At 39.7% G+C, this 144,179-nt stretch overlaps 2 protein-coding genes and 4 long non-coding RNA genes across 14 annotated transcripts; 2 read left to right on the forward strand and 4 right to left on the reverse strand.

Moving 5' to 3' along the window:
- The first annotated feature begins 18,665 nt into the window (after positions 1 to 18,665).
- Positions 18,666 to 41,458, forward strand: LOC131725014 (uncharacterized). Its single transcript, XR_009320385.1, has 3 exons — positions 18,666 to 18,736; positions 25,776 to 25,839; positions 41,363 to 41,458. It is a non-coding gene; the product is annotated as an uncharacterized LOC131725014 (long non-coding RNA).
- Positions 25,841 to 51,822, reverse strand: LOC131725012 (uncharacterized). Its single transcript, XR_009320383.1, has 2 exons — positions 48,370 to 51,822; positions 25,841 to 26,495 (listed from the first exon to the last, which is right to left on the reverse strand). It is a non-coding gene; the product is annotated as an uncharacterized LOC131725012 (long non-coding RNA).
- Positions 51,823 to 51,829: 7 nt separating this feature from the next.
- On the reverse strand, positions 51,830 to 60,461 carry LOC131725013 (uncharacterized). The gene is made up of 3 exons (XR_009320384.1): positions 59,484 to 60,461; positions 55,752 to 56,274; positions 51,830 to 52,220 (listed from the first exon to the last, which is right to left on the reverse strand). It is a non-coding gene; the product is annotated as an uncharacterized LOC131725013 (long non-coding RNA).
- Positions 60,462 to 62,692: 2,231 nt separating this feature from the next.
- LOC117410216 (zinc finger protein 664-like) lies at positions 62,693 to 90,776 on the reverse strand. Of its 3 annotated transcripts, none has more exons than XM_059018327.1 (3): positions 90,741 to 90,776; positions 79,396 to 79,686; positions 62,693 to 64,851 (listed from the first exon to the last, which is right to left on the reverse strand). In XM_059018327.1, the coding sequence occupies exon 3, from the start codon at positions 64,834 to 64,836 to the stop codon at positions 63,622 to 63,624; it is 1,215 nt and encodes a 404-aa protein (XP_058874310.1). In that variant the 5' UTR covers positions 64,837 to 64,851; positions 79,396 to 79,686; positions 90,741 to 90,776; the 3' UTR covers positions 62,693 to 63,621. The 3 variants fall into 3 exon arrangements, with proteins under 3 accessions (XP_058874310.1, XP_058874311.1, XP_058874309.1); XM_059018328.1 differs by lacking the exon at positions 90,741 to 90,776 and adding an exon at positions 90,482 to 90,685; XM_059018326.1 differs by lacking the exon at positions 90,741 to 90,776 and adding an exon at positions 89,515 to 89,976.
- Positions 90,777 to 91,184: 408 nt separating this feature from the next.
- Positions 91,185 to 92,789, forward strand: LOC131725042 (uncharacterized). The gene is made up of 4 exons (XR_009320403.1): positions 91,185 to 91,293; positions 91,422 to 91,633; positions 91,724 to 91,824; positions 92,067 to 92,789. It is a non-coding gene; the product is annotated as an uncharacterized LOC131725042 (long non-coding RNA).
- A 10,753-nt stretch (positions 92,790 to 103,542) lies between these two features.
- Positions 103,543 to 142,635, reverse strand: LOC117410107 (splicing factor U2AF 65 kDa subunit). Of its 7 annotated transcripts, none has more exons than XM_059018440.1 (12): positions 142,311 to 142,635; positions 140,386 to 140,539; positions 134,156 to 134,203; positions 133,822 to 133,925; positions 133,459 to 133,610; positions 132,945 to 133,061; positions 132,529 to 132,667; positions 132,094 to 132,173; positions 126,560 to 126,682; positions 124,203 to 124,310; positions 105,849 to 106,100; positions 103,543 to 104,790 (listed from the first exon to the last, which is right to left on the reverse strand). In XM_059018440.1, the coding sequence occupies exons 1-12, from the start codon at positions 142,357 to 142,359 to the stop codon at positions 104,656 to 104,658; spliced, it is 1,461 nt and encodes a 486-aa protein (XP_058874423.1). In that variant the 5' UTR covers positions 142,360 to 142,635; the 3' UTR covers positions 103,543 to 104,655. The 7 variants fall into 7 exon arrangements, with proteins under 7 accessions (XP_058874423.1, XP_058874424.1, XP_058874422.1 ...); XM_059018441.1 differs by having other exon boundaries at positions 124,203 to 124,289; positions 133,822 to 133,928; XM_059018439.1 differs by having other exon boundaries at positions 133,822 to 133,928.
- Positions 142,636 to 144,179: the final 1,544 nt, after the last annotated feature.

Below are 144,179 nucleotides of genomic sequence, written 5' to 3' on the forward strand. Positions count from 1 at the left end.
GTAGCTTGTCCTCTGCCAGGAGTAATTTAAAAACCTTTTGCAGAAGGTGGCCATCTCCCGAATTAAGTGATTTGTTGCTAACCTGTTAGTTGTATTGTGTTCGGGACTTGTTTTGTTTATTATTTTATTTTGCTCTGTGAACTCTGTTTTTGTTTAAATATTTTATTTATATTTGTGTTTGAAAATAAACGGCGCACAGCGCCTTTGACTGCAGTACCGCCTCTGTTTTTGTTCCTGCTGCTGGCCTGACGTCACCACTCGTCCATTCCTGTCACACATGGTGTCCTCGAGGGATCAACAACAGCCTCCGACTCAGGCCAGCGCGGGTACTAGTTTTTTTTTTTTCCTTTTGCGTTTTGAGGAAAAAATAAAATAAAAATAATAACAACGGGGAGGAAGAGCTGCAAAAAGCAGCAAAAGCGGCAGCAGCCAGAACAGCTGGACAAGAGGTGGTGGTCCCAGGTTTCCAGTCCATTTGGACCCCCCGGACTGAGCAGCTGAGCAGGAACAGTGGAGGAAGGAGGGGGCTCCTTTTTGCAGCGCCTGTGGTGAGTCTGGGCACATCCAGGAGGACTGCCTATATGGAGACCCTCAGTATGAGGAGGCCTGGAACCAAGGCCTGGAACCAGGGCCTGGCTGGGGATGCGGCATAGTGGTTCTGGGCGAGAGACCAGACCCAGTCAACACCCTTACAGCCACAGTCCAAGCCGGCACCCGCAGGGTAAGAGTGTCTGCTGGCTCCACCACAGCCACCAGAGAAGATCAGCTGGGAGGCCTTCCTCCGCACTGTAGAGGTGTCCTGCTGGTGCCCCATCTGCGGTGAGCGTGGGCATTCCCCACTCAACTGCCCCCTCCTATCAGAGGAGGGCCTGCTGCGCCCATTCCCACCAGCAGAGGGAGAGTGCCTGCTGGTCCCCTCTCCACCAGCAGAGGGAGCATGTCTGCTGGTCCCCCTGCTGCAGCCAGGGGAGGAGCCCCTGCCACCTTCGCAGCCAGAAGGGGAGGAGCCCTTGCTGCCTTTGCCATCAAGAAGAGAGGAGCAGGAGCTACCTCTGCTTCCATCACCACCATTGGGAGAAGTGGGACTCCTGCTGCCACCTTCATGGCCAGGGGCTCACCTCCCGTCGTCACCTCCCGAGGGTCCGCTGCCGCCGTCGCCTCCAGAGGGAAAGCCACTGCCCTGTCAGGCATCGCCCGGGGATGCCTGCCTTGCACCGCCCAAGGATGCCTGCTGCTCTACATCGCCCGGGGTTGATGAAGGCCCCGCTTCGCCCAGGGTGGCTGTGTCATTTGCTTCTCCTGGGGTCGCTGTGGGTCGTGCTTCGCCTGGTTGTCGCCGAGGGTCCTGCCTTGCCTGGGGTCGCTGCCAGTCCTGAATGGCAGCAGGAAGTACTGTGGTCAGAGCCCTGTGAAGGGGAGCTGCTGGACACGAAGAGGGGGGGGGGGCGGGGAGGGAGGTTATTGTTTTGTTTTTATTTAAAACATGTTCTGGCAGAGGCAAGGTTGGTAGCTTGTCCTCTGCCAGGAGTAATTTAAAAACCTTGTGCAGAAGGTGGCCATCTCCTGAATTAAGTGATTTGTTGTAAATAACAAAGACAGAATAACTAAAACAGAGATCAGACAGCCATTGGCAAACTCAGACCACAACATGGTCTCATTTCAAGTGATTTTTAAAACCCAAAAAGTAATGACTAAGGTTTACAATTTTAGAAAAGCAAACTATGAAGGTATGAAACAGAGACTATCCAATTTTAAATAACTTTATCATAACAGAGGCAGAAGTGTTAAAGGGACTAGGAGCTCTTAAAATAAACAAATCCCCTGGGCCGGATGAGATCCTCCCAATAGTACTCAAAGAAATGAAAGACGTTATTTACAAACCACTAACCAAGATCTTGCAACAGTCTCTTGACACAGGGGTTGTACTAAAAGACTGGAGAATTGCAAACGTAATACTGATCCACAAAAAGGGAGACAAAACCGAACCAGGTAACTACAGACCAATAAGCCTGACTTCTATTATACGTAAACTTATGGAAACTATAATAAGATCTAAAATGGAAAATTACCTATATGAGAACAATATCGTGGGAGACAGTCAGCATGGTTTTAGGAAAGGGAGATGCTTTGCAATTATCCATCTACAATATTTAAACCAGTAGAAAACAATATGAGTGATTCTTTAAAATGAAAACAAAAACATTCCTCAGGTAAGCTGTTAATATGCATACAAGTTGGAGAAGTCTCTCACAGCTCACCCGACAGTTTACCGAACACGAATGTCTATAAACAGCACTGCTGGAGTCATGGCGGAACGCACAGGAACTGAGTTCCTGCATTTTTTTTTGGTAGCCGGAATGGAGTTCCCATACTTTTTGAAACCTTTTTGAAAATAAATAGAAATCTTTTCCCGCAAACTATTTTAGAATTTGACCACGCATGTGAAAATGTATCAATCGCCGTCACCTCGTTCTGGAGGTTGAGACAGCAAACTCACACTGAGTGCAGTTAGACTCAGCCAACCTCTGTGCGTGCTTATTGGAAAAGACAGTAACTGTGCAGATTGTACAGTATGTGCATTATATTTGTTATATGAATTCATGAAGACTATTTTTAGTTAATATATGTTTGAAACACTAGTCTTACCATATATTAAAGTTAAGAAAAGTACAATTTATTTTGGGTTCGTGACCAGACCACTGATTTTATATACACAGTATTTAGAAATTACAAAAGCAAATGTAAAAAGAAAAACCATAAGAAAATATTAATGTATTTAACTTTTACTCATTATATACTGTAGGAGGGATATTGTTTTTGTTTTTATGCTAGTATGTGCTGACCATGATTTACACTTACAGTCGCTTCCACATAGAGTTTAAGTTCTTATCTGCATGTGCCTGGTCCGGGGTTTTGTGCCTAATTGTTGGGAGCTGCATGCAGATCTTTGCCTAGGCATGTTATATAATCAGTTTTGAACAATACCATTTTTTTTTATTCACTAAAGTTTTACGTTGTATGAAGAGATAAGACAGTTAAAATAGTAAATTAATTTATTGAGAAGAAACGCAAGTTACAAATTACAGGTGGAACCCAAGTTACCTTCATTTGGAATTTAAACTTGTACAGAAGCTGTTCAGAAAGACGTAATACTGTATTATCGCTGATTTAATTTCAATCATAAACTGTCAATCTTCGTTGTTGTTTTGGGGGAAATATCCACAGAAATGTAAGCACAAAACTAGATCCAACAGCACTCTGGAATACAGCCTGCTGTTGTGAGAATAGTATTGAACCTTGTTTTCAGTACTGAATTCAGTTTATAGTTTTTCCTTTTTTTAAACGTTTTAAAAAAATGTGAAAGCAATGAATTGATATGCATGTGCATACAAATAAAACAGCAGTGCTTCACTTGTTTGACTCAGTTTTACAATTATTATCTTGTAAATAACGCTTCAGTACCACTGTCAGATGTGCTTTGCACATGACGTGACGTTACAGGGGCTATCAGAAAAATACTCATTTTTAAATAGAGAGTCCAGAACATATACGTGTATTGCTGTTTCTGTAAACATCTGAACACTAATTAATACAAACCATTGCTATGTTCCCCAGCTGTTTGGATTAACAGGCTAGCATTTCCATTTTTATAGCTTCTTAATTAGTGATTGCAAAAAGGGAGCTACAACCTGCATTCCACGTGGTCCTAGTGTCCGACAGCTACAAGTTCATCAACATCATATCAAAATCCCAGGGGGGGCTGAGCCCCCTTTTTAAAATTCCAGCGGGGGCTGGGGACCCCGAGCCCCCCCCCCCCGTAGTCGGCGCCTATGGATCAGATTGTTCTTTGGGTGCAGTACATTGATGATATCTTCTGTTTGTGTAACGGTTCACAAGAAGAATTTGATTTGTTTTAGCATATATTTAAATGCCTGTATACCCAATATCAAATTGACTGAAAATAGAAAGTTTTTTGGACATTAAAATACAACAAAGACCAACAGGTTTTTTCACAAAAATATATAAAAAGAGATCCTGTGCTTCTTAAAAAAGGTATGCCAAAAAAGTAAATTTCTTTGGTCAAGGCAAATTTGTTCCACGGAAAGTGAGTTTCTATCTCAAGGTAAAAACATGATGCAAAGATTTCTTGAAAGGGGTTATCCACGGAACTGGTTGAAAGAGGCACATGATGGAGCTTTGAAGAGTGACATACGTACACGACTAAAAACAAAATCTAAGGATGTAACTAAACAATCTAGGATTGCATGGGTTACTACATATAGTCCTGCATCTAAGACAATTAAGGATATCATTTTGAAACATTGGAACATTATTGCTTCGGATAGTTTGTTACCGATAAGAGTTTAAAATGCTGCCATTGTTTTGTTTTAAAAGAGATAGAAATCTCAAAGATCTTTTAGTAAGAGTGGATCATTATAAGCCTACACCTACCTGCCACTTTGGTATTCTACCAGGGTACTAGCATTGTCATAATTGTGCACAATGTAACAATACTTACAAAACTGACACCTTCTGGCACCCCCACACATGTATAACAATTAAAGTTAGAGGTGTAATCAATTGCAGTACCCAAAATGTGATTTTGTCCATGTGGACTTGCACATGTAGGAAAAACTAGCAGAACTTTAAAAACATGAATATCACAGCATAAGTGCTATTAGACGGATAGACATGACCTCCGTGGTTGCTAAACATTTTCATGAGTATAAGCGCAATGTTGCCTACTTGAAATTTTGTGGAATAGAAAGAATTAATAGACCTAGGAGGGGAGGGAATGTTGATAGGCTGTTATTACAAAGAGAGTGCTTCTGGATACATTCAGAGACTGAAAATTCTATGGACTAAATGAATGTACAGAGTTGTCCTCATTTTTAAAAATTGAATGAATTAATGGTTTATAGAGTATATAATGAAGACTTATGTTTGAGTGAATGAGAATGCTTGTTTATGTGTTAATCATGAGTGTATATGACGGAAAATTTGTATATCTGTTTGTTACCTCTGATGAAGACAGTTTGACTGTCGAAACGTTAGGTTGTTTTTCAGCTTTTTCTTTTTAATTACTTTTATGTCCAGGAACCAAATAAAATATAAAAAAGATATATAAAGTTCAGCCGTTGTTTGTGGTTGATGAATGGGAAAGTGCTATAAAACAAAAAACAACAAATCTACAACCTGTGTACCCTTTTTCGTTTGTGCTACTACTGTTTCCTCGCCTGTTTTCCCCTCTGCCATTACAAACCAAGAACTTGCATCCGCTCATTAAAAACCAAGAATGTCATTTTTAAAAGGGATACACATCTAAAAGCAAATAGAAAGATAGACAGATACACATTTTTTAAAAATATACTTAACGAATATTCCATTAAATAATACAATACACAATTACACAACATTCTGCATTGTTTTTATTTCACTGTAATTACATGTTATATATATTTTTTTTACTTAAGTAATCAATGGGAGCCTAACCACTGTAAAATAATTCAACAGGTCAGTTTAATCATATTTTTAAATGGTTACATAACATAACAGCGAGTCTAAGACCACACCGACATCACCATGCCGGCCAATTACAGCGCTACGACATCACCGCGGGGACCATTACAGCGACTGCCCATAACAGCGCTACGACATCACCGCGGGGGCCATTACAGCGACTGCCCATAACAGCGCTACGACATCACCGCGGGGACCATTACAGCGACTGCACATAACAGCGCTACGACATCACCGCGGGGGCCATTACAGCGACTGCCCATAACAGCGCTACGACATCACCGCGGGGACCATTACAGCGACTGCCCATAACAGCGCTACGACATCACCGCGGGGGCCATTACAGCGACTGCCCATAACAGCGCTACGACATCACCGCGGGGGCCATTACAGCGACTGCCCATAACAGCGCTACGACATCACCGCGGGGGCCATTACAGCGACTGCCCATAACAGCGCTACGACATCACCGCGGGGACCATTACAGCGACTGCCCATAACAGCGCTACGACATCACCGCGGGGGCCATTACAGCGACTGCCCATAACAGCGCGACGACATCACCGCGGGGGCCATTACAGCGACTGCCCATAACAGCGCGACGACATCACCGCGGGGGCCATTACAGCGACTGCCCATAACAGCGCTACGACATCACCGCGGGGGCCATTACAGCGACTGCCCATAACAGCGCTACGACATCACTGCGCCAAACTACAATTCCCAGAAGACACTGCAAAGTTCACAAAAGTGTCACTTACCAGGAACTCGGACACACGACGCAGTCAGAGCGGAGGTTCACCACAGAGTCAACTCACCAGCCTCGTAAAAGGATGCAGCTGTCAAGCATTCGTAGTGGACAACTATTCATGGTAAAGGCGATAAGCGCAGTTGGTAGCTGCATTCGCGTTACTCCTAAAAAGTCTGCGTTGCAATCGGGAGTCTGCGCCGGACGTCAAGGTCTGCATAGACGGCGCTAGGACAGCTTTGGGAGGTTTCTCAGCACAGTCGACTGAACAAACATGGAGACCAACTTGATTTATTTTCTGATTGCAAAAGACAATACTTTTTTTTTCACTGTTCCCATACAGATCCATCATAACTAGACTGGTAAATACGATAAGTAAAACCAGCATGCAATAAAAGCATGTTTCCACAAGCATTTTTTTATCTAATTGGGCTGCATATCAATTTTATTTTTTTTTTCACTTGTTGCAGAATGATATTCAGCACATGTTTTGATATATACTGCATATTGGTATTTGATTACTCCTCCACAGGACATCCGGGTTTGGGGACCGATACAAGGACATGACATGTTTGGATTTTTTTTAATGTATATTTTGTACAGATTTGTTTTTTAAATAAAGAATTTAGGTTTATATTATTGTCCTTGCTTCTCTGCCCTGTCATATCCCTATGAAACCACTGTTTTCTTTCTAGCATGACACTTTTCCACAGCGAGTTTGCTTTTGTTGTTTGAAATTAAAATGCTGAGGTCAGATAATTTCCCTTTATGTACTTGCTGGGCATGTAATTATTATTATTATTATTATTATTAATAATAATATTTTTCTAGTACTATGGCTAATCAGGGTCTGTAAACTATTTCTAATAAAAGGACCTATTAAAAGACCCCTACAAAAGATATTTACATCCGCTAATATTTTTTAATTGTCAAAGGCGCAAGCTTGATCTTCCAGCAACAGCATGAGACTTCCAGCAACAGCGTGAGACTTGCAGCTCTTCCCCATTCTCCTGTATCTGTGTTCCGAGCAGAAGCTTTTATTATTATTAAATTGTGCATTCATATCTTATCTTTATTTGAGTGAGTCTTCCACCCTCAAGGGCTCAGCGTATATTGCAATTGGCCAATATCCACAGTTGTATGCTTCTGTTACACACATTACAGGAGGCTGTGTGGTCCAGTGGATAAAGAAATGGGCTTGTAACCAGGAGGTCCCCGGTTCAAATCAGCTCAGCTCAGTCACTGACTCATTGTGTGACCCTGAGCAAGCACTTAACCTCCTTGTGCTCCGTCTTTCGGGTGAGACGTTGTTGTGACTCTGCAACTGATGCATAGTTTACACACCCTAGTTTTGTATATTGTAAAGCGCTTTGTGATGGTGGTCCACTATGAAAGGCGATATATAAAAATAAAGATTATTATTAAATGGTGATTTCTAGTTTCTTTGAAAAGATATGTTGGTCTAAGTTAAAACTGCCCAGAAAATCGTTTTGTGAAACGGACTTAAGACTCGGTTTTAACAAAGTCAGCAAAAGGGACTTAAGCCCATTTTTGTTCTTAGACTTGTCAGCTTTGTGAATACGGCCCCTGCTGATCAATAGCAGCCGCACACGTTACCACAGTAGCTGCTGAATCGCCGTGAACCATCTTTGACAAATTCAGCGGAGCTCATGTAGTGACTGGAAAAAGATAGTTCTGCACATGTGCACAGTGAGCAGGGGGCGCCGAGTTCTATGGGGAACAGAATACGATACTACACCGGTATGCATACCGGCGTATACCAAGAGCATATCGCTGCAGAACAAAGGCTCGCATAGTGTAGCTCTCGCAGGGAGCTCACATAGGGTAGTGCTGCGTATACAACTCGTCATTTAAGTCATCCTCCTGCAGCCGAATTGTAAAAGAGTGTGTGCTTCATTCGCAGCTCAAAGGAATATCCACTACAAACTGTCCTCAGGGCATCAAATGATTCTTAATGGTAAGGTTTAGGGTTAGGTATTGGGTTAGGGTTAGGTTTTAGGGCTGGGGTTGCTTAAGGTTACGGTTGGGGTTGGATTAGGGTCAGGGTGGGTTGATGTCACAGAGGTGACAAGCCCGGGAAGTGGAAGGTGGGAGTGCTTGGCAAATGCCCTAGAATCATCTGATGCCCCGAGAACAGTTTCCAGTAGATATTCCTTTCCGCTGCGCTTCATTCACCTCTGTAGCGTATAATGATGGGATGGGGTAAAAGCCAGAACGAGACGGAACGGCACATTAATTAATTAAATTGCTTTAAAAAACAGCATAGAAAGTTACACACACGTGAGGAGAATATTTTAGCAATCAGAACCGATTAGTAACACGCTGTCATTAACCCGTTCTGGGCCAGAACCCTCTTGTCATCACCAAAAAGCTCCCGGAACACTGGGCTCCGAAGGTGCAAAGACGACGAAAATTATACACACAATACAACTAAGTGGAAACAACATAACACTATTGAAAAAAAAAACACTGAACCGACCTTTCATTTCCCATTCCGTGAAATAAACAGCTGTATAGACAAAACCGCCCGGAACACAGGGTTCTGAAGGTGCACAGAGTATGAACTTGATACACACAATATAACTAAGTGAGGACATCATAACACTATTGAAGAAACCCACCGAACCCACCTTTAACTCACCATTCCGGGTAATAAAAGTGTCTATTTATTTTGTTTGTATATGATCTCTGTGTCTCTCTCTCATTATTTTAGCAGAACCATACTGATTACATCGTTTTTCTCTTTTCTTTATAGCGGAATATAGTGAGGCCTTCTTTCTACTTTGCAGGGCAGGAGGTGATAAAGTAACAGTACTTCTTACACAAGTAGAACAATTGCAAAGGTCTAGATTAAAAAATAATAACATAAGAACATAAGAAAGTTTACAAACGAGAGGAGGCCATTCAGCCTATCTTGCTCGTTTGGTTGTTTGTAGCTTATTGATCCCAGAATCTCATCAAGCAGCTTCTTGCAGGATCCCAGGGTGTCAGCTTCAACAACATTACTGGAGAGTTGGTTCCAGACCCTCGCAATTCTGAGTAAAAAAGTGCCTCCTATTTTCTGTTCTGGATGCCCCTTTATCTAATTTCCATGTGTGACCTCTGGTCCTTGTTTCTTTTTTCAGGTCAAAAAAGTCCCCTGGGTCAACATTGTCTATACCTTTTAGGATTTTGAATGTTTGAATCAGATCACCGCGTAGTCTTCTTTGTTCAAGACTGAATAGATTCAATTCTTTTAGCCTGTCTGCATACGACATGCCTTTTAAACCCGGGAATTCTGGTCGCTCTTCTTTACACTCTTTCTAAAGCAGCAATATCCTTTTTTGTAACGAGGTGACCAGAACTGAACACAATATTCTAGGTGAGGTCTTACTAATGCATGGTAAAGTTTTAACATTACTTCCCTTGATTTAAATTCAACACTTCTCACAATATATCCGAGCATCTTGTTGGCCTTTTCTATAGCTTCCCCACATTGTCCAGATGAAGACATTTCAGAGTCAACAAACTCCTAGGTCTTTTTCATAGTTCCCTACTTCAATTTCAGTATCTCCCATATGATATTTATAATGCACATTTTTATTGCCTGCATGCAGTACTTTACACTTTCCTCTATTAAATGTCATTTGCCATGTGTCTGCCCAGTTCTGAATGCTGTCTAGATCATTTTGAATGACCTTTGCTGCTTCAGTGTTTGCCACTCCTCCTATTTTTGTGTTGTCTGCAAATTTAACAAGTTTGCTTACTATACCAGAATCTAAATCATTAATGTAGATTAGGAATAGCAGAGGACCTAATACTGATCCCTGTGGTACACCACTGGTTACCTCACTCCATTTTGAGGTTTCTCCTCTAATCAGTACTTTCTGTTTTCTACATGTTAACCACTCCCTAATCCATGTGCATGCATTTCCTTGAATCCCTACTGCGTTCAGTTTGAGAATTAATCTTTTATGCAGGACTTTGTCAAAAGCTTTCTGGAAATCTAAATAAACAATGTCGTATACTTTGCAATTATCCATTGTATATATAGCTGCTACAGTTTCACAACATTCATTTTTTGCACAACTTTTTTGTTGTTCTTACTTACAATGATAAAAAAAGTATTTAAATGTATTTAACATATTCATATATGTACATAGGCTATATTTGATACAAAATGGATACAATGCAATTACAGTGCAAAGGCAAGCAAACACACTACCTTACAATTATGTAGTTTACAACATGTAAGGAAAAACGAGCAAACAAAGCAAAACAGTTTAGATTTTAATATTATGCAGGGTGACTTCAAATACAGAAACCTTGATGCATTTCCAATTTTCTTCAAAAAAATAATTTGTTTTTACATTGTGTGCCATATGCATACATTTATAAATAAAATAAAACAGAATAAACAAACAAACAAACAAACATGTTTGTGTTTAATTTGGGAACCTCCTGTCTGAATACGAGAGAGAAATGAAACAATGTATTCTTGCTCTAAATGAGTTGGTGCTATATTAAACTATATAACAGTGTAATGCCTGAGAAAGCACGACTGAACCCTTGAAACCCTTGAAGTATTTGGCTGAAACGTTGTAACTAACAGATAGCACTACTTTGTGCAATATGAGAACTGAAACGAAATTGTGTTTTAAATAAATTTGACTATTTTACATCCCTGGCATTTTATTGTGTGTTTGTGTTGTACTTGGTCAAGACTTTATCCTCGGGCCCAACTAAAAGAACCTGGTGCTAACAACCTATAATCTTTAACTTAATCTGAAGGTAGTGCCTTCAGTGGCGTAGACGGCTACCATAAATGATATTTTAAACCCAGCTTAGCCCTCGCTATAGTATGAGCTTTATTGCTAATAAGTAGCGGAATGTTTAGTCACCAACAAGGTATTTACTGTTGAAGTCCAATTGAACATATGGATTAAATGTGGAGCCATGCACAAAACCTGTGATTTTTAATCAATTTGCATGGCTTTTCAGTATTAAAAGGCTATATACAGTACTGTGCAAAAGTTTTAGGCAGGTGTGAAAAAATGCTGTAAAGTAAGAATGCTTTCAAAAATAGACATGTTAATAGATTATATTTATCAATTAACTAAATGCAAGGTGAGTGAACAGAAGAAAAATCTAAATCAAATCCATATTTGGTGTGACCACCCTAACTGTGTGCAAGTGTACCTAGAAGAATTGATGCTGTTTTGAAGGCAAAGGGTGGTCACACCAAATATTGATTTGATGTAGATTTTTCTTCTGTTCACTCACTTTGCATTTTGTTAATTGATAAATATAAACTATTAACATGTCTATTTTTGAAAGCATTCTTACTTTACAGCATTTTTTCACACCTGCCTAAAACTTTTGCACAGTACTGTAGATTAGAACCCATGGGGGTTATTTTCGAGTTTTAGGGTTTCTTATTAATCCTTCGAGATTTCAATGTTTATTTGTGGTTATTTAGCCTGCTGTTTAAAAAGGTTCTTTGTATACTATTTGGAATCCCTGAAATACAGTTTCTTGGAATAACTTTTTCAAGAGTGTAAGATTTTTAAACCTCATGAATATGTTATTCCCGGAAGGTATTAGTAATACTCAAGACACTTATTATTATTATTATTTATTTCTTAGCAGACGCCCTTATCCAGGGCGACTTACAATTGTAAGCAAATACATTTCAAGTGTTACAATACAAGTAATACAATAAGAGCAAGAAATACAATAACTTTTGTTCAAGCAAAGTACAAGTGTGACAAACCACAATTCAATAATACAGCAGATAATAGTGATAGTTACATCAGGATGTGATTAAATACAAAGTACTACAGGTTAAACACTTGGCAGATTACAGTATTCTGAAGTACAGGATTAAATGCAGTAAAATAGGGGGCAGATAAGAGCAAAATAAAGCACATTTACATAAAGGGTGATAGTGTCCCAGGATACAAACAGAGGAGTTCTACAGGTGCTCTTTGAAGAGGTGAGTCTTGAGGAGGCGCCGGAATGTGGTCAGGGACTGGGCAGTCCTGACATCTGTAGGAAGGTCATTCCACCACTGCGGAGCAAGGGTGGAGAAGGAGCGGGCTCTGGAGGCAGGGGAGCGTAGCGGAGGTAGAGCTAGTCTTCTAGTGCAGGCGGAGCGGAGAGGTCGAGTGGGGGTGTAGGGAGAGATGAGGGTCTGGAGGTAGCTGGGTGCAGTCTGGTCAAGGCATCTGTAGGCGAGTACAAGAGTCTTGAACTGGATGCGAGCGGTGATCGGGAGCCAGTGGAGCGAGCGGAGTAGTGGAGTAGCGTGGGCGAAGCGAGGCAGAGAGAACACCAGGCGGGCAGCAGAGTTCTGGATGAGCTGGAGCGGACGGGTGGCGGATGCAGGGAGGCCAGCCAGGAGGAAGTTGCAGTAGTCTAGGCGGGAGAGTACCAGGGCCTGGACCAGGAGCTGGGTAGCATAGTTGGTGAGGAAGGGTCGGATTCTTCGGATGTTGCTCAGGAAGAATCGGCAAGTGCGTGCCACAGTGGAGATGTGCTGGGAATAAGAGAGGCAGGGGTCCAGGGTGACTCCAAGGTTCTTAGCTGAGGAAGAGGGAGAGAGTGTGGTAGATTCCAGAGGAACAGAGATAGAGAGATCAGAGGAGGGGGAGGAGGAGGGAAAGAAAAGGAGGTCAGATTTAGAGAGGTTGAGTTTGAGGTGATGCAAGTGCATCCAGGAGGAAATAGCAGACAGACAGGCAGAGATACGGGAGGAGATGGTGGAGTCAGAGGTGGGGAAGGAGAGGAAAATCTGAGCATCATCAGCATAGAAATGGTATGAGAAACCATAGGATGCGATGAGGGGGCCCAGGGAGCGGGTGTAGAGAGCCCATCAATCAACAAAACCTTTATTATTTAACTTTCAGTATAGTACCACACCGTGTGAGTTGGGATTTGAACCGAGAACCACCTGGTATGACACCTTTGTCTTTAACCACTGGGCCACCTTACCCAAGCTTCATTGAATACCTAGCTAATTCACCTTTTTAACTCTCGACTCTCGCTCTTATGTCATTAGCCGAGTGCATGACAATTCTTCCAATAATTACACTGTAGCCTATAATATTCTGTGCACAGAGGGAGCACATTTACTAATGTAACAGGAGGAGGAGGTGTTTTGGGCAGGGGTGTGTTGGGGGCGATTGTTGGTTGTTCAGCGAGGGAGGGAGCAATTACTGAATGGCTGGATATTGTGAGCATGGGTGTGGAGTGTGATTGTGGGGTTATCTGGGGGGTTTATTATTGTGCTTTGTAGTGGCCGCCGGGGTTTACAAATAACTTCAGTCTTTTATTTGCTCCGAGTTCCCGTTACCTTTTTCTTATTAATTTATTAAACACTTGCTTGAGATGTATTGTAAAAAAAAAATAAAAAATCTGCCAGGGGTTGTATCTTACATTAAAGGCTAATGAAACCCCCGTCTCATCATGCCCAACAGATACCACGTTAAAAATGAGATACAGTTTAACAATCCGACCTACATCTCACTCGTTTTACATTGCAATCTTAATATCACACATTTACTACTGCTGCTTTTGCATATCACTCTAAAAACAGTCTCATCAACAACACTAGCTTGTTAAAGTGAACAAACAATTTATATGTGGTTACACAGTCAACATCTTAAAGTACACACACATGTTTCTTATTATGATTCTTAAAATATATACATCTAGTAATATGGACGAATTCTCACTCTATTAGTGATGCGTGGACCAAGAAGAAGCGCGTGGGAACCCAGGAGCAAGCTGATGTTCTCTAACCCCTATATTCTCATCATTCAGTCTACAACAACATCCATTGTACCATAAACTTACCAACACAACCTGGAATGGTTGTCGACGCAAAGCACATTCAGCAGTTTACAGAAGTCATGACATTTTGGAGAAATGAGTACAGAGTTCTCAGCATACTGCATGGACTATTAAACTGATTATAAAGTACAAATACAGAATCTTACACGTGGTTTCAAACAGCACCAGGTAATGACATAGAACCGTTTTTGCTAAATTTTGTTTTCCTGAGAGTATAACACATAGCTGAAATTTGCTTCTAGTGCTTAATCACTAAAAATAATATCTGGTCAATAACATGATATTCTCTGTCGTCACTGAATTTGTAGGCAAATGTGTTCCGATCCAGTACAGTATTAAAGTACTAATCAGTGGCCCTTTGCAGGTGTTTCTATCAAGGCTGAAAAGTGTAGTTTGTATAGACAGTAAAAATCAATGAACATCCCCTCGGCTGAATGCCCAGTCTTGAATTTGCAGTATTATTCATATTAACCCACCGGTGTAGATTTAGCTAGGGACGGTAGGGACATGTCCCTACCAATGTCAAGGGACCGTTGCATTGTCCCTACCAATAATTTTGATAAATCTGAAACGTCTTTTGTCATGTTATTTTATCCGCTTCACAAAGGGTTAACTCTCTCAAGATCCCCTCGTTGCTCCTCCCTCCTCCAAGAAAAAAAAGAAAACAAAAAAAAACGCTAATTTGATTGGCTTAGGCACTAGGTTCTCAACCGGGCGGTGAACGTTTGAATAATAACGTACTAGTAATAATAACAGTGACGTGCCAAACGATACTCCCGATTTCGCCCTTTGAGTGCAGCGAGTTATTAAAGAGAGAAAAAGAGATAGCTTTAAAAAGAATGGCAACCTGGGATTTGTAGGTGTTAGGTGGGGTTTTGGGGTGTAATCAGCAGACAAGAAAACTACAAATTCCATAATGCATCACTGTAACACGGACTCAGTGCGCGGCTGACGTCAGGGACCAAGCAGAGTGTTCTGTTTTCATTGAGGCGCGAAAGTGAACAAGGACTCGGGAGTTAAAGGTGATTCTCCGGGTTTAAAATAAGGAACATTCTAGTCAGTCTTAAACGGTGTATATTGTGCCACATTTTTCACATTTATTTTAAAAAATAAGAACAAATGTAATCAGTTAAATTTGATATTTATTTTGTGTTTGTTGGTTAATGCGTTGTCACATTATTTCAATCCTCCTCCTTCCTCCCTTTGTAACTAACTTACTCCTTGCTTGATTTTTTTTTGTAAAAGCGAACACGAACATATATTTGATTGAATGGACAGTGTGACTATCCAGGCGGTCATAAAAAAATATATATTAAAAAGTCAAATTAACCAGGGGGGGGGGGGGGGGGGAAGATATGAAAATAAATTTCAGTGGGGCGTGAGTAAAAAAAGGTTGAGACCCACTGGCTTAGTCTGGACTCTGGAATGACGCTCATCTGAAGCTGCCGCTTGCCGCTCAGTCTGATATGAGTGTGAGCCACTGACTGAATGAAATCCAAGTACCGCGGCTGAAGGTATTGTCAGCTCGTCAGCAACATAGTTTGAGAGAATAAACCTACCTACCTACCTAATGGGTAGGTAAGTAGGTTTATTACGTTAGCGACCCATTGCTAGCTGCTAACCCCACGTCCTTGGTGGCTAGCTAGCTTGTTTCACAGCTAATCATTATGTGTGTGAGAGAGAGAGAGAGAGAGTGAGTGAGTCAGAGTCAGTGTGCGTGAGCATGTTTTGATATCGTCAACCAACTAACGTTAGCTAATTACTTCAATTTGGCTTTAGGTGACTAAAGCATAATGGCAGCCAAAAAAATAAAGATGGACATAAGGAAGTTTTTTTTACAAAAAGTCAAAGTGTAAGTAGGAAGATGTTGTTAAAGTAATAAACAATTGATAATGATTCTCATAGCAAATGAAAAAATAATTTACTAATGAAGTTAGCAGAGTCATACTTTCTCTCTAAACAGCATGCATCAATTTATCATTTTATCAGGCGAGTGAAGCAGTGCAACCTGGTAAAAGCAGTACAGAGGCAGGTGGAGCAATAGGGTCGCAGGTGAGGTCTGTAATGGCTTAGTGATTATAACAGTGAAAGTGTTAGACTCAGTTTTGAGATATATTATTGTTTGAGGCACATTGTGATATGATAGTAGGCTAATGCTGTATAGTAATATAGTAAGCCATATATTTTCTCTCTATATGGCATGCATCAATTTATTATTTTATCAGGTGAATGAAGCAATGCACCCAGGTACGAGCAGCAGCACAGACACAGGAGAGGTAGGCAGAGCACGTGAGCGTGCATGTGCTCATGCTTGTAGTGGCAGGGGTAATGGTAGCTTACAGTAAGGCTGGGATAGGTTATAATTCAGGTTATTAGTAATTCTATAGCAGGGATGTCAAACCAGCTTAGGAGGGCCACTTTATCATAGTGTTTTAAGTGTATACCAGCCAACTTCATGTCAATCAGATTATCCTTGATTCATTCATTTCAAGCCACCAGAAGTGACCATTTAACAGCTGTCTCCTAAAAAATGTCTTCCCGGGGGGGGGCACGCCCCTGAACCCCCCTAGCGACCGCGACTCCACCCCCCTAAAAAATTGTGTCCCCACCAATGTTCAAACCAAACCTACGCCCTTGTATTAACCCATTCCATGCAGGGAGGGGGCAATTAAAGGTCGGTTAACACTTCGGACAGTTTTTGTAAGTATGTTACTCACTGTATTATGTGTATCTTTTTTTAATCTCCTGTGCAGCTTCATTAATCAAGCTGTTTGTTGCACACAATGGGAAATGAAAGGTCGGTTCGGTTGTTTTTTTCAATAGTGTTATGATGTCCTCACTTGGTTGTATTGTGTGCATCATTTTCATACTCTGTGCAGCTTCAGAACGCCGTGTTCCGGCCGGTTTTGTCTATACAGCTGTTTATTGCATGGAATGGACATTTAAAGGTCGGATCAATGGGTTTTTTCAATAGTGTTATGTTGTTCCCACTTAGTTGTATTGTGTGTATCATTTTCGCCGTCTTTGCACCTTCGGAATCCAGTGTTCCGGGAGCTTTTTGGTGATGACAAGAGGGTTCTGGGTTATTAATCGGTTCTGACTGTTAAAATATTCTCCTCACGTGTGTGTAATTTTCTATGCTGTTTTTAAAGCGATTAAATTAATTAAAGTACCGTTCCGGCTTTTACAACATCCCTATAACGATGACGTCTATTACGAGTTGCGCACGCAGCACTACCCTATGTGAGCTGCGCTGTGCGAGTCTGCGTTCTGCAGCAAGACCCCTTTCGCGTATACCGTCCACTTTAATCACTGGTCCCAGGCCAACATGTTTACCAACCTCAAACCCCTCAGATACATTAGCAACATGGTCCTGAATTAATAAAACAATACATGTTTCAATAGATAAATAAATAAAATACATACATACCAGTTACTAACAGCCGTCTGTTTCAATGAGAAACAAAGGGAATCAGGTCTTGTTCAATCTCAGCTGTCCACCTTAGCTTTGGGCTGCAGCGGCACCGCTCGAGTGACTCGAATCCTTTTTCATCCTTTTTCATCCTTGGTCCCGTCAGCGCTGAAATTAAACCACGGTAAAACCCAGAGTCAAGTCTTGGATTTATTCCGTTTACAACCCCAATAAAACATATTTATTCGTGTAAATGTGTCTGTCAAGGGACTGATTTAAAAATAGTGCAATATTTACTGCTAAACCATTTCCAACAAGTTTGAAATTCAATTTAACCCACAGCGTCCATTTAAAATAATTAGCCTAATTCGGTAAAACATAATTAATAAATAATAGTAATAATAAAATAAATAAATAAAAAAAACTTACCTCGCTTCCAATGTTTTTTTTAAGTTCCTAAAATAATATAAGGTAAATTCAGTGTAGTTAAAGAGAACAAAAAGCCAAATGAAATAAAAGCCGTTGCTTCTTTACTGTTTGAAATTCAGCTCGAGAGAGACTCCAGACAAGCTTCCCGCTTCACTCTGTGCGCGTGCGGCTGCTTCAGACAAAAGTTGTATTTCATCACCCTAAGAAGTTACATTTGTAATGTCTGGCACCTGTTTTTAATAAATAATCAATCTGTTATTGCAACCAATAAGGTAACTGATAAGCTTGTAAAGAAAATAAAAGGGCGGGACTAGCGCAGTGTGTGTGAGCCCGAGTGCACAGTTTAAAACAACCCGAATAAAAACATATGTATTCGTGTAAATGCTCCTGTCACGGACTAATTAAAAAAGTACAACATTTACTGTTAAATCGTTTCCAACAAGTTGTAAATAATAAATTGTGTGGCAATTTTGAAAAGTTCATTTAACGGTTAGCCTACTATCACGATAATTTGTTGTAATAAATCATTTTAAAAAATAAACTTACCTCGCTTCCAGTTTCTAGAATAATAATATAATAAATAACCAACAACTGAGGTAAATTCAGTGTAGTTAAAGAGAACAAAAAGCCAAATGAAATAAAAGCCGTTGCTTCTTTACTGTTTGAAATGCAGCTCGAGAGAGACTCCAGACAAGCTTCCCGCTTCACTCTGTGCGCGTGCGGCTGCTTCATTTGAAAAAAAAAAAAAATTTGTTTCATCAGACTGAAGAGGGGTAAGTTACTTTATTGTTTATTTAAATATCGTGATTTTAGTGTACGGCGTGACAGTGGGCGTGTAAGTGAGCTCTGCTACACGAGCGCGCTGAGCGACTTTTAAAATGGCGACTAATACTTATTTGATTTTTGGTATTTGTGATGTTATGGTTGATGAAATTACCCAAATGATGGTTTCATTGGTATTGAATTCCTAAATTATTGTTTTAGATTAATTTATTTAACATATAAAATCGGTTCTGTGAAGAGCGGTAAGTTACTTTATTGTTTATATAATAGTTTTAGTGAATTATGTGACAGTAGCTTCAATATTGTTTAGGGGGGGCGGGGGCCACTTTCGGACAATATTTAAATATATACAAAATCGTCATTTTGTGTGCATTTCACCATCAAAATATGCACACACCAAGTGAGTTTCATAAGGAATAAGGCACAGCGGCACACAGTCTAAAAATATTTATGCAAGATTCAAAGCAACAAGACTACGTATTACTTGCTGACACCCTGGGATCCTTCAAGAAGCTGCTTGATGAGATTCTGGGATCAATAAGCTACTAACAACCAAACGAGCAAGATGGGCTGAATGGCCTCCTCTCGTTTGTAAACTTTCTTATGTGCTTAACTACGTTGCAAATCTGATGTACTGTCTTTTTAAAATAAATACAAATAAAATACATTAATCTTTGGCACTAAAATGCTTTCATTCTATTCGACACGTTTAATAGGTCTGTTCACACATTATAAATTGTGCTGGTCTCTAACCTAACACAGATCAGACTTGAAAACATGTTACACACACCCCTGCTAATCGGGAATGTTCCGCTTTCGTACATTCGATGTGTAGACGCATTGGGAAACAAAGTTACAATTTTAAAGGCAGTGCACTACTGCTTGACATTTTGTAGCAACTGTTGCTTATTAATATAGTGTTGGTAGATTTTTACATTGATTTATGTTCTCTCTACTTGTCTTTGAAGCTGTGATTAGCATCGTTTAACCAGGGGCTGGATTAAATCGAGCTCAAATATTTTGTAGCTCTACATTTCTTAATGAAAACTGGTGTCTTTTCTCTCACTATGAGGAGGATGTTGTCACTGCACTACACACCGCTGATTTCGTAACATACAGACGTCCTGTCTGGCTACACACGGCTTGTTAAACTTAATAAATAGAAAAATATAGAGTTACAAAGAAACGACTTGAAGTATTAATTATCTTACGTGTTTGCATTAAAAGGGGCGCTATTTGAATTGCAATCGGGGGATACAGAGCAATACACCCTGGGATCCTTCAAGAAGCTGCTTGATGAGATTCTGGGATCAATAAGCTACTAACAACCAAACGAGCAAGATGGGCTGAATGGCCTCCTCTCGTTTGTAAACTTTCTTATGTTCTTACGTGGCTGTTTTTTAAAAAAGTAGTACTAGAGGCAGTGGCGACGCATACGGGGGGCACGCCTGGTCACGTGCCCCCCCAGATTTCTGCCAGGAAGTGGCTTAACCACTGTGTTAGGATCGTTCACACTGAAACATGTGTAAGAAATTGCAATATTGTTATATTTTTCGCTTCCCATTATAGCGGGGCGGACGTGGCATGGGCGGCGCTGATTTTTCTTTTCGCTCACGGAAAGAAATTTTTATTTACCGCGTTGCTATCAACCAATGAGAATACATAAGCAAGCTGTACTTGCTCAACCCCAAACACAGATGCATGAAACATATAGGCTATGATTACTGTATATGCTATGTAGCCTAGCTACTACACACATAGATGTGGTAGAGGACATCTACTATGTAATGAGTAGCCTATGTATTTACATAGAATGCACTCGCCTCATGACATATCTTATTGCCAGCTGACCTCTCCAGCAGCCAGCCTACTAATAAGATTATCATTTTTCACGGATTGTGCAGCCAGCTTCATCAAGGGACGGTAACCAAGTCCATCCAGGTCTTGGAGATGGAGTGGTGGTAAATGTACAACCTGTTATTAATTGAATAACTAAAGAAATAAATCAGAATGAAAACAGTTCTGGACGCTGCTGAGAGAAAACCGGCAAAACTGTTTCAATTCCCGAGTTCGGTTACCTACTTGTTTTCATTCTGATTATTTGTTTAGGCTACAGCGTGTCCGTCAGCTCAACTAGCGAATGTCAGTGCAGTGTGATACCAAAAAAAATGAGTGGTTGGATTTGCTGTCAATCAACCCAAGTTTTTTGTTGGATCAGCTGTTTGTACATTTTTTTTGTTTTTAAAGGCGCTGTAGTTATACAATGTAGTTAATGCAACTGTGTGCACAAGTCCCTCCTCCCCTGAACCTCCAGAAGATTAGGTACCATCGGCAGTCCTGCGTCAGTCAAAGAGTAATTACATTAGTCAGGATTTGTGAAATTAAATAAAATGGTTTGCTTTGCTTTGAACACCAAATGTGAAATGAACAACCATAAGTACGAATGAAATTATATATAGTTATTTATTATCATAATGTGAAATTGAAATCTGATGCGCATGTTAAAAGTTCAAGTCCTTTGCTTCGTATTTCCTTTTTTGTTTTTAAACGGAAGTGTTCTGAACTGAATCTCTCTTTTTAACTATTTTGCACAACAGTGTATTTTGTTATTGGATCTTCTGTTAAAAAAAAAAAAAAAGTTATTTATTTTTCGAAAATAAAACGTCAATGCACTAATAAGAAATCAGGTTGCCAATTTCACCACTGTGACTATTCACCTTAAAAAAGTTACCATTGCCACCATCTCCCGAAAAAAAATCCTGGCTACGCCACTGTTGCCAGGGTTTATTATTTAAAAATGCGCAGTTTATTTCAAACTTTCAAAACATAATAACATAACAAAGAGTGTCTAAGACCCTTCACCGATATATTTGTTCTCGTGTGAGACTTTCACTTTTTCAGTCAGCGAAAATATGTGCTAAAACGGAGTGAATTTGAGCCCTGTTAAAATGGCAAAAAGACAGCTACGTTTGGAGTTTTTCTACAACAAAAAAGCTAAACCTCCAACGCCAGAGACATCAACAGAAACCGAACCTGACTCTTCTGTAGTTCAGAATGTTACGAACAGCACAAGAGTGTGACGATACTTCCATTTCAAACGCTCAGGTTAGTGCAGGTGTAGCTGTCTGTCGATAAGAGACTCTTGCCTGTAAAGTGTTGTTTGCAGCTCTCTTGATTGTGACAATCTGGCGTAGAACTGTTTGTGATGAAATATCTGGTAATGTTATAAAGCTAGCTTAATGTTTACATAAAAATGGTTAAAATCGGGCATCGGGTTTGAGCACGTTTTTTTTGGGGGGGGCTGTGCCCCACCAGTTTTTCTAGCCATGAGTCGCCAATGACTAGAGGCACAAAACAATTACATCCCAAAAGTAGACAAATCTAAATCTAAAACAAAATGGCCAAAATGGTTTAATAGATCAATTAAAAAAAATATTCAGCGAAAAAAGGCACTTTACAGAGCGTTTAAAAGGGACCAAAAACAAAGCACACAGAAAGAGTACTTGGAACTGCAAACACAAGTCAAAAAGGAAGTTAGAAAGGCCAAGAGAGAGATAGAAATCAATATTGCTAAGGGGGCTAAAACCAATTCCAAAATGTTTTTCCAATATTATAACAGCAAGAGAACATTCAAAGAGGAGGTTAAATGTCTAAGAGACACAAATGGCAAAATCATAGATCAAGAAAAAAAAATAGCAAATATATTAAATGATTACTTTTCACAGGTTTTTACAAAGGAGGACACGGACAACATGCCCCACATGTCGACCTGTTCCTATCCAGTTTTAAATAACTTTAGCATAACAGAGGCAGAAGTGTTAAAGGGACTAGGAGCTCTTAAAATAAACAAATCCCCTGGGCCGGGTGAGATCCTCCCAATAGTACTCAAAGAAATGAAAGAAGTTATTTACAAACCGCTAACCAAGATCATGCAACAGTCTCTTGACACAGGGGTTGTACCGACAGACTGGAAAATTGCAAACGTAATACCGATCCACAAAAAGGGAGACAAAACCGAACCAGGTAACTACAGACCAATAAGCCTGACTTCTATTACATGTAAACTTATGGAAACTATAATAAGATCCAAAATGGAAAATTACCTATATGGTAACAATATCCTGGGAGACAGCCAGCATGGTTTTAGGAAACGGAGATCGTGTCTAACTAACCTGCTTGATTTTTTGAGGATGCAACATTGAAAATGGATAACTGCAAAGCATACGACATGGTTTATTTAGATTTCCAGAAAGCTTTTGACAAAGTCCCGCATAAAAGATTAATTCTCAAACTGAACGCAGTAGGGATTCAAGGAAATGCATGCACATGGATTAGGGAGTGGTTAACAGGTAGAAAACAGAAAGTACTGATTAGAGGAGAAACCTCGAAATGGAGTGAGGTAACCAGTGGTGTACCACAAGGATCAGTATTAGGTCCTCTGCTATTCCTAATCTACATTAATGATTTAGATTCTGGTATAGTAAGCAAACTCGTTAAATTTGCAGACGACACAAAAATAGGAGGAGTGGCAAACACTGTTGAAGCAGCAAAGGTCATTCAAAATGATCTAGACCGCATTCAAAATTGGGCAGACACATGGCAAATGAAATTTAATAGAGAAAAGTGTAAAGTATTGCATGAGGGCAATAAAAACGTTCATTATAAATATCATATGGGAGATAGTGAAATTGAAGAAGGGAACTATGAAAAAGACCTAGGAGTTTATGTTGACTCAGAAATGTCTTCATCTAGACAATGTGGGGAAGCTATAAAAAAGGCTAACAAGATGCTTGGATATATTGTGAGAAGTGTTGAATTTAAATCAAGGGAAGTAATGTTAAAACTCTACAATGCATTAGTAAGACCTCACCTAGAATATTGTGTTCAGTTCTGGTCACCTCGTTACAAAAAGGATATTGCTGCTCTAGAAAGAGTGCAAAGAAGAGCAACCAGAATTATCCCGGGTTTAAAAGGCATGTCGTATGCAGACAGGCTAAAATAATTGAATCTATTCAGTCTTGAACAAAGAAGACTACGCGGCGATCTGATTCAAACATTCAAAATCCTAAAAGGTATAGACAATGTCAACCCGGGGGACTTCTTTGACTTGAAAAAAGAAAAAAGGACCAGGGGTCATAAATGGAGATTAGATAAAGGGGCATTCAGAACAGAAAATAGGAGGCACTTTTTTACACAGAGACTTGTGAGGGGGTGGAACCAACTCCCCAGTAATGTTGTTGAAGCTGACACCCTGGGATCCTTCAAGAAGCTGCTTGATGAGATTCTGGGATCAATAAGCTACTAACAACCAAACGAGCAAGATGGGCTGAATGGCCTCCTCTCGTTTGTAAACTTTCTTATGTTCTTATGTTCTTAACAGTCAAGTTAGTCGCGTTGCTTTCATCTGTGAGTAATTTATAGTGAAAGAAAGACTGAAGTCAGTATCGTTGTAAATTGATTTGTTTAGATTGTGTCTTTGAATTGTTTTATCTCTTGGTAGTTTCACCCACTCCCTCCTTTATAAACGTCTTGAACCCCCCCTGCCTTCCTTTTATATACAGTACGTCTTACATTTCTTTTTTACATTTTGGAACTTCCTCATTACATTGCGGCCAGTTTTACAAAATATTCAACTCAAAATGTAACAATCAACAATGATCACTGGAAAAACTATTTTCTACTGGAAGCTAAAAATGAAAATGGCAGTTTGTCATGCCGTAGCAAGAAACACAGTTATACACCCGTTAAACCCGACGTAAACCTACCTTGTTGATCTACTTTCCTTAGCGATTGAACGTCTCTTCTGAGTTCTTAGCGAAAACATAAAATGTCACTTTCTACTTGAATCCATACTGAAAAAAATCTCAAATTCCAAATCCAGTAATAGTATGAGCCTACTAATGGAAATGATCGTGCCTCACTGGCCTGGGCTGTTGCAGTACACTTATGAAAGGGCAGTGAATAATAAAAAAAGAACAGGACAGAGAAACAAACAATACAGCTTAGAGTACGATTTCTTTGGTTTAATTAAATGAAAATAAGTGGCATACAGAACGTGGACTGGTTCTTACTACTAGTAAAAAAAAACGCAGGAAGGTTGTGATTTGTTTATTGAGAAATATATTGACACGTTTAAATATTCTTTATTCTCGACTGTTGAAATGTAGTTCTGGAATTTACAGAGATTCATTTTAATGTTTTGCCATCCCACATTGTTAAACACACAGTTATCATAGCGAAACCAGCTGCTAGGTCAGGACACATTTGGAAGTAAACGCTGTCTCTCACATGACAGTGCTTGGTGGTGATACTATCAGTGATAGCTTGGAACCATGAACAGCCCCTTGCATAGCTATGATATAGTGCTAATTGGTTGAAACCCTAAATGACACATGTCGATACTAATTGTTTCATGACTTTCTTGCAGGCAGTGCAAATGCTCATTCATAAACTAAAGTTAACGAGAAAAGTTGCAGGTGCGGCCGCACCGCCACCGCACCCCTCCCCCGGCACCCCCACTTCCCGCGTCCCTGGGTATAGCTGCAGAACGAAGGCTCCCACAGCGTAGCTCTCGCAGGGTAGCTCACACAGGGTAGTGCTGAGTGCACAACTCGTAATAGATGTCATCATTATATGGTACAGTCCGATTACATGATAAGGGTGATAATTTAGGTACTAAAACAAAGTTTATTTCATAACACTAACCCAACCCTAAACCTAAGGTTCTTGGGGTATTGGCCGTGGATCAACAATGAATTCTCACACGGTAATCACTATGTTCAGGGTTCTCCACCTCCCATACCCTGTTTATAGTCACGTGGTAGCGGTGTTGAGTGAATATAGCACGACGTAAATTACAAGTTGCGCACACAGCACTATCCTGTGTGAGCTATGCTGTGAGAGCTATGCTGTGGGAGCCTTCGTTCTGCAACTATATACTCTTGCACTAAACTGGTCAAGAGACAACAAAGAAAATCCAAACAGCTTGACTTAATTTCAGTGTGTATCTCTCTCTCTCTCTCTGTGCAGGTACTTTTATATTCCATGCTGCTCACCCCGACCCCCAGAGGATAACCTAAGGACCACAAACCAGGTAAGAAACTCAGATTTCTTTATTACATCATTATTTACACACATATATCTTACAATTGGATAAATAGCTAAGGAGAAAATGACACACAGAAATCTTTAATGGTTAAATACTTATGAGGATAGTATACTATGTTAGCACAATTAATTCTTTCTATGAATCACATGTATCACATAATTCAAGCCATCAGTTAAAGGCAAGTATAGTGCTTGTAAACACATGACTAGTTAGTAGCACATTAATCTGTCATATAATACACCTAATATAGGCAAACAAATGGCTAGTTAGCAGCACAGTAATCAATCATATAGTATACTTAATATATGTAACCAGAACGACTATTTAGCAACACAATAAGCAATCATATAATATACTCAATAAATGTAAATAGAATGACGAGTTTGCAGCACAATAATCATTTGGGCTCCCACGGCCAAGACCGTGACAAATGTTCACTCACGCTCCTCCATGAACCCAGAGACAGTCTCTCAGATTATCCAGGGTCGAAATGGACCCCCTTTCCATCAGCCGCTGGTCCCCCAAAACTCACAGGCACCCGTTAGAACCGAGGGGCTGGTGTACCGCATATTAAAGTTGTCTCCTTGTACAATCGTCTCAAAGTCCTTTCGGATACCCCACAAAACCCTCGACCCGGGTACCTGCAGAAACAATCGCCCAAAAGGACAGAGAATCTGATTAATACTGTATGCAGCCCAGAACATGCAGTCCCAACACAAACACCATTCAAAGGTCCCCGAACAATAAAACTATTCTCTCGTTCCCAAAAGACTTTTTTCAAGTCAAAAATGTCCCCTGGGTCGACATTGTCTATACCTTTTAGGATTTTGAATGTTTGAATCAGATCACCGTGTAATCTTCTTTGTTCAAGACTGAATAATTCAATTCTTTTAGCATACGACATGCCTTTTAAACCCGGGATAATTCTGGTTGCTCTTCTTTGCACTCTTTCTGGAGCAGCAATATCCTTTTTGCAACGAGGTGACCAGAACTGAACACAATATTCTAGGTGAGGTCTTACTAATGCATTGTAGAGTTTTTACATTACTTCCCTTGATTTAAATTCAAATATAGTAGTTCAAGAATCAAGAAGCTGCAACCAAATGAGCAAGATGGGCTGAATGGCCTCCTCTCGTTTGTAAATGTTCTTATGTTCTTATTTATAATTAAAAAATCCAATGCTTCTATAAAAACAGATTGAGTACGTTAATATCTGATTGTTGTTGTTTTAACTTCTGAAAAGTTTATAATAAATGTTACCAGTCACGGTTGTGTGTATTTTCTGACGGATACACCCACAATGCTGTATTCTTACAGCGGCCACCAAACACACAAACAGCTAGCTGCAGCATTGGATCAGGGCATATTATCAACACATTTTGAGCATTTTTAATCAAGGGCTGATGATACTAGCTGACAGGGGCACAGGGGGAGATCAAGGCTGTCAGAGAAGGTAAGCTCATTAAGAAAAAAAGGGAATTGACCAAAACATAAAAAAACCCAATTATTTAATTTTAATCAATAAAATGATAACAGCAGTATCATTTTGTCAACACACAAAACGTGTGTAATATAATAATATTTAGTTTTGAGGCTTTGTTACTCAGTCAGGTCTACTGTTAGGCCAGGGTATATTATAGACCTGACTGAGTGTTTTCTATAAAACTATATTTTCTTAATATAGTATTTATGGCTGCTTTTAAATGCACCGTTAATATAACATTAATGTTTTCTAAAACGTTAAAGTATCTCCGTTTTCATATAATAATCTGAGGGAAATATTTTTGTGAAATCCTGCAAATATATGAAGTTTATTAAGTTACCGTTATGTCGATCAATTATCTAAATACAGTGTGCTTATTTAAAGATTACTTTAGTAATTGTAAAAAGCGTTTCCTTTAGGTATTATGATGGTGTATGTCAAACTTCTCTGTTGTTTAATACATATTACAGTTTCATTCGTTTAATTTGCAACCATCAACAGTAAAGCAGGATTAGATTGGGATCAGAGCTGAGTTTTAAATGGAGAAATTACATGATTTTGTTTATTCCTTTGTTCAAAACTAAAAACATGTAATTTCTCCATTTATAAAACATTCAATGAAGCTCTGATCCCACTCTGATCTTGGTCTGATGCAAGATCGAAATAGGATCAGATTTTGAGCCAAACTGAGATCAAGATCAGCTCTGATCCTTTTAGTCCAACCCAGTACGTCATAGGACCAAGATTGGAGCCTGGATCCAGGATTGGATCCATTTAGTACAACCGGCCCCAGGTGTATCAAAGTAGCAGTTTATACAGATGTGCTCAAATTTGTTGGTACCCTTACAGCTCATTGAAATAATGCTTCATTCCTCCTGAAAAGTGATGAAATTAAAAGCTATTTTATCATGTATACTTGCATGCCTTTGGTATGTCATAGAATAAAGCAAAGAAGCTGTGAAAAGAGATGAATTATTGCTTATTCTACAAAGATATTCTAAAATGGCCTGGACACATTTGTTGGTACCCCTTATAAAAGATAATAAATAATTGGATTATAGTGATATTTCAAACTAATTAGTTTCTCTAATTAGTATCACACATGTCTCCAATCTTGTAATCAGTCATTCAGCCTATTTAAATGGAGAAAAGTAGTCACTGTGCTGTTTGGTATCATTGTGTGCACCATACTGAACATGGACCACAGAAAGCAAAGGAGAGAGTTGTCTGAGGAGATCAGAAAGAAAATAATAGACAAGCATGGTAAAGGTAAAGGCTACAAGACCATCTCCAAGCAGCTTGATGTTCCTGTGACAACAGTTGCAAATATTATTAAGAAGTTTAAGGTCCATGGAACTGTAGCCAACCTCCCTGGGCGCGGCCGCAAGAGGAAAATCGACCCCAGATTGAACAGAAGGATAGTGCGAATGGTAGAAAAAGAACCAAGGATAACTGCCAAAGAGATACAAGCTGAACTCCAAGGTGAAGGTACGTCAGTTTCTGATCGCACCATCCGTCGCTTTTTGAGCGAAAGTGGGCTCCATGGAAGAAGACCCAGGAGGACTCCACTTTTGAAAGAAAAACATAAAAAAGCCAGACTGGAATTTGCTAAAATGCATATTGACAAGCCACAATCCTTCTGGGAGAATGTCCTTTGGACAGATGAGTCAAAACTGGAGCTTTTTGGCAAGTCACATCAGCTCTATGTTCACAGACGAAAAAATGAAGCTTTCAAAGAAAAGAACACCATACCTACAGTGAAACATGGTTATGTTTTGGGGCTGCTTTGCTGCGCCTGGCACAGGGTGCCTTGAATCTGTGCAGGGCACAATGAAATCTCAAGACTATCAAGGCATTCTGGAGCAAAACGTACTGCCCAGTGTCAGAAAGCTCTGTCTCAGTCGCAGGTCATGGGTCCTCCAACAGGATAATGACCCAAAACACAAAGCTAAAAGCACCCAAGAATGGATAGGAACAAAACATTGGACTATTCTGAAGTGGCCGCCTATGAGTCCTGATCTGAATCTTATCGAACATCTATGGAAAGAGCTGAAACTTGCAGTCTGGAGAAGGCACCCATCAAACCTGAGACAGCTGGAGCAGTTTGTTCAGGGAGAGTGGGCCAAACTACCTGTTAACAGGTGCAGAAGTCTCATTGAGAGCTACAGAAAACGTTTGATTGCAGTGATTGCCTCTAAAGGTTGTGCAACAAAATATTAGGTTAGCGGTCCCATAATTTTTGTCCATGCCATTTTCATTTGATTTATTATTTACAATATTATGTTGAATAAAAAATCAAAAGCAAAGTCTGATTTCTATTAAATATGGAATAAACAATGGTGGATGCCAATTACTTTTGTCAGTTTCAAGTTATTTCAGAGAAAATTGTGCATTCTTCGTTTTTTGTGGAGGGGTACCAACAAATTTGAGCACGTCTGTATAGGGTAGGTAAGGCCATTAATGGCTTGATGAATTTCAGCTCTGGATGGTCTGTCAGTTTGCGGCCAATTTATCTATTAATGCCTGCGCTACAATATAAACAAAACAAAACAACAAAACCGCCACTCCAAACAGTGGGCTGCTTCTCCCTCATAAATCAAAGGGCTAAAAATAATCACCACCACAAAATCAATCAAAACTTAAACAGTGAAACAGATAATAAGTGAAATCAGCCATTACTGACAATAATAATAATAAAAAAAGAAGTGTTTCCCTCATAAACCAAATTTGGCCACTTGTGACATTTATTTTTTTGTATCATTTTTAAAGAAAAGCTGGAAGTATGCTAAAAGAAATTTCAGGGAATCAAATAGGATAGTTCATTACAATAGACTTTATTCACGGCAGACTTAAAACGAGGCTGGGTGTACAGCTGCAGAGTCAAACTGCAGTGGAGTTGTACTCTGATAGAAATGTAAACATACTGTTTGTGGTATTGGTGGTTATATAAGGTAACTTTATACATAATAGTCAAATATTACATTCAACACACCATAAACCACTGATTAACATTCAGTAGTTATGAAAAATAACATTTAAAACTTTTTAAAAAGTTATTTGAAAAATAAAGGTGCTCAACATTCGTGGGACACACTGTATATGGTGCGTCTACTGGTGTAACAATAAAGGGCTTATCAACGAAAAATACTTGAACTTTATTTAACATCTGTCATATTACATATGCAGTACACCACATATTTTTACATTTAAGAAATTATTAAACACGTTACACAGCAAAGTGGTAATACTGCTGGGCTTGAACTTCTGTCACTGAGTTATAAAAGTTAAAATAATACAGAATGCGTTTGAATAAGTAAAGACAGTTTGTCACAAAATGCATGACAGAAACGGCATCCTTACATTTGCCTGCCTCTTAACTGTATTGTAATGACCTGTGCTCTTGATAATAAAGCAGAAGACAGAGAGCGTTGCCAGGCGCAATTGATAATCAATTTATTAATCTAAATAACTCAGTCCCTGTTCGGGCCAAAACAACGCCACAAAAACAATAAAACAAGACCCTAACTCCTTCCTTCACCCACCGACCCCCACTTTCACTTTCTTGCTCTCACTCAGACTCTCGCTCTACGTAACTACCAGGCTTCAGTCTCTCACTGGCTATCTCTCACTAGAATTATATTTGCTTGGTTCCTCCAGACGTTCAGCACTCAAACCTTTCACCTCCTCCCCCCCCCCCCCCCCCCGCGCAGGTGGTTCTTATACCCCCCTGGCTGCTCCCACCCACTCCACCCAGACCGACCAACCGGATCCATCCCTCGCTCCTCTCCCATTCTAAGTGGTATGGTGGCGCCCTTACAATACATGCAACACATACACAGGACAAGGCGGACAAGGCAAACAATGGGACAACATACAAATCCAGCAGACACAGAATGGTGCCCTGGTCACTACAGTATTTGGAATTTATAAACAATGTACAAACACATGATTAATACCAATACACGTAGAAACAATACACAAACAGGTACTTCATATCAACACTGGACATATTTGTTAAATGTTCTCGAACTAAAACTGACAGAAACACTTTTTTAAAGAATATAAGTTAGCACAGTACAGTATTCACTTTCCGATCACCAGATGAGACGCTTGCTAATTCACCTTTAATTTCGTGAATGTAACCCTTGATCCATTTGCTGTGCTAACTTGGCTATGCCTCATACCTAACAACGCACCAAGCAGTGACAATATCCATGGTAACCCACGCCCCCTCGTACCTTAATGCTTTAATATACATATGCGTGAATAAACGTGCCTGGGGTGTGAAAAAATCTGCAAAATCTACGTCTGGAGAAAAAGGAGGAGGAGGAGAGGGACATTTTTACCTTCCTTTGGTGACTTATTTCTCTTACTGTATGACAGATATTTACTTTTTTTTTCTAAATTTCACGTAAGTGTTGGGAACTACAAATTAAATGTGGAATGGTGTTTTGGCTGATTTACTTTTGCTGCGACAATACCCTGAAAACACGTAAACCCTCCGTGCTGTATAGAGAATCACTGGCAGTTCTCGTGCTTTGCTTTAACTTGGCGCGAGGAACTACTGGTCCTCTCGAGTTTGTGTGTGTATTAAATATAAATATACTGTGTTTATTGTTTCAGGACTGAACCCCTGGGTTAAACTGTGTAGTACACAGCCTTGTGTACTACCATTCATTATTATTTACAGTTGTCAAGTGACTTTTGGATTATAAATAAAACACCATTGCACCTGGATTATCATTCATGGGGTTTCCATGCGGGTCAATTTACACGTGAAATGGCAATGTGTGTGCACATGTGGCACATGTAAATCAGGTTTGTGGACGAAAAAAGCGGCCAAAGAGAGGGATTGGGTAAATCTCATTTACTCAGGTAAATGACGAGACACAGGAAATCCACGCCCAGTTTCACATGGAAACCTGCATTTCACGTGTAAATGTTAATGAGTGTGTTTATCCTTAACTATAAATATTGCAAGGGAGCGGGTCAGTTGTTACTGTGGATTCCAAGACAGCAGAAAGTAGTGGCTGATGGGTGATTTTACGGTTAGCAGTGATGTAGTCGACCTGAATGATAATGCAGGTGGCTTTTTTTTATTAATGTTTTTTGCTGTGTCTGGACTGCCATGTTGTATATCTCTTGTGGGATTAGGGTTCTGTATAAAACCACTTACCATGAACTGCGTTATGCCGTTGTTTTAGTATTAAAGCAGCTGTTTGAGAATACCCTTGCTGCAAAAACTACGCTAAAGTTAAACATGAAGAGCAAGCGAGCTGCTTAAATGTAACTGAATTAATTCCCATTTTTTGCCCTCCACGTTAATAAATATAGTTGGTGAACTGGATGTCAGGAGCCAGCTCCATCGCCCAAAACAGCGCAACAAACATGTGTCTGCCCAGTTCTGAATGCTGTCTAGATCATTTTGAATGACCTTTGCTGCTGCAACAGTGTTTGCCACTCCTCCTATTTTTGTGTCGTCTGCAAAATTAACAAGTTTGCTTACTATACCAAAATCTAAATCATTAATGTAGATTAGGAATAGCAGAGGACCTAATACTGATCCTTGTGGTACACCACTGGTTACCTCGCTCCATTTTGAGGTTTCTCCTCTAATCAGTACTTTCTGTTTTCTACATGTTAACTACTCCCTAATCCATGTGCATGTACTTCCTTGAATCCCTACTGCGTTCAGTTTGAGAATTAATCTTTTATGCAGGACTTTGTCAAAAGCTTTCTGGAAATCTAAATAAACCATGTTGTATGCTTTGCAATTATCCTTTGTCAATGTTGCATCCTCAAAAATGTCAAGCAGGTTAATTAGACACGATCTCCCTTTCCTAAAACCATGCTGACTGTCTCCCAGGATATTGTTACCATATCGGTAATTTTCCATTTTAGATCTTATTATAGTTTCCATAAGTTTACATATGATAGAAGTCAGGCTTATTGGTCTGTAGTTACCTGGTTCAGTTTTGTCTCCCTTTTTGTGGATCGGTATTACGTTTGCAATTTTCCAGTCTGTCGGTACAACCCCTGTGTCAAGAGATCTTGGTTAGCGGTTTGTAAATAACTTCTTTCATTTCTTTGAGTACTATTGGGAGGATCTCATCCGGCCCAGGGGATTTGTTTATTTTAAGAGCTCCTAGTCCCTTTAACACTCTGTTATGCTAAAGTTATTTAAAACTGGATAGGAACAGGTCGACATGTGGGGCATGTTGTCCGTGTCCTCCTTTGTAAAAACCTGTGAAAAGTAATCATTTAATATATTTGCTATTTTTTTCTTTGTCTATGATTTTGCCATTTGTGTCTCTTAGACATTTAACCTCCTCCTTTGAATGTTCTCTTGCTGTTATAATATTGGAAAAACATTTTGGAATTGGTTTTAGCCCCCTTAGCAATATTGATTTCTATCTCTCTTGGCCTTTCTAATTTCCTTTTTGACTTGTGTTTGCAGTTCCAAGTACTCTTTCTGTGTACTTTGTTTTTGGTCCCTTTTAAACGCTCTGTAAAGTGCCTTTTTTTGTTGAATATTTTTTTTAATTGATCTATTAAACCACATTGGCCATTTTGTTTTAGATTTAGATTTGTCTACCTTTGGGATGCAATTGTTTTGCGCCTCTAGTACTACATTTTTAAAAAACAGCCATCCTTTTCCTGTGGATGTTTTCTCTATTTTACTCCAATCTACTTCTGTTAGTCTCTGTTTCATACCTTTATAATTTGCTTTTCTAAAATTGTAAATCTTAGCTTTAGTCATTACTTTTTGGGGTTTAAAAATCACTTGAAATGAGACCATGTTGTGGTCTGAGTTTGCCAATGTCTCTCTGACCTCTGTTTTAGTTATTCTGTCTTCGTTATTTGAAAAGACTAAAAAGATTTAACACCTGGGCTTCAAGACTATTTCTTATGTATAGCGCTACCCCTCCGCCTCTTCTGTCCTGCCTGTCTTTCCTATACAGTGTGTACCCACTAATATTATATTCGTCTCCATCACTCTCAGACAACCAAGTTTCTGTAACACCTATCACGTCGTAGTTACTTGTTAGTGCAGTAGCTTCAAGTTCTAACATTTTGTTTCTGAGACTTCTAGCATTAAGATAAATACATTAAATAGTTGTCTTACCTGAGTTGTTGCCCTTGTTTTGATGTGGTCTCCCTTCTGTTTTTTTGTTTTCTCACCCCTTCCTTTCTAGTTTAAATGCTTCTGGACCTCCTCAAAGATCTTTGTCCGAGTAGATTGGTTCCCTTTCTGTTTAAGTGCAGTCCATCCCGCCTATATAGATAGTTCTTGTTGTAGAATGTGCTCCAATGTTCAAGAAAGATAAAGCCTTCCTGTGTGCACCATGATTTCAGTCATGCATTTTGATTTTGTATTTCCAGCTGTCCATATGGTCCTTTGCAAGGTGCCGGCAGTATCCCAGAAAATACCACAGTTTTGGTCTTGTCTTTTAATTTCGTTCCTAGATCTCTGAATTTGTTTTGCAGGGATCTTGGCCTGTCTCTTCCAATGTCGTTTGTACCGATGTGGACAACTACTACCGGGTCATCTCCTGTTCGTTCTAAGATCCTGTCCACATTCTCAGTGATGTGCTTGACAGAGGCTCCTGGAAGGCAGCACAATGTTGTAGTAAGAGGGTCCAAACTGCAAACTGAACTTGCTGTGTTTCTCAATATGGAGTCCCCAACAATGTGGGTGTGCCAGCTCCTCAAGCTCCTGTTGCTGTCTCATTTCCTGCAGCTCCATTTCTAACACATTTACTCGTTTAAGCAAGTCCTGGATCGTGCGGCACTTTACAATCACTTGGTTGAGCTCTGGTGGGTTTTCTCGGATTTCCCACATCATGCAGTTGTCACAGATTACTGGCTTGAGGACCATGTTAATATTTTTTTTTTTGTGAGTTTAGTTTAGCTCCTGCAGCTGTCAACCTGCTTTGAAACTGCTTCTAACTGCTCTGTATTTTTCCACGACTGTACTTCTCCCACACGTCGCATCCACACGCTGTCGCTGTGAACACTGGCTGGCTTTTGTTTGTTTTCTGTTTCCTGCTGGCTCCGACCCTCCCCCGTGTCTCAGAACGGCGGCGAATTTCAGTTCAGCGTGTTATCAGAAAAAGACACGCAGCTGTTAGACTTTTAAGCTGCAGTGTTTTCTGATTTAAAGCAATTAAAGATGTAATTTTAGAGATGTAATTTCTCCTTACTGCTTCTAACTGCTCTGTACTTTTCCACGACTGTACTTCTCCCACGCTGTCGCCGTGAACACTGGCTGGCATCATATTTAAATTTTCCCCATATTGTTTTTTATACAACAAATAAAGGTTGTGAGCATTCAGAGTAACATGTAAATGTTAAAACAAGACATACTAGTAACAGTAGAGTAAGACCTAACTAGGCACAGTCAATCAGTATGTTTATATGACAAAGCGTTTTCGGAAAACTGAATCAGAAAACTGATTTTCTTAAAACGTCACTTTTCTGTGTTTACATGAATTCAACTGTATACTTGGATTGAAGTTTTCAGAAAACACAGGATATTTTCGCTTGCAAAGTACCGTAATAGCCTAAGTACGATTTGAAGACCGGACATTTCTGCAGTAGAACGGCGGCCAATCCAGTATAGTGCTTTATCAAAGTGTCAGGTCTTAAATTCAAAGATTACTATCCTATACCTCTATTCATATTCCCCACAATGTGCAATCAGCCTTTCTAACAGCTCATCCTGTTCTATATTACCAGTTTCTTTTGCAGACATTATTTTAAACTATCACATCATTTTAAAGCTGGGAAACATTTGCTGCCTCAGTAGGGCTATTAACAAATACATACATACTTTAACAAATGTATTACTTTATCCCTAACTAAACAAATGGATGCATGCAGACTGACTACAGATTATTATTACTTCTCTGTTTTCTAAAACCACATGCAGGAATGAAGGTCAACGTTCGCACATGTGCAGTACGCTATCGGAATCTGAATAGAGGTATAGGATAGTAATCGTTGAATTTAAGACCTGACACTTCGAGAAAGCACTATATTGGATTGGTCTCTGTTCTGTCGCAGAAATGTCCGGTCTAAATCGTATTTAGGCTACTACAGTACTTTGCATGCATAAATATACCTGTGTGAAGCTAGCAACAGTTGCTGGCAACATTATTCAATTTCCGGTGTCAGTCAGAGAGGGTCGAAAGCGTATTTCAAAATAAGTCTCAAATAATCTGCTAAAAAAAATGCCTTATTGTATTTATCTTTATTTTTGTTTATATTGCGTATTCTATTTCTATTTGTTTATGTTGCTTATTTTATTTATATTTGTTTATATTTCTATTCTATTATATATTTTGTATGTAAAAATCTGTCGTGTATATTTCATACATTCCTGAAAAAAATTAAGGATTGTAACTCAGTAAAAGGGGGGTGAAATGTAATGAACAGATTCACAGTGAATAGAAAATGGGGTTGGTTGAGCCAGATTTACGTCACTGCTATTGTTGCTGGGGTTTCAGTAGTGCCCGGGCGCTGAAAACATGACATTTTGGCTGGTAGGTTGTGTATTTCAGCCATTCCTGTAACTCAGTAAAAGGGGGTTAAATGTAATTATTTCACTCAAAAAAAAAAAATTAACGATTGTAACTGAAAACAATAGGGATTTTTTATTCCTTTTATGTTATTGTAATCCTGTTTAAGCTCCTTGTTGGTAGGTGGTAGTATTAGATTTTCCGACCCGGCTTACCGTTGACCTTGGCCTTCAAGATCTGTTGCGTCAGGAATACCATCGCTGTGCAGCCCAAATGAAGGTCTGATACCTCTCAATATCCGTACACTTCCCCGTCACATGCTCAGATCTGTGGTGTACTGATGGTGTACATCTCATTGATGACTGTGACATGCCTCTCCTTGCACAGCTCAATTGTTTGCTGCACAAGAGACCAAACCAGCAACAACAGAAAACATTGCAGCTTGAAGCCTTGCAGCTGTGTGTATTTTTCTGATAACAAGCTGAAACTCGAAGCAGCTGATTCAAATCCCGCGGTGTTCTGAGACGCGGGGCGGAGCCCGCAGCACAAACAAACAAAAGGCAGGCAGTCTTCCCAGCGACAGCGTGTGGAAGTGACAGCGTGGGAGAAGTACGAGTGGACAAGTACAACGCAGTTAGAAGCAGGTTGAAAGCAGGTTGACAGCTGCAGAAGCTAAACTAAACTTCAAAAAAAAAAAAAATTGGTCTTCAAGCCAGTAATCTGTGACAACTGCATGATGTGTGTGGGAAATCCGAGAAAACCCAACAGAACTCAACCAAGTTTGTGTAAAGTGCCGCACGATCCAGGACTTGCTTCAGCGATTAAGCCTGCTAGAAAAGGGGCTGGAGGAAATGAGACAGCAACAGGAGCTTGAGGAGCTGACACACCCACAATTCATGGAAGTCTGCACCCCTAGCAGACTGAAAGCCACCAGGGAGATAGAAGAGAGTCGAAACAGCTGAGTTCAGATAGGCAGAAGCAGGGAAAAAAAGAAACTCCGTCAATCACAACCACCAGAAATCCAGACATCCAACACATTTGAGCCACTTCAACATTTAGATGACCAAAACCAACATCAAGAGTGAAAGAAACAACATCCAGGACCCTATAAACAGTGCTGGCCAGGCAGCAAAAAGAAGGGAGGTCATGATTGTTGGGGACTCCATATTGAGAAACACAGCAAGTTCAGTTCGCAGTTTGGACCCCCTTACTACAACAGTGTGCTGCCTTCCAGGAGCCTCTGTCAAGCACATCACTGAGAATGTGGACAGGCTCCTAGAACGAACAGGAGACGACCCGGTAGAAGTCGTCCACATCGGTACAAACAACATTGGAAGAGACAGACCAAGATCCCTGCAAAACAAATTCAGAGAGCTAGGAATGAAATTAAAAGACAAGACCAAAACTGTGGTATTTTCTGGGATACTGCCGGTGCCATGCAAAGGACCATATGGACAGCTGGAAATACAAAATCAAAATGCATGGCTGAAATCATGGTGCACACAGGAAGGCTTCACCTTTCTTGAACATTGGAGCACTTTCTACAACAAGGACTATCTATACAGGTGGGACGGACTGCACTTAAACAGAAAGGGAACCAATCTACTCGGAGAAAGGATCCTTGAGGAGGTCCAGAAGCATTTAAACTAGAAAGGAAGGGGGGAGAAAACAAAAAAACAGAAGGGAGACCACATCAAAACAAGGGCAACAACTCAGGTAAGACAACTATTAAATGTATTTATCTTAATGCTAGAAGTCTCAGAAACAAAATGTTAGAACTTGAAGCTACTGCACTAACAAGTAACTACGATGTGATAGGTGTTACAGAAACTTGGTTGTCTGAGAGTGATGGAGACGAATATAATATTAGTGGGTACACACTGTATAGGAAAGACAGGCAGGACAGAAGAGGTGGAGGGGTAGCACAGGTGTTAAATCAGGACAAAGAAAACAATGCAGAATCAATATGGGTCAGAATAATGGACACACATTCAAAGGGCATAATAATAGGAGCATGCTATAGACCGCCAAATTCAGACGCTGAGCAAAATAATCTGTTATACAATGACATTCGAAATGCGTGTAGAAAAGAAGAAGCCTTACTAATGGGGGATTTCAACTTCCCCCATATAAAATGGGAAAACCCGATGGGGGGCACAACGGACGAAATTGAAATGGTGGAAATGACAAATGACTGCTTCCTAACGCAATTTGTCAAGGCACCGACTAGATGGGAGGCATGCCTTGATTTAGTCTTTTCAAATAACGAAGACAGAATAACTAAAACAGAGGTCAGAGAGACATTGGCAAACTCAGACCACAACATGGTCTCATTTGAAGTATTTTTTAAAACCCCAAAAGTAATGACTAAAGCTAAGGTTTACAATTTTAGAAAAGCAAACTACGAAGGTATGAAACAGAGACTAACAGAAGTAGATTGGAGTAAAATAGAGAAAACATCCACAGGAAAAGGATGGCTGTTTTTTAAAAATGTAGTGAGATTCTGGCCCAAAAGTAGACAAATCTAAATCTAAAACAAAATGGCCAACATGGTTTAATAGATCAATTAAAAAAAATATTCAGCGAAAAAAGGCACTTTACAGAGCGTTTAAAAGGGACCAAAAACAAAGTACACAGAAAGAGTACTTGGAACTGCAAACACAAGTCAAAAAGGAAGTTAGAAAGGCCAAGAGAGAGATAGAAATCAGTATTGCTAAGGGGGCTAAAACCAATTCCAAAATATTTTTCCAATATTATAACAGAAAGAGAACATTCAAAGAGGAGGTTAAATGTCTAAGAGACACAAATGGCAAAATCATAGATGAAGAAAAAAAAATAGCAAATATATTAAATGATTACTTTTCACAGATTTTTACAAAGGAGGACATGGACAACATGCCCCACATGTCGACCTGTTCCTATCCAATTTAAAATAACTTTAGCATAACAGGCAGAAGTGTTAAAGGGACTAGGAGCTCTTAAAATAAACAAATCCCCTGGGCCAGATGAGATCCTCCCAATAGTACTCAAAGAAATGAAAGAAGTTATTTACAAACCGCTAACCAAGATCATGCAACAGTCTCTTGACACAGGGGTTGTACCGACAGACTGGAAAATTGCAAACGTAATACCGATCCACAAAAAGGGAGACAAAACCGAACCAGGTAACTACAGACCAATAAGCCTGACTTCTATTACATGTAAACTTATGGAAACTATAATAAGATCCAAAATGGAAAATTACCTATATGGTAACAATATCCTGGGAGACAGTCAGCATGGTTTTAGGAAAGGGAGATTGTGTCTAACTAACCTACTTGACTTTTTTGAGGATGCAACATTGAAAATGGATAACTGCAAAGCATACAACATGGTTTATTTAGATTTCCAGAAAGCTTTTGACAAAGTCCCGCATAAAAGATTAATTCTCAAACTGAACGCAGTAGGTATTCAAGGAAATGCATGCACATGGATTACGGAGTGGTTAACATGTAGAAAACAGAAAGTACTGATTAGAAGAGAAACCTCGAAATGGAGTGAGGTAACCAGTGGTGTACCACAGGGATCAGTATTAGGTCCACTGCTATTCCTAATCTACATTAATGATTTAGATTCTGGTATAGTTAGCAAACTTGTTAAATTTGCAGACGACACAAAAATAGGAGGAGTGGCAAACACTGTTGCAGCAGCAAAGGTCATTCAAAGTGATCTAGACAGCATTCAGAACTGGGCAGACACATGGCAAATGACATTTAATAGAGAAAAGTGTAAAGTATTGCATGCAGGCAATAAAAATGTGCATTATAAATATCATATGGGAGATACTGAAATTGAAGAAGGGAACTATGAAAAAGACCTAGGAGTTTATGTTGACGCAGAAATGTCTTCAATGTGGGGAAGCTAAAAAAAAGGCCATCAAGACGCTCTGAAATATTGTGAGAAGTGTTGAATTTAAATCAAGGGAAGTAATGTTAAAACTTTACAATGCATTAGTAAGACCTCACCTAGAATATTGTGTTCAGTTCTGGTCACCTCGTTACAAAAAGGATATTGCTGATCTAGAAAGAGTGCAGAGAAGAGCAACCAGAATTATCCCGGGCTTAAAAGGCATGTCGTATGCAGACAGGCTAAAATAATTGAATCTATTCAGTCTTGAACAAAGAAGACTACGTGGCGATCTGATTCAATCATTCAAAATCCTAAAAGGTATAGACAATGTCGACCCAGGGGACTTCTTTGACCTGAAAAAAGAAACAAGGACCAGGGGTCACAAATGGAGATTTGATAAAGGGGCATTCAGAACAGAAAATAGGGGGCACTTTTTACACAGAGAATTGTGCGGGTCTGGAACCAACTCCCCAGTAATGTTGTTGAAGCTGACACCCTGGGATCCTTCAAGAAGCTGCTTGATGAGATTCTGGGATCAATAAGCTACTAACAACCAAACAAGCAAGATGGGCTGAATGGCCTCCTCTCGTTTGTAAACTTTCTTATGTTCTTACAGGTTTGCAGAGCAGTAAACCTGGCCTCAGTCCACGTGTGGTTGTGAGAGGGTCAGCAGCAGTAATCGGCAGTGCTGATCCTTACAGTGGGCAGAGGTGAAGCACGGTACCACCAAGAAGGAAGCTGAGGAGCTATGCTTGGAGATGACTCTGTAAGTATTAAAATTTAATTTGTGTTGTTTTATGATGTTCTTTGGCATTAGACAATAAAAATGCAAAACAATCTAAGTGATCATCAATTTGGTGCTATTATCTGAATTACATTTCCTCAGTGTGTAGCTGCATTATGGGCAGCAGTGTGGAGTAGTGGTTAGGGTTGTGGGTTCAATCCCAGGTGGGGGACACTGTTGCTGTACCCTTGAGCAAGGTACTTTACCTAGATTGCTCCAGTAAAAACCCAACTGTATAAATGGGTAATTTTATGTAAAAATAATGTGTAAAGAATAATGTAATTGTAAGTAAAAAATAATGTGATATCTTGTAACAATTGTAAGTCGCCATGGATAACGGCATCTGCTAAGAAATAAATAATAATAATTACATTAATGTGGATTGTATTATATTAAAAAAAAACAAAAAAACAAAAAAAACCTGTCATTTAATTTTAGGGCTTGAGTGGTGGTGGTGTGTACCACGTCCATGAGTCTTCGGTGCTGTGCTACCCAAAGGCGTATGTCCCGTATCCAGCACAAAAAATATAGTTTATATACACATAGAAAGTGGGGTGAAATGTAACGTAGACACAATAGAGAAGATAAAGTTAGTTACTTAAGATTTACGTCACTGTAATAGCAACACTACTTTTTATGTCAGGTGTCTAGTTAAACAGCCATTTTCCTGTCATGTTCGGGTACTGGGCACACTCAAGACCCACTCCTGACAAAACTAAAGATTGTGCATCTATGAAAGTGGGGTGAAATGTATTGTAGACACACTGGGGGTACAGAAAATAAAGATGACGCCACACTTTGACATTGAATTACCTGTGCTTTAATTTGTAAAGTGAATTTCAAGCGAACTAGACTACTGTTAACAGCACTGGGGGGAGAAAAAACCTCATTTCTAATTTGAGGAAATCTCCGGAAGTCCTCGGCTCTCAACAGCACCCTTCAGGGCATTCTAGAAATATATATAAAAAAATATTTGCACAGGATCAAGCATAACACTGAAGAAGATCAGATCCACGATGTCCTAAAAAACAAAACACTATGAGAACTAGAAAAAACTAAGCACTTGAAATATTAATTTTGAGATATGGAACACAACTTTTGATTAATTTTAAATGTATTTATACAGGAATAATTCCTTAGAGGGCTAACTCATATACTGAAAGTTCCCTCATTCTATTGCAACACAGTGCAGTGTGATTACCACCAAATAGCAATGTTTTTGCAAACAAACATACATAAACTCCACAACTACTACTGTCAGACTGCTTTTGAAAACAGAAACACCTATGACAAAATTCTAAAGAAAATGTTATGTTAGGAACAACACCATATAGTGCCAAGTATTGCATGGTGACGTATCTTTGTAATGAGGGAAGTATATTTTGAATTTCCCTTTCATACGTCTTTAATGAGTCCATTATATATATTTTTAATGCCGTACATTTCGCCTTGTTTGCATCATGCTTCATATCGATTGCAATAAGTATCCAGCGGGATGACTTTATATTAACAGGAACAAGAACAGTTTTGAAGCACCACCAATTCCTATCTTTTTTTTGGGGGGGGGGGGGGGGAGGGGTTGGCAGTACTTCAATGTCATCACAATAGAGACTATTCAAATTTTGACTAACAAATGTGAAAGGAATAGTTAACACACTTTTGTCTGTGAAATTACTACTTAAAAGGCACAGGTATGCATCTATAATGTTGTCGTTTAACCAATTTCCATTACATATTATTTCTATATCCTCATTTGTCAAATTAAATGGGAAGTTTTTAATTTCAAGAGGAATAGGTTGGTTTGATTCAAATCATACCATTTTCTTGCATTGAATAGAACAAGAATGCATAACTTGTGTTGTGCAATTAGATGACATGAAATCATATGCAACTATTAAAAATGTGGATTTTGAAATCATTTTTTTTTCACTATTTTAAAAAAATAGTCAACATTATCAGTATTATTACACTACCATCCCATTGCAGTTCATGCATGTTTGTGGTGCATCCTCGTTCTCCATTTCCTGTTGGAATAATCTATATAGAGAAGTAGGTACGTCACCTAATGTGACCCTTACTAGGGAATTAAAAAAACGCTTTCCGTGCATAGTTTTGAATAACTACATGTTACACATTTATCAATGTATTTTACAGTAACATTGGTTTTTATTTGCAGTGTGTTTAACTATTACATTAATGGAAAAACTAAATCCAAGGGATCGTTTTTCTTTTTTAAATGCTAAAGATGAAATAGACGCGCTTACTCCTGTTAACACATTGTGTAGCACGCTGCTGGAGAAGGTACACCCTGGATCTAATGTTGCAAATTGTAATAAATATGCTAGATTACTTGTTAACTGTGTGGTACCAGTGACGTACGACTCAGCATATTTTTCCAGTTTTTTTGTGTATTTTCTCAATGTCTAGAAAACATTGTATAGCTAAATTAAACCAACAATTAAGAAATTGATTATGAAATTTATAAACATCAGGTATGCGCTGGGAGTTTCATACGTTAATTGACCTACATTCTGTTGTTTGCTTATGAAATGTATTAGAAAATTGCCGAACTCTTTTAATTTGCGTTGGTCCTCCTCGTGAGGACGCGTCCCGCTTACATTGCGCATCTAACGCATTGTTACTGTTTTGTGTAGCCCTTTCATTAAGGTTAAATATGTTCGGATTCTGAGAAGGTGGATTTTGAAAGGAGCGTTTAAGTTTTTTTTGGAATAGGTTTCTTTTTATTCCACTCCTCTCTGCTTCTTTTGATACACGTTTTCTTTTACCTAATTTTAATCGCACTTTATCACAAAAGTCCCTTTCTCTAGCCTTATATAGAACTGAAAGTTTATCAACACATTCGTCAATTCTCAACTTTTCGTTATTTAAATACAATACTTTTGTGTTTTTGAAAGTTACCTCAGAAATGGCCGTTGTTTTATTTTGATAAACTTGTGTTTTGTAACAAGAAAGCTTGTGGAAGCGACATCGTGGGAGAAGTACAGTCGTGGACAATTACAACCCAGTTAGAAGCAGTTTGAAAGCAGGTTGACAGCTGCAGAAGCTACACTAAACTAAAAGGTCTTCAAGCCAGTAATCTGTGACAACTGCATGATGTGGGAAATCCGAGAAAACACAACAGAGCTCAACCAAGTTTGTGTAAAGTGCCGCACGATCCAGGACTTGCTTCAGCGATTAAGCCTGCTAGAAAAGGAGCTGGAGGAAATGAGACAGCAACAGGAGCTTGAGGAGCTGACACACCCACAATTCATGGAAGTCTGCACCCCTAGCAGACTGAAAGCCACCAGGGAGATGGATGAGAGTCGAAACAGCTGAGTTCAGATAGGCAGAAGCAGGGAAAAAAAGAAACTTCGTCAAACACAACCACCAGAAATCCAGACATCTAACGCATTTGAGCCACTTCAACATTTAGATGACCAAAACCAACATCAAGAGAATGAAAGAAACAACACCCAGGACCCTATAAACAGTGCTGACCAGGCAGCAAACAGAAGGGAGGTCGTGATTGTTGGGGATTCCATACTGAGCAAGTTCAGGTCGCAGTTTGGACCCCCTTACTACAACAGTGTGCTGCCTTCCAGGAACCTCAGTCAAGCACATCACTGAGAATGTGGACAGGCTCCTAGAACGAACTGGATGACCCGGTAGTAGTCGTCCACATTGGTACAAACAACATTGGTAGAGACAGGCCAAGATCCCTGCAAAACAAATTCAGAGAGCTAGGAAGGAAATTAAAAGACAAGACCAAAACTGTGGTATTTTCTGGGATACTGCCGGCGCCATGCAAAGGACCATATGGACAGCTGGAAATACAAAATCAAAATGCATGGCTGAAATCGTGGTGCACACAGGAACGCTTCACCTTTCTTGAACATTGGAGCACTTTCTACAACAAGGACTATCTATACAGGTGGGACGGACTGCACTTAAACAGAAAGGGAACCAATCTACTTGGAGAAAGGATCCTTGAGGAGGTCCAGAAGCATTTAAACTAGAAAGGAAGGGGGGAGAAAACAAAAAAACAGAAGGGAGACCACATCAAAACAAGGGCAACAACTCAGGTAAGACAACTATTAAATGTATTTATCTTAATGCTAGAAGTCTCAGAAACAAAATGTTAGAACTTGAAGCTACTGCACTAACAAGTAACTACGATGTGATAGGTGTTACAGAAACTTGGTTGTCTGAGAGTGATGGAGACGAATATAATATTAGTGGGTACACACTGTATAGGAAAGACAGGCAGGACAGAAGAGGCGGAGGGGTAGCGCTATACATAAGAAATAGCCTTGAAGCCCAGGTGTTAAATCTGGACAAAGAAAACAATGCAGAATCAATTTGGGTCAGAATAATGGACACAAATTCAAAGGGCATAATAATAAGAGCATGCTGTAGACCGCCAAATTCAGACGCTGAGCAAAATAATCTGTTGTACAATGACATTCGAAATGCGTGTAGAAAAGGAGAAGCCATACTAATGGGGGATTTCAACTTCCCCCGTATAAAATGGGAAAACCCAAAGGGGGGCATGACGGACGAAATTGAAATGGTGGAAATGACAAATGACTGCTTCCTAACGCAATTTGTCAAGGCACCGACTAGAGGGGAGGCATGCCTTGATTTAGTCTTTTCAAATAATGAAGACAGAATAACTAAAACAGAGGTCAGAGAGACATTGGCAAACTCAGACCACAACATGGTCTCATTTGAAGTATTTTTTAAAACCCCAAAAGTAATGACTAAAGCTAAGGTTTACAATTTTAGAAAAGCAAACTACGAAGGTATGAAACAGAGACTAACAGAAGTAGATTGGAGTAAAATAGAGAAAACATCCACAGAAAAAGGGTGGCTGTTTTTTAAAAATGTAGTACTAGAGGCGCAAAACAATTACATCCCAAAAGTAGACAAATCTAAATCTAAAACAAAATGGCCGAAATGGTTTAATAGATCAATTAAAAAAAAATATTCAGCGAAAAAAGGCACTTTACAGAGCATTTAAAAGGGACCAAAAACAAAGTACACAGAAAGAGTACTTGGAACTGCAAACACAAGTCAAAAAGGAAGTTAGAAAGGCCAAGAGAGAGATAAAAATCAATATTGCTAAGGGGGCTAAAACCAATTCCAAAATGTTTTTCCAATATTATAACAGCAAGAGAACATTCAAAGAGGAGGTTAAATGTCTAAGAGACACAAATGGCAAAATCATAGACGAAGAAAAAAAAATAGCAAATATATTAAAAGATTACTTTTCACAGGTTTTTACAAAGGAGGACACGGACAACATGCCCGACATGTCGACCTGTTCCTATCCAATTTTAAATAACTTTAGCATAACAGAGGCAGAAGTGTTAAAGGGACTAGGAGCTCTTAAAATAAACAAATCCCCTGGGCCAGATGAGATCCTCCCAATAGTACTCAAAGAAATGAAATAAGTTATTTACAAACCGCTAACCAAGATCATGCAACAGTCTCTTGACACAGGGGTTGTACCGACAGACTGGAAAATAGCAAACGTAATACCGATCCACAAAAAGGGAGACAAAACCAAACCAGGTAACTACAGACCAATAAGCCTGACTTCTATTACATTTAAACTTATGGAAACTATAATAAGATCCAAAATGGAAAATTACCTATATGGTAACAATATCCTGGGAGACAGTCAGCATGGTTTTAGGAAAGGGAGATCATGTCTAACTAACCTACTTGACTTTTTTGAGGATGCAACATTGAAAATGGATAACTGCAAAGCATACGACATGGTCTATTTAGATTTCCAGAAAGCTTTTGACAAAGTCCTGCATAAAAGATTAATTCTCAAACTGAACGCAGTAGGGATTCAAGGAAATGCATGCACATGGATTAGGGAGTAGTTAACAGGTAGAAAACAGAAAGTACTGATTAGAGGAGAAACCTCGAAATGGAGTGAGGTAACCAGTGGTGTACCACAGGGATCAGTATTAGGTCCTCTGCTATTCCTAATCTACATTAATGATTTAGACTCTGGTATAGTAAGCAAACTCGTTAAATTTGCAGACGACACAAAAAATAGGAGGAGTGGCAGACACTGTTGAAGCAGCAAAGGTCATTGAAAATGATCTAGACAGCATTCAGAATTGGGCAGACACATGGCAAATGAAATTTAATAGAGAAAAGTGTAAAGTATTGCATGCGGGCAATAAAAATGTGCATTATAAATATCATATGGGAGATAGTGAAATTGAAGAAGGGAACTATGAAAAAGACCTAGGAGTTTATGTTGACTCTGAAATGTCTTCATCTAGACAATGTGGGGAAGCTATAAAAAAGGCTAACAAGATGCTTGGATATATTGTGAGAAGTGTTGAATTTAAATCAAGGGAAGTAATGTTAAAACTCTACAATGCATTAGTAAGACCTCACCTAGAATATTGTGTTCAGTTCTGGTCACCTCGTTACAAAAAGGATATTGCTGCTCTAGAAAGAGTGCAAAGAAGAGCAACCAGAATTATCCCGGGTTTAAAAGGCATGTCGTATGCAGACAGGCTAAAAGAATTGAATCTATTCAGTCTTGAACAAAGAAGACTACGCGCCGATCTGATTCAAACATTCAAAATCCTAAAAGGTATAGACAAAGGCAATAAGTCAGCAAAAGCCAAGATAGGTGCTGGGTCAGCACCCATTTTAGTCTTCAAAAGGCTGTTCCACAATCTATTGTCCATTCTCTCAATTTGTGGACTCATTCTCTGGGTTTCTTTCTTGGGGCAGCCCACTAATAAACCATGAAGTGGTGCGGCCACCTTTGAGAAGTCTTTAAGGAAGCGTCGATAATAGCCTACCAGCCAGAAAGGATCGCAGCTCCCTCACTGTCTTTGGAATTGGCCAGTCGACTACAGCTCAGTCAAGCCAGTCATTGGCCAGTCAAGCACGGGGGTAACTCCCTCTGCAGAAACCACATGTACTGTACAGTTTTCTGAAAGAGATGACATTTGTTAGGCTTGAGCTTAAGGCCATTTTGTGCTTGTCTATGAAAAACAAATTCAAGATGTTTAAGGTGAGTGGCAAAATCAGGGGCCGGTTGTCCTAGTTGTGTTGTACTAAATGGATCAGTGCTCAATCTGAGCTCAGATCTGAGCGCAAACCTGATCTTGCTTTTGAGCAGGATCAGAACCTGATCCCACTTTTGAAAAATTGAGTTACTAAACGTAATTCATTTTTTATTCGAAACTGTCAGACACGTATAAGTCGGGTTTTTAAAGATAGGCAAAACCCTCTTGAGGTTTTCGGCGAGGAAGAAGTAAGAATACGACCCAACTATCGGATCAAGCGTGTTTGTTAATTTAGACCAAGATCAGAATCTGATCAGAGCTTGATCGAACGTTTTTGAAATGGACCATGCATCATCAAAATACATAACTGAAACCTTTTTTAAAATTGCTAAAATAATATTTAAATAAGCACGATACCGAATTTGAATAATTGTAACGATAACTTAATAAACCTGTAAAATATCTGTGTGTCCGTCAGAAAATACACACGACCGTGATTACGGTAACATTTACTGAAACATTTTTAGAAGTTAAAAAAACAAAACAAAACCATATACTCGATCTGTTTTTATAGAATCGATGGAGTTTTAAATTATACATGTACAGTAGTTGCTTCTGATTTATGTTGTTTAAATTAAATACACTTGATTTTGTGACATTCATTATTTCTTATTTCTTAGCAAGAAATAAGAAATAATGAATGTCACAAAATCAAGTGTATTTAATTTAAACAACATAAATTCAGAATCTTCAGTCTCTGCGCCACGCATATTCGCTTCTCATTGGTCAGTTTCCCTAGTTACGGCTGCGCAGCTCCAGGATCGGATCAAGATTTCGGATCAGTGGAGCTTGATCCTGATCCGCTTATTACAACGCCTTTTCATGATCCGGCTGGTTTTTGATCTAGTTAGTACAACCAGCCCCTGGAGAAAACACACAATTACATCTTCCAGATATTAATAGAGACTCAAAATTCTGATCTCCCAAACAGGATTCTGCCTCCTGAGACCCAGCAAAAAAAAAAAAAAAGTTTCTCAATTTGAAAAATGCGACTAGCTTAACAACTGAATCCTTGCGACAAAATACCGTAAAACTCAAGTTTTATAAAGAAATGTATTTATGGATATATTCTGATGGCCAGGGAGTCTCTTTACCCATATATGCCATATTGTGGTTTTCTGACGCTATTGCAGGTTCCTACATAGCAACAAAATACATGTGTACTGGAATAACCGTATGTATATGTGCAAGAATGAAGATGGCGGATGGACACGTTAATTTTACTAATTGTTAATTGTCGCTGATGAAAAGAGAGTCAATATTGGTAAAAAAAAAAAAAAAAAACGAATTATGAATCAGTGGAAAGACAAACAACGAAAACATCTCAGGGATGCAGGGAAGTCATATGTTACAGAAAGGGAGAAAAGAAAACAGGCAAAAAATTTCCAAAACGTATGTGTTTTGTTTTATGGAAAAACCGTATATGTGTATGTCCTTATTTGCTGAAAAACCTGTGTTTGTTTTCTTAGAAAATACTTTCATTGAACATTGTAAAAAATATATTATTTGGTAGATTTCATGAGGCAAGGACGGATTATAGGCAGGTTTTTTTTTTGTCTTGTTATAATATAACGGACACAAGCATGAGGCGTGTTTATTTCAAGGACGGATTATAGACAGGTTTCTTTTTTTTTGCCTTGTTATAATGTAACTATTATACTCTGCACAGGCTTATTTTATTTTTTGACATTCATATTTTATTACGTGTATATATAAATTAATTGATGATGACATTGATTACGGTTGCCAATATTTTTATTTTTAAGGGAAAGTTATTCCATGATACCTGCAATAGCGATCGCGAAAAAATTACAGAAGCAATACAAGCTAATTACTAACACTGTTCATGGTGACCCATCTTACATTTGACAGTGGATTTGTTTTATTTTATTGTAAATTATTTTGCAAAACTATACGTAATGTTGTCCTAGTGAATTTAATTCAAATTGTATTTTGGAAAAATATTAAACGTTTTAATTAAATATTCCTTGTCATGTAATATATACTGTTCTTCCACAAAATCTCAAATAGCTGGAGATATACTGTTCTTCTGCACTACATGTTTTAAAAAGTCTGTAAAACCTAAATAAATCCCACTGAAAAAATAATTAGGAAAAATGAAGGCCTACAGAAGGATAAGGTTCATGATTCATGTAATGCATCTCAGGACATTGTCTTTAGCATTTTACATAAAAAAAAAAAGATTGAATAGCTCAAAACTACTTGGAGTGCACGTATATGGTTCTTCATCTGAACGATTAAATTAGTCACAATGAGAAATAACATCATATTTTGACTATTCTAATGTAAACTAGTATGTGTTTATCTTTATATTTATCTTTATATTTATTTTAACTTCTGGTTTGTTTTGGATGTGGTATTCCTTGAAACAATTCCCCTTTTTGGCAACACAGAGGAACATTTTGCATTTAGTGCACATCACGTAGGTTTTCCTGTCACTTTTCTTCGGCATCTTGATGCATGTTTGTCGGGCATCATCTCTGGCAAATGCAGAGCTCCGTATGGGTATTGAATGGGTCTGGTTGCAGCACCCATTTTTTGCACTGTAGCTCATAATCATCATCACTGGAATCTGTGATTACAACATCACCCTGAGGATGACTGTGCCTGTGCAATCAGCTCTTGAGCTAGCAGCAGCTTGAATTCCAAGTATTGTTTGGTGTTTTTGGCAGGATGATCCAATGCAATGCTGTCTGACTTGTACTGAATCCAGGAGTTGGTTATTGCCAAGTCGAAGAAGTTGAAGATGATAACCTGCACAGTCCATGTCCTGCTCCTACTTGCCACCCTGTAGCATGCGGTCGCACATATCCACTCCACCCATGCTGCTGTTGTATTCATTGATGACAGCGGGTCGTGCTACCTGGATGTGCCTCTTCTCTTCACTGGACCATCTTGTACAGTAATCCTGGGGCTCTATCCCGTATGCTGTGGAGGCCATGAGCACAGGCTTGTTGTCATACCACTTTGTGACAGCAATTCCAGGGGTTCTAATGGTCATCTCTGTTGCTCCTCTTCCGCGTTGGTTCAGAATTTTGTTGTCAATCATCCGACATTCTTTTGGGATTCTGGACCTCATTACTGTCCCACTTGCTGCTATGCCCTTCTCAGCAATGCATCCAAAAGGTTGACAGATGTAAAGTACCTGTCAAAAAAGAGCTGAGCACGTCTGGGATCATGTTCAGCCACACGCAGGACTGTTGATGCTCTAATTCCTAATCCTGTATCAGTGAAAGTATTCTTGATACACCTTAAAATCTAATACAAGACCAACTGGTGAGGAAAGGACAAATATTTCCAATCCTGTTTGGTTTGGCTTGTTTGGCACAACAGCTTGAAGGTACAGCAGCCTAACTGAACCATTTGTTCATCAATGGAGAGCTTTGCATCTGCTTGTTGGCGGAGGCAGCCTTGCCACACACTGTCTAGAAGTGGCCTGACTTTCCCAAACACTTTACTGTCAATATACTGTCCGAAATATTAAATTGGACTTCAGTCTGCTCTTGATAGGAGGTGTCATGGAAATCAAGTGGCAGTGGAAGGACAGGTTTGAATCTATTCTGACAGGGAAAATAATAAAAAAAATCAATTAGAAAATCTAATTATGTTTAAATATAGTAATTAAAACAAATATTAAGATGAAAATGAATGTGTCTTGCTTCAGATATTTCAGACTTACTTTAATATATTATGGGATGATTATTAATTCAATTTTAAACAACATAATTTCACATTTTTTAGTTTAAAATAATTATTACATTAAAAACATGAGAACAAATGACAAATAAAACACACAATAAATCAAAACTAAAACATGTGTGTCACTTTTGGCCCACAGTGGACGACGCTCTTCTCATTATCCGTGTCTGCCGTCTCATCCCCTGACCCTCCTGCTGCTTCAGCCTCAATTACTACCTCAGCATCATCCTCATCAGACAGATGTACATCTGAATTGCCATCTATTATTCTGTTTAAAATCTCTGCTGTGTCAGTGCCCTGCCTCCTACAAAACATTTTGATTCACTTCAACTTTGTCTAATGTCCCTACAGGAGGACATTTTTAAAATGACTTGTATTTTATGTGAAATATATGTAATAATAATAATAATAATAATAGTAATAATAATAATAAGCTTTATTTGTTGAGCGCCTTTCATACCAAGAGGTTCAAGGCGCTTCACACAGACTTACAAAACGCAGTAATTACAAAAAAATATTGTAAAAAGAATAAGAAAATAGACAATGTAATATAAAAAGATTAATCCTCCCTGCGTGAAAAACATGTGCGAATGCACATTTGTTTTAATTTATTTGTTTTGCTTTATTAATTTAATTTGTTAATTGTTTTATTGTTTAATTATGCCCTGCACCTGGGCGGTAATTGTAAATTAGGGCCAGGTGCAGGGTATAAGAGAAGCAGTCAGTCTGCTCAGGGCTGCTGAGGAGAAGGAGGCAGAAGGGGTGCTTTGCTTCCAAACAATCATGGAAAAAACGAAAATTAAGTTTACAGAAGAGAGTGTGTTTTTGTGTTTAGCAGGTAAACAGCTTAGCCGTCCTGCCATATAGTGAGGTTCCTGTGTGGTTAGTTAGTGCTAAGTAGAGCTAGGTGTTTATTTTGTGTTTTGTTTTGTTTTTGTGTTTATTAAAAATAGCGCGTCAGCGTGTTTAAAACTCCATTCCTGTGTTTGGGTGTGCTTTTAAAAGGGGGAAAGAACCATGAGTGGTGCGAGTTCTTTTACATTATATATATATATATATATATATATATATATATATATATATATATAGCTGGCTCTTTGAGCTAAAAATTTTTATATTATATATATATATATATATATATATATATATATATATATATATATATATACAGTGCCTTGCGAAAGTATTCGGCCCCCTTGAACTTTGCGACCTTTTGCCACATTTCAGGCTTCAAACATAAAGATATGAAACTGTAATTTTTTGTGAAGAATCAACAACAAGTGGGACACAATCATTAAGTGGAACGAAATTTATTGGATATTTCAAACTTTAACAAATAGAAAACTGAGAAATTGGGCGTGCAAAATTATTCAGCCCCCTTAAGTTAATACTTTGTAGCGCCACCTTTTGCTGCGATTACAGCTGTAAGTCGCTTGGGGTATGTCTCTATCAGTTTTGCACATCGAGAGACTGAAATTTTTGCCCATTCCTCCTTGCAAAACAGCTCGAGCTCAGTGAGGTTGGATGGAGAGCATTTGTGAACAGCAGTTTTCAGTTCTTTCCACAGATTCTCGATTGGATTCAGGTCTGGACTTTGACTTGGCCATTCTAACACCTGGATATGTTTATTTGTGAACCATTCCATTGTAGATTTTGCTTTATGTTTTGGATCATTGTCTTGTTGGAAGACAAATCTCCGTCCCAGTCTCAGGTCTTTTGCAGACTCCATCAGGTTTTCTTCCAGAATGGTCCTGTATTTGGCTCCATCCATCTTCCCATCAATTTTAACCATCTTCCCTGTCCCTGCTGAAGAAAAGCAGGCCCAAACCATGATGCTGCCACCACCATGTTTGACAGTGGGGATGGTGTGTTCAGGGTGATGAGCTGTGTTGCTTTTACGCCAAACATAACGTTTTGCATTGTTGCCAAAAAGTTCGATTTTGGTTTCATCTGACCAGAGCACCTTCTTCCACATGTTTGGTGTGTCTCCCAGGTGGCTTGTGGCAAACTGTAAACAACACTTTTTATGGATATCTTTAAGAAATGGCTTTCTTCTTGCCACTCTTCCATAAAGGCCAGATTTGTGCAGTATACGACTGATTGTTGTCCTATGGACAGAGTCTCCCACCTCAGCTGTAGATCTCTGCAGTTCATCCAGAGTGATCATAGGCCTCTTGGCTGCATCTCTGATCAGTCTTCTCCTTGTATGAGCTGAAAGTTTAGAGGGACGGCCAGGTCTTGGGAGATTTGCAGTGGTCTGATACTCCTTCCATTTCAATATTATCGCTTGCACAGTGCTCCTTGGGATGTTTAAAGCTTGGGAAATCTTTTTGTATCCAAATCCGGCTTTAAACTTCTCCACAACAGTATCTCGGACCTGCCTGGTGTGTTCCTTGTTCTTCATGATGCTCTCTGCGCTTTAAACGGACCTCTGAGACTATCACAGTGCAGGTGCATTTATACGGAGACTTGATTACACACAGGTGGATTCTATTTATCATCATTAGTCATTTAGGTCAACATTGGATCATTCAGAGATCCTCACTGAACTTCTGGAGAGAGTTTGCTGCACTGAAAGTAAAGGGGCTGAATAATTTTGCACGCCCAATTTTTCAGTTTTTTATTTGTTAAAAAAGTTTGAAATATCCAATAAATTTCGTTCCACTTCATGATTGTGTCCCACTTGTTGATTCTTCACAAAAAATTACAGTTTCATATCTTTATGTTTGAAGCCTGAAATGTGGCAAAAGGTCGCAAAGTTCAAGGGGGCCGAATACTTTCGCAAGGCACTGTATATATATATATATATATATATATATAAATTACACAAGCCAAAGGAGGCTGTGTGGTCCAGTGGTTAAAGCAAAGGGCTTGTAACCAGGAGGTCCCCGGTTCAAATCCCACCTCAGCCACTGACTCATTGTGTGACCCTGAGCAAATCACTTAATCTCCTTGTGCTCCGTCTTTCGGGTGAGACGTAATTGTAAGTGACTCTGCAGCTGATGCATAGTTCACACACCCTAGTCTCTGTAAGTCGCCTTGGATAAAGGCGTCTGCTAAATAAAGAAATAATAATAATAACTTCCAACAGCTAGGGTGATATTCATGCTGAGCAGACCAGGTACATGGGACAAACATCTGTCTTTAACGATGATAATTCCACATGTTAAAAGTTCGATTTCTCCACTTTGGACGTCTATTTCCACACAGGCAACATAGGGGGTGGTCTGTCCGTTAGCGGCCATAAGAGTAAACCATGTTGAGAGATCCCTAATCAAAACACCACCAGAAGCTCTCCCGAACCCAAGATGGGCCGAATGGCCTCCTCTCATTTGTAAACGTTCTTATGGTCACTTGGGAACCCGTATCCAGAAGACATGGGACTAACTCACCTCCCATCTTCACAGAAACAACTGGGCTTTCTCCAATCAGGGCTTCATTAGACATGCCGTCATCTTGGGTTGCATCAACTGCTGGGTGACATCATTTTGTATTCCCCTCTGTCGGCAATGGCGTTGAATATGACCTGGTTGTTGACAATGTCTGCAGAAAGGCCTCCTTTGTGCATCATATTGATTAAAATGTCCCTCTAAAACCAGTCTGAGAGTCTTGTCTCTGTGAAGGGTGTGGCATTACTGGCCATTGTGCAGTAGCGTCATCATGCCAGGGAGGTGGACATGGCTGGATGTTCCATCCTGATTCTCCCTGGCTCCACTCTGCTTTCAGACCACTTACCACTTCGTTGGACAGGGTGGTCATTTGGCTCCTGATCTCCACCACCATCTCCCCCCTCAGATCTTTCTTTTGCTGCTGAATGTCAAGTTCAGCAGGGATGGACAGGTCTGGTTCTTTCACAAAGGACTGCTGGGTTTTCTTCTTCAGCCTCCACACGGAGCCTCGCCTCCTGCTTCACATCTGCAAAAGAAAGCTCAGGCTTTATGGATAATTGCAAAGCAATGACATGGTTTATTTAGATTTCCAGAAACGTTTTGACATAGTCCCACATCAAAGATGAATTCTCAAACTGAACGCAGTAGGGACTCAAAGAAATGCATGCACATGGATTAGGGAATGGTTAACATGTAGTAAACAGAAAGTACTGATTAGAGGTGAAACCTCAGAATGGAGCGAGGTAACCAATGGTGTACCACAGGGATAAGTATTAGGTCCTCTGCTATTCCTAATCTACATTAATGATTTAAATTTTGGTATAGTAAGCAAACTTGTTAAATTTGCAGACGACACAAAAATAGGAGGCGTGGCAAACACTGTTGCAGCAGCAAAGGTCATTCAAAATGATCTAGACAGCATTCAGAACTGGGCAGACACATGGCAAATGACATTTAATAAAGAAAAATGTAAGGTACTGCATGCAGGCAACAAAAATGTGCATTATAAATATCATATGGGAGATACTGAAATTGAAGAAGGAATCTCTGAAAAAGACCTAGGAGTTTTTGTTGACTCAGAAATGTCTTCATCTAGACAAATAAAAAAGGCCAACAAGATGCTTGGATATTGCTGCTCTAGAAAGAATGCAAAGAAGAGCAACCAGAATTATCCTGGGTTTAAAAGGCATGTTGTATGCAGACAGGCTAAAAGAATTGAATCTATTCAGTCTTGAACAAAGAAGACTACGTGGTGATCTGATTCAAACATTCAAAATCCTAAAAGGTATAGACAATGTCGACCCAGGGGACTTTTTCGACCTGAAAAAAGAAACAAAGACCAGGGGTCACAAATGAAGATTAGATAAAGGGGTAGAAAATAGGAGGCAGTTTTTTACACAGAGAATTGTGAGGGTCTGGAACAAACTCCCCAGTAATGTTGTTGAAGCTGACACCCTGGGATAGTTCAAGAAGCTGCTTGATGAGATTCTGGGATCAATAAGCTACTGACAACCAAAGAAGCAAGATGGGCCAAATGGCTTCCTCTCGTTTGTAAACTTTCTTATGTTCTTATGTTCTAATAAAACTTGTGTCCTCATCTCCCGCCGTAATATCAAGTCCCGAAGGCAGTCTACAAACAAGGAGGTCCACATCCCCCATCCCTTGTGGATCTTTCTTCTGCAGCTTCTTACAGTTCTTGAAGTCTCAGCACAAACTCAGAGACGGTTTCTTGGGGTTACTGTTTGAAACTAAAACGAGAGCAAAAAACTGAGGCAAGTGAGAACATAAGGTAATAAGAAAGTTTACAAACGAGAGGAGGCCATTCAGCCCATCTTGCTCGTTTGGTTGTTAGTAGCTTATTGATCCCAGAATCTCATCAAGCAAAGTCGTCCCCGGGGGTCGACATTGTCTATACCTTTTAGGCGTAGTCTTCTTTGTTCAAGACTGAATAGATTCAATTATTTTAGCTTGTCTGCATACGACATGCCTTTTAAACCTCTCCCATATGATATTTATAATGCACATTTTTATTGCCTGCATGCAATACTTTACACTTTTCTCTATTCAATTTCATTTGCCATGTGTCTGCCCAGTTTTGAATGCTGTCTAGATCATTTTGAATGACGTTTGCTGCTGCAACAGTGTTTGCCACTCCTCCTATTTTTGTGTCGTATGCAAATTTAACATGTTTGCTTACTATACCGGAATCTAAATCATTAATGTAGATTAGGAATAGCAGAGGACCTAATACCACTGGTTACCTCGTTCCATTTTGAGGTTTCACCTCTATTCAGTACTTTCTGTTTACTACATGTTAACCACTCCCTAATCCATATGCATGCATTTCCTTGAATCCCTACTGCGCTCAGTTTGAGCATTAATCTTTTATCCGGGACTTTGTCAAAAGCTTTCTGGAAATCTAAATAAACCATGACGTTTGCTTTGCAAATACCCATTTTCAATGTTGCATCCTCAAAGTCAAGCAGGTTAGTTAGACACGATCTCCCTTTCCTAAAACCATGCTGGCTGTCTCCCAGGATATTGTTACCATATAGGTAATTTTCCATTTTGGATCTTATTATAATTTCCATAAGTTTACATATAATGGAAGTCAGGCTTATTGGTCTGTAGTTACCTGGTTCAGTTTTGTCTCCCTTTTTGTGGATCGGTATTACGTTTGCTATTTTCCAGTCTGTCAGTACAACCCCTGTGTCAAGAGACTGTTGCATGATCTTGGTTAGCGGTTTGTAAATAACTTCTTTCATTTCTTTGAGTATTATTGGGAGGATCTCATCTGGCCCAGGGGATTTGTTTATTTTAAGAGCTCCTAGTCCCTTTAACACTTCTGCCTCTGTTATGCTAAAGTTATTTAAAATTGGATAGGAACAGGTCGACATGTGGGTCACGTTGTCCGTGTCGTCCTTTGTAAAAACCTGTGAAAAGTATTAATTTATTTGCTATTTTTTTTTCTTCATCTATGATTTTTGAATGTGTCTCTTAGACATTTAACCTCCTCTTTGAATGTTCTGTTGCTGTTACAATATTGGAAAAACATTTTGGAATTGGTTTTAGCCCCCTTAGCAATGTTGATTTCTATCTCTCTCTTGGCCTTTCTGTCTTCCTTTTTGACTTGTGTTTGCAGTTCCAAGTACTCTTTCTGTGTACTTTGTTTTTGGTCTCTTTTAAACGCTCTGTAAAGTGCCTTTTTTCGCTAAATATTTTTTTTAATTGATCTGTTAAACCATTTTGGCCATTTTGTTTCAGATTTAGATTTGTCTACTTTTGGGATGTAATTGTTTTGCGCTATGTGGTACAGTGGTTAAAGAAAAGGGCTTGTAACCAGGAACCCGGTTCAAATCCCACCTCAGCCACTGACTCATTGTGTGACCCTGAGCAAGTCACTTAACCTCCTTGTGCTCCGTCTTTCAGGTGAGACGTAATTGTAAGTGACTCTGCAGCTGATGCATAGTTCACACACCCTAGTCTCTCTAAGTCGCCTTGGATAAAGGCATCTGCTAAATAAACAAATAATAATAATATTTAAAAAAAAGCAGCCATCCTTTTTCTGTGGATGTTTTCTCTATTCTACTCCAATCTACTTCTGTTAGTCTCTGTTTCATACCTTCATATTTTATTTTTCTAAAATTGTGATTGAGCAAAGTGTTTTCTGTTTGAATATTTTATTTATTTTTGGTTCTCTTTAAATAAAACGGCGCCCGCGCCACTGCACCGTACCTTTTGTTTTTGTTGTCCCTTCTTCTGCCGTGACGTCACCACTCGTCCATTCCTGTCACACGTGGTGTCCTGCGTGGGATCGCAACGCCTCCTAGACGCAGGCAGAAGAGGGTACTGCAGCTTTTTCATTTTTTTTTTTCTAATTGTGTGGAGGGAGAAAAGGAGTGTGAAGAGGAGGATGGGAGGAAGAAAGATGAGAGAAGAGAGGAGGAAGAGCGGCAGAAGGCAGCAAAAGCAGCTGCAACAGCAGCCACCAGGGGTTGTTGTGGTGGAGGAGTGGTGCCCTGGTTGTGGGGAGTTTGGGCACACCGTGGCCATCTGCCCCACCCAATACCAGGGAGAGGAGTGGGCTGCCCAAGCGAGCCAGGACCAGATACCCCGGGGGAGACCCCAGAAGCGGGAGCTACCAGCCGCGGCCACCAAGCGGGAGAGCAGCTGGGATGCCATCCTCCGGGCGGTCATGCATGACTGCTGGTGCCCTATCTGCGGTGAGCGGGGGCATTCTCCACTCAACTGCCCTCTCCTGACAGAGGGGTGCCTGCTATGCCCATTCCCACCAGCAGAGGGAGAGTGCCTGCTGGTCCCATCACCACCTGAGAGGGGAGACCTGGAGGAGGAGACTGAGCGTCCACAGCCCAAGTGGGAGGAGACTGAGCGTCCACAGCCCAAGAGGGAGGACACTGAGCGTCCACAGCCCATGAGGGAGGAGTCTGTGCGTCCACAGCCCAAAAGGGAGGAGGCCGAGCGTCCACAGCCCAAGAGGGGGGAGCCAGTGTGTCCACAGCCCAAGAGGGAGGAGTCAGTGTGTCCACAGCCCAAGAGGGAGGAGCCAGTGTGTCCACAGCCCAAAAGGGGGAAGGCCAAACATCCACAGCCCAGGTACCTGCCAGCAGAGGGAGAGTTCCTGCTGGTTACACCTCCACCTCCGTGGGAGGACTGTGAGTCACTCCCACCTCCGCCAGCAGAGGGAGAGTTCCTGCTGGTTACACCTCCACCGCCCTGGGAGGACTGTGAGTCGCTCCCGCCTCCGCCAGCAGAGGGAGAATACCTGCTGGTTCCGCTTCCACCACCGCCAGCAGAGGGAACATGCCTGCTGGTTTCCCTGTTGCAGCCAGAAGGGGAGGCGCCCCTGCCGCCTTCGCAGCCAGAAGGGGAGGAGCCGCCGTCGCTGCCAGAAGGGGAGGCGCCCCTGCCGCCTTCGCAGCCAGAAGGGGAGGCGCCCCTGCCACCTTCGCAGCCAGAAGGGGAGGCGCCCCTGCCGCCTTCGCAGCCAGAAGGGGAGGCGCCCCTGCCGCCGTCGCTGCCAGAAGGGGAGGCGCCCCTGCCGCCTTCGCAACCAGAAGGGGAGGCGCCCCTGCCGCCTTCGCAGCCAGAAGGGGAGGCTCCCCTGCCGCCTTCGCAGCCTGAAGGGGAGGAGTCGCCTTCGCAGCCTGAAGGGGAGGAGTCGCCTTCGCCTTCGCAGCCTGAAGGGAAGGAGCCGCCTTCGCTGCCAGAAGGGGAGGAGCCGCCTTCGCAGCCTGAAGGGGAGGAGCCCCTGCCACCTTCGCAGCCTGAAGGGGAGGAGCCCCTGCCGCCTTGGCCGCTAGAAGAGGAGGAGCCCCTGCCGCCTTTACCGTCAAGAGGAGAGGAGCAGGAGCTACCTCTACCTCCACCACCACCATTGGGAGAAGTGGAGCTCCTGCTGCCGCCTTCATGGCCAGGGGCTCCCCTCCCGCCGTCGGCATCGCCTGGGGTCGCCTGTGTCTCCCTTGCGTCTCCTAGGGTTGCTGCCGGTCCTGCGTCGCCTCCCGAGCGTCCGCTGCTGCTGCCGTCGCCTGGGATCGCCAGGGATCCTGCTTCGCCTGGGGTCGCCAGAGATCCTGCTTCGCCTGGGGTCATCGAGGGTCCTGCTTCGCCTGGGGTCGCCAGGGATCCTGCTTCGCCTGGGGTCACTACACTATGGCCAGAGCCCCACGGAGGGGAACAGACGGCCATGAAGAAAGGGGGAGAGGTCCGGAGACCAGCTCCCCCAGCCGCACTTTCGCGGCAGGAGATCGTGTGGTCGGAGCCCCACGGAGGGGAACTGCTGGCCATGAAGAGGAGGGGGAAGGTCAGGAGACCAGCTCCCCCAGCCGCAATTTCGCAGCAGGATAGTGTGGCGGGAGCCCCGGAAGAGGGAGCTGCCGGCCATGAAGAAGTGGGGGGTGCCAGAGATTCCACCATGGCCACCCCCCAGAAGCAACTTGCTTCCCCCTCTTCCAGGACATTGAGACTGAGGGGGGAGGTGGCCGTTGGGGCCATGTGTGCGTTGCACAAGGGGGGGGATATGTAACAGGGCGAGCAGCCCTGTACATTGTTTTGTTTATTTTAGTTTTAGAACGGAGTCCCCTCCGCCCCTGTGCAGATTATTGTTTTTTGTGTATTATGAATATTGTATTTGTCGGCGAGCGCCGTATGTTTTATTGTTTGTCTTTTGATGGCGTAGCCGATTTGTTTTGTTTAGCGTGGATGGGTAGCCCCATCCACAACATAATTAAAACTCGTGCAGAAGGTGGCCATCTCCCGAATTAATTCGGTGATTTAATTTGTTGCTAATCGGGAGATGGTCACCTGTTATAAAAAGCCTGCAGCTCTCTAGCTCAGGGTGGGGTGTTGGAAGGAGAGAGCGAGAACGAGAGGAGAGAAACAAAATGAAACAAAACAAAAAGATTCCAGGAACAGTGACAGCAACTGCCCAGCCTGACCTGGGATCGTATTATTTATTGTTTATTTTGTGTTCGTGATTTGTTTTTGTTTAATCTTTTATTTTCGCTCTTTGAGCAAAGTGTTTTCTGTTCGAATATTTTATTTATTTTTGGTTCTCTTTAAATAAAACAGCGCCCGCGCCACTGCACCGTACCTTTTGTTTTTGTTGTCCCTTCTTCTGCCGTGACGTCACCACTCGTCCATTCCTGTCACAGGGTTTTAAAAAAATACCTCAAATGAGACCATGTTGTGTTCTAGAGTTTGCCAATGGCTCTCTGACCTCTGTTTTAGTTATTCTGTCTTCGTTATTTGAAAAGACTAAATCAAGGCATGCCTCCCCTCTAGTCAGTGCCTTGACAAATTGCGTTAGGAAGCAGTCATTTGTCATTTCCACCATTTCAGTTTTGTCTGTCATGCTCCCCACCGGGTTCTCCCATTTTATAAGGGGGAAGTTTAAATCCCCCATTAGTATGGCTTCTCCTTTTCTACACGCATTTCGAATGTCATTGTATAACAGATTATTTTGCTCAGAATCTGAATTTGGCTGTCTATAGCATGCTCCTATTATTAGCCCTTTGATTTTTTGTCCATTATTCTGACCCATATTGATTCGGCGTTGTTTTCTTCGTCCAGATTGAACACCTGGACTTCAAGACTATTTCTTATGTATAGCGCTACCCCTCTGCCTCTTCTGCCCTGTCTGTCTTTCCTATACCCACTAATATTATATTCATCTCCATCACTCTCAGACAACCAAGTTTCTGTAACACCTATCACATCGTAGTTACTTGTTAGTGCAGTAGCTTCAAGTTCTAACATTTTGTTTCTGAGACTTTGTTATTGCTGTGTTACCTGTTTGACTATGTGGGCAATAAACCTTACTATCAGTGCACTAGAGCGGAGATTTTGAAAAGAGCTTTGAAACAGACTTTAAAAAGTGTAAAAAGTTGTCATGATGTTAACAAAGAAAAGAAAAATTACAGGTACGTTATTTAAACAGTTGGAGCAACATGTAGGAACACTGCTATTTACTCTAAGGTACTATTAAAACAAAATACAAATATGTATGTGTTAACAGAACAAGTTAGATGTATTTTGTTTTATTAAAAATGGCTATTAAAAACACATTTTACATAGTTTACCATTTTTCACATTTTGTTTGGCATTTAAATGAACACAGTTTTATAAAATACATTTTAGGATTATAACATAAGCACACATTTTACAGGTGCTTTGGCACACACTCTTTCTCACATTTAACCTAACGCATGATTACATCCCCTAAGGATGACACATAAACAGGGACCATTGTAATACTGCCTGGAATACTGATTTCTATCAGTTTCATCTGCCCTTTCAAAATTGGCATTTATGCTTTTTCACTTGACTGGAGAAAGCAAATGTCTTGCCACATTCAGTGGCATGGCTTTTCTCCTGTGTGAGTTCTCTGGTGCACGTTAAGATTTTGTAACTGAATAAAACTCTTTCCACAGTCAACACAGTGATACGGCTTCTCTCCAGTGTGAATTCGCTGGTGTATTGTTAGGTTTGCTAACCGACTGAATCTCTTATTACATTGAGTACAGTGATGTGGTTTCTCTCCAGTGTGAATTCGCTGGTGTATTTTTAGGTTTCCTAACCGACTGAATCTCTTATTACATTGAGTACAGTGATGTGGTTTATCTCCAGTGTGAATTCGCTGGTGTGTTTTTAGGCTTCCTGACACACTGAAGCTCTCCCCACATTCAGTACAATGATACGGCTTCTCTCCAGTGTGAATTCGCTGGTGTGTTTTTAGATCACCTAACCCCCTGAAACTCTTTCCACATTCAGTACACTGATGTGGTTTCTCTCCAGTGTGAATTCGCTGGTGAATTTTTAATGTTCCTGACTCAATGAAACTCTTTCCACATTCAGAGCAGTGATACGGCTTCTCTCCAGTGTGAATTCGCTGATGTTTTTTTAAATCTCCTAACCATCTGAAACTCTTCCCACATTCAGTACAGCGATGTGGTTTTGCTCCAGTGTGAATTCGCTGGTGTCTTTTTAAGTTTTCTAACCGACTGAAGCTCTTTGCACATTCAGGACACTGATATGGTTTCTCTCCAGTATGAATTCGCTGGTGTTTTTTTAGATCTCCTAAACCTCTGAAGCGTATCCCACAGTCAGTACAGTGATGTGGTTTCTCTCCTTTGTGGATTCGCTGGTCTGTTTTTAGGTTACCTAACTGACTGACGCTCTTCCCACATGATATGTTTTCTGAATCCTTAAACAAGTCAATAGACTCCTCTTTAATGTGGACAGGCTCCAGTTCAGTCTTATCTTCTTTAATGTGGACAAGCTGCAGTTCAGTCTCCTCTTGAACATAGACAGGCTCCAGTTCAGTCTCTTCTTTAATGTGGACAGACGCCAGTTCAGTCTCTTCTTTAATGTGGTCAGGCTCCAGTTCAGTCTCTTCCTCTTTAATGTGGACAGACGCCAGTTCAGTCTCTTCTTTAATGTGGACAGGCTCCAGTTCAGTCTCTTCTTTAATGTGGACAGGCTCCAGTTCAGTCTCTTCTTCTTTAATGTGGACAGGCTCCAGTTCAGTCTCCTCTTTAATAATATGGAAAGGATCCAGTTCAGGCATCTCCTTGCTTTTATACTATAAACCAAATAACAAAGATCAATGATGAGGATAAATACTTTATAATTCACCTAACTAAAATCGGTAGAATTATTCTGTTAAAACACTACAACCAACATCTGGAGGTGCATCAGGAATGCCACGGATCTTATGTGCTTCTGTTACATATGGTGTCAATAATTACATTACAAAAAATCGTAATTTATTTGCTAGATGTAAATATCTGTACATTCAAAATGCAGTAGTTTAAATTAATTTTATAAAATGTGTCTATCCAAGAACATTTTAATTACCTACACGTCGGAGTCAATACCAGGCTCTGTAACGTCCATACAGCTGTTTGTGTTGAAAATGTCCATACTTTTCATAATTACCGTAATCCAGCGTTTTACGACAGTCACAAGTTTTTTTTTTTTTTTTCTTAATTTCATCGTCATTCTTTGCTTAAAGAGGGAATCTGTTTTATCTCTTTCTAATGTAGTTACGCTGGAAGAATTGAAGCACTGGGTTCACAAAAATAAAGATGGGGGAGAAAAAGAGAACAGGTATGTTTGAAATTTAATAACCAGTATTTTAGAAATGTATTGTCTTCGTTAAAAATTACATTAAACAAAAATTAGTGTTACAAATATTGTTTTTGATTTACCAATATGAAAGAAAAAAGATACCTTTGACCCAAGCCAGTACTGGGGCTTTTGGAGTCTTTTTTATAACGTCATTACAATCAGGGTTCTCGATTTATCAAATGTGGTTTTTCTTTGACTCTTATTTTATTGCTGTTAACACTACAATTTACATGTATTGTATTACTGTTAACACTAAAATATAGATTTATTTTGTTCAGAAGCAGTTTTAGCTACTTCCTTTAAAATAAATAGGCGTAGCACATAAGGGAAGAGTAATAGTAATAAAAAAAAGTTTACTTTTCACATTGCTTCTTGCTGTTCATCTTCAACTAATAAACCTTAATTCACTGTGTGTTGTATGTAGTCTATTTATTATCTTAGGGCACTTTTACACCTAGTTCACTTGCAAGTGATTCAAATCGTGGTTCACTTGCAAACAAACTAATTTTTTTCAAGTTTGCTTTGGTTCATTTGAGTTTCTTTTAAAGTCATTCAAATGTGTTTGTTTGGTTCACTTGCAGCTTCATCTGATTCCACAGTACTCTATTGGTTTCATATTGCACTTTTCCAAATGCACTTCGCTCCATTGCTGATTGTAGAAGTTCTCTGGAAAAACGTTTTCCATCACGCCCAACAGAGAATAATTAACCCTTTGCGGTCCTACAATAACAATTACAATTTTCCCTTACCCTGTCCGACATCATCAAAAAGATGCCAAGCACAGGTATTGTCGTTTTTTGTCCGGAAAAAGTTGAGAAAACCTTTCAATGGCCGAGTGAGACCGATAGGAGCCAAAAAAATGGGGGCGGATCTGAGCAACACACATAGCCCCTGCACCACAGACCTAACACGAACATAAACAAACAAGATAGCTGCTTCCGCATCCAGCGATCAAAGAATAGTCAGACATTTGCAGAGCTTTTTGAGATATCATACTAACAAAATAATGACTTGGATCGCATTATTGAGGAGTTTGGTGATAAAACGAGTGATCAGGAGATGATTTATCGGTATGCACGACTATGAAGAGGTATGTGAAAAATACAGAGAACAAGGGGTGGGGCGGGGCTGTAGATGCAGTACTGAGTGTCCTGTTGATATGCCGTATCTTTTAAAACTGTTTTACTTTGAATAAAATTACTTTTAAAAAGCAAGTGTAAAATAAACAACGCGTGTGAAAATAAATTGGACCCGATGCACCTAACAACTGCTGAATAAATGGACCGCAAAGGGGTTAATGTGGTTGTGCTGTTGTCTGGGTTATTTTGGTTTATGTGGGGCTTACAATGTCAAATCATTGCCAAAGAAACATAACATGCCAAAAGTAATTTTCGGAAAACACTGTTCTTTCAGAGGAAATGCCAGAGACAATCATGATTATGAAAAAGATGTACTTGTACATTCAACCAACTGCAATTTAGCTGTTTTGATAATAATAACAATAATAATAGTAACTAGAATGGAAGTTTCTGGAGAAACTTCGTCTGCGTTGTAAAACACGACAGGTCATGGTCATTTGTGGATATGGCATACTTGGTTTTCTATACAGGTTCTATAGTAAACATGACTATCTGCAGTGTTTAAGGAGCACTATACTGTCAAATCTGCAGTTACAAGATTTGGCCACCAGAGGGCAGACAGAGAAAGTTGGAATATGGCATTTTTCTGGGCGCTGCGCCTACATTTCAAATCCGATCACTACAAAATTTAATACTAACCAAATTCAAACATATTGTGTAAAGTGCTGCACCATCCAGGACTTGCTTCAGCGATTAAGCCTGCTAGAAAAGGAGATGGAGGAAATGAGACAGCAACAGGAGCTTGAGGAGCTGACACACCCACAATTCATGGAAGTCTGCACCCCTAGCAGACTGAAAGCCACCAGGGAGATGGAAGAGAGTCGAAACAGCTGGGTTCAGATAGGCAGAAGCAGGGAAAAAAAGAAACTTCGTCAAACACAACCACCAGAAATCCAGACATCCAACACATTTGAGCCACTTCAACATTTAGATGACCAAAACCAACATCAAGAGAATGAAAGAAACAACACCCAGGACCCTATAAACAGTGCTGACCAGGCAGCAAAAAGAAGGGAGGTCATGATTGTTGGGGACTCCATATTGAGAAACACAGCAAGTTCAGTTCGCAGTTTGGACCCCCTTACTACAACAGTGTGCTGCCTTCCAGGAGCCTCTGTCAAGCACATCACTGAGAACGTGGACAGGCTCCTAGAACGAACAGGAGATGACCCGGTAGTAGTCTTCCACATTGGTACAAACGACATTGGAAGAGACAGGCCAAGATCCCTGCAAAACAAATTCAGAGAGCTAGGAAGGAAATTAAAAGACAAGACCAAAACTGTGGTATTTTCTGGGATACTGCCGGCGCCTTGCAAAGGACCATATGGACAGCTGGAAATACAAAATCAAAATGCATGGCTGAAATCATGGTGCACACAGGAAGGCTTCACCTTTCTTGAACATTGGAGCACTTTCTACAACAAGGACTATCTATACAGGTGGGACGGATTGCACTTAAACAGAAAGGGAACCAATCTACTCGGAGAAAGGATCCTTCAGGCGGTACAGAAGCATTTAAACTAGAAAGGAAGGGGGGAGAAAACAAAAAAACAGAAGGGAGACTACATCAAAACAAAGGCAACAACTCAGGTAAGACCACTATTAAATGTATTTATCTTAATGCTAGAAGTCTCAGAAACAAAATGTTAGAACTTGAAGCTACTGCACTAACAAGTAACTACGATGTGATAGGTGTTACAGAAACTTGGTTGTCTGAGAGTGATGGAGACGAATATAATATTAGTGGGTACACACTGTATAGGAAAGACAGGCAGGACAGAAGAGACGGAGGGGTAGCGCTATACATAAGAAATAGCCTTGAAGCCCAGGTGTTAAATCAGGACAAAGAAAACAATGCAGAATCAATATGGGTTAGAATAATGGACACAAATTCAAAGGGCATAATAATAGGAGCATGCTATAGACCGCCAAATTCAGACGCTGAGCAAAATAATCTGTTGTACAATGACATTCGAAATGCGTGTAGAAAAGGAGAAGCCATACTAATGGGGGATTTCAACTTCCCCCATATAAAATGGGAAAACCCAATGGGGGGCACGACGGACGAAATTGAAATGGTGGAAATGACAAATGACTGCTGCCTTACGCAATTTGTCAAGGCACCGACTAGAGGGGAGGCATGCCTTGATTTAGTCTTTTCAAATAATGAAGACAGAATAACTAAAACAGAGGTCAGAGAGCCATTGGCAAACTCAGACCACAACATGGTCTCATTTGAAGTATTTTTTTAAACCCCAAAAGTAATGACTAAAGCTAAGGTTTACAATTTTAGAAAAGCAAACTATGAAGGTATGAAACAGAGACTAATAGAAGTAGATTGGAGTAAAATAGAGAAAACATCCACAGAAAAAGGGTGGCTGTCTTTTAAAAATGTAGTAGTAGAGGCACAAAACAATTACATCCCAAAAGTAGACAAATCTAAATCTAAAACAAAATGGCCAAAATGGTTTAATAGATCAATTAAAAAAAATATTCAGCGAAAAAAGGCACTTTACAGAGCGTTTAAAAGGGACCAAAAACAAAGCACACAGAAAGAGTACTTGGAACTGCAAACACAAGTCAAAAAGGAAGTTAGAAAGGCCAAGAGAGAGATAGAAATCAGTATTGCTAAGGGGGCTAAAACCAATTCCAAAATGTTTTTCCAATATTATAACAGCAAGAGAACATTCAAAGAGGAGGTTAAATGTCTAAGAGACACAAATGGCAAAATCATAGATCAAGAAAAAAAAATAGCAAATATATTAAATGATTACTTTTCACAGGTTTTTACAAAGGAGGACACGGACAACATGCCCCACATGTCGACCTGTTCCTATCCAGTTTTAAATAACTTTAGCATAACAGAGGCAGAAGTGTTAAAGGGACTAGGAGCTCTTAAAATAAACAAATCCCCTGGGCCGGATGAGATCCTCCCAATAGTACTCAAAGAAATGAAAGAAGTTATTTACAAGCCGCTAACCAAGATCATGCAACAGTCTCTTGACACAGGGGTTGTACCGACAGACTGGAAAATAGCAAACGTAATACCGATCCACAAAAAGGGAGACAAAACTGAACCAGGTAACTACAGACCAATAAGCCTGACTTCTATTATATGTAAACTTATGGAAACTATAATAAGATCCAAAATGGAAAATTACCTATATGGTAACAATATCCTAGGAGACAGCCAGCATGGTTTTAGGAAAGGGAGATCATGTCTAACTAACCTACTTGACTTTTTTGAGGATGCAACATTGAAAATGGACAACTGCAAAGCATACGACATGGTTTATTTAGATTTCCAGAAAGCTTTTGACAAAGTCCCGCATAAAAGATTAATTCTCAAACTGAACGCAGTAGGGATTCAAGGAAATGCATGCACATGGATTAGGGAGTGGTTAACATGTAGAAAACAGAAAGTACTGATTAGAGGAGAAACCTCGAAATGGAGTGAGGTAACCAGTGGTGTACTACAGGGATCAGTATTAGGTCCTCTGCTATTCCTAATCTACATTAATGATTTAGACTCTGATATAGTAAGCAAACTCGTTAAATTTGCAGACGACACAAAAATAGGAGGAGTGGCAGACACTGTTGAAGCAGCAAAGGTCATTCAAAATGATCTAGACCGCATTCAAAATTGGGCAGACACATGGCAAATGAAATTTAATAGAGAAAAGTGTAAAGTATTGCATGCGGGCAATAAAAATGTTCATTATAAATATCATATGGGAGATAGTGAAATTGAAGAAGGGAACTATGAAAAAGACCTAGGAGTTTATGTTGACTCAGAAATGTCTTCATCTAGACAATGTGGGGAAGCTATAAAAAAGGCTAACAAGATGCTTGGATATATTGTGAGAAGTGTTGAATTTAAATCAAGGGAAGTAATGTTAAAACTCTACAATGCATTAGTAAGACCTCACCTAGAATATTGTGTTCAGTTCTGGTCACCTCTTTACAAAAAGGATATTGCTGCTCTAGAAAGAGTGCAAAGAAGAGCAACCAGAATTATCCCAGGTTTAAAAGGCATGTCGTATGCAGACAGGCTAAAAGAATTGAATCTATTCAGTCTTGAACAAAGAAGACTACGCGGCGATCTGATTCAAACATTCAAAATCCTAAAAGGTATAGACAATGTCAACCTGGGGGACTTCTTTGACTTGAAAAAAGAAAAAAGAACCAGGGGTCATAAATGGAGATTAGATAAAGGGGCATTCAGAACAGAAAATAGGAGGCACTTTTTTACACAGAGAATTGTGAGGGTCTGGAACCAACTCCCCAGTAATGTTGTTGAAGCTGACACCCTGGGATCCTTCAAGAAGCTGCTTGATGAGATTCTGGGATCAATAAGCTACTAACAACCAAACGAGCAAGATGGGCTGAATGGCCTCCTCTCGTTTGTAAACTTTCTTATGTTCTTATATTGGAAGAGCTGAGCAAAAGAATCGAGTTGATTGGTTAAACTGTAGGAGTAGGAGCTGTCCAGTTTTTAACTGTCATTCTTGAAACAGCCAAATGTCCATATCTGGCTCTGGGAAGGTCGTAGGTCAATGAACCTCGCGTAGAGTGATAGAGAACCAATAGATTTCTATACATGTTCAATTGTAACTATGACCCTTATCTTGCTCCTAAAAGGAGTTATAAGCTGTGTAATTTTTGGGGGTCATGACCTGTTACCCCCAAATCCAACAATCCGATCGCCACCAAAAGTAATAGCTTCTCAAATGAGATAGAGTGCAGTACTTGTGCAAAGTTTTGAGTTGATCAGTTTAAAGCTCTAGGAAGAGATGCGTGCAGACAGAGAAAGTTGGAATGTGGCATTTTTGTGGGCACTGCACCCACATTTCAAATCCGATCACCACAAAAATTAATAGCAACTAAATTCAAACATATTGGAAGAGCTGAGCGAAGAAATCGAGTTGATCGGATGAAAATTGTAGGAGTAGGAGCTGTCCAGTTTTTAGCTGTCATTCTTGAAACAGAAAAATGTCCATATCTAGCTCTGGGAAGGTCAAAGGTCAACGCGTCCCGCAATGACTTTTAGGGAACCAATGGGTTTCTATACATGTTCAATTGTAACTATGACCCTATCTTGCTCCTAAAAGGAGTTATAAGCTGTTTAATTTTTGGGGGTCATGACCTGTTACCCCCAAATCCACCAGTCCGATCGCCACCAAAAGTAATAGCAACTCAAGTGAGATAGAGTGCAGTAGTTGTGCAAAGTTTTGAGTTGATCAGTTCAAAGCTCTAGAAGGAGATGCGTGCGGAATTTTGTTGGAAACTGGAAAAATAATAATAAAGAAACCAAGAGAAAACAAGGTCTGCGTTTTACAACGCAGACAATAATAATAATAATTGTGACTAACGCTGTACAGACAGTACCGCTTTGTCTTGCCACAACGTTTTCCCTGCGAGTGTCTATGGCACAATTATAATAAAGCCAGATGTAATACATGTGCTAAATCATTATTCAACTGTCATTTCATACTTTTATTTGTTTGTGACCCCTAGCAGACTGAAAGCCACCAGGGAGATGTCAAACACAACCACCAGAAATCCAGACATCCAACAAATTTGAGCCACTTCAACATTTAGATGACCAAAGCCAACATCAAGAGAATGAAAGGAACAACATCCAGGACCCTATAAACAGTGCTGACCAGGCAGCAAAAAGAAGGGAGGTCATGATTGTTGGGGACTCCATATTGAGAAACACAGCAAGTTCAGTTCGCAGTTTGGACCCCCTTACTACAACAGTGTGCTGCCTTCCAGGAGCCTCTGTCAAGCACATCACTGAGAACGTGGACAGGCTCCTAGAACAAACAGGAGACGACCCAGTAGTAGTCGTCGAACACATCGGTACAAACAACATTGGAAGAGACAGGCCAAGATCCCTGCAAAAAAATAGAGAGCTAGGAAGGAAACTAAAAGACAAGACCAAAACTGTGGTATTTTCTGGGATACTGGCAGCACCATGCAAAGAACCATATGGACCTTTGCAAAAAAATACAAAATCAAAATGCATGGCTGAAATCGTGGTGCACACAGGAAGGCTTCATCTTTCTTGAACATTGGAGCACATTCTATAACAAGGACTATCTATATAGGCAGGACGGACTGCACTTAAACAGAAAGAGAACCAATCTACTCGGAGAAAGGATCCTTGAGGAGGTCCAGAAGCATTTAAACTAGAAAGGAAGGGGGGAAATCAAAATCACAGAAGGGCGACCACATCAAAACAAGGGCAACAACTCAGGTAAGACAACTATTAAATGTATTTATCTTAATGCTAGAAGTCTCCGAAACAAAATGTTAGAACTTGAAGCTACTGCACTAACAAGTAACTACGATGTGATAGGTGTTACAGAAACTTGGTTGTCTGAGAGTGATGGAGACGAATATAATATTAGTGGGTACACACCGTATAGGAAAGACAGGCAGGACAGAAGAGGCGGAGGGGTAGCGCTATACATAAGAAATAGTCTTGAAGCCCAGGTGTTAAATCTGGACAAAGAAAACAGTGCTGAATCAATATGGGTCAAAATAATGGACAAAAATTCAAAGGGCATAATAATAGGAGCATGTTATAGACCGCCTAATTCAGACGCAGAGCAAAATAATCTGTTATACAATGACATTCGAAATGCGTGTAGAAAAGGAGAAGCCACACTAATGGGGGATTTCAACTTCCCCCATATAAAATGGGAAAACCCGGTGGGGAGCACGACGGACGAAATTGAAATGGTGGAAATGACAAATGACTGCTTCCTAACACAATTTGTCAAGGCACCGACTAGAGGGGAGGCTTGCCTTGATTTAGTCTTTTCAAATAACAAAGACAGAATAACTAAAACAGAGGTCAGAGAGCCATTGGCAAACTCAGACCACAACATGGTCTCATTTGAAGTATTTTTTTAAACCCCAAAAGTAATGACTAAAGCTAAGGTTTACAATTTTAGAAAAGCAAACTATGAAGGTATGAAACAGAGACTAACAAAGGTAGATTGGAGTAAAATAGAGTAAACATCCACAGAAAAAGGATGGCTGTTTTTAAAAAATGTAGTACTAGAGGTGCAAAACAATTACATCCCAAAAGCAGACAAATCTAAATCTAAAACAAAATGGCCAAAATGTTTTAATAAATCAATTTAAAAAAATACAGCGAAAAAAGGCACTTTTCAGAGCGTTTAAAAGGGACCAAAAACCAAGTACACAGAAAGAGTACTTGGAACTGCAAACACAAGTCAAAAAGGAAGTTAGAAAGGCAAAATGAGAGATAGAAATCAATATTTCTAAGGGGGCTAAAACCAATTCCAAAATGTTTTTCCAATATTATAACAGCAAGAGAACATTCAAAGAGGAGGTTAAATGTCTAAGAGACACAAATGGCAAAATCATAGATGAAGAAAAAAATAGCAAATATATTAAATGATTACTTTTCACAGGTTTTTACAAAGGAGGACACGGACAACATGCCCCACATGTCGACATGTTCCTATCCAATTTAAAATAACTTTAGCATAACAGAGGTAGAAGTGTTAAAGGGACTAGAAGCTCTTAAAATAAACAAATCCCCTGGGCCAGATGAGATCCTCCCAACAGTACTCAAAGAAATGAAAGAAGTTATTTACAAATCGCTAACCAAGATCATGCAACAGTCTCTTGACACGGGTTGTACCGAGAGACCTGAAAATTGCAAACCGATCCACAAAAAGGGAGAAAAACCGAACCAGGTAACTACAGACCAATAAGCCTGACTTCTGTTATATGTAAACTAATGGAAACTAATATAAGATCTAAAATGGAAAATTACCTACATGGTAACAATATCCTTGGAGACAGTCAGCGTGGTTTTAGGAAAGGGAGATCGTGTCAAACTAACCTTCTTGACTTTTTTGAGGATGCAACATTGACAATGGATAATTGCAAAGCATACGACATGGTTTATTTAGATTTCCAGAAAGCTTTTGACAAAGTCCTGCATAAAACTTTATGTTGACTCAGAAATGTCTTCATCTAGACAATGTGGGGAAGCTATAAAAAGGCCAACAAGATGCTCGGATATATTGTGAAAAGTGTTGAATTTAAATCAAGGGAAGTAATGTTAAAACTTTACAATGCGTTAGTAAGACCTCACCTAGAAAATTGTGTTCAGTTCTGGTCACCTCGTTACAAAAAGGATATTGCTGCTCTAGAAAGAGTGCAAAGAAGAGTAACCAAAGTTTACGTGATGATTTCTGTTATTTCTTTCCTCTTAAATTATTTTAAGGCCGGCTGTTTCCCTCAGCCAGGTTTGCTTCGTTTTATTTTTGTCAGTGTCACTGTGTTCCCAAACACGGCCACCCGAGTGCTCAACCAAGCCAGTTCTTATGGGCCGAGCAGTCTCCCAAGGCCCGTCCCTCAGCCACTCAGAGAGAGGGAAAGCACACACACACTTCCCCACCTCTCCGTGTCATCGCCATGACCGACAGGCGGATCCCACGAGACTGCTGCCCTCTACCTGCAGTAATACGGATGTGCCAGACAGTCAGTCCAGATCTCCCGTTACAGCGGGACTTTGCAAAGGCTTTCTAGAAATCTAAATAAACCATGTCGTATGATTTGCAATTATCCATTGTCAATGTTGCATCCTCAAAGAAATCAAGCAGGTTAGTTATACACGTGGGAGATACTGAAACTGAAGAAGGAATCCATTTAAAACACCTAGGAGTTTATGTTGACTCAGAAATGTCTTCATCTAGACAATGTGGGGAAGCTATAAAAAAGGCCAACAAGATGCTCGGATATATTGTGAGAAGTGTTGAATTTAAATCAAGGGAAGTAATGTTAAAACTTTGGTTGCTCTTCTTTGCACTCTTTCTAGAGCAGCAATATCCTTTTTGTAACGAGGTGACCAGAACTGAACACAATATTGCTTGGATATATTGTGGAAAGTGTTGAATTTAAATCAAGGGAAGTAGGCTAATGTTAAAACTTTACAATGCATTAGTAAGACCTTGTGTTCAGTTCTGGTCACCTCGTTACAAAAAGGATATTGCTGCTCTAGAAAGAGTGCAAAGAAGAGCGACCAAAATTATCCCGGGTTTAAAAGGCATGGTGTATGCAGACAGGCTAAAAGAATTGAATCTATTCAGTCTTGAACAAAGAAGACTACGCGGCGATCTGATTCAAACATTCAAAATCCTAAAAGGTATAGACAATGTCGACCCAGGGGACTTTTTCAACCTGAAAAAAGAAACAAGCACCAGGGGTCACAAATGGAGATTAGATAAAGGGGCATTCAGAACAGAAAATAGGAGGCACTTTTTTACACAGAGAATTGTGAGGGTCTGGAACCAACTCCCCAGTAATGCTGTTGAAGCTGACACCCTGGGATCCTTCAAGAAGCTGCTTGATGAGATTCTGGGATCAATAAGCTACTAACAACCAAACGAGCAAAATGGGCTGAATGGCCTCCTCTCGTTTGTAAACTTTCTTTTGTTTTTAATGTTAAAAACTTTACAATGCATTAGTAAGACCTCACCTAGAATATTGTGTTCAGTTCTGGTCACCTCGCTACAAAAAGGATATTGCTGCTCTAGAAAGAGTGCAAAGAAGAGCAACCAGAATTATCCCGGGTTTAAAATGCATGTCATATGCAGACAGGCTAAAATAATTGGATCGATTCAATCTTGAACAAAGAAGGCTATGCGCAATCTGGGTCAAGATCATCAGAGAATCGTGGGAGTCTGGAACCCTCCCCCATAATGTTGTTGAAGCTGACACCCTGGGATCCTTCAAGAAGCTGCTTGATGAGATTCTAGGATCAATAAGATACTAACAACCAAACGAGCAAGAATGGCCGAATGACCTCCTCTCGTTTGGAAACGTTCTTATGTTCTAAATATTTATGTATCGATACTTTAACTTTGTATGTTGTGCAATAGTTTAAAATAAACATTTCGTTTTCTACTCTTTTTCAAAAAAAGGTTTTGTGCTGTACAGCATGAGTTGAAATGAATGCACCCTACATCATTAATGCAGTCAGTATGACACATGGGCAGTACAGTGGGGCTGGAGGGGGGGGGGGGGGGGGCTTGTGAAAAACGACCATCACATCTCCTCGTTTTTTTTGTTTTTTTTTTACAAAATATGACACTGATATAAAGAATTGTTCAAACTTGTATCACAGCTAATGGTATTATATCCCATAATTGATTGTACTGTTAACCCAGACTTTCTACACATCAAGGTGTAATTTACTGAAAGAATATGGCAGCCTCGTTTTTTTCAGTTTAATTTAATATAAAAAAAAACGCTGTGAATTCACGTCATGCTGTGAAGTCTGAAAGATGCTCCCGGTTGCTTTTGCACACAAAAGGTTAAGTGCAAAACAATGTTAAATGTATTCTGTAGCTGATTTATCTGTGCTACTCAGTTAGTGTATGCTTTTTGTACATTAGTTAGCATGGTATTTAATTGAGTTATACGTGTTTTTATTTATTAAAAAAACAAGGTTAACTGTTTATAATGTTACTACCATTATTGATTTTAGGACACCTCTGTGTATATAACAGTAATTTGCATATTATTGCTAATTTAAGAAATAAAATGCAAATGTGTCTTGGCAACGAGATCTACTAAAAAAAGTACTTCATGCAAGTGAACAATCCTTTCAATCTGTGAAAACAACAAAGATTAATTGTATTGTAACGTGCATTCTTATACTAAACTCTTAGCCTTACGTTTCTTTCTGTAATATTAAGCAGAAATCAAGAGGAGTTTGTCACACGTGACCCTAAAAATCATTTTTTGAGTGAAAGGTGTATGTGGCAGAGATGCATGGCTCTTTGATAGAACCAGCTTAATTTCTTTGAAGTTTTCCCACTGCTGATGGGAATGAGAATGCAAAGATGGGAGCCCGGCTAACAAGTTTTTTACAGCTATCAAGCTTTTAAGACTGTCACCCACACCTGTGGTGCGCAGAAACTGATAAATTATTCTGTGGTGGCCTTCACAGACTCACTGAGAGCAGAAGCTGACACCCGAGACTGTCACTCCTGCTGGAAGCGGGACGATCTTTGGGATACAAATTGCACGATTATTTTATAATCAAATAAATGTTTGTATAAAAACCCATAAGAGTGGAGGATTTTTGCATCGATTTCTTTCTTTTATTGTGTGTCAGGGGTGAGTGCAGTTTTGACAATGTCTATTCTGAGCTTACTATCAGTGACATGAGATAAGCAGAGACAGAATTCCACAGAATCTCACAAACCCAGAACACCGGTGAAAACTCATCGTGCAAGGACAAAAACAACTGGAGTCATGCCGCCTTGTCTTCCATTCTCACTGTATATTATCTGCTTCTTATCTGCATATTACCTGCTTAATAGTAACATATTTCTGAGAGCTACATGTGTAGAAATTAATTAAAATACTTATTATCAACCATATATAGACATTGTTTGTACTTCAAATGCTGTGCATGTCTTGTGCTTGAGGGATGAAACGCTCTTATTTATAAAGGATGACATATAATCTGTGTAAGTCTGTGTAAAGAGAGTGCACTGAGCTGAGGTCACGCTGACTCGGTAACACCTGTGAAATGTGCTAGCTTCCCTTATCTATAAAATTAATGAGTGCTTTCGGTCCAAAGAAATGTAACCTTGGGAGAAGCGAGCTGCCAAAATAGACCAAATGTTTAGATTTAATGAAGTCTTCTGACTCACAAAGCGGAGAAAAAGTTATATAAGTGTCGAGGCAGAACTCCAGTCAAGTATCATTCAGCTTGGTAACACAAGCTGTTTGGTCCATTCTCGAAAATCTCTGAAAAAAGTTGGTTGCTTTTTGGTCGTATTCAGAAGCTGCTGCCTTCAGACAGCTCTTGTCTATACTTACATTCTGCACAAAACTTCCATATATTGGGAGGTAAGCATAATCTTGAATTTATATTTCACTTATATTGAAGCATGACTGTATGGATAGGAATTATATTTTACCTTTAGAGAGTGATATATTGGATGCTTTAGGATTTAGTGGTGGGCGCTTTAGTGTTTTCCATGTCTGGCCTAAAGGCGAAACATGTGATAACCATAATTGTATTGAAGTGTTAACGCTGTTGAATCTGTGAAGGCATTGGAACACCCAGACTGCTGATTAGCTGGGATCCGATGTGGTCTGTAATCACTTCATCCATTTTTAAGCATTTAAGAAACAGAAGGAGTACTAATACTGCCCTGATTCGTTAAAACTTAAAAATTAAACGGGTCGGTGTGATTTTTCTTGATTACTCAACAGTCGTCTGGATATATTGCGAGTCAGTGCACAAACAATCCACTTATAGGAGTCCAAAACACCTATGTGTCCTCCTTAAATGTGTCCCCTGATTTTAAGAGTGTGCTCAGAGCATAAAAGAAGGTACGTGGAACCTGACAAGTTCCTTTATGTATTTTGAACTGCAGCAGATAGATGTGGGTTTAAAAAGAGGAAGAGAAAACAATGAGTGCTGAAGTGTCACTCTACGAGAGGTGCTGCACAAGGATTTGGCTGTCGGTGCCAGTGCTGCACAGCACCCCTCTCAATGTAGCTTCACACTGCCTTCACGGACCATTCCTGCTATCTCCACACAGCACTCACTCTACATTAACACATGAATCCTGCATGAATCCAGTTACCTTCAGGCTGCATGTGCTGTACAAGCTAAGTTCTTACAACAAGAGTGTCATATATTTACTGTTACTAATAAATAAAGCATTCCACACAAGTACAATCCTGCCAAGTAACACATTAACTATTCTGACACAATCAGTTACAATTGGACAATATAAGGAGTATCAAGTGGATTTAAAAGGTTAATAAAAAAAACTTACTTCAGGTATTGTCAGTGGGATCTGCAGTGCTCTAGTCTCTCGCTCTGACCATCTCGATTCTTCTCTCCAGGTTAAACAGACAGCTCAGACTAACAGCGACAGGTAACCTGTGTGGACCAGACCAGTCTGCACTGCATATTTAAACCCCTCTCTCGCAGTTCCAGGCACAAGAAAATTCCCAACACGTTAGACTCTCTCCTCTTCCAGATGGAGTCTTTGTTTTGCTTTTCTCTGCTGGGAGAGGTGTCCTTTCTTCTCTTCAGGTGAGAGCCGTTAGCAGCCACTCCAAATCTGAAAATGTGTTAAAATGTGTTAGTTTAGTTCAAGGAGAACAGTGATGTATTTTTTATAATTCATATATTTGCTTCGTTTTACTTTAACAGACGTACACAGTACTGAGATTACAAGAATGCAGTTTAAATTACTATGAAAGAGGTTAGAGACTATTTCATCCCCCAGGTGACCAAGGAACCATATATGAACCGATATTTATTTTAACCTAGGCTACGTTACACCCACACTGCAGTTGGCTCGACAATCGTATTTACAAACGGCACTCACTGCGGTTGTTTGTTGTACACACACACACACACACACACACACACACACAGACCTTTCATTACTGAAGTGAGTGCACTCCCTGTTTAAACAAACCACTGAACTCGGCCCATCATTAATGCCAATCTTGAGGTTTTGTGTGAGAACATGGATGCTGTTTTTGTTTATGCTTTTGGAAGCTTACTGTACGTAATCGATCAAGAGCTCGTCAAGCACAGCTATGCTAATCTACATTGATCCTAATCTACATTAATGATTTAGATTCTGGCATAGTAAGCAAACTTGTTAAATTTGCAGACGACACAAAAATAGAAGGAGTGGCAAACACTGTTGCAGCAGCAAAGGTCATTCAAAATGATCTAGACAGCATTCAGAACTGGGCAGACACATGGCAAATGACATTTAATAGAGAAAAATGTAAAGTATTGCATGCAGGCAATAAAAAATGTGCATTATAAATATCATATGGGAAATACTGAAATTGTAGAAGGGATCTATGAAAAAGACCAAGGAGTTTATGTTGACTCAGAAATGTCTTCATATAGACAATGTGGGGAAGCTATAAAAAAAGGCAAACAAGATGCTCAAGATATATTGAAGTGTTGAATTTAAATCAAGGGAAGTAATGTTAAAACTTTACAATGCATTAGTGAGACCTCATCTAGAATATTGTGTTCAGTTCTGGTCACCTCATTACAAAAGGATGTTGCTGCTCTAGAAAGATTGCAAAGAAGAGCAACCAGAATTATCCCGGCTTTAAAATGCATGGTGTATGCAGACAGGCTAAAAGAATTGAATCTATTCAGTCTTGAACAAAGAAGACTACGCGGCGATCTGATTCAAACATTCAAAATCCTAAAAGGTATAGACAATGTCGACCCAGGGGACTTCTTTGACCTGAAAAAAGAAACAAGGACCAGGGGTCACAAATGGAGATTAGATAAAGGGGCATTCAGAACAGAAAATAGGAGGCGCTTTTTTACACAGAGAATTGTGAGGGTCTGGAACCAACTCCCCAGTAATGTTGTTGAAGCTGACACCCTGGGATCCTTCAAGAAGCTGCTTGATGAGATTCGGGGATCAATAAGCTACTAACAACCAAATGAGCAAGATGGGTCGAATGACCTCCTCTCGTTTGGAAACTTTCTTATGTTCTTATTACTGAGAGCCAGTGCAAAGAAGCTAGAATTGGAGATATATGAGCTCTCTTTTTTGTACTGGTGAGGAGCCTTGCAGCTGCACCTTAACCCAGAGTAATGACAAGATCTAAAGTGTGCCCACGGTTATGGGTGGACCCTGACACATGCTGAGTGAAATCAAGAGAGTCTACGATCCTTAGAAAGTCACAAGCCTTTGAATCATCTTCATTATCAATGTGTAAATTAAAATCTCCAAGAATAATAATCCTATCCTAATTAGTAGATAACACAGACAAGTATTCCGCAAATTCTGAGAGAAAAAGCTGACACGGTTTTGGTGGTCGATTAAATGCTTACAATAAGAATTGGTGGGTAGCTAGTTAATATTAAAGTTAGAGATTCAAATGAAGAAAATGCACCAGCATTTATTTGTTTACAGTTATACTCATTACAAAAAATTCTAACTAGTCCGCCCCCTCTCCCTACCAAACGAGCCTTCTGAACAAAAGTATAATCTGAAGGAGAGGCTCAATCTAGGCGAAATTCTCATCCACAAGAAGCCTCAGTTAGAAATAAAAATCCAAGTGAACGCTGTGTAATAAAATCATTAATTAAAAAGGTTTTGTTAGCTAAGGAGTGAACATTAAGTAAAGCAAAGCGTTAGTTTACCGTCTCGGCTATCAGAGGGGTAGTTGTAATGATAGGGACCTTAACACTAGCACCGCCACAGCCGCTTTTTGAACGGCTTTTGCAATTCAAACTTAAATCTCTCTGCGTATGTGAATATCTTGTGCATGTCCGTTCTTAAGTGTTACTAAATATTTGAATTAAATACCCATACGGTGTTTCAGCTGCAGAATCGTAAAAATGAATACGTTATAAGCACTTGCTTCTTCAACCACCAGACCCGCAGTTTATGCGGCATATTGAAATCAATACAATATAGCCAACAATTTAGTCTGGGCTTTGTAATAAAATCAAAGTCCTTGTGAAATAACGTATTATAATCCTGTTGAGTGCTTGAAACACTGATGAAAGTCATTCTACACATCATATATTATTATTATTTGCACTACATTTCTCAGGCAGAACGACTGTGCCACCCTGAGTGTGACGGTGCAAAAACATTTAAAAAATGTGCGTATTCCAAGCTCTGCACAGATCAGTGACCATCGGGACTGAGGCTAAACGCATTTTACAACACAACAAAGTGCGGTGTGGATGTACTGGATCAAATGGCACAACTGTATTCTGTCAAAGGTGGTACTCGCAGGTGGCCTGTGGCTGTTTTTTATAATGTTTTGGGCCTGGCAGCCATCAATGCTTTGGTTTTGTACAAGGAGGGCACCGGCAACACAATCACTCGGAGGGACTTCATTTTGCAGCTAGCCCTGGAGCTACAGCAGAAACATTTTGATAAGAGACAGGAAAGCCGACTGGCAAATGCCCCTCAACCTTCAGCCAGCACTGCGCCCACTGACACATGGAATAAAAGAGAGTGCCAGGTTGCTAAATGCAATAAAAACAGAACTTTTGATGTCTGCGCCCGTTGTGAAAAGGCAAGTTTGTGGCAAATGCACTGGTACAGTTGAAAAGCGTGTTTTCTGTGTAGATTGTACTTAGAAAGCTGTAATAGAACTCGGAACAGACAGGCAGCCTTTGAACTCAAAGCGCTTTCACGTTGCATAAGTTCTGTTATATCTTTGTTTTATGCTATTTTTATAACTAGTTATTTATGTTGTATAATTTTACATGTGCATACAGCCTTCTACACCTGTCTACACAGAAGTTTAATGCGTAAAGTTTATTTTATTACAGTTTTTCATAAGAACATAAGAAAGTTTACAAACGAGAGGAGGCCATTCAGCCCATCTTGCTCGTTTGGTTGTTAGTAGCTTATTGATCCCAGAATCTCATCAAGCAGCTTCTTGAAGGATCCCAGGGTGTCAGCTTCAACAACATTACTGGGGAGTTGGTCCCAGACCCTCACAATTCTCTGTGTAAAAAAGTTCCTCCTATTTTCTGTTCTGAATGCCCCTGTGACAGGATGGACGTGTAGTGACGTCAGGCCAGAAGCAGGAAAGAAAAACACAGGTAGTACTGCAGGCAAAAAGACGCTGCGTGCCCTTTACTTAAATAACAAAAATAAATAAAAGGTTTAAACAGAAACACAGTGCTCACAGAGTGAAAATAAAAGATTTAAACAAAAACAAATCTCAAACACAAAACAATAAATATCATTCAGGTCAAGCTGGGCACATCGCCTTCACTGTTCCTAGATTATCTGCTATTTTAAGTTTATCTCTCGCTCGCTCGCTCTCGTTCCTCCTCTGAACACCCACCATGAGCAGAGAGAACTGCAGGCTTATATACCGTGACTTTTAAAAAATAATTACAAACACTTAAACAATAATTCAATAAACGGCACTATCCACATTCTCACGAGATGTCTGGCAGATACGAGCTGCTACCATCGCATCTGCCAGACCACATCCAAACAATAACAAAGAAAACATTGTATTTTTAAATAACACAACACCCATTCAAACCCACAACACACTCGGTAATTCGCCGTCCTTTACAAATAAATAAATCATAACGATAATAGTAATAATAATAATAATAATAATAATAATAATAATAATAATAATACAAAACAATAAACTGCACAGGGGCGGAGGGGGAGACCCCGTTCTAAAAATAAATAATAAATAACTGTACAGTGTTCCTCGCCCCGTTACATATCCCCCTCCTTGTGCAAAGCACACCTGGCCAAACGGCCATCTCCCCCCTTATTCCCAAAGTCCCGGAACAAGGGCAGCAATGGGCCAAGGGTGGCAGCCACGGCGGAAGGTCCCCCTCCCACCCCAACAGCTGTAGCGGCCAGGCTAACCGCACACAGACCAGCTCCTCCGGCCAAAGAAATTTTGGCAGCCACCCAGCTGCTCGTGGGGGTGGTCTCCGGACCCCCGCCCCCCCCCCCTTCTCTGTGGCCAGCAGCCCCCTCTTCCAGGTCGCTGGCCACCATTTCTCCTGCCGCGAAAGTGCAGCTAGGGGAGCTGGTCTCCTGACCTCTCCCCACCTTCATCGTGGCCGACAGCTCCCCTCTATGGGACTCCAGCTACAATATTTCCTGCTGCATGGCAGGACTGGCAGCGACCCCAGGTGAAGCAGAGCAGGCAGCGACCCCAGGCGAAGCAGGACAGGCAGCGACCCCAGGAGAAGCAAAGGACATAGCCACCCTGGGCCATGCGGAGCAGCAGGCAGCCCCGGGGCCATGCAGAGCAGCAGGCAGCCCCGGGGCCATGGCGAAGTGGCATCCCCGGGCGATGCATGACAGGACAGCAGCGGTCCCTCTGTCCTGTCGTGAATAGAGAGGCAGCTCCTGCTCCTCTCTCTCGGGTGGTGGTGGTGGTGGGACCAGCAGGCACTCTTCCTCTGCTGGTGGAGCTGGGAGCGGCAAGTAGTCCTCCCATGGCGGTGGAGGTGGGAGCGGCAAGTCATCCTCCCACAGCGGCGGAGGCGGAACCAGCAGGTATTTTCCCTCTGTTGGTGGGTACCTGGGCTGTGGATGCACGGACTCCCCACTCTTGGGCTGCGGATGTTCGGGCTCCTCCCACTCAGGCGCAGGACGTTCGGACTCCTCCCTCTTGGGTGCTGGAGATGGCTGGGTCTGGTCCACTGTCCAGAACCACTCTGCAGCGTCCCCCACCAGGCCCTGGTTCCACACCTCTTCATATTGGTGGTTACCGTAAGGGCAGTCCTCCCGGACGTGCCCAAACTCGCCACAGGCGCAGCACATGGGAGCCCCTTCCATCCTCCACTGCTCCTGTTCGGCTGGCCACTCCGTGGGCCCAAATTGAGTTAACACCTGGGACCACCACCTCTTGCTCTGCTGCTGCTGTTGCAGCTCTTCTGCCTTCCTCCCATCCTCTCTTGCTCACTCCACAGGTAAATGGAAAAAAAAAACTGCAGTACCTCCTCCTCTGCAGTACTTTTTCTGACCTGAGTCCAGGAGGCGCTGTGATCCCAGGCTGACACCACGTGTGACAGGATGGACGTGTAGTGACGTCAGGCCAGAAGCAGGAAAGAAAAACACAGGCAGTACTGCAGGCAAAAATACGCTGCGCGCCGTTTATTTAAATAACAAAAATAAATAAAAGGTTGAAACAGAAACACTTTGTCACAGAGCAAAAATAAAAGATTTAAACAAAAACAAATCTCGAACAATAAATATCATTCAGGTCAAGCTGGGCACATCGCCTTCACTGTTCCTAGATTATCTGCTATTTTAAGTTTATCTCTCGCTCGCTCGCTCTCGTTCCTCCTCTGAACACCCACCATGAGCAGGGAGAACTGCAGGCTTATATACCGTGACTTTTAAAAAATAATTACAAACACTTAAACAATAATTCAATAAACGGCACCATCCACATTCTCACGAGATGTCTGGCAGATACGAGCTGCTACCATCGCATCTGCCAGACCACAACCAAACAATAACAAAGAAGACATTGTATTTTTAAATAACACAACACCCATTCAAACCCACAACACACTTGACACTTCGCCGTCCTTTATGAATAAATAAATCAGAATAAGAAGAAGAATATAAGAAAGTTTACAAACGAGAGGAGGCCATTCAGCCCATCTTGCTCGTTTGGTTGTTAGTAGCTTATTGATCCCAGAATCTCATCAAGCAGCTTCTTGAAGGATCCCAGGGTGTCAGCTTCAACATTACTGGGGAGCTGGTTCCAGACCCTCACAATTCTCTGTGTAAAAAAGTGCCTCCTATTTTCTGTTCTGAATGCCCCTTTATCTAATCTCCATTTGTGACCCCTGGTCCTTGTTTCTTTTTTCAGGTCAAAAAAGTCCCCTGGCTATACCTTTTAGGATTTTGAATGTTTGAATCAGATCGCTTCGTAGTCTTCTTTGTTCAAGACTGAATAGATTCAATTCTTTTAGCCTGTCTCTGCATATGACATGCCTTTTAAACCCGGGATAATTCTGGTTGCTCTTCTTTGCACTCATTTTTGTAACAAGGTGACCAGAACTGAACACAATATTCTAGGTGAGGTCTTACTAATGCATTGTAAAGTTTTAACATTACTTCCCTTGATTTAAATTCAACACTTCTCACAATATATCCGAGCATCTTGTTGGCCTTTTTTATAGCTTCCCCACATTGTCTAGATGAAGACATTTCTCAGTCAACATAAACTCCTAGGTCTTTTTCATAGTTCCCTTCTTCCATTTCAGTATCTCCCATATGATATTTATAATGCACATTTTTTATTGCCTGCATGCAATACTTTACATTTTTCTCTATTAAATGTCATTTGCCATGTGTCTGCCCAGTTCTGAATGCTGTCGAGATCATTTTGAATGACCTTTGCTGCTACATGTTAACCACTCCCTAATCCATGTAAATGCAGTCAGCCATTCAACGCCTCAGTTTCACGTTGCGTGTCAGTTACCATGGTAATTGAAAAAATAGCAGCACGCTAAAAGAGCAATGTTCTTGTATTGACGGTGTGCTATAGACTCAAGTAAATGTACAGAATGTCGTAAACAGTCAAGCACTCACCAAGCATCTGCTGTTAAGATTATATATTTATCATTAGAACATCATAATCATAAAAAACAATGAAGCGAATTCATGCAGACGCGTTGCGGCCACTGGCCTTCATCAGTGCAGTAACAATTTAAATCAAGCACATACAGGTGAGACATGTATATGTCTAAAGCATTAATTATTCAATTATCTTTCAATAAAGCAATAACAATCAATACTTTTAGTGCCCAACTCAAACAATGTAAATACAAAACTAAAATATTCTATTATTATAACATACAGACCAACACCAAAATATGTATATCCAAGTATAGTCTACTGTAAAATTACAAACTAGAACACAAAATTATAACGGACCACCAGATGCAACAGCAATAGATAAGATTATAAAAAAGGTGTAAACAGCTCCTCGTTCATGCCACCAGGAGATTCAGTTTGCAAAGTATGTATCCAAGAGGCTTCTCTTTGTAGTAACAGTTTATTACGATCTCCACCTCGACGTGGGTATTAACCACTTCAATCCCTATAAATCTGAGAGTACGCTATGTTGTTGTTCATTAAAATGTCTCGCTACAGATGATCGGATGTCATTATTCCTAATAGCGCTTTTATGTTCACTTATATGCGTTTTCAATACCCTAATGGTCTTACCCACATAGCACAGACCACAAGGGCATTTCAAAAAACAGACTATAAACTTGGTAACACAAGTAATCCTACCTCTTACTTTAAACTGCTTATTAGTTTTGGTGGATGGGTAATTGTATAGCTTTTTATCATTGCATTGCAACAAGCGCAATTGTGACAATTAAAGTTACCTTGTGGTATTCTTGTTAAAAATTGAGACGGTGGAATAAAAGTGTGTGCTTTAACAAATACATTTCTTCATCTTTTAAATGTAAATCGTGGAGGATACTGACCTTAATTTAGGATCGGTTGACAACATATGCCAATGAGTCTGTATTATGTTTTCAATTGTATTTGAAATAGGTGAGTATGTAGAAACAAAAGTAACAGAGTGTTTAGTTTTGGCTGTCTTAAATTGATGTGTAAGTAACGGGTCTCTATTAAGAGACATGCATTTAGATAAAGCTTTGTTGATCCAAGTATGTTTATATCCTTTCGTCATAAATCTGTTTTTCATTTCATTAGCTTGTAATACAAAATTATCCTCAGAATCAGTCTTAATCTAAGCAATTAACTATATGGCAAATTGCGTTTCAAAGAAGGAGGATGACAACTAGAAGCATTTAAAAAACTGTTACGATCAGTGGGTTTCCTATATAAAGAGGTTACCAGGCAATGCCCCACCTTCACAACTTGGACATCTAGAAAAGGAAATGCATGCACATGGATTAGGGAGTGGTTAACATCTAGAAAACAGAAAGTACTGATTAGAGGAGAAACCTCAGAATGAAGTGAGGTAACCAGTGGTGTACCACAGGGATCAGTATTAGGTCCACTGCTATTCCTAATCTATATTAATGATTTAGATTCTGGTATAGTAAGCAAACTTGTTAAATTTGCAGACGACACAAAAATAGGAGGAGTGGCAAACACTGTTGAAGCAGCAAAGGTCATTCAAAATGATCTAGACAGCATTCAGAACTGGGCAGACACATGGCAAATTACATTTAATAGAGAAAAGTGTAAAGTATTGCATGCAGGCAATAAAAATGTGCATTATAAATATCATATGGGAGATACTGAAATTGAAGAAGGGAACTATGAAAAAGACCTAGGAGTTTATGTTGACTGAGAAATGTCTTCATCTAGACAATGTGGGGAAGCTATAAAAAAGGCCAACAAGATGCTCGGATATATTGTGAGAAGTGTTGAACTTAAATCAAGGGAAGTAATGTTAAAACTTTACAATGCATTAGTAAGACCTCACCTAGAATATTGTGTTCAGTTCTGGTCACCTTGTTACAAAAATGATATTGCTGCTCTAGAAAGAGTGCAAAGAAGAGCAACCAGAATTATCCCGGGTTTAAAAGGCATGTCATATGCAGAGACAGGCTAAAAGAATTGAATCATTCAGTCTTGAACAAAGAAGACTACAAGGCGATCTGATTCAAACATTCAAATTCCTAAAAGGTAATTGTAAAGGACAGTGTCGACCCAGGGGACTTTTTTGACCTGAAAAAAGAAACAAGGACCAGGGGTCACAAATGGAAATTAGATAAAGGGGCATTCAGAACAGAAAATAGGAGGCACTTTTTTACACAGATAATTGTGAGGGTCTGGAACCAACTCCCCAGTAATGTTGTTGAAGCTGACACCCTGGGATCCTTCAAGAAGCTGCTTGATGAGATTCGGGGATCAATAAGCTACTAACAACCAAACGAGCAAGATGGGCTGAAACGTTTGTAAACATTATGTTCTTAAAACAATGGGCTATGCAACATTGTGAACAGTGCCTTCTTCACACTATTAACGTTTTGGAAAGCACTCCTATTACAAGCATTACAGTACAATTTAACGCACTCTGACTGTGCTCACATCTTGAAGGGGAGAAAAAGAAAACAAACTGGTAAACAACTCTTATTTCATGTATATTTCCACAAAATAACCAAACCGCCAAAGGTCAACATTTATCCGCTACATGCTTTCAAAGAAGCTAAATGTGGCTAGAAAACCGACAATTTGGCAGCACTGGCCGCCGCCCGTGGCATGCATAAGGAGCAGATCATATGAATAAAACCAAACGCGCTAGCACAGCCACGCCGCGCTTCAGAAATAAAACACACACATAAAACAACAACACGGCCCTTTCAAAGTAATACAACATGACAGCTTTCTGTAGTTTTTAAACAATATTTCACAACACAGAAAAGGATCGCTTACCTCCTATCGCTCTCCCTCAATGTCTGAAGAGGCCTGCCTTGCACAGAACGGGCAGGGGGTGCTGTATGCTGAACCACGAATATACCAACCGCAAAATACAAACTGTTCCGTTTGATCATTACTCTAATATGGACAGCAAAATGAATTGTGATACTAACATCATTTCATTAAAAATGACCAAGACTTTCAATTTTACCACCGTACACGAGTTGTTTGTAGCTCATATAGCTTTTCCAGTGAATACAATCTGAATTCAGTTAACACCCCCGCCGGAGTTGGTATAGCTCTATCAGCCGGGACGCTCACAGAAAGCAGAGCAGCTCCAGGCAGCGAGTTTTTCGCAGATCTATACTATGTGTTTTGTGCACCGATATTTTTCGTCCTCTCTTCAAACCGAGATGTTCAAACACTAACGGTATACCAATGATAATGTTTTTCAGAAGTATATTTGGTTAATTCAAGTTGAGCGCTGTTGTCACAAACAGATCCACCGAGGGAGAGGGCAGGATCAAAATCAAAAGCATACTGTAACTTCAGCTGACAAGAATTAAACTATCATGGCTATTTAACTTAAACAAATAATTATACATGTACAATCAACAACATTTATAACTTAGGTCTAATGTTTATTTTACATCGAATCTGATAAGATAATCGATTAGATGTGCAAAATATAACTAATGAAAAACTTCAGTTTACTTTATAGATTTGACAGTTTTAACACAACGTCATTCATTGCGTTTACATGAGGATAAGAATTGCGATATTTTTCGGAAAACTAATTCCGATATCAAGTGTCATGTAAACACACAGTAAATATATATGTGTGTTTACATGCGTTTTCCAATAACACGTGCTTTATCGGTGTGTCAGGTCTTAAATTCAAAGATTACTATCCTATACCTCTATTCATATTCCCCACAATGTACAATCAGTCTTTCCAACAGCTCATCCAGTTCCATATTACCAGTTTCTTTTGCAGACATTATTTTAAATTATCACGTAATTTTAATGCTGGAAAACATGTGCTGCTTCAGTATGGGCTATTAAAAAATACATACGGACAAATATTACTTGATCCCTAACTTATTATTATTATTATTATTTCTTTAAATTTCTAGGTGCTGTTTATTATGCTGTGCATATTCCGAAAGAGTGCGTTTACATGACAAGCAATGTGAAGCTAGCAACAATAAGCAACAGCAGCAACTTCCGGTAAAACTTACCTCCGCATCTCACTCCGGACGCGACGCCCCCCCCCCCCCCATAAATCTCTCGTTGCTTTCATACAGCGGTTGTCTCTAACTCCTGGCAAACGGAAGAGCACAAAAACAGCAATATTTCAAGTCTACGATAAATATCCGTAGGTAATTACATATTTTAAAACGACCTTTTATATTTTATATTTATATGATAATATATTATTTTCATTGTTTATTGTAATCTACATTAAATATATACTTTAAATTGTATTAATTGTATGTGATTATGTGTATATGCAATAAAAAAAATGCAGTACAATAAATATAATTTAAATACATAAATTAAACTTTGTGTACATCAAATTTATTTTATTATTTATTTTCTTTTTATCCACCCATTTTTGCATTGTATAATTAATGCTACTAATAAAGAACGAACTTTTTCTGTACTTTATTAGCTATGGATATTCATCAGCTGTATGGTAAACGGCACAAGACCAACGTGTGGCCGAGATCAGCAGTGACCAGCCTCTACCATAAGACAGCTTTCCCTGAGAATGCAGGAAGGAACTCAAAGGTTTGTAAAGAACGAGCATAATCTATCAATTAATTTATTTAGAAATTGTTTTTAAATAAAATGATCTGACCATTTTGTGTTCTTTTTTTTTAGTTTGTTATGGTTTTTGGCGACTCGCATGTGAGCAGCCTGGTAGATGGTGACGTCCAGATGCCCGAAGGTGACCTGCTCTTTGGATACAGCAGCACTCTGTAAAGAGGTGCTGAACGAAACCCTGCCTGAAGAGCCTGACCTGGTGTGTCTTATTGCACCAGGGAACAACCTCTCGAACAACACCATCCAACAAGCAGGGAAGGATTTTGCCAGCCTTATCCCTTCAGCCCAGGGCACAGGGAATAAGGTCATAAATTGAACACTTTATTTTATTCATACATTTTTTTTTTAAATAAATAAATACATTCATACAATGTTATTATTCTGTTTTTAAAAGGTAGTGGTAATTGATTTTCCAAACCGGCTGACAGTGGAGTTCCCGTATCAAGACATGTTGCGACAAGAGTACCATTGAGTTGCAGCCAGCATGAATGTAAGGTATGTAGGAGCAATGTGAATATTTTTGACATTTAAAGAACCCAAAACCAATTAGCAATTATGGTTATTATTGATAATTATTATTTTTTTCTTCATGGCTTTGTTGTTTGGATTATACCCAGCTACCCACTTTCTCTTGGTGGTTTATCGGTTCAATCACTAGATCATGCTTTTTTGTGACAGCTCTGATATTAGCATGATATTAGTACTGTCCATTAAAACCTGTTTAACTCTTCCTACAGGTACCTCTCCACTGTAGATCACTTCCCTGCAAGGAGCTCTGACCTGTGGTGCCGTGACGGGGTGCATCTAAGTGATGACCATGGAATGCTCATCTTTGCCCAACTGATCTGGTGTGTAGCTTACTTTCAGCTGAACGTTCCACAGGGGATCAAGACCACCCTGCTGCACCCAGACGTGCATTCCACAGAGTGACCCCACGGCTGGTGGTGAGAGGGACACCAGCTGCACCACCACAGAGACGAGATCCTTACTCATGGGCTGAGGTGGCAAGAGGACACAGTAAGAAGATGTCGAATAGTAATTGCAGACGGTTCCACTCTGTAAGTATAACATACATTTTTTTTAATTCTTTGCACTAAGATATTGTATTAACAAAGATTTATGTCAGTTGAAATGTCGTTAATTATAATTAATCATTTTTACATACCACATGCTAAAATAAATTAATTGATTGGATTACTATATATATTTTATAATAAAAACATTAATGTTAACTTGTGTTTTTGTGATACAAAAGTTAAACTGCACACATTCGTTTCATCGAAAAAAATCCAATAAACAATAACAGGAAATATATTTTCTCATCCTTTAATTCTACAGCTTTTACATTTGTTGTGCTATTTGTTTTTCTTGTTATGTTTTTCATGGTAAATGCCATCAATAAAAATGCTTATCAGTAATATATTTTTATTGTCTTTTTTAATTAATTAAAAGTGTGTCTGATATAAATCTCACTTTAATTAAAGTGTGTTATATCTATTTTTTGTTTTTACCATCGAGAGTTCTGATTTTCGTCCACTTTCAGGATGTGAATGGTGGCAATGTTTGCCGCATCCTTGACGTAGATGTCGTGTGCTACCCTAAGGCTCTTGTTACACGAGTCAATGCGCCGGCAACATAAATTGCAGCAACGTGTTGCCTGTGACGTCACCGCGGGGGATTTGACCTGTTACACAATACAACTAACAGTTAACTCGCATTCGATACAAATTGCCTTTAATCCAAGCAATATCCAATCATATTTAAGAACTACGTCACGTAGTTCTGGTTTTCAGGTCATATACTTACAAATACCAAGCATCAGTACAACTATTTAGTATTACTGTCATCTTGAAATAATTGAACAACTAATAATTATAACAATAAAGTAGTAACGTTTACAGAATAAAAGCAAATAAGCCAAATATGTAAAACTCAATTTAACGTACAGTTCAATTAGAATAATTAAATCCACCTTCATTACAAAAAGCAGCATATATATACACATATATATATATACATATACATACATATATATATATATATATATATCAGTCATAATAAAAAAACAGCCTTTTATGGTTATATTATCACGGTTTAAAAAAAGGTAACAAAATAACATAACATGGACATCGGTTTAGCAGAGTTACAGTAGCTACATTTTTATTCCCCTATTATTATTATTATTATTGCTGTCTTTTATACAAAGGTATTTTAAATATTAAGAAGGAGAGACCTGAACAAAGGTGCAGTTCGGGCGTAGTTAACGGTAGTTGGACAAAGATTTTAAGTAGTTTTACAAACTTGTTAAAAGTAACTCTCCCAGCATTGGTTGTTATCAAAATAGTCCACTACCGAAATGACGATGCGTTGACCAACCTTCATAAAACTCTATGAGAAGTATTTCTTTCTCCTGAGTCCAGGTAATTGTGGCTTTCGTTTCCATTTCAAGTGTTGTTTTCACTGTAGCAGACAGAATCACGTGACACACACCAGTGCTCTGATTGGATATTGCCTGGAACCTGTTGCTTGGAGTAGGATTGCTGTCCACTCAAGCAATCGCGTTGCCACGCAGTTGCCAGAACGTTGACAATACGTTGTCAGGGCTGGTACACGGGGCAATCCTCACGGGATTTGGTCGCAGGCGATAAAAGTTGCTAGTAAATTGACTCGTGTAACAAGGGCTTTAGGCATACAGGCCAGGTCAGAGAGAGGTGCCAGAGCAGGAGAGAGGGGAGAGAAAGGGAAAGTGGCAAAAGGGAAAGAGAAAGAGAAAGGAGAAAAAGATAAGTGTGACAGTTCAGAGAAAGGCAGGTAGATGTGAAGGGACAGTAGCAGGTAACATGGCAAGGAGAGGCGAGTCAGGACGGACAGGAGGTGAGGCAGGAGACAGAGAAGGTGAGGCAGGATGCAGAGGTGAGGCAGGACAAAGAGGAGGTGATGCAGGAGAGAGGTGAGGCAAGGTGTCATGGTAAAACAAACTAGAATTCTATTAATAATCCAGATTTTTGTTCTAGACTTTGTCTGAAACTAAAAGGAGGCAGTGGCATTAAACATAAGAAATGTAAAGGGAAGAAAAATAATTTGGATTACAAACAAATAGCAAATGCAATACATTACATAAAGGAAACTACTGATAGAGGCACAAATAACAAGGAATTTTGGCAATTAGTAGCAAAATCTATGAATTGGCCACACACACGACCTGCAGCTTGCAGGAGGAGTCAGGTACTGCTGTCTAGAATATGGGAAGAAAATAGAAACAACATACACACACTTGTAGAGGAGGTGTGAATATTTTAAAATCAGAAAATAATGTAGACAGTGTTAGTACACTAGTACATGTAGAAATTGATACAAATGTTTTATTTTATGAAGAAACTGAAGAGAAATGTCAAAGAAACCAAAAAGGTAAAAGAAGAAATTATAAAAAAGACTTTGATAGTGATGAACCAGTGTTAATATATATATATATATATACATATATACACATATATATATATTATTTATTTTTTTTTGTGTTTGTAAATCACCCAATAAAAGTAAAAGCCCAATGCTAGCTTGTGACATTTGTAACCAGTGGTTCCATTTTGATTGCTTAGGTATTCCCTTAAACACAGATAGCAGCTCGGACTCATTTGGTTTTGTCTGTAGTTTAGAGACATGTCAGTTACAAGTAAATGCAGCACATACAGGTTTTACTTTCACAGGAAAACAAAGAGAGTATCCTTTAAAACTGACAGCACATAAGAAAAGGAATATTCACGATTGCACTCAAATTAAACAGAGTCACAATCTAGTTAAAGAATTAAGCTCTTCAAAAATAAGTAGAGGTGTACAAACAGAGGTAGAAGATAAAATAGAAACATCACTTTCCGGGGCATTTGATGTTGTTGAGTTCAACTCTTTTATGGCTGTACCAAGTTTTAAAAACAGTACAGCAACACAGGAATCAACCGATATGATCGCACTGACACTGATCTGGACAGCGAGCATAATGCTGTTGACTCTGAATTCGATTTTTCAGATGCAGATGAAAATGACCCAGATAACGCATTAATCAGTAAGGATACTTTAAATTGCATTTTATCAAATAAAGCAACATTTTCTGATTTTAAATGTTCGATTCCAGAAACTGCACATTTTACATTGCCAGCAGAAGTGTGGTTGAATTTAAAAAATAATAATAAAAAAGGAAGGTATTTCAAAAAATATACATGGGCAGGTTTATTTGCATATAAAATCAGTCAAACCCCTACTGTGTCTTAATATCAAAAAACCACAGTTTCAGTACTGCACATAAGAGAAGGACAAATAAACCTTATCTTCAAATAAATGGATATTGCAAGCATAGATCGTGTAAAATGAACTTCACCATAACACTATCGCATCCTAAAACACTGCGTTTTAACGTGCGGTACAGGGGCACAGTATTGCACACTTCAGATGCCTTGAAAGCGACACCATTCAGGGGTCCCGAGAGAAACAACCTGGCTGTATTAAATAGAACAGGGATTGGTTCAGATACCGCTGTCTTAAGAAAAATTAAATCAGAGTATCGTAGCAACTGATAACAATGAAATAATAGCAAAAAAAAATGGAGGATAGTGATGTAAGTAGCATGTGTTTTAAAGGCTTTGTACAAATTATACAAGCGGTCCCACTTAAAGTTATATGTTTTACTGAAGGGGGTATACAGTTATGGCATGAATTAACATGCAGTAGTACTGCTTTCTGGGATAAGAACATAAGAAAGTTTACAAACGAGAGGAGGCCATTCAGCCCATCTTGCTCGTTTGGTTGTTAGTAGCTTATTGATCCCAGAATCTCATCAAGCAGCTTCTTGAAGGATCCCAGGGTGTCAGCTTCAACAACATTACTGGGGAGTTGGTTCCAGACCCTCACAATTCTCTGTGTAAAAAAGTGCCTCCTATTTTCTCTTCTGAATTTCCCTTTATCTAATCTCCATTTGTGACCCCTGGTCCTTGTTTCTTTTTTCAGGTCAAAGAAGTCCCCTGGGTCAACATGGTCTATACCTTTTAGGATTTTGAATGCATGAATCAGATCACCGGGTAGTCTTCTTTGTTCAATACTGAATAGATTCAATTCTTTTAGCCTGTCTGCATACGACATGCCTTTTAAACCCGGGATAATTCTGGTTGCTCTTCTTTGCACTCTTTCTAGAGCAGCAATATCCTTTTTTGTAAGGAGGTGACCAGAACTGAACACAGTATTCTAGGTGAGGTCTTACTAATGCATTGTAAAGTTTTAACATTACTTCCCTTGATTTAAATTCAACACTTCTCACAATATATCCGAGCATCTTGTTGGCCTTTTTTATAGCTTCCCCCACATTGTCCAGATGAAGACATTTCTGAGTCAACATAAACTCCTAGGTCTTTTTCATAGTTCCCTTCTTCAATTTCATTATCTCCCATATTATATTTATAATGCACATTTTTATTGCCTGCATGCAGTACCTTACACTTTTCTCTATTAAATGTCATTTGCCATGTGTCTGCCCAGTTCTGAATGCTGTCTAGATCATTTTGAATGACCTTTGCTGCTGCAACAGTGTTTGCCACTCCCCCTATTTTTGTGTTGTCTGCAAATTTAACGAGTTTGCTTACTATACCAGAATCTAAATCATTAGTGTAGATTAGGAATAGCAGAGGACCTAATACTGATCCCTGTGGTACACCACTGGTTACCTCACTCCATTTCGAGGTTTCTCCTCTAATCAGTACTTTCTGTTTTCTACCTGTTAAACACTCCCTAATCCATGTGCATGCATTTCCTTGAATCCCTACTGCGTTCAGTTTGAGAATTAATCTTTTATGCGGGACTTTGTCAGAAGCTTTCTGTAAATCTAAATAGACCATGTCGTATGCTTTGCAATTATCCATTTTCAATGTTGCATCCTCAAAAAAGTCAAGTAGGTTAGTTAGACATGATCTCCCTTTCCTAAAACCATGCTGGCTGTCTCCCAGGATATTGTTCCCATATAGGTTATTTTCCATTTTGGATCTTATTATAGTTTCCATAAGTTTTCATATAATAGAAGTCAGGCTTATTGGTCTGTAGTTACCTGGTTTGGTTTTGTCTCCCTTTTTGTGGATCGGTATTACGTTTGCTATTTTCCAGTCTGTCGGTACAACCCCTGTGTCAAGAGACTGTTGCATGATCTTGGTTAGCGGTTTGTAAATAACTTCTTTCATTTCTTTGAGTACTATTGGGAGGATCTAATCCGACCCAGGGGATTTGTTTATTTTAAGAGCTCCTAGTCCCTTCAACACTTCTGCCTCTGTTATGCTAAAGTTATTTTAAATTGGATAGGAACAGGTCGACATGTGGGGCATGTTGTCAGTGTCCTCCTTTGTAAAAACCTGTGAAAAGTAATCATTTAATATATTTGCTACTTTTTTTTTCTTCATCTATGATTTTGCCATTTGTGTCTCTTAGACATTTAACCTCCTCTTTGAATGTTCTCTTGCTTTTATAATATTGGAAAAATATTTTGTAATTGGTTTTAGCCCCCTTAGCAATATTGATTTCTATCTCTCTCTTGGCCTTTCTAACTTCCTTTTTGACTTGTGTTTGCAGTTCCAAGTACTCTTTCTGTGTGCTTTGTTTTTGGTCCCTTTTAAACACTCTGTAAAGTGCCTTTTTTCGCTGAATATTTTTTTAAATTGATCTATTAAACCATTTTGGCCATTTTGTTTTAGATTTAGATTTGTCTGCTTTTGGGATGTAATTGTTTTGTGCCTCTAGTACTACATTTTTAAAAAACAGCCATCCTTTTTCTGTGGATGTTTTCTCTATTTTACTCCAATCTACTTCTGTTAGTCTCTGTTTCATACCTTCGTAGTTTGCTTTTCTAAAATTGTAAACCTTAGCTTTAGTCATTACTTTTGGGGTTTTAAAAAATATTTCAAATGAGACCATGTTGTGGTCTGAGTTTGCCAATGGCTCTCTGACCTCTGTTTTAGTTATTCTGTCTTCGTTATTTGAAAAGACTAAATCAAGGCATGCCTCCCCTCTAGTCGGTGCCTTGACAAATTGCGTTAGGAAGCAGTCATTTGTCATTTCCACCATTTCAATTTCGTCCGTCGTGCCCCCCATCGGGTTTTCCCATTTTATATGGGGGAAGTTGAAATCCCCCATTAGTATGGCTTCTCCTTTTCTACAAGCATTTCGAATGTCATTGTACAACAGATTATTTTGCTCAGCGTCTGAATTTGGCGGTCTATAGCATGCTCCTATTATTATGCCCTTTGAATTTGTGTCCATTATTCTGACCCATATTGATTCTGCATTGTTTTCTTTGTCCTGATTTAACACCTGGGCTTCAAGACTATTTCTTATGTATAGCGCTACCCCTCCGCCTCTTCTGTCCTGCCTGTCTTTCCTATACAGTGTGTACCCACTAATATTATATTCGTCTCCATCACTCTCAGACAACCAAGTTTCTGTAACACCTATCACATCGTAGTTACTTGTTAGTGCAGTAGCTTCAAGTTCTAACATTTTGTTTCTGAGACTTCTAGCATTAAGATAAATACATTTAATAGTGGTCTTACCTGAGTTGTTGCCCTTGTTTTGATGTGGTCTCCCTTCTGTTTTTTTGTTTTCTCACCCCTTCCTTTCTAGTTTAAATGCTTCTGGACCTCCTCAAGGATCCTTTCTCCGAGTAGATTGGTTCCCCTTTTGTTTAAGTGCAGTCCGTCCCACCTGTATAGATAGTCCTTGTTGTAGAAAGTGCTCCAATGTTGAAGAAAGATGAAGCCTTCCTGTGTGCACCACGATTTCAGCCATGCATTTTGATTTTGTATTTCCAGCTGTCCATATGGTTCTTTGCAAGGTGCCGGCAGTATCCCAGAAATTTCCTTTTAATTTCCTTCCTAGCTCTCTGAATTTGTTTTGCAGGGATCTTGGTCTGTCTCTTCCAATGTCGTTTGTACCGATGTGGACGACTACTACCGGGTCATCTCCTGTTCGTTCTAGGAGCCTGTCCATGTTCTCAGTGATGTGCTTGACAGAGGCTCCTGGAAGGCAGCACACTGTTGTAGTAAGGGGGTCCAAACTGCAAACTGAACTTGCTGTGTTTCTCAATATGGAGTCCCCAACAATCATGACCTCCCTTCTGTTTGCTGTCTGGTCAGCACTGTTTATAGGGTCCTGGGTGTTGTTTCTTTCATTCTCTTGATGTTTGTTTTGGTCATCCAAATGTTGAAGTGGCTCAAATTTGTTGGATGTCTGGATTTCTGGTGGTTGTGTTTGACGAAGTTTCTTTTTTTCCCTGCTTCTGCCTATCTGAACTCAGCTGTTTCGAGACTCTTCCATCTCCCTGGTTGCTTTCAGTCTGCTAGGGGTGCAGACTTCCATGAATTGTGGGTGTGTCAGCTCCTCAAGCTCCTGTTGCTGTCATTTCCTCCAGCTCCTTTTCTAGCAGGCTTACTCGTTGAAGCAAGTCCTGGATCGTGCGACACTTTACACAAACTTGGTTGAGTTCTGTTGGGTTTTCTCGGATTTCCCACACACATCATGCAGTTGTCACAGATTACTGGCTTGAAGACAATTTTTTTTTTTTTTTTTTAGTTTAGCTTCTGCAGCTGTCAACCTGCTTTCAACCTGCTTCTAACTGCGTTGTACTTGTCCACTCGTACTTCTCCCACGCTGTCGCTTCCACACGCTGTCACTGGGAAGACTGCCTGCCTTTTGTTTGTTTGTGCTGCGGGCTCCGCCCCGCGTCTCAGAACGCCGCGGAATTTGAATCAGCTGCTCTGAGTTTCAGCTTGTTATCAGAAAAATACACGCAGCTGTAAGGCTTTAAGCTGCAATGTTTTCTGATTAAAGCAACTCCAGATTTAATTTAAAGATGTAATTCCTGCTTTTTTTTCTTTTTTCAGGTCAAAAAAGTCCCCTGGGTCGACACTGTCTATACCTTTTAGGATTTTGAATGCTTGAATCAGATCACCGCGTAGTCTGCTTTGTTCAAGTGTGAATAGATTCAATACTTTTAGCCTGTCTGCATACGACATGCCTTTTAAACCCGGGATAATTCTGGTTGCTCTTCTTTGCACTCTTTCTAGAGCAGCAATATCCTTTTTGTAACAAGTTGATCAGAACTGAACACAATATTCTAGGTGAGGTCTTACTAATGCATTGTAAAGTTTTAACATTACTTCCCTTGATTTAAATTCAACACTTCTCACAATATATCCAAGCATCTTGTTGGCCTTTTTTATAGCTTCCCCACATTGTCTATATGAAGACATTACTGAGTCAACATAAACTCCTAGGTCTTTTTCATAGATTCCTTCTTCAATTTCAGTATCTCCCATATGATATTTATAATGCACATTTTTATTGACTGCATGCAATACTTTACACTTTTCACTATTAAATTTAATTTGCCATGTGTCTGCCCAGTTCTGAATGCTGCCTAGATCATTTTGAATGACCTTTGCTGCTGCAACAGTGTTTGCCACTCCTCCTATTTTTGTGTCGTCTGCAAATTTAATCAAGTTTGCTTACTATACCAGAATCTAAATCATTAATGTAGATTAGGAATAGCAGAGGACCTAATACTGATCCCTGTGGTACACCACTGGTTACCTCGCTCCATTTTGAGGTTTCTCCTCTAATCAGTACTTTCTGTTTTCTACATGTTAACCACTCCCTAATCCATGTGCATGCATTTCCTTGAATCCCTACTACGTTCAGTTTGAGAATTAATCTTTTATGCGGGACTTTGTCAAAAGCTTTCTAGAAATCTAAATAAATCATGTCGTATGTTTTGCAATGTTGCATCCTCAAAAAAATCAAACAATTTATCTTGTGTAACTCAATATGGGTCATTTTGTACCACAGAACATAAAACATTTCAGACCAAGAAGGAAAATAAATAAAATCTACAATTGGCATCTTTTTTCGATCATTTATCTATCTGAAACACTTCTCATTCATTAACATTTTTATTTCATCAATTGTTTTGGTAATTAATTTTATTGTTTTTGTACATGAAATAAAAATACAAAAAAAGACACCACACACCCCATCTGTACCTGCTCTAAACTCATCCAGAGAGAGTCTGGAAAGAAACAAGAATAAAAGTAGTTTTTGAATTAACTTTCTTTTAGCCTCCTCTCCTCTTTCAAAAACTCCAATTCTCCATTCACTTCCTCCCTCATCATTGTAGTTTTACAAGACAAAGAGAAGCTGCCATTTTACGTCACATTGTTTCTAAGTGTTGGGTGGCTGCCTCTAATCATGAAACAGCCCAACCCCATCGCCAATAATTTAAGCCCAGTAACCAGGACCGGAAGACATACAGTGTGGAAATGAACCCAAGAGACAGGGAAGGAGACACTTCTTCCCACAGTGGTGAGGGGATGGAATGGGTTACCAACTCGAGTGGTTGATGTGGACTCACCGGGATCCTTTAAGACTAGACTTGACGAAGTTGAGATCAATCAGCTACGAAGAACCAGACGAGCACCGATGGGCTGAATGGCCTCCTCTCGTTTGTGATTTTTTCTGAAGTTGAGATTTCATTCTCTGCACTTTGCTGTGTCAGGGGTCTGTTATACAAATAGTTCAAGACAACGAAACACACTCAACAGGATTAGAAGCATCCACCCAACACTTGAACATACAAGAGACATCCCACACACCACGAATTAGCTTTTATAAAACTGAGGTACCGGGAGAGGGGAGTAAGTCATACAAATAGTGCAAGAGAGAAAACACTCGCTCAACATTAGAGATTAGAGGAAGACACTCACACTTAAAAACAAGTAGGATTGTTAGCTTACGTTTAATTTCCCAAACGTTTAGAAAGTCCCGAGGTTTTCAAATCTATTCCCTTTTAAGAGCTTCAAACCCCTTTTCACTGCTTTCCCCATCAATGTATAGTTCTGGGAGGCTCAGTTCATTTTAACAGGTCCTGTTACTGCAACACAATTACCAGAGATACTAAAAATCCCAATGAAGAGACAAAGACTTCTAATAGACACATTTGCTATTTAAGCGTCTTAGTATTTCTTGTATCTCATTGTAAGGTGAGGTGAATTTCATATTCCTCTGGATTCACCGAACGGGGGGTACTACTTTACTACACACCGATGAGGGAAGCAGTGAAAGGGGAACAGACTATGAAAAACCTTAAACACATCTCACATTAATCTTTTCCCCCTTTTTTCTCTGGCTGTTTGTTTCACTTTTAAGGCTATGGAACTGTAGGCAACAATTTTTTCATTTAATTTATATTTTTGTATCGCTACGAAGTAGTTTAACGCACACAATTTTAAATTGTTCTCAGAAAGTGGTTAGGTAAATTGCAAACAAACAAAAAAAAAAAAGATCAATTTATTAATATGTAGGGAATGTCTTAAAGGTTTACAAGAATAGGAGAGATTTGTTTATTTTTTTTATTGCTTGCTAGACTGGTTTAAAGAGGGGTCCAGATGACTGCTTGCTCTTTTATTCACCAGGAGACACTAATAAATCACTCTGATGTTTCAAAGTAATATTTCTTTTAGAGCCAGGTTCTTTATCGACTCGTCCTGAATCCTGTTACTGTGCATCGGGTTGCAGGGCCTTTCTGCTCAATGCCATCGTTCTCAGTTTATTGTGCTTCGGACCAGCAGCCGGGGCTGAGGTATCCAAGCTGAGGAAAATCGAATGCAACGGGCGTCAATCAAACCTGATGCTTTCCTGTTGGTGACTCTGGATAGCTCCGCCCCACCCAATCACAACTCAGCTGGTAAGAAACACCTCCTAAACTGAAAGCGGTGAAACCTGTTGTGCATGGAACAAGATTTTCCACTGAAGAAACCATCAAATAACTAAAAATAAATGAATATTTCAAAAAAACATTTGGAGTGCTTCGCTTCAGTTATCAGTTGATATGCCCGACCGACCCCGTTTCTTCCATCAGGGTCCACAGGACATTAACCGATTTAAGAGACAGGGCCCACTGGGCATATTACCCGATATAAGAGACAGGGTAGACTGGACATGTTACCCTATGTAAACCCTGTTTTCATTTAAACACAGCTACTGCTCTTTTCCTTGTCTTTAGAGCTGTCAGTCTGTATCCTGCCATACAGGAGATGACACTCGAATGGTCTGAAATCTGGCGTTTCAATAAGAGTGGCTCAGTGATTTATAATAAAGCAATAAAACACAAATGCTGCCTGAAAACTATAAAAGTTAGGGTTGGTACATGTTTATTTAAGCAAATTAAAAAAATCCTGTCTTTTTTTACATTTCAATATAACTTCACACAAATTAATCGTACAGGCTTTTTAAAACATAAAAATTGACCCACACCCCCAGACCTCCAAAAACTTTAAGTTGCACAGTTATAACTGCAAAGGAAAATGGCAAAATAAGAAAACAAATTGAAAAAGTTGTGTTCAATAATTGGCCAAAACAAAAAAAAGTTGCCTAAAAAAGTTCCCTCACCTTTGTTCCTCTCCCCCCTGAATATATTTTAGGGGTGTCCTGTTAAATAATAATCAAGCTTGATACCCCACAATGTCAGCCTAATTTACATTTCACATATTACTGTCAATACTAATTTTGTAATTATTTAACAATGGTGGAGAAACGAACACACAAACATTTCACGTGTTCAGAAAATTGTATTGGAGTTAATGTGAGAGGCAAAGATGTCAAGGGACTGGAGCAAGTTCTCAAATTGGGTGTTTAATGGGTCATGGAGGATCCAATTTCTTTAGAAAGACTAAAAGAAACTTCAACTCAATTAAACAAATTTAAAAGACACCGAGAAAGGCTTCTATCAAAATGTTAGTCACTGAATTTATTAAGGTTATTTTAGTATTTCTAAAATTCAGCACTATTCAAACGTTTAATTTGTTTGCCTTTTGCTTTCTTTGAAGTAGTTTGACTAATGGACAGGTTTTACGTTCCGCTCGCCAGCTTTGCTTTAATATAACCAACCATAATATTCCATGACCATTAACACTGTGCTTTCAGTGACTCCAACTTAATGACAATGAAAGAGCATTTAATAAATCTGATCAGCTTGAACTGCAGTCTAACTTCCAAGACCCATAAAACAGTAGCTTCCAATAAACTTGGTCCAGTGCTACTCTAAATCTTAGACCCTGAAAATACACCTTCAAGAAAATGCAATTGTCAAGGGCACTCAAGTCGTTTCCCTCCCCTCAGGACACCCCATCCTCATTTTATTTTGTGTGCTCCTTTCTCTTTCTGACAGCGGTCTCAGCGGTGGTACAATTCAGGATCGCAGCATCTCTTCCCCTCCACCCTATTCCTCCCCACTCGTTCTCTCCATTTCTACCAGAAGTCTCTGCGATGGTAGGCGTCTGGGTCGCAGTATTTGGTCACAACGACTCTGTTTGCAAATTTGCGCCCAGTCAGCCCCTGCATGGCCTTCTGACAGTCGAAGACTGAGACAAACTCTACAAAGATCTGAAACACAGGGAGGAAAGAGGAAAGTGGAGTCAGAGCGAGTGAAGTTATCTTAAGTCAAGTCTCAGATAAAACAAAAAAAGTCTTGAACTAGCATTCAAGCAAAGATCAGACTGAAATTACGATCACTAGACTTGGTACAGACATTCCTCAGCACAAGTTCAAACAGAGAGGAGGGAGGAAAACGGCATTAGGAGCAAGTAAAATATGACAATTTCCATCAATATCAGGGTCTACTGTATATTAGAAAGACATTAAAGATGGCTGTATCGCATCAGGGGCAGCAGTGTGGAGTAGTGGTTAGGGCTCTGGACTCTTGACCGGAGGGTCGTGGGTTCAAATCCCGGTGGGGGCACTGCTGCTGTACCCTTGAGCAAGGTACTTTACCTAGATTGCTCCAGTAAAAACCCAACTGTATAAATGGGTAATTGTATGTAAAAATAATGTGATATCTTGTAACAATTGTAAGTTGCCCTGGATAAGGGCGTCAGCTAAGAAATAAATAATAATAATAATAATAATCAATATCAGGGTAACAGTGTATTCCATAGAGAACAGTATCTGATGTGTATTATAAAAGGTTTAGAAAATGGCATCTCATTGGCTAGTACCCTTTGCAGGCGGGTACATTAACTTTCAATAGACGACCAGTGCCTTTTCACCTGGACAGATATACTGTTCAAGTTTTAAACCACAAAACTTATTTATTTGTCTTTTTCACAACAGTGTCCCATTTTCTTAGACCTTCCAGGGTGGGCGGCACTGGGAAATACCAGAACTTTCAGGAACTCATTACACCTTTGGGCGGTCCGGTACTGCCTAATACCGCCCACCCTGTTGAGTCTTATTGCTTACATTTCAGACAGGTGTATTAATACCAGCCCTGCTGTTTATTATAAAGGTATTTCAGACGCTGTATTAAATGCTGTGCATTAAAAGGTATTTCAGACGCTGTATTAAATGCTGTGCATTAAAAGGTATTTCAGACGCTGTATTAATGCTGTGTATTAAAGGTATTTCAGATGTATTAATCAGCCCTGTGTGACTCGGAGTCTCACCTTGCCGCAGCCCGGCACCTCCAGCCCGTCGACGGGGCGCGGGATCTCGATGGATTTGACAGCCCCATACTTGCTGCACTCGTCCCGCACATCCTCAACGATCTCCTCGTACTCGTCATCGTCCAGCAGCTCCTCCGGAGCCACCATGTTCATGAGGCACAGCACATCTGTGGGGAGCCCCCCCATCTGAACCACCTGCGTGTTCATGAGCCCCGGGACCTGCAGAGTGACTGGGGTCTGGTTTATACTGGTCTGAGAGGGGAGAGAGCAGAGAGGGCAAAAATCAACATACAGCAATACACGGGTTAGACAGGACAGATAGATAGAAAGGGGGGTATGAGTGACCCGGGTCTGGTTTCTACTGGTTTGAGTGAGTGAGTCAGAGGAGAGAGCAGATGAATAAATAACCGCACACACACACACACACACACACACACACACACACACAATACAGATATATAAAAGCAGCGCAGCTGACTAATCCAGTTTTATACAAGCTGCCCATAGAGAATTAGATATAAATACTAGCTCTCACACAGTACAGTAGATAAACAGAATCAGATATTTAAGTGTGTGTTTACAGGGGTGTGCAATTTAAAAAAGAAACCAAAAAAATCTTCTTGTCCAAGGGACAAAATGCTAGAAAAATCTACTTGCCCCCTCACCGTCCCACAGAACACACAAACAGAATATCACTTTTAGGATTTTGCTTTTATTAACCACTTCCATGCTGCCAGACTATCTGTTACGTCCTAAAAACACTCGCTCAGTGCTGCCGAACGTACCAGATACGTACTTATTAAAAAAAATAAAACAAAAAAACACTGGATTAACAAACTCTGTTCTTCTTTAAACCGGAGAATGTGGATGCCATCATTTCTCAACAAAAACTAAATCGTTCTGGACCACAGACTTCATAAAATAAGTTGGACTTGCGAGAAGTTAAATTAGTTCGTTAAATTGGTTGGTGTTCCCACTTCGTTGGATTTTGTTGCAAAGGATTTTTTTCTAACAAGTTGCTGTCAGTAAAGACATCTTAGGTAAGAAACATTTTAATCATTAACCATTTGTGAGAATGAGAAACTCGCTGGGTATCGTTTGATTGATATTCGACCATAGGAAATGTCAAGGTTTATTTTACTCTAAAATTAGAAAGATAAGCTGCAGAAACGTTTAGTTTTCGTGCTTACATCAGATATCTGAAAATGTGCGATTTGTTTATTCTTTAATATCATATGTTTTGTGTTATGGAAAAAAAAGGTGCACTGATACATTGCCTCAAAAAAAACAATGCATCGATGGTAGAAAAACCGCCATCATCCCAGCCCTACAATGCATTTTAATCACAATGCATCGATGGTAGAAAAACCGCCATCGTCCCAGCCCTACAATGCATTTTAATCACCTTGCATCGATGGTAGAAAAACCGCCATCGTCCCAGCCCTACAATGCATTTTAATCACAATGCATCGATGGTAGAAAAACCGCCATCGTCCCAGCCCTACAATGCATTTTAATCACAATGCATCGATGGTAGAAAAACCGCCATCGTCCCAGCCCTACAATGCATTTTAATCACAATGCATCGATGGTAGAAAAACCGCCATCGTCCCAGCCCTACAATGCATTTTAATCACAATGCATCGATGGTAGAAAAACCGCCATCGTCCCAGCCCTACAATGCATTTTAATCACAATGCATCGATGGTAGAAAAACCGCCATCGTCCCAGCCCTACAATGCATTTTAATCACAATGCATCGATGGTAGAAAAACCGCCATCGTCCCAGCCCTACAATGCATTTTAATCACCTTGCATCGATGGTAGAAAAACCGCCATCGTCCCAGCCCTACAATGCATTTTAATCACAATGCATCGATGGTAGAAAAACCGCCATCGTCCCAGCCCTACAATGCATTTTAATCACAATGCATCGAAAGTAGAAAAACCGCCATCGTCCCAGCCCTACAATGCATTTTAATCACAATGCATCGATGGTAGAAAAACCGCCATCATCCCAGCCCTACAATGCATTTTAATCACCTTGCATCGATGGTAGAAAAACCGCCATCGTCCCAGCCCTACAATGCATTTTAATCACAATGCATCGATGGTAGAAAAACCGCCATCGTCCCAGCCCTACAATGCATTTTAATCACAATGCATCGATGGTAGAAAAACCGCCATCGTCCCAGCCCTACAATGCATTTTAATCACAATGCATCGATGGTAGAAAAACCGCCATCGTCCCAGCCCTACAATGCATTTTAATCACAATGCATCGATGGTAGAAAAACCGCCATCATCCCAGCCCTACAATGCATTTTAATCACCTTGCATCGATGGTAGAAAAACCGCCATCGTCCCAGCCCTACAATGCATTTTAATCACAATGCATCGATGGTAGAAAAACCGCCATCGTCCCAGCCCTACAATGCATTTTAATCACAATGCATCGATGGTAGAAAAACCGCCATCGTCCCAGCCCTACAATGCATTGATGGTAGAAAAACCGCCATCGTCCCAGCCCTACAATGCATTTTAATCACCTTGCAGGTTATTTTTTTGTGCAATATAGTTGGGTCATTCTGAACTTCATTATCATTCGTTAAAGTTATTGTACATAAATTCTGAATCTATGAATTTTAGCAGTGTTTTGATTTTTATTTATTGAGGAGGGGAAATTAGTGGGCATATGTATAATTAAAATGTAAAATGAAAAATATTTATTTTGTTTACCATTTAGACTCTTCCAGCCTTATTCGAGTACCAGAGACTGATAGATCAGAAACTGTGGCAAGGCTTAGTGAACGGCATTTTATTCGAACGCTCCCATAGTGGAGTACTGGAAGGACTTAATAAACCTTCAAAACAAACCATTGACTGGAAATGTCACGTTACCCATTTCTAAAATCCTTATTTTGTGCAGATTCAGAAAAAAAAACACTTTTGCCAGGGAATCTCATTCTTTGGTGGCGTACTGGGCACATACAATTGGGGTGGGTAATATATACCATGGGCTACATAATTCGAAGTGGAAAAGTCAAAGTGGCCTGGTGTTAGCCTAGAGCACGCAATACCCCCAAAACGAATAAAACAGTTTACACAAGACATAGGCAAAGCAAGCTGCTTAAGTCTCTAAAATCGTACATCGAAACACAAGGATTTTAGGGATGATGGATAATGCATTTTCTGAAAAAGTTGCATTTTGCATACAATAGCTGTCACATGACAAAATCCAGAAAAACTTGTCACCAATGAGAAGTTCAGACTGACAAATATATATAGACCTCACCTAAAATAGTGTGTTCAGTTCTGGTCACCTCATTACAAAAAGGATATTGCTGCTCTAGAAAGAGTGCAAAGAAGAGCAACCAGAATTATCCTGGGTTTAAAAGACATGTCATATGCAGAATCTATTCAGTCTTGAACAAAGAAGACTACGCGGTGATCTGATTCAAGCATTCAAAATCCTAAAAGGTATAGACAATGTCGAACCAGGGGACCTTTTTGACCTGAAAAAAGAAACAAGGACCAGGGGTCACAAATGGAGATTAGATAAAGGGGCATTCAGAACAGAAGACAGGAGGCACTTTTTTACACACAGAATTGTGAGGGTCTGGAACCAACTCCCCAGTAATGTTGTTGAAGCTGACACCCTGGGATCCTTCAAGAAGCTGCTTGATGAGATTCTGGGATCAATAAGCTACTAACAACCAAACGAGCAAGATGGGCCGAATGGCCTCCTCTCGTTTGTAAACGTTCTCATGTTCTTCTTATGTTCTTATAGTTTGCCTGGGGCATCTTAAATGGAACTCCCAAAATCAAATAATTATTGTAGCACAGAGCATCAAAAGGGCCTCAGCAGACGGGTTAAAATAATAACCACAATCATTAGAGATTGCTAATAATTTGCTTCAGGAAATCAAATAAAGAAAATGTAATTCAGTCCAACAAAACTGAGCCCATCTAATTTTATGCATGACACAAACAAAAATAATTAAAACTAAAAAGACTCAAACTACATCAGACTTTTAGGTAGGAGATCACTAAATTACACCTATGAAAACATTTCTGAAGAAAAAAGTACATCGAAGTACAATAATCTGTCATACAATAACATTAGAAATGCGTGTAGCAAAGGAGAAGCCATCCTAATGGGGGATTTCAACTTCCCCCATATAAAATGGGAAAACCCGGTGGGGAGCACGACGGACGAAATTGAAATGGTGGAAATGACAAATGACTGCTTCCTGACGCAATTTGTCAAGGCACCGACTAGAGGGGAGGCATGCCTTGATTTAGTCTTTTCAAATAACGAAGACAGAATAACTAAAACAGACGTCAGAGAACCATTGGCAAACACAGACCACAACATGGTCTCATTTGAAGCAATTTTTAAAACCCAAAAAGAAATGGCTAAAGCGAAGGTTTACAATTTTAGAAAAGCTAACTATGAAGGTATGAAAACAGAGACCAACATAAGTAGATTGGAGTAAAAGAGAAAACATCCACAGAAAAAGGATGGCTGTTAAAATGCAACATTACCTTGAAGTCATGAGTAATCTCGATAAATACTGTACAATCTTTAATAGTAATGAGGTAGGCATTAAAGAGCCTTCCATTTTAACTGCAATGTTACTCTTAACTACTGTACAACCAGTGTGTTCTGCAGGGTTCTTTATCAGCTTAGCGCATTTGAGGCATCACGCTGACTCTGCAAACTCATTACGTTACTTATAGGGATGTGCTTTTGGTACATTTTTATGAACGTTTAAAGCATTTAAACCATATCTACATACACACTGTTTACATTATCAGAATGTAATGACAGCCCTGCTTAGTATTTTCTGAGCAAATAAACCCTAAATAAGCAACTAATGTTTTAACATCGCAAAGACTTTACAAAGTTTAAAAAAAAAAAAAAAACACACACAAAGTATATATTGAAATGTTTATATTTATGGTTGTAATTAAAGTTGTCAGTGAAGATACAACTATATACATATTGAACACGTTTTCAGATAGTATGATTTTTTAGAACAGTGTGTTTCTTAAAGGTTCATTTAATAACAAAAAACAGGAACCTATTAATGTTTTTGTAGGGTTTTTTTGTTTTGTTCTAAGTAATTTTGCCCCAGATTATATGGTTTAAAAAATGGTATTAAAATTATATGGTTTAATTGAAAAAAAATTAGAAATACTTTCACTTCTGGAAAAGGAAACTACCAGGGATAAAATAGCACAATATTTTGGAATTTTAAAGAGCACATGACTGATATTTAAAATTCTGCCACGGAGATTTAAGTTTGCTGTCTTTGATAGTAGCCGTGGGATTTTTGTTGCTCGAGATGATTACTTTAGCATTACAATTTCCGAGTACTCGAATCAAACGCCACTCTCCTCTACATGCTGTACTAGTGTACATAAACCTCCCAAACATTGCCACAGGTCCTATTTTAAATGCCAATTTTTTTGCCTTCTTGTGCATTTAATTGTATATGGTCAAGTATTACTAACGTAAAGTATTAAAATTCACATATCCAGACAACTTTACATTGAATTGTAAAAAGAGATGCCTGGTCTACCTGTTTGAACTGTGTCTCAGGGGTCCTTTACTTTAGTGCAGTAGTTCCCACATACAAATAAAAACTGTACTAAACAAATGGCCATTCGCTTCAAAAGCTTACAGAACAATTTCAAGTGAAAAAAGCCTTCCACCTGTGTGAAGATTGAGGAATGGGGTCCACGAGTCTCTGGTAAATGCAACTTTTTCCCCCTTGAAAGTTTTGTATGAACAGCTGCAGCACGATTTTCTTTAAGTTTTTCCAGCCTCGCTGTTATTGTTTTATGGGTCGGCACAGTAATGGGATAATCTTGCACTGATTTCAAAACTGCTGCATTCACGATTCACATGCACTGTCCTCACAGGGGATAACGTGATCACGCCCAATGTTCGTCCAAATCTATAGCAAATGTTTTTATGGATGTTTGCTTTGTATTGCCATCACTAGCTCCATCCACAATAATTCTGAATGTTTTCATTTCAAACTATGAAGCATTGAACTTGTGTTTTTATGGGACGGCAACTTTGTTTGGCATAATTATTTACATACCACGGTTTTCTTGTCCGGTTCCTCAAAATACTTCCAAACGTGGCTTCCTTTGTTGAGAGATGCCATTTTAAATATAGAACAAACTCAGAAAAAAAACGCTTGTCATTAACGTTATTACCCCACCGTGGAATTGATACAATACCACGCCTACTACAGGCATAAACAGACACAGTGCACCAATGAAGCGCCAGATCGACAGAGAATAAAACCCGCCCCAGTGTCAATCTTTCTGTTGCACCAATTAGAAAAACTACTTGGAGGCAATTGCCAAACCCCTTCCTTTTTTAATATCCAGCCTTACTGTAGCACTAGAGCAGTCTCATACACGACAGACTACTGATGATAAACTACTAAAATTAATACATAAAAAAACTATGCGTTTGGTGACATTTGTCACATGACCATTTATAAGTCTAGCATATTAGACAATGTTCTACGGCTTCTTTGGTTTATACGTTTAAAATTCCCATCCCTAGTTACTTCTATTTTAACATTAACCCTTTGCGGTCCATTTATTCAGCGTGCGTCAGGTCCAATTCATTTTCACACAAGCAGTTTATTTTAGACGTTCGGATTAAAAGTATTTTTTTTTCACAGTAAAACAGGTTTAAAAGGCACTGCATATCAACAGGACACTCAGTACTGCATCTCCAGCCCCGCCCCACCCCTCGTTCGCTATATTTTTCACATACGTCTTAATAGTACATACCGATAAATCATCTCCTGATCACTCGTTTTATCACCAAACTCCTCAATAATGCGATCCAAGTCATTATTTTATTACTATAACATCTAAAAAAAGCTCTGCAAATGTCTGTGATATTCTTTGAGCGCTGGATGCAGAAGCAGCTATCTTGTTTGTTTATGTCCGTGTTATCTATGTGGTGTCGGGTCTATCAGTATTCATGAGATACGCCCCTTTTTTTTCCGGCTTCTCTCGGCCTTTGAATGGTTTTCTCTGCTTTTTCCGGAGAAAAAACTACTAGAGACCTGGTTTTTTGCATCTTTTTGATGTTGGACAGGGTCCGACATTGGACCGGAAAGGGAAAATTGCGCTGTTGGACCATGTCTAACATAGGACCGCAAAGGGTTAAATTCTTACTCAGTAAAACTTCAATATAAAGCCATACGTTATCAATAAGTTATCAATATATTATAGCAAACCTCAAAGTTAAAAGTATATTTGGTAGCATTTTGCTACCCAAAGCTCTTAATTTGCTACTATTTATTTATTTTTTTTAAGCAGTAGCATTTTTCTGATACCTTACGCTGCAGTTTATATGACCGACCCTGAGTGAACACATACAAAATTACCGGTATTACTTTTGTTTGTTTTTAACACGTACATTTAGTATATTTCATAAAGCAGGAAACCATTGCTAATACAGCTTCCCGATTTGTAGATGACTGAGGTTTGTACCGCCCCATGTAGATACGCACGAGGCCCACAATGCAGATCGTATTGGACAGTGGAGCACAAATACTGTACCTACAGTACCAGAACATGGATACAATTTCCAGGTATGAAGTTTATTTGATAGACCAAAAGTAAAAATTAAATAACTGTTAAACATTACGATTTTATAAGATAAGACGGTGAACTAACAGGATATCATGTTTATTCAGTGTTATAAAATGCTAATTTAATCGGTCATGGAGAATGGTGGCTCCGGTTTTGTTATAATGTTATCCCTGGTTTCACCCACGCAAAAATGAACACATAATAGGTGGACAATTATTACTATCAAAATTCTAACTACAAAAAAATAAAAAAAATTTAAAAAAAACAGGAGCTAAACAGCTAGCTAGAACGTCAACATGATCCAAGTCTTCCTTGTTTTCAGTATGAATAGACGAAATACAATATTGAAGTGCATTCATTGATCTATCTGTTTTCTTTTTATGACAGATTAACACTACCTGGTGTACTTCTCCTGTTTAACTAGTGAAATGTGTGCTTTAACACAAAATGTTATATATATATTGCACTGCCAAACTATAACTCACACACATGGCTAACTAATGTCACTGTTTAATAAAACAAACTAAGCGTGTTTTTGTTTAAATCTTGGTCGATATCCCTTATTCGGTTATTACTTAGTTAATTTCTTCAAAATTACACAGCATTAAAAATGCAGTAAAAAGGCAAGTGTGCGAGTACGCATATTTATGAACAAACCGGTTAGCATAACACGTTGCATGAATCTTTTAAAATGCAGCAGTAACGTGCTGGAATTAGCTTTCATTTTCAAACAGCTTGGTTGTGTTTGTAACCTTAGAATTTATAAGGTAACATGTTACTTTTTATATATATATATAAAAAGTGTATATATATTATAGCTGTCTTTATAAGTGTGTATGATTTGAAAGACATGAGGATCATTTTGTACCACTTAATTTGCACCAATGAAACAAAACCTGATTAACTGTACTGATGGCATATCAAATGCTTAGATGACAGATACGGTTGCATTCTTTTAAAACAACCTCCCAGCTGCTTATCCCACAATTTCCATGTGGAGCGCATGTACGTCCCAATTTGTTACTCCAGTGAGAATAGTCTGCAGGTGCTTATATGTGCATCTGGAAAGTTTAACACGTCTTTTTAACATGCTTCAATGAAAAATAAGAAAACTATTGTAAAAGTGTATGCAGTTTTTTTTTTTTTGTTTTTTTACTGGCAAATCACAGCAGTCCCTAAGAAATGTTCTTGACAGACCGGGTCATCTGTATATACACACAGCTGAGAGTGAAAAATGGATGCCTGGGTATCTACAGAGAATAAAACGAGGAGATTTCTTTATTTGTTAGTGTTACAGGTTGTAAGGAAGGAAGACTTGTCAGGTTTAGTACTGGTCAAAATGACCGATATTTATTGTACCTATACTTCACAGAATTCATAAAACAGCGCTATACACCCATGCCTGAAACTGGGGAAGATACTGTATACGACGTGATTGAAAATTTGCGACAAGTTTTCTGATGAATATGTGCTAGATAAAGACATAGCATTGATGAGGGTTTGAAGTGCGTCTGCTTTGAAATCTATCACACAAAATTTCTAAAAAGTGATATGTCTGCACAAGTATTGTTATTATTATAATGCTGCCATTGTAAAAAAAAAAAAAGTGTTATTTATACTTGTATAATGCTGCCATTGTACAAAAAAAAATGTTGGGATCTATATTATAATGCTACAATTGTAAACAAATTGTTATTTTGTTATTTAAGTTCTATTGAAATTCTGTATTTCCGTTTACCAGAATCAAAATAAAAAAGTATATTTAAAAAAATACCCAAAATTGTTCAAATTATTTGAGGGCTAAGAATGGTAAAAATCTGCACAAAAAGAGCATTTTTAACATGGAAATTGCCCAAATAAATGGACAGCTGGGTGGTTAAGGATAAAACAAAATACATTTTGACAAGAAATTGCATTAGTTCCATTACTTAGTTTAGCACAAGGTGGTTTCAATAAACACTTCGATTTAAATATAGGCCTACTATGTGATAGTTTGGGATATTGAATCTATTTAAAACAGTAGGTAGGTGTTTATTTTTGTTATTTTGATATATAAAATTATTAGTCGAATAAACCGCTACCGTGTAAGACCATTTTGCTACCTACTTTCCAGGCAGGTAGCAAATCCTCACTACTGCCTTAAAGTTAACTTCTAGCCCTGATTATAACAACCTTTTTTTTGCAGTTGGCTTTGACAATGGCTCCAGTTGGATTTGTAGCTGGACTGAGGTGTTCACCGAAGCTGCTCTGCTCCGGATTGTTAAGGATCTTCTGCTTAATGCTGCTGCTCCCTTTGTCCTTGTCCTCCTTGACCTAACCGCTGCTGCTTTTGATACCATAGACCATAACATTCTTCTTAACTGCCTTCAGAAGCATACTAGGATCTCTCGAACCTGTCTCTCCTAGCTGTCCTCTTACCTAGCTGGATGTATGCAGTCTGTTTTCTATGATGGAAGCAGTGTTGACGCAAACCCGGTCTCTTGCAGTGTCCTTCAAGGGTCTGTTGACTCTTCTCTTTAACATCTACATGCTTCCCTTGGGTCACCTCATCGACCAACATAGCCTCATGTTTCACTCCTATGCAGATGACACCCAGCTCTACCTAAAACCAGACCCTGGATGTCCGTCTGCCATGGTCCTGCTCTCAGCTTGCATCCAAGACAGAGGCCTGGATGTCTGCCAATTTTCTTCAGCTCGACACTAACAAATCTTAACTTCTAGTAGGATCGAAAACTCAACTCAATATTGCTTCCGACTCTCTGGAACCCTCTCAGGTTTAGTGTGTGTAGCTCCCACAGTCGCTCGCTTCAAATCAACTCTCAAGACCCACTTGACCCATCTCTCTTGCTTTCAATGCTCTGATATGTTATTAATCTTTGTCTAAATTACTATTTCAGATTTTTCACTCCATCTTGATTCTGTATGATACACGCATCCATAATGTTTAGAATTCACATCCTAGCTTTGTATTTAATGTAATATGCCTGTATTTAATGTATTTGCATTTTTTTTTTTTTACTGTTTGTATTTAATGTACTATGCCCTGTATTTCACTGTATTTAATATATTATGCATTGTTCCTCACTATCTTGTAAAAAGCTTTGTGATGGTGGTCCACTATTAAAGGCGCTATATAAAAAGATTGACTGATTAATTTACACTTCAACCAGTGTAGCTTCGAATTTCTTATTTTACTGTGATTGGCTGCTATGACAACAGGGCTAGCCAGAGATTGGATAATGTTTGTTGGGTTGTTTTTTCTTGTGTGGTTTCCTAGTAACTGAAGACACTGTATTTTGGTAGATGTAGTTGTTAGTGAAAGTTTTAGGGGAGGTAGATAAGCTGTGCAGCAAAATTTCTATGTGTATATCGGATGTAATGCGTAAAAAAGGCAGGCACGCAGCTTATCTGAACTGCAGGTGTATTCTGTATATATATTTTGCTTTGATATTTAGTTTTTTTTTTCATTTGTATGAAGTACTGTAAAGTATAACGGTAAATCTTGTTGGGCCGGGCGATACGAATTGCACACCCCTGGTTGATCTTTATTATTAGTTTATTTAGCAGACGCCTTTATCCAAGGCGACTTACAGAGACTAGGGTGTGTGAACTATGCATCAGCTGCAGAGTCACTTACAACTACGTCTCACCCCAAAGACGGAGCACAAGGAGGTTAAGTGACTTGCTCAGGGTCATACAATGAGTCAGTGGCTGAGGTGGTATTTGAACCGGGGACCTCCTGGCTACAAGCCCTTTTTATTTAACCACTGGACCACACAGCCACATCTTGCCCCCTGCCATTAGCTCTCTCGCACAGAGAAGGCTATTCGCACCGCACTGCAGGTCCAGTGTGCCTAACAGAACCAGGGCTGTCAAGCGATCATTCTTTTTTTTTATTGCGATTGATCTCGGTTACATTTCTCAGTTAATCTTGTTTTAACCCTTTCAGGACCAAGCATGTTTCAGTGGGATGCTCCCCCAGGACAACGTTTTTTGCCTGTATTTGACTCTCTTCCTATAAAGAAATCACTAAAAATCTATTTTACTGTAGCACCCTGGAAATTGTGTCCTTTTTTTTCAGAACACTCTGGGGAATAATAAAGTACTTCAAAACCATACAAACTTAGCATCCCAGCCCCCACCCCCCAAACACACTTTTTTTGTACTGCAAAGTGGGTTTTTTTATCGTGTTTACATGACCGCAGTCCTAGAAGCTCACTTCAGTATGATCATGTTAACATGATCACTGTCCTTAAAGGGTTATTATCATCCAAAAAACAGCCCATCATAAAAACCCTGTTTTATTTCTGGATTCATATTGATGGCCCTTCTACGGTTTTATATTTATTTACACAGAAGTATAAAACAACAACTCCAGCATTTGCTGTTAAATTGTTTAAACCAACTGCTCAATCACAACGGAGTCAGTTTATTACTCACCTTACTGCTTTTCAAATTAAGCTATATACACTACCGGTCAAAAGTTTTAGAACACCCACATTTTTCCAGTTTTTATTGAAATTTAAGCAGTTCAAGTCCAGTGAATAACCTGAAATGGTACAAAAGGTAAGCGGTAAACTGCCAGAGGTTAAAAAAAAAAAGTTTAGGTTACCAAAAACTGAAAAATAATGTACATTTCAGAGTTATACAAAAAGGCCTTTTTCAGGGAACAAGTAATGGGTTAACAACTTACAGCTGTTCTGCAGCAATGGAAGTAAATTAAGCCTTGAAAGTTGATGCTAACAATTCCTACAGGTGTCCCAACTTTTGTTGATTACTTACAAACCCTCTGTCTGTATAAAAGCAGTGTTGGAACAGACTGTGTTACTACACCCTCTTAAGCATTATTTGGACAGTATTGTACTGCAGGAAGTAGTATATTGCTCACATAATGGCGAGAAAAAGGCAATTAACAAAGGAAGACAGACAGACCATTATAACCCTTAAAAGTGTAGGTCTTTCCTTTCGAAAAATTGCAAAGAAAGCCAAGGTGTCAGTGAGTACAGTTTCCTACACCATCAAAAGGCACTTGGAAACTGGAGGAAACTCTGACAGGAAGAGGTCTGGCAGACCCAAAGCCACAACAGAATCAGAAGACAAGTTTCTGAGAGTCAACGCTTGCGTGATAGGCGGCTCACAGGACAACAGCTTCAAGCACAGCTTAACACTGGTCGAAGTAAGCAAGTCTCAGTTTCAACTGTGAAGAGAAGTCTTCGAGCTGCAGGTTTGACAGGTCGAGTGGCAGTAAGAAAGCCATTGCTAAGATGGCAAAATAAGAAAAAGAGGCTTGCCTGGTCCATGAAGCACTGCCAGTGGACTACTGAAGACTGGAAGAAGGTCTTATGGACAGATGAATCAAAATTTGAAATCTTCAGTTCATCACACAGGGTTTTTGTACGCCATCGAGTAGGCGAAAGGATGGTTCCTCGGTGTGTGACACCAACTGTCAAACATGGAGGAGGAAGCGTGATGGTCTGGGGCTCTTTTGCTGGATCCAGAGTCGGCGACTTGCACAGCGTGAGTGGCACCCTGAACCAAAACTGCTACCACAGCATTTTGCAGTGCCATGCAATACCCTCTGGTATACGCCTAGTTGGTCAGGGGTTCATCCTACAGCAAGATAATGACCCAAAACATACCTCCAGGCTATGTCAGAACTACCTTAGAAGAAAAGAACAAGACGGTAGGCTTCAAATCATGGAATGGCCAGCACAGTCTCCAGACTTAAACCCCATCGAGCTGGTTTGGGATGAACTGGACAGAAGGGTGAAAGCAAAGCAAGCTACAAGTGCAACACATTTGTGGGAACTTCTACAACAGTGTTGGGAAGAACTTTCCGAACAATATTTGATTTCCATAGTAGAAAGAATGCCACGAGTGTGTTCGGCTGTTATATCTGCAAAAGGTGGCTACTGAGTCAAAAATTTAGATTAAATTTTGTTAAACAAAACGATTCCATGATTTATTTTTTATCTCCAATTGTTTATTTGTTCTATGCTTTAATTTCAGAGTACATTGAGACATTAAACTGCGTAAATTTCAATAAAAACTGGAAAAATGGAGGTGTTCTAAAACTTTTGACCGGTAGTGTATATTGTCTTACCTTTAAAGGGTACCTTACTCAACTGTTTCTAATTGCCATTTAAAAAAAAAAAAATCTTAAAATGTGGTCTTCAAATAAATGTTTAAGTTGGTAGCGATCCACTTTGCAACAGCATTGGTAATACAGAGTGTCCTACAAAGTAGCCTAGTAAGTATTACAACGTACAAATACATAATAATCCCATGATGGAGCACACTGACATGTAAAGGAATTACTACAAACTCAGTTTATACAGGAATGTCACTCCTAATGTAGACATGGACTGAATGCCAACATCTAACTGAAATACTTACGGGGCTACTTTCAAGTGGGACACCCTGAATCGTACGGACATGATGTAGCTTCATTCATAGGCTTGCAGGGATCCTGAATTTGGAAAAGGTACTGTCGAAACTGGCAGGTTTCATTTGTTGTTCTGTTGTTGCTGCTGCCTGTAGTAGAATAACTGCTAGAAAGTGTATTTTGCGATATGAAGGCGTGTTTACATTACAGGTTGTACAGCAGACTATATGCCTTCTATGACACTGGAACTAACAGATACATGTACTGTAATAGTCCTTCTATCCAATGAACTGTCAAAGTAAAATAAAAAATAATAAAACTTCCCATTCATGTCCTTCACTTTTAGTGCGTTGCTCCATAATGCAGTTCTGTAACTTCCTATTCAAACAACGACTGCACTTATTGCGTTGCATGCACTCGAGTATATTAATAGTGCAGCAGGGAATTACAGTAATTACGGGTCAAGACAGAGGGCAAGTAACGGGGAATAAAAAAAAAAAAAATGTATCTCCCAAAAAAAAAAATACAGCCCTAAACAGAACAAACAACCAACCAATCACAGAACACACAGTCCAGTTGCCATGCACCCTGCAGTTCTGACAGAGCTCTCGGCTGTCAGTGTCGCGTGCAGCAACACAACACAGATGCTCACTGTTAACCCTCAGAGTACTACAGGGCCGATGATCGGCCTACGGAGGTGTGCTGCGTGAGGATTAAAGGGCCGATTATCGGACATAGATCTGCCCTCCCATTTGCTCTTGGTTATTTTTTCATTGGGCAATTTTACCTAGCAACAAACTGTGCCGAGCAATAGCAGAGGGCTTTGGTGTTAATATTAGCCAATTAAAATGGTTGTAAAGCGAACACCTTTTTTTATTGGTTAAAAAGAAAACCCTGTCTCCTAGGCTAGCTGAGAGTTGAGAAATGGCGGATTTAGAGATTGAGTTTTTAAGCGATTCGGACGGAGAATGTTTTGAAGGTTTTACGGCTTCTGAGGCTGATAAAACGTATAATTGGTTGGGACTGTATAGCTATGTGGATAGTGATGACAGCGATTTAAAAGAGGAGGAGTATGGAGAACAGGAGGATGAAGAGGGGGATGAAGAAGAGGAGGAGGATGTGGTGGGAGGTGACAACAGTACAGACGAAGACGTGCCTTTAATTCGGTTGCTGAACAAAAACTTCAGAGTCCCGATTTGGACCCAAGTAACAGAATTGCCAGAACAGAAAACAACATCGAACATAAAGAGGTACACAGAGGTTAGTGGTCCGAGATTTATTCCACGCAGCGCAACCCGGCCTGCTGAATTCTTTGAGCTGTTGTTTTCAACAGAGCTCCAAGAACACATCTGCAACCAGTCCAACATAAACCCATTAGAAATTAACAACAAATACAGGGAAAGAAATGCTAAATCTAAAACGTACGAGAGGCTATTTTCATGGTGGTCGGTGTCTGGCGGTATGACACAAAATAGATTACGTGCTGTTTTAGGATTGTGGCTGAATATGGGGTTAGTGTGGAAGCCTGACATGAAAGAATACTGGAATAATGGAATAATACACGAATAATGTCCCGCGACAAGTTTCTTTTTTGTCTTGCAAACCTGCACTTGAACAACAAAAACCAAAAGTAAAAAGACGAACCTGGTTATGACAGTTTATTCAAAGTGCGACCAGTAGGTGTAGATTTGGCAAACCAGAAGATTTATTCTTATGAGAATGAAAGGCGATCGTACAAGTGGTACATGAAAATATTTTTCAATGTGATCAACAGGTTGGTGCTGAATAGTTCCATCTTTTATCAAGGCACAGTTCAACAGAAACAAATGGAAAGTGTTGTACACTTGCCCCCACTCAGCAGAAGGAATTTTTTAGCCTCACTTGTTGATGACTTCTGCAAATGTGTGTGTGACAATGGGAAAGTTGCTTCGATCCCACAACCAGTGTGTTCTGGATGTAAGATAGAAAAGTTGGGAATAACCACAACGTCTTCTGGCAAGAAACGTCAGTTGGAGAAAGATTGCAGTTTGCAGTGATCACAAAGGAAAGTGAAGAAGAACAACATACAAATGTGCTACCTGTGACAGGGTGTGTGTCGCGAATGCTTTCACACACACAAAAGTGAACTTCCACCCTCAGATTTTTTTTTTTTTTTTTTTTTTTTTTTAAACCAAGTAGAACAATAAATATTACTACACAAAAACAACTGACTTCACCAAACTGGATTTACAAACCACTGAAAAAAAGACTGATTGCAAAAGGACTTTACAGAGAATAAGCTTCCCTGTGCCAATTCAGATGTCTCCACAACTCAAAGTAAGTTACGTGTATTAATAATAATAATAATAATAATACTAATAATAATAATAATAATAATAATAATTAGTAGTAGTAGTTTTGCATATGCTTTTATATTTAATTAATACTTATTTGTGTTGGTATAAAAGTTGAACAATCTTTATATAAAAGAAAAGGCTTTCGAGGGCAAGTACGTTTACTGTGCTGTGCGGTTCTGATCTGTTTGTACAGATAAGATGCGTTGCTTGCAAAATTGAATATATCTTTTGATTCGTTGTTTGTAAACATCTGTGGTTTTTTACATTTTAAAAAGAACATTCCTGGGGATTTATATGTCGTATTTTGAAAGTGTTTATGTGCATGGTTGGTTTTGAAAAGAACTGATGTTTTGATGATAAAAATACAGTTTGTATAACAAAGGTGTCTTTGCCAATGCATATTTCTATATTCAGTCTAAAAATATATCAATAACAGAAAGAACAAAAAACTTCAATGTCTTGCGTTTCTTGTGATATATAGGTTTCATATAATACATACATTTTTGGGTGTAAAATTAAGTAATTTGCTGTGCTATCCCAAGCGCTGTTATTTGTGTGTGACAGTCCTGTGGCGTAGAGCACTCGTCGTGACATAGTACTCTGAGGGTTAAAATAACCCAGGATTTTCATATCACAGTACAGAAGATATGACAGATACAGACAGATATTTTAACCCTTTGCGTCCATTTATTCAGCGCGTCTCAGGCGCGTCAGGTCCAATTTATTTTCACACGCGCAGTTTATTTTAGACGCGCTGTTTAAAAGTATTTTTTTTCACAGTAAAACAGGTTTAACCCTCTGCGGTCCATTGTCGGACCTGGTCCAACATTGCAATTATTCCTATCATCAAAAAAACGGGTTTCTAGTCGTTTTTTCTCCGGAAAAAGCCGAGAAAGCCATTCAATGGCCGAGTGGGAGCGACAGGAGCCGAGACAAGCCGATTAAAAAAAAAAAAAGGCGCATCTCATGATTACTCATACATGCCCCTGGCATTACATAGGGGCGGTCATAAGGAAACAAGCTGACAGAGAATATCACGGACATTTGCAGAGCTTTTTTGAGATGTTATAGTAATAAAATAATGACTTGGATCGCATTATTGAGGAGTTTGGTGATAAAAGGAGTGATCAGGAGATGATTGATCGGTATGTACAACTATTATTTTTTATTTATTAGCATATGTGAAAGCGATAGCGAACGAAAGGGTGGGGCGGGGCTGGAGATGCTTAGCGAGTGCTTTGTTGATATGTAGGGCCTTTTAAACCCGTTTGACTGTGAAAAAAAAATACTTTTAAACAGCGCGTCTAAAATTAACTGCGCGTGTGAAAATAAATTGGACCTGACGCGCACTTAATAAATGGACTGCAAAGGGTTAAAAGGCACTGCATATCAACAGGACACTCAGTACTGCATCTCCAGCACCGCCCCACCCCTCGTTCACTATATTTTTCAAATAACTCTTAATAGTACATACCGATAAATCATCTCTTGATCACTCGTTTTATCACCAAACTCCTCAATCATGCGATCCAAGTTGTTATTTTATTACTATAACATCTAAAAAACCTCTGCAAATGTCTGTGATATTCTTTGAGCGCTGGACGCGGAAGCAGCTATCTTTTTTTATGTCTGTGTTATCTATGTGGTGTCGGGTCTATCAGTATTCATGAGATACGCCCTTTTTTTCCGGCTTCTCTCGGCTCCTTTCGGTCTCACTCGGCCACTGAATGGTTCTCGGCTTTTTCCGGAGAAAAAACGACTAGAGACCTGCTTTTTGCATCTTTTTGATGATGTCGGACAGGGTCCGACATTGGACCGGAAAGGGAAAATTGCGATGTCGGACCAGGTCCGACATAGGACCGCAAAAGGTTAAGGTGTGTCCTTACTAGGGTTGCGTTCTTGGCACCCCATATATACCTCACACGGCACAGTAGATAGATAGATAGACAGACAGATAGATAAATAGATATATATAATAAAAAGGCGTGTTCTTACCAGGGTTGCATTCTTGGCCCCTACACTGGCTCTCTGCACCAGCAGCTTCTTGTCTCCCAGCTGCATCCCGTTCAACCCGGCTATGGCCTGCGAGAGAGAGCAATGAGCCTGGAGAAGAGACAGACACCATCAACACAATACCAACATCACAATCTACACTGATCAATACCGACATTCAACCCAGCTACTGCCTCAGAGAGGGAGCGGTGAGCCTGCAGGAGAAGCAGAGGCATGGGCACTACAATATCAATTGTTTAGGTATATTGTTGAAATGATCAGGAGCCAGGAGTTTTGAGCAGGGTTAGAGACTCGCACTAGCCCTGCTGCACCAAGTCCTGGGTTTCAGAACTTGCCTCAGTTAAGTCTAGTGTGAGTTTCTAGCCCTGCTCAAACTCCTGGCTCTTGTTCATTTCAATAACATAGCCAAACAATTGATATTGTAGTGCTCAAGCCTCCATTTCTCCTCCAATCCTCAGACAATAGCCAGTTTGAATATTGATTAGTATAGATTATGATATTTAGTGTCTGTTTCTCCTCCGTTACCAATTCTACAATTGAAGACCATGTAATAGAAATAGAAAGAAAGCACACACCTAAAATGTGCTAATGAGTTTAGAAGTAATTGCTGAAGGAATATTAGAGACGCAAAAGTTAAACTGTTACCTCCCTCATTTAGAGAGACTGTGTGTAAAGATACTGAACCTCTAGTCCCAAGTTAAATGGTTTGTTGCGCAGTCTTGTGCAGACGAGTTTGTTTTTAAAACGGGGGCGGAGTCTAGCAATAAACCCGAACGTCAAGTTACCGGCGCATACCGTCAGACCTGGGGTCAGCTATGATTACAATTGCAGCGGCATTGCTGGCTGAAATTACAACTACTATTGCAAGGATATTTTGTTCAAATACAATTAGTTTTGTTGCAGTAATTATACTGACAAATACTAAAAAGTAACAAACTACACACATCAACATGTTTCCTGTATTTATTCTAAATAACCAAGCAACAATCACAGGTACAAATACAGAAACAGACTATAAAACTTTTATGCCACTATGCAGTGGATTGTACGTTTATCAACGTATGAAATTCTGAAAAAATCAGTCTGACAAACAGATGTGTAATTAATAAATTATATGGTATAAGTATGCAATAAGGCCTGACCGGTTGTCCGTATACGCTGTATATGCGGACGCCTCCGGCGTTGTGCGGCACGAAGTCGAGTGCCTCCAACCCCTGAGAAGTCCATATATTCAACTTAAAAAACTTTGAACTACACACTAAGTTAAGTTGAGTAAATTGATTTAATTGAAACAAGCAAAAGTAAATATTTGTGTGTTGAATTTTACATTGAAAAGATCCGCCAGGAGGAGGAGTTGAGACGGCACTGAATTCATTTTTTCTGTGAAATGCAAGACGCTGTTTCAGCAGAACGGGGGTAAAAAAAAAAAAAGAAAAAAAAAAGAAGTATCTCTAATTTCAGTAATTTGTTCATGTCTGTGTCGGAGAGGTGTGGATAAACCGCCAAAAAGACAATTTAAGTGACAAAGTAATGGGTGAGTATAACATTTTTTGGGGGGTATTTTTTTCTGTTTTACTATCTTACAGTTCATTTAATTGTTCATCCTAATTGGCATGTCTATACTACTTTTGGGATTTTTTTGTTGGTAATTGGTCAGTTTTAGTTACTATACACTTTAACTGTAAACAAGATGGCTACCAGTGCTTTTAATTCTGTGAGGCAGCACAGTGATTTTGAATAGGTGACAAGGCTCCAACTGTCCGTATCCATCCAATAGGCAGACGGTTGGAACCTTGCTCGACCAATCACACTGCTTGTTTCACATTCCACTGCGGGCCCTGGATTAGAATTACAATTATGACATTGTAATTGCAATTATAAATTTCACAGAGCTCCAATTGTAAACGACCACAGGTCTGCTTACTGTATTTTGTTGATAGAGAATTCTGACAGTTGTATCAAACTACAAACACAAGTGCAATTCACAGGAAAACCGTGTGACTATTAATGGTGTAAGTGGACACTGACAGCACAGCTCATTCAAGAGGTAACACCACTGCAGAAAGTGCAAGGGTCCAACTTGTGTGGAACGTGACTGAATTCTGGGCGAACTGTTTAAGTTGGGCCGGTAATAGCTTCTGCGCTGTGACTATCACATCATGTACTCGCAGGAGGCATATTTGACACGCATACTGACAACGGTTAAATGTTGCCCAGACAGACAGAGAGAGACACTCTCCTCCCCCCTCTTTCACCCGTCACGTACACCGAGGGGTTCTCTCATGCCCAGACAGAGAGACACTCTCCCAAGTTTAGAGTGTCTGTGTGTGGATGGTTACCTGGTCCATGACGTTGACATCCACGTACTCACAGAAGGCGTACCCCTTCGATAGCCCCGTTGCGCTGTCCTTCACCAGGTTAAACGCTTTCAGAGGCCCAAAGGAGGTCAACAGCTCCTTCACCTGAGAAATAAATGTATTTACAAATCTAAAAATCACTGTAATGTGCTGCATTTACAGATTACATGCCCATAAGAAAAGATTAAATTAGAGGGGTTGGGGGGAGACAGAGAGTCCTTTCAATACTAGTACGTTGGTTATTTTGTTGTGTACATATTTATAAATGTTCAATATTCCTGTATATTTACGGCATTATCAATGTTTGTGTGACCTGTCTTGCCAATAAAGAAAATTTGAATTTGAAATAAAATATGGTTCATAATGAAAATGATTTATATTTACATTTCATATAGATTTGCATGTATAACAAAGGCAAACAACCTTGAATAAAAACTGAGTACTCCCATTAGAAGGGGTGTAACGAATCACTGCGTAGTGATTCATCGTGACACTTTCACATGTATTGTACCCTAACAGAGGCATGCATCTCATGAAACACAACATAGCCCATTGCAGTTCACCAAATGGTTCTTGAACAAAGAATAAGTGAGTTTTATAGTTGGTATGAACACACACTCTCCGTCTTTTTATTTGTATCTTAACAACATGGTCCATCATTAAAACACCACTGGACCTTATGAACCCTGACCACCTTCTGGCACCTCCTCAAGACACACCTGTTCAGACAGCATCTGTAAACCTCACCACTCTTGACTATACAGCACCCAATTGTAATAGTACTTGCATAAGCTTGTACTTGCACTGAACTGCTCCATACCTTGCCGTATTCTACTACTGCTCTTAATTATAAACTACTTCCTGTATCGTGTATTTGACTTTACTCTTATAATCAAATCAATCTTTATTTGATATAGCGTCCTTCACAATGAATCGTCGCAAGGCGCGTCACAGGTACTACATAACATTAATCATTGATACTATACCAGCAATAGCAAACATGAAAACATTTAATACAAAAATCAATTAGAATGGAATACAAGGTAAAAACATTACTTAATATTTGTTTCATCTAGAATCGATTATTGTAATGCACTTTTTCTGGTGTCCCAAAACGTGTGGCATCCCGCTTGCAGCTTGTTCAGAATACCGCTGCTAGAATTCTAACTAAAACCAGGAAAAGTGAACATATTGCCCGTTTTGGCCTCTTTACACTGGCTCCCTGTGCAGTATAGAATTGATTTTAAGAGTTTGCTGTTAACTTACAAGGTCAAGAATGGATTAGCACCTAGTTATTTGCAGGAGTTACTGACCCTGTATCTTTCAAACCACACTCTGAGATCACAGGATGCAGGGCTGCTGGTTATTCCTAGGGTTACAAAAGCAACACGGGAGGTAGGGCCTTTTCTTGTAGAACTCCTAAATTATGGAATTCTCTGCCTTTGTTTGTCAGGGAAGCTGGGACCATTACTTGAAGGCTCTCCAGGGCTTGGAATTCAGCGCAGGAATTGCGCATTTTCCAAGTTGCTCCCGCATATATCTGCAACTTTCAGTGCGGGAAAATCCCAGAGATATTTTAAGACACCAAGTTACTGTATTTTTCACCCAATTCAGAATGCCTAAAACAATCTATAAGGAAGTTGGTGTCAGTGACAAAAGCACTATGAGCCGCATTCTGAGTAGTTCTGGTTAAATAAAATAAATAAATAAATAAATAAATAAATAAATAAATATAGATAAATTAGAAAAAGTAGTGCTGGATATTTTAAGTACCACAAGACTTTATTCTCTCGTACGTGATTCTCGGCCACTATCTTTAAGATTATAGAAACTCAGTACACTGCAGTAAGTAAACAGTTTTGAAAAAAAAAAAGACAATATTAAGTCTAGGTGTTTTGCAAGCGGTGACTTTGCTTTAACTCTTAAAACTCAGCCACATTCATTTTGGGGCGCAAGGGCACCGAAGGTTACGCACATATTACCCAGGCACCATAAAAGCCAGCTACCTGGTTCATGGCTTGTTTAAAAGTACAGACTCTGTATTCAGTGTGTGTGTATGCGGTACTCCTAGCCTGAACTACGATCGCCTGAAGTTAAGCCTCTCGTTAAATAACGTTAACGGCCAGCAGTTTTTTCTGAGTTTGTTCTATATTTAAAATGGCATCTCTCAACAAAGGAAGCCATGTTTGGAAGTATTTTGAGGAACCGGACGAGAAAACCGTGGTACGTAAATAATTATGCCAAACAAAATTGCCGTACCACAAAAACACAAGTTCAATGCTTCATAGTTTGAAATGAAAACATTCAGAATTATTGTGGATGGAGTTACTGATGGCAATAAAAAGCAAACAACCATAACATTTGCTATTGATTTGGCTGAACATTGGACGTGATCACGTTATCCCCTGAGGACAGTGCGTGTGAATTGTGAATGCAGCAGTTTTGAAATTGTGTTAGATTATCCCAATACTGTGCCGACCCATAAAACAATAACAGCGAGGCTGGAAAAAAAATCTTAAAGAAAATCGTGCTGCAGCTGTTCATACAAAACTTTCAAAGGGAGAAAAAGCTGCAATTACCAGAGACTCGTGGACCCCATTCCCCAATCTTCCCATAGGTGGAAGGCTTTTATCACTTGAAATTGTTCTGTAAGCTTTTGGACCGAATGTCCGTTTATATTTAGTACAGTTTTTATTTGTATGTTGGAACTACTGCACTAAAGTAAAAGGTCCACTGGAGACAAGTTCAAACAGGTTGGCCAGGCATCTCTTTTTACAATTTAATGTTAAATTGTGTGGATACATGAATTTGAATACATCGCGTTATTTAGTAATACTTGACCATATACAATTAACTGCACAAGAAGGCAAACATTGTATTAATTACTTAACCCTTTGCGGTCCTATGTCGGAGCTGGTCCAACATTGCAATTATTCCTATCTGGTCCATTGTCGGACCCAGTCCGACATCATCAAAAAAACGCAAAAAATGGGTTTCTAGTCATTTTTCTCCGGAAAAAGCTGAGAAAGCCATTAAATGGCCGAGTGGGAGCGACAGGAGCAGAGACAGGTCGAAAAATTAAGAAAAAAAAAAAGGGCGCATCTCATGAATACTCATACATCGGATAGGGGCGGTCATAAGGAAACAAGCTGGCTGTTACTGAATCAGCGCACAGAGAATATCATGGACATTTGCACAGCTTTTTTGAGATGTTATAGTAATAAAATAATGACTTGGATCGCATTATTGAGGAGTTTGGTGATAAAAGGAGTGATCAGGAGATGATTGATCGGTATGTACAACTATTATTTATTTATTAGCATATGTGAAAGCTGTAGCGAACGAAAGGGTGGGGCGGGGCTGGAGATGCCTGGCGAGTGCTTTGTTGATATGCAGGGCCTTTTAAACCCATTTGACTGTGGAAACAAATACTTTTAAACAGCGCGTCTAAAATTAACTGCGCGTGGTGAAAATAAATTGGACCTGACACGCACTTAATAAATGGACTGCAAAGGGTTAATACATTACTTGATTGTGTGTTCATTTGGCATTTAAAATAGGTCTTGTGGCAATGTTTGGGAGGTTTATGTACACTAGTACAGTATGTAGAGGAGAGTGGCGTTTGATTCGAGTACTCGGAAATTTAATGCTCAAGTACTCGTCTCGAGCAACAATAGATCTCAAATCCCACCGCTACTATCAAAGACCACAAACACTTAAATCTCGGAGGCAGAATACCAGTCACAGTGCTCTTTAAAATTCCAAAATATTGTGCTATTTTATCCCTGGTAATTATCTTTTCCAGAAGTATTTCCAACTTTTTTTCAATTGTAAGCACGTTGTAAGCTTTCGCACTGTACAGTGGGTGATGCTCGTCTTTTTTTTTTTTTTAACCATTTAATTTGGGGTAAACTTACTTACAACAAAAATTAAAACTACAAAAAACATAATAGGTTCCTGTTTTGTTGTTGTTAAATTAACCTTTAAGAAACACACTATTCTAAAAACATTATGCTATCCGAAAATGCGTTCAATATGTATATAGTATAAAGTTCTATCTTCACTAGCAACTTTGATTACAACCATAAATATAAACATTTCAATATATACTTTGTGTACGTGTTTTGTTTTTTTTGTTGTTTTTTTTTAAACTTTGTAGTTAAGTCTTTGCGATGTTAAAACATGATTTGCTTAGAAAATACTAACCGTGGCTGTCAGTATCAGAATGTAATATAAAGTGTGTGTGTGTATGTACATATGGTTTAAACGCCGACATTGCAAAGAGTTTAAACGTTCACAAAAATTTACCAAAAGCACATCCCTAATAAATAAATAAATGGAAACAGGCAGCCGATTCCATAATTAGGGAGCCCTAAAGCGAAATGCTCTACCGCCTGTGTTCTTTTTTTTTTTAAACCTTTGGGACAGGAAGCAATCCAGCATCCAGGGATTGCAGTGGACGTCTAGGTGTATATGGAATTAAAATATCATTTAACCCTCTGCGTCCTACGTCGGACCAGGTCCGACATTACAATTTTTCCTTTCCGGTACGATGTCGGACTCTGTCCGACATCAAAGAGACGTCAAGCACAGGTCTCTAGTCATTTTTTTCACCAGAAAAAGCAGAGAAAACATTTCAATGGCCGAGTGAGACCAATAGAGGAGCCGGAAAAAATAAATAAAAAGGGCCGGATCTGAGCAATACACACAGCCCCGGCACCACAGAGGTAACACGGACATAAACAAACAAGATAGCTGCTTCCACATCCAGCGCTCAAAGAATATCACAGACATTTGCAGAGCTTTTTGAGATGTTATAGTAATTAAATAATGACTTGGAGTATAATGAGGAGTTTGGTGATAAAACGAGTGATCAGGAGATGAAGAGGTATGTGAAAAATACAGCAAACAAGGGGTGGTGCGGGGCTGGAGATGCAGTACTGAGTGTCCTGTTGATATGCAGTGCCTTTTTTACTGTGAAAAAAATACTTTTAAAACAGCGAGTGTAAAATAAACAGCGTGTGTGGAAATAAATTGGACCCGACGTGCCTGAGAGACGCTGAATAAATGGACCGCTAAGGGTTAAATATGAAGGAGCCAAGCCGTTTAATGCTTTGTAGGTAATAAGCATGACCTTAAAAATCGACCCTAAACCATAATCTGATCAAGTCTTCTACTACTTGTTAAAACCCAGGCAGTAGCGTTTTGCACAAGCTGCAATTGGGATAACACATCTAGGAATACCAGAAAACAGAGCATTGCAATAATCCAGTCTGGATGTTATGAAAGCATGCATCAGTCTCTCTGCATCTTCCATGGAAAGAAAGCATCTTAGTTTAGTGATTTCTTAAATGAAAAAAAAATCACATGTACCGAGATAACGATTGTATTGTTTGATAAGTGTATTGTGACACCCCTTCCCATGAGTTGTGTAAAATGTTTGGCAGGTACGGACACAGACGCGTAGCGGGTGTTAGGCGTGTCTGTTGGGTGAGAGACGGCTCTGTCACACTGACCTGGTCATCGTTGAGATAGTTCGGCAGGCCTCCGATGAACAGCTTGTGAGCAGAGTCAGGGACTACAGTGGACACCACGCCTGGAGAGGGAGATTAGAGGGGTTAGTTTATTCATACTGCATTTTCATACTTAAAAATAAAACAAAACACACATGTATACACTGGGGTTCAGGCTCAGATAGACGCACACTCTCCCTCTCATGATCACACACTTTCAGACAGGCTCTCATTTCATGCCAGGGACATACAGACCTGCCTCCCTCCCCCCTCTCACCTGGCATGTATACATAAGGGTTATCCCTCATGCCCCAGAAAGAGAGACAGACACTCACCCACCCTCACACCGTCCTGGCATGTACACAGAGGGTCTCTCTCATGCCCAGACAGACCGAGAGAGACACTCTCCTACACCCCCCCACCCCTCCCCTTTCTCACCTGGCACATACACCGAGGGGTTCTCGCTCATGCCCGGGAGGGGCTGGTAGTCGTGGGGGCGTCTGATTTTGAGGCTCTGTCCCTGGAAGATGATGCCATCAAACGCCATGGCTTGAGTCGTCTCGTCAACTGAGCGGAACTGAAGGGGTTAAAACAAAATAGAAAACAAGGGGGGAAAAAAAACATCAGATACAGAAATACCAAAATAAAAAGCGATTATTGGATTATTGGGATGGAGTGCTCTACAGAAGTCAGGTGCTGACAATCAGATGAGGGTCACTGGTGTTGATCGGGTTCATTTTCCATTCAGAGTGAAACGAGGGAAGAAACAGCTGCTTTGGTTTTAATTTAGGAAAGCAAAATTCTTGCCCTGCCTGATTTGGGTTCTAAATTATATTCTATTTTTTTTTTTTTACCTCTAGGAAAGCAAAGTTCTTGTCCTGGTTGATTTGCACAGCCAGGACTGGGTTCCCTGGTGCCTGAGTCAAGCCTCCCAGTCTCATCTGAGCATTGAAGAAATCCATCATCGCTTCCTACAGGGAACAGAAATACATCATTAAACATAGAACAACAACATATTCAGACCATATTATACTTAACATGCTGTTACCATATTCTGAACATTATATATTGTTCATTAGAATAAATGAATTGTCATGCTCGTGAAGCACTATATAAAAAAAAAAGAAAAAATTATGTTCAATGACAAACTACAAATCTTTGGTGTGTTCCAGTGGAAACGTTTGTCATTGAAAAATACAATTAATAAAACCCGAAAAACAGAAGCCCCAATTATAATAATTCTTAGTTACTATGATTCTTGTTCTCATCTCAGTGATGCTGAAGGGAATGTTCGTACAGTGTGGTTTTGAATACAGTTATTGATGATGATTATAATGATTATTGATTTACGCTCGCTCTTTCTCTCACCTCAGTGATGCCGAAAGGGATGTTCCCCACGTAGAGGCGGCGCGCCTGCCTGGTCATCTGGCTCCCCACCACAGGGACAGGAGTCGGGGTGACTGCCAGCCCGTCGGGGGTCATCGTGGGGAGCAGGGCTGTGGCAGGGATCTGACCAGCGGCTAGAGAGAGAGAGAGAGAGAGAGAGAGAGAGAGAGAGAGAGAGAGAGAGAGAGAGTTTGCACTTCACTCAGAACTATCAAAAACACTCACCATAGTGCACAGGGTATTTATTCTGCACTGCATTGGAGTGATGATGAGACTGATCGTGTATTTTCCCTTGCACTGCACTGGAGCTGTGTGTTCAAAGGAGACACACAGACGTGTATTTACCCTGCATTGCCTTGTACTGCAAGGGGGTGATGTGTTCGAAACCCGGCGGAGGCACATCCCAGTACTTTCTCACTTTCTTCTTTTTCTCACGTGGAGGAGAGCGACTGCTGAGAGAAAGAGGGAGGGAAAGGAAAAGAGCAAAAAGGTTATTTTTGTAAAGCAGGGCTCCAGACCTCCAGAGCAATAGCTCTAAGGCCAAAAAATATGGTTACCAAATCGAATTGTTGGGTGTCACTTCAGGAGCAAGTTGGGTGCTATCATATTCAACTGCTTAATACAACAAAAACGTATTACACTAAAGCGATACTAAAACAGTAACTTAGTTTGTACTCACTTGTTTATTTCCTCATTCTGCTCAGTGGTTAACTTATGCAGCTGTTGACTGCAATGAAAACAACATGTTTATACTTCAGATATTTTGCAAGCACATTGTCATATATTTTAGATATTTCCAAACCATTCTTTTTCATAAGCAGTGAATGGCAGGTTTTCTACTGCAATCAAGTCAGCTGCATTAAATTTCATTTTTAATTCCGAGTTATTTTTTCTCAGCAGTTACTTCAGTAGCACATTGCTCTGGCTACCGCTGTCAGGGAAGGTGCACACTTCCTAGTTACAGTCCTAAGTATTTATTCACTTTCTGCTTTCACTGTTCAGCTGACCCTGCTTTAGTACAAAACGCACAATACATTGAATGTTTTTAATTAGGGTAGCGTCTTGAATTGCTGTGCCTGCTTCTTTGGCTGAAGAGATATCAGCTCATCATCCAACACAGCAAGCTGCCGCACAACAATCGTCAATTCCTGATGGAATTGAATCTATTATATCTTGGATAGTTGTGGCAGCTAAAGAAGATGCAACAGAAAAAAAAAACATTGTTCATGTTGCCTCAAAACTCTATTTAGGCATCATATGATCTTACTGGCTAAAGACAATATTGGTTTATTGGAATTCACAAAGACAACGTTTTTCTGTTTGGTAACATTTTAGTTTTTTGAGCCTTTGTTGCGTTTCAGCCCTTCATTAAATTATTTTCTTTAAGTTTTTAGGGCAATTTGTTAATGGCATGTGTGCAACATACAACCCTTTGTGCATTTTTTATTTCTGTTTTTCTTGAATACAACTACTCATTTCAAGGTACATTTCTACACGACAGTACTGACACAGGTTTGGTCACCATCACTCCTTTTGCACTTCAGTTTAACGTGATATGCCAGCCCCCGCCTCTTTTTACAAACCAACATCACAGTACATATTGCCATGTTTTTAAAAGGGAGAGGCAGCATTTTTGGGGTCCAGGCACCAGTGGCAGTTGTGACCACTATAGTCTCAGTCTGGTCCTGTAAAGCCAACCAGATGGATTTCAAGGATGGCAATAAGACTCGCGCTGCAGAGCAGTTTGATCCGTCCCTGGTTTTACTAAGAATTTAAAAAGACACCTGAGCTTGTTACCTATACATTGTGTGGCTAATCAAGCTTGTAGTAAAACCTGGAATGGGTAAAACTTATGCAACAGGAGTCACATTTCCATCGCTGGAGAGGGCGGGAGACCTACCAAAACGGACAGTCTATACTATGTCACTATTCCTGTGGGAGTTCAGCATAAATTGACTTCAACTAATCAGAGGTCGCGTAACGCAAAATAAATCCAATGGACGGAAAAATATTTTGTCTTGCGTTCACGGGACGCACAGAATAGGAAAGTGACGCAGACATGCATATTCACGGTGATCATTACACTGCAGCAAAATGACCGTAAAATACTTGCACTGATTAAGGTACACTCCAGTCCTGTAGGTTGTAGCAGTAAGCCTCATATTTGTCTTAGGCAGAAATATTAAGGATGTTTACTTTTAGGCCCTATCCACACTACATAACCGATCTCGAGAACCGTTTTCATTAATGCAGCTCAAAGTGTCCACACTGAAGTACGGTGTCATGTTTTACAATTAAAATAGTTCAGTTACAGTTCCTAGCAGCGCAATGAACAGTGGAAATGAATTAGTGCTGGGACAAATATCCGAACGAGTATTTTTTGATATGTATTCAAATACAAAATTCAGATGCTTATATTCGCTAGAAATTACAAAAAAACCTTGCACTTATTTACCGTCTCGCCAAAAGTTGTGTTACAGTTTCAAACATGGCAAATGAAAAAGAGCTCTGTGTGATATGCAAGATTAATATATATATATAAAACAGACCAACACAGCAGCTCTTGAGCCTCTATTTAAAGGTTTTAAGAGAGTAAAAAGTAAACAAACCAGATTATGTGTGTGCAAGCATAGTTCTCTCTATGGAAAGCTATTGGGTCAAAAAAGCATTGTGCTGCTTTTGCATGAATGAGAATCTCATGACACAAAAAAAAGACAAGCACGACATTCTGAAATGCCTCGCTTACAGTGCCCAACTTGCTGTAAATGTGTAGTGACTTTTATATAGATTGTACATATTATATATTTTTTGTTGCAACTTTGTTACGTGGAACGTAATAAAGGAGAACCAAAACGGTGAGTCTTTTTCCCCTTCATTTTACAACACCATTTCCATGTTTGTTTTATTGAAGTGTTTACAGTTAAATTTCAGTTTGTTTGGTTTCGTTCAGCTACAATAAGGCACAAGTAAACCTCATGTTATTACTTCTATGAAAACATGTCTATGGCTACCGTTTACTGTGAAGAAATGGCAAGGAATTAAATAAATAAAAAATAAAAAAATTAAGCAGAAGTCGCACTAGCCTTTAAAAGTGTATTTGTAAAAAGCATACCATCTCAAAATCTGCCTTTTCAAACATAACATCTTCATATTGCATCAGTTATATTTTTTCCCAATGTAGCTATTTCACATTAACAAAGTTAACATGCAAAACAGTACACAGTATAAATAATATAGTATAAATAGACAAAGACAAGCTTACCATGAAACATTTTATTTTGAAAATCCTCCGTTTATGACGTAAAAATCAGTGTTATAGAACATGTACCAATGTCTCTGGGGGTAGCTGTCAACATCATAACTATTTACAGTTTAGCGGTTTAAAAGTTTAAAAATTCTAAAAAATGACTTGTGCTCTTTCCAAATCAGTCTTAATTCTCAGGAGCTTTCATTGAAATGATCATGTTTTAGATGATCCAGAGTTTGCTGGTCTGCACTCTGTTCTGCTGGTACACAAGATACAAATATCGCAATTGCAATTGTTGAAAGTTTTGTGAAAGCAGGAAAGATGGCCGAATAGTTCTCAATAAAAACCCTGCCGGCCTCATCCATGGCCTTAAAACCATGATTTTTGCGCATGTGTTTTACTTGTCCAAATTCCAAATGCTCCGATACAGATTACTGAGTCGCTCTAATATCAGGGACGTGCGCAGTGCTACATGGGATACCGAGACCTCTGCAGCTTTTTTTTTTTTTTTTTTTTTTTTAAGAGGATGGGGAGCAGTGGAACCATTTTTACACGTAGCATTGCATAAAACCACTTCGTAATATAAACAAAATTACTGGATATGGATAAAAAGGGGATCTGTACTAATGTACTATTTATTTCGGGAATAAACAAAACAACGTTTAACTTACTGCTATTTGGCATCCATTGTTTTGTAGTTAATGCACTGGGGTAAAGTAAGGCCTATAAAACATATTCTTTACTCCTGTGATATTTTTCTACTTTGACTTGTTACTGTAACGTCTTGCTGTAAAACACAAACACCCCCTGCTGCCTGCAGTCTCAGCCTGTGCTCCGAGCAATATAATGGCTTTTGTTACTTTTTGAAAACTAACGAATATCCGAACGAATATTTAAGTTACGAGCGAATATCCGAACATGAAAATCCCATGTTCGTCCCAGCACTAAAATTAATGATAGTATCCCACCATGCACTGTATTTTATTTTAAAATAATGTGTTACACCCCATATTACAGAGGTCCATTTTGCTATGAAATAAGTATTGCGGAAAAAGTAAATGCGCACAAACAAGTAGGGCATGAAGTTTTTGCGTTTTATTTTTAATCTGGTGATGTCCCTTTAAACAAATTTTGCTGATTCTGTTTCATAATTACTCAGAAAAAGCTGTTAATTACAAAACAAACTCTGCTTTTACCTCCCTTTAATTTTATTTCAAACAGGGCTGACAAATTACATTAATTGTTCATCCTCGATCCTACTTTTAATTTGCATTTCATTTTTGCAGTCGCCCATTTTAACGTTGTGCTTTTGTTATTTTCCCCACTAGTTTAACAGTGATGTCCGAACAGTTGTTTTTTTTTTTTGTTTTTTTTTAATTTAGTTGTTGCCAATTAGTTTTTATTATTTTCTCCCCAATTTGAAATGCCCAATTATTTTTAGGCTCAGCTCACCGCTACCACCCCTGCACTGACTCGGGAGGGGCGAAGATGAACACACGCTGTCCTCTGAAGCGTGTGCCGTCAGCCGCCCGCTTCTTTACACTCTACAGACTCACCGTGCAGCCACCCAAGAGCTACAGCGTCGGAGGACAACGCAGCTCTGGGCAGCTTACAGGCAAGCCCGCAGGCGCCCGGCCAGACTACAGGGGTCGCCGGTGCGCGGTGAGCCGAGGACACCCTGGCCGACATAACCCTCCCTCCCCCCAGACGACGCTCGGCCAATTGAGCACCGCCCCCTGGGAGCTCCCGTCCACGGTCGGCTGTGGAATATCCTGGACTCGAACCGGTAACGTCCAGGCTATAGAGCGCATTCTGCACTCTAGCGAGTGCTTTTAGTGGATGCGCCACTCGGGAGCCCCCCTAACAGATTTTTTTTAAGCATAAAAATTAATACCCAGTGTGGAGTTTACACAGATAGCAAGTCAGCATCTTCAGGGGATTCTCATGAAGATCACCCATCCGCACCTCAGCCATATACTCCTGACTGTATGAGTACTACAGTGACTGAAGCAGTAGTAATGCCAAAAAACGCAAACGAAAAATACGTTCTTATAATTTTGAATGGAAGATGAAGTCCGTGGCTTGTTTATCGAGACGACAAGATGTACTGTGGTGTGTATGAAAGAGCTGCCTAAAATATTTATGAAAAATAGTCATCAATATGGCAAAATTGTTTATTACTGTGTTCAAAATTAAACCATATTTTTCCCCTTAATATTCAGACTGTGAATGGTTGTTTCTGAGTAAGCTACAGGGCTGCCCCTTAGAGAGAGTTGAAATGTCACAGCACACAATGCCCAAGAAAGAGTTCAGAAAGATAGAAGGAAAAACACTTAACTACAATTTTCAAAAAGATGTTAACCAGTCTGAATTATTTAGCTTGAGCAATGATGGTTCGTTTTGGAGAAAATGTGCATTTATTTTCAACAGATTAGGATGGGACCAGGGGAATAAACATTAGAAAGCTACACTGGACACCCTGCATTGTGCAAAACAAAGTTGCAAAGTAATAAGGTGTAAGTATTGATTCATCATTATTATAAGACTGCAATCCTACTTTTTGGTTTAAAAAATAAATTAGCAAGTGCTGTCTGTTTATGAAGATCACAAGCGGGGGTATAGGAACACACAATCTGTGTTTGGAATGTGATCAGCCGATTAGCAGCAGGTAACAATTAAGATTGTCTTTGCTGTGTGTGTCATGCACTTAACTTTCAACAGTGAAGAAGTACTTTAAGAAAGACTGCTGTACAGAGTGGGAAAGATAACACCTTTCGAAACTAAATGTATACTAAACCTCGATAACAATCCCATTTTAATTTTATGTAAAGACTTAAGTACTATACTGCAGTCTATGCACCGCATGGGGAAAAATAAGCGGGCGCTCAGCACCCTCGTATATATAGCTGTTCCCAAGGCATTGTTATTGTAAAAAAAAGGTAGTTCCATAAACAGGAGAGAGTTCATTTTTAATGGAATAGGCAGTTAATTTTATTAAACTGTCCGCATACAAGCAGCCATGTGCAACTTATTTATTTATTTATTAACCTAGCTTGATTATCTTAAGAGCAGATTTGCCACACAAGTAAAGAAAACAAATGCTTCCAGGTAACGTTAGCAATTGTGTTTTGTTATATTAATACATTTGGTGGCTTTTTTTCTCAAATTAAATGTTTAAATAAAAGTACATAATTTAATATACAAATTACAATAGGTCTATTTTTAAACTCACGTTTGTTATGGGAACCCACCAGAAATTTAAACTTGGCGCATATATGGTCTGGTTTTTTTTTCTTCTAAACTCAAGACTGGTGGCTGTCATGCTGTTGAAGTATAAATTTGATAAATTACAAGAATTTTAAATATTTTATTTATTCGTAAGATAATCGATCAATGTCATTATCGTCCAACCCTAGCGTGTATAGTGTTTGTATTGTTGTAAATACCTGTTTTGTGTTATTAACCTCCTGCTGCAGTCCCTGCGTCTGTGTAGGTGTTGTGCAACCGCATTCTGGAGCGTTGTGAGGCAGTGTAGGATTACATTCTGCGGCGGGGATCTTTGTGCTTGTGTAGCAGTGTTGTGTATGCAGTGTAGTTGTGTAGTGTAGCTGCGCTGTGTGTTTGTCTGGCTGCATTGTGTGCTTGTGTAGCCGTCTCGTTACCTCCTCCGGCGGCGATCCTTGCTGCCGCTGCGTCTCTCTCGGCTCCGCCTCTCCCGGCTCTTCGTCACCGTTGGCGTTGGCGTCGGCGTCTTCTTCTCGTCGCTGCGGCTTCGCAGGGGGCTGGGACGCCGGTGACGGTTCTCCTTGTCACGCTCTTCAAGCACGGAGAGAGAACAACACGGTCAGCAGGAAAACATTCTGACAGCAGAGTACGTATTCATGAAACACACGCTTACTCCGCACCCAACAATCACCTGGTGGACTACAATAACCTATGGATAGGAACGACAAATAGATACATACAGTGCCCCAGACAAGCTGCATACTAGGTCTTTAACACACTGAAAAAATATCAATACTTTATGATATTTAAATGTAATGTTTAAAGAACACACAGCAATTGTGCTGTGTACTTCATTGGTCAATTACTTATAACTGCACGCAGTATCTGGAGAACTGCTAGAAACACGTGACCAGTAAGTTTGCGTTTAATCCATTCATTTGCACTGCATGTTTGTGACTGGTGAATAAGCGGCGCCGTCTAGGGTCTCCCTCAACCTAACAATCTACCTGTCAACCGAATGTTTGGAAGGTAAATCTATATAATACAATATAGTGTGTTTGGAGAGAGTCAGGATGCTTTATTGTTATAGTAGGGCAATTAATAAGGATACAATATCGGGTTTATTTTTATTTGCATAAGGATTACGGTTACTTTTGTGTAAATTATCTGCAGCGCTAGAACTAAAAACATAAAATCTGTTTATTTGCTTCGCGGCCATATTGTGGTCAATAAAGCAAATTGTTTTTATTTTAGACCTCGTTTTTGTACAGTAGTTCAAAGTAACATTACAGTTAATGTAAGACTACAGTTATTATTTCTTTCTTAGCAGACGCCCTTATCCAGGGCGACTTACAATTGTTACAAGATATCACATTATACATTATTTCACATTATACAGATATCACATTATTTTACATACAATTACCCATTTATACAGTTGGGTTTTTACTGGAGCAATCTAGGTAAAGTACCTTGCTCAAGGGTACAATGCATACAGTTAATGCATACCCCACTAGCTATCTTAAATATGTATTTAAACTACTCATGACTAATGTAATGTTGTACTATACTCACATATTGTTTAAACTGGAGAGTAAATTACTCAATGACCCCAAAGCTTATCTGATGAGCTGGATATATATGTCAATCCTATTCATTCTGCTCTTTGATCTCTGTGTGCTGCTTAAGTTTGAACCACACATGTATTATTGTGTTATTCGTCCATTGTGGTTGTTTTTTGTTTTCTAGAACTCCTTGTAACCTTGGTCTCAATTGGGAAATCTGCTGGTTAATTTTTTTCTGCTTTTGGTCTTGTATAAGTACACAAATTGTACAAACATTTCCCAATGAATCGCTACACCCCTGAAAGCGCACACAAGAGTTATGCTCAATAACTGATGAATGGCCGACTTCTATACAAATGGAGTAAAAAAATAACACTAATACAGCACTAAAATTGGTATGCTGTTCATTGCACATGTAAAAACTCCTCTAACTGCAATAAAACTACCATTTCTGATTTAAAAATGCTACTGCGCTAGCGAATAATTATATAGTGTATTTGTCTTTACACCCAATCTGCACCGTACTGTTGTTTTTTTAGTTGGCTTTTAAACGATTATTTCAGCGTTTGCCGACAAATTTCACGCTGACATTGTGCCTGGCGCCTCCTCTGATGCAGGCCGGCCCTGTAGTGCTGCTGGTACACAAACCAGCGTGGTGCTGGGAACTCAAAACAATGAAACGAGGCTTAACTACGCCGTGTTCGCCACAAATAAACACGCCGCAGTCTTAAACACACTCCGTTTTACTTTTAACCTGTTTTTTTAGAAGACAGGTGTCGTTGTTTCTGAAAACATACCTTGTTTGTTCTCGTTCAGCTGTCTCTCAAATTCGTCGAATTCCGACATTTTAATTTTGTTTTCTCCTCCGATCGTTCGAATAAATCCCCCGTAAGAAAGACGACTGAGCCGTCGAAATGTCTCTTTTATTGTGTCCTGGTGCTTTATTGTGTCGTTTATAAGCGTTTGTTTCGCGTATTTTCTTTTAAAAATATATATAAATGCTTTGTATTTTCTTTAATTTGTTTCTCGTTCGACTCAAGGAGGCCCAGCTCTCTGTCTCGCGCCGCCGCCACAGGAAACAAGCCCCCTCACCCTCTGCGCGCAGCCAAGGAGAGGAGCGTGCGAGAGAGAGCGCGTCCCCTCCCGCCGCCCAAGAGGAGTGAGAAGCGCAGCGGCCACTATCAGCCTGGCGGGGAATTGCAACAGTATTAGGGCTAACATGATTCCATGTATACTCCAGGGGCCGGTTGTACTAAAGCCCGCTGCACACAGCCCGACTCAAGCCATCCCAACTCATCTCAGTTGTGCTCAGTTTTGTTTTGACGTCACAATTGAGTTTTTCCCGACTGGGTGTCGCACACTGCTAAGACTTAATTACTGACCACAACGATACACTGGTGATTTACTATGCATGTACAGTTAATTAATACTGCCCTGTACACATTTTTTGTATAAACTTACACCGTGCAAACGTTTCAGGCAGCGTTTGGCTTTTTGTATAGTTTGTCTACTACACTTTAGCCTGTTGCAGATAAAATCCAACCTGTTTTTTTATTTGACTTTGGCGTTTTTTCTCAGCGTGTGGATCTAGGGGCTTGTGATTCATTATTATTATTTATTTCTTCGCAGACGCCCTTATCCAGGGCGACTTACAATTGTTACAAGATATCACATTATTTTTACATACAATTACATTGTTTTGTACACATTATTTTTACATACAATTACCCATTTGTACAGTTGGGTTTTTACTGGAGCAATCGAGGTAAAGTACCTTGCTCAAGGGTACAACAGCAGTGTCCCCCACCTGGGATTGAACCCACGACCCTCTGGTCAAGAGTCCAGAGCCCTAACCACTACGCCACACTGCTGCCCTTATTTGATTTGTGACCTATTGGAGATCGACGCACTGGTTACTTCTGTTTTAGCGCAGTAAGAAAATATAGGCTGCCAGTAGATTGATAATGAACAGGTAAACTGATAATTTACCTTTGATTAGTTTTTTAGGCATTTACTATTCAAATGTGCACATATCTGGTATTTATGAATTCGGGACACTCGGAGCATTTCAAGACTAATGTATTTTTACCTGTGGAACTAAAGCTGTCAATATTCCGTCATCTTGTATGACAAGTTACATGATAAGCTACGTCACTTAAACTTGCTTCACCATTGGTTGACACCCTCATGACTAATCGGTCTCAGTCAGTCTTCAAATCTGAAGACATCTCGACTGAAATCTGTATAATCTTGGTTTTAAGGGCGCGCACACTGCTACGATTCATCCAGACTGTACGGCCGATGAGATGAGTCGGGACTGCTTGAGTCGGGCTGCGTGCGGCGGGCTTTACGAGATCAAAAAACAGTATCGGATCCAGGCTCACTGGAGCCGGATCATGAAAAGGCGTTGTACTAAGAGGGTCAAGCTCCACTGATCCGAAATCTTGATCCGATCCTGGAGCTGCGCAGCCGTAACTGGGGAAACTGACCAATGAGAAGCGAATATGCGTGGCGCAGAGGTTGAAGATTCTGAATGTCAGAAAATTAAGTGCATTTAATTTATACAACATAAATCAGAAGCAACTACCGTACATGTATAATTTAAAACTTCATCGATTCTATAAAAACAGATCGAGTATATTAATACAGGTGTCTGTATCACCATA

This window comes from Acipenser ruthenus, chromosome 59 (assembly GCF_902713425.1).
Source record: "Acipenser ruthenus chromosome 59, fAciRut3.2 maternal haplotype, whole genome shotgun sequence".
NCBI classification, from domain to species: Eukaryota; Metazoa; Chordata; class Actinopteri; order Acipenseriformes; family Acipenseridae; genus Acipenser; species Acipenser ruthenus.

What these genes read in the sequence shown, in the direction of transcription:
- LOC117410216 (XM_059018327.1), bottom strand. Translation starts at nt 64,836, where the DNA reads ATGCCTGAACTGGATCCTTTCCATATTATTAAAGAGGAGACTGAACTG.
- LOC117410107 (XM_059018439.1), bottom strand. Translation starts at nt 142,359, where the DNA reads ATGTCGGAATTCGACGAATTTGAGAGACAGCTGAACGAGAACAAACAA. An exon ending in GCAGTACAAGGCAATGCAGG is followed by an intron (nt 133,611 to 133,821) that starts GTAAATACACGT and finishes CTCTCTCTCTAG; the next exon opens with CCGCTGGTCAGATCCCTGCC. An exon ending in AGAACTTTGCTTTCCTAGAG is followed by an intron (nt 132,668 to 132,944) that starts GTAAAAAAAAAA and finishes TAACCCCTTCAG; the next exon opens with TTCCGCTCAGTTGACGAGAC.